The sequence below is a fragment of the Diuraphis noxia genome, unplaced genomic scaffold (genome assembly GCF_037042655.1).
Source record: "Diuraphis noxia isolate RWA-SAM2 unplaced genomic scaffold, SU_Dnox_SAM2 contig0003, whole genome shotgun sequence".
Lineage (NCBI taxonomy): Eukaryota > Metazoa > Arthropoda > Insecta > Hemiptera > Aphididae > Diuraphis > Diuraphis noxia.
This window is the reverse complement of record NW_028301713.1, coordinates 59,545,498-59,689,676: the sequence shown is the minus strand read 5'-3', so window position 1 is coordinate 59,689,676 and position 144,179 is coordinate 59,545,498. Positions and strand designations below refer to the sequence as shown.

At 27.7% G+C, this 144,179-nt stretch overlaps 3 protein-coding genes and 1 pseudogene across 3 annotated transcripts; 2 read left to right on the top strand and 2 right to left on the bottom strand.

The window, feature by feature from the left end:
* Positions 1–55,453: 55,453 nt before the first annotated feature.
* On the bottom strand, positions 55,454–104,305 carry LOC107166658 (uncharacterized). The gene is made up of 6 exons (XM_015515416.2): positions 103,913–104,305; positions 70,863–71,074; positions 69,321–69,456; positions 67,656–67,789; positions 59,973–60,216; positions 55,454–56,256 (listed from the first exon to the last, which is right to left on the bottom strand). The coding sequence occupies exons 1-6, from the start codon at positions 104,001–104,003 to the stop codon at positions 56,156–56,158; spliced, it is 918 nt and encodes a 305-aa protein (XP_015370902.1). The 5' UTR covers positions 104,004–104,305; the 3' UTR covers positions 55,454–56,155.
* On the top strand, positions 82,165–84,503 carry LOC149057606 (uncharacterized). Its single transcript, XM_089223540.1, has 2 exons — positions 82,165–83,477; positions 83,546–84,503. The coding sequence occupies exons 1-2, from the start codon at positions 82,949–82,951 to the stop codon at positions 83,551–83,553; spliced, it is 537 nt and encodes a 178-aa protein (XP_089079666.1). The 5' UTR covers positions 82,165–82,948; the 3' UTR covers positions 83,554–84,503.
* On the top strand, positions 82,166–82,873 carry LOC149057607 (KRAB domain-containing protein 2 pseudogene; annotated as a pseudogene).
* Positions 85,863–86,565, bottom strand: LOC149057605 (ATP-dependent DNA helicase PIF6-like). Its single transcript, XM_089222045.1, has one exon. The coding sequence runs from the start codon at positions 86,563–86,565 to the stop codon at positions 85,915–85,917; it is 651 nt and encodes a 216-aa protein (XP_089078171.1). The 3' UTR covers positions 85,863–85,914.
* Positions 104,306–144,179: the final 39,874 nt, after the last annotated feature.

Below are 144,179 nucleotides of genomic sequence, written 5' to 3'. Positions count from 1 at the left end.
ATGTGTCCGAGTTGCACAAAATCTCTTAGTAGCACCTGTCTGAATCGCTTGCGATATAGTGTGATGGACTGTTGGGCTATATTTTAATATTATAATTATTATATTTTTACGAATTAAGTCAGGTTAAGTTAGTATATTCTTTAAAAGTCTCATAGTACTAATTTATATTATATTACATTATTATAATATTCAATTTTTATAAGTAATTTGTATTTGTAAAGTCGTAGTGTAATAATTCATAGTAATATTCAACTCGCAGTTGTTGTTTAAATTAAATATTCGTTGCTATTGTTAGAAAAATGTTCCCTCTGTCTTATTCTTATAGTCTTTTTTTTTCTTTTTTATGAAGCTATTATTTATTAGAATATCATAATAATTTTAACCATTTGTCTATATATATTATTTATTTAAATATTATAATGAAGTAAAAATAGTACTTATAGCAATATCATGTATATGGCTTCGGTCGTTACGCGCACAGTCGTTGGTTCAAATCCCGGGCAGCACTTCTCTATGGGCATCAGGCAACTGTCTGAAGAGAATGACATCTCAACTGGGCACGGCAGAAGCTTACGGGTGCCAGATTGCCCAAAAAACTCCCCACACCCGATGGCCTATATGTTGTCGCGGGTTAATTAATAATAAAAAAAGTATTTTTGGCAGTATTAGATATATTATTAGTATTAATATTGCTCTGTGTTTATAATTTATAGATCTCAAATACGTTATATTAATTCCATGGAAAAATAATATAAATTCTAGTAAATTATAGACATAAAGTATATTTTATTTTTTTTTAGTAAACCAAAATCTTTTACATTATAACTTAAATACTTTTAAGTTTTGTTATTTCATTTGTAAAACAAAACAAATAATATATTTTTTCATGAATATTCATAGTAAATATTTTATGCAGATTAATAAAATACCACGTCCGTTGTGATTACTGTAGAGAATCGTCGTATTAGAAGTTTTTAGAATTTTAAATATAAAACAGATATCGGAATTCTAGAGTATAACAGTTGCGCCGGAAAAACTAGAACGAGCTTGAAGAATTTCATCATCTATTTTTACGCTATATAATAGACAAGAATTTATTGTAAAGAGCAATTTTTTTCTGCTCGTAAAGTTGTGGCATGTGAAAACATAGTTTTTACTTTTCATACACATTTTTAAAAAAACTAGGTTTTACTACTCAGTTCTCGGATATTGCTATTTTACAGTTATAAAACGTAAAACTCAATAAAAAAAAAAAATGCATTTATTTCATCGCATGCAATTACATACCACAATAATATTATTGTGGAATTGTATTGAATTGCAAAGCTGAATCATTTCACTCTTGAAATGGCAACAAAGTCTGTCAATCTTCTCCAGAAAATGAATAACATTGAATGTGTAAATACTACACTTTACCGCACTGGTATATTATGTAATCTGTGTATGTTTTCACATATTATTTAACATTTGGCATGTTAATGATTCGTGAATCGGAAAACACTGTTTTGAATATTATCATTTTTCCTTATGCTGGGTTTGATGGAAACGCATTAAGTAGCCATTATCATTCGATTTATAACGTGTATAATATACGTTAATATCGATCACTAAATCGATGAATAATGATCTTAATAATGCATAATATTATGTTCATCACTGTACATATGCCTATATTCTCATTTTTCATTTCTTATAACTTTATATGATTTTAATCGAGATAATTGTTATGGTTAACGGGATCGAGTTAAAGATATAGATAGAGATATTGTTGTTTAGGTTCGAATATTTTTTAGTTAATTCCAATTATTATTTTAGTTTTCCGTAATAAATACCATGTTTATGGTTGTAAAAAATAAGTAGTGATGTAGTAATTATATTGTTCCATTGATAAAGATTCAGTAAATTATTTCAGACGATGGTTATTTTACCAGTTTAATATAATAGGCACATATAAACAAAAATTATTTAAAATTATGTATCAAACACAATTGATTTATGATTAAAAAAATAAAACAATTTTTATATCTTAATTTTGTTAATATTTTTAGTTTTAAGATATTCAATTTGATGTAAAATATTGATTCAAAGTTATATAATTACGTGATATTAAAACGTAAATAAAAAATATTCAGTACCTATTCACATGTTTGAAGTAGAATTATTATTAAATAATTTTACTGTTTCTCCTATTATATTAATATGTCTGTAGTTTTACCAAATCGTGTTTTGTTTTATTAGAACTTCTGTTTTGTACGTGTCCAAAATGCAAAAACTAAAATTTTTTAGACACGGTTATATTATTGTCACATAACTCATTGACGGGAGGTGATTATCTTGGTCAGGCTAATATATTATATTCTCCGTAGCTGTCAATTTCCACCGTCATTATCTTAATCGCAATCGCCGGTCTTACAATATTATTGTGATAATAGAATAATATATAAATTATAACATGAACGATACCGTGATAGCGTATACGACAATAGCAGCTGCAGCAGCAGCAACAATAATAATGATAGTAATTATTATATAATTATTATTGTTATACAGACACGCAGAATAATTATAATATTATCAGGAGACGTCTGGTACCCGCAACACACTTATCTATAAAGAAAAACACGTACGTGCGCCATCTCAGCCCAGGAGTAACAGGTAGGTATATCATATTATAATCAAGTAATCCGTTCTCGAATCATCACGGTTCACGGCATCCAAATGCAATTAATTTTGGAGTTGCCTTGGTACGGCTTAGCCAGTTTAGAAAGCTTAGCGTGTGTTCGATGTTAGTTGTCTGCCGCGGCGCTCCACATCGGTATAATATTCTAGCCAAGATTACACGTTTTGTATAATATGAAGCCAGTCAATATACACGTTTCAATAATATTATGATGAACTATAACGTCTATAACAGGCATGTCCAACCTGCAGATTGGATCCGGCCAATGGAAGTATTTCAGCGTGCCCGAGGAAATTTTACAAAATTAATAACTTGTATAGGTAGTATTATTAAAAGTAACATTATCATTAAAAAAAAAAAATTGTTATTAATATAAAGTTTTATAAATTGAAAAATACCTTTAAATTTTAAATTTTTATACAAAAGTGAAACTATAGTTTCTAATGACGAAAACAAACTGTTAATTAGAGACTATAGCGTGGAAGTATTCAGTACTTTAAACATACATGATAGGAACCATAAATTTGATTAGTGTACTAAGATAATATAACATTTATTTTATTTATCAGAATGAATAAAAAACCGTGAAGTATATATGGGTCATAGTATAAAATAAATAAAATTTGAATGTGGCCAGCAAGCTGAAAAGGGTTAGCCTATAAATATACTATAACATGATCTGTGTCTCATATGCGTGGGTAAATCGTCGTTATGATTTAGATAAAATATTATTATGATTATGATACATTATTAGTGGTAGGTACGTGCCTGAATTCGTTGCTACAGATTTTCAAAACGTTTGGTTTCGAAGAGACATTAATCACTCCCCTCCCCCATTTTAACGTTTTTAAGAGTACCTACACATCTATAAATAATTTTTGTTGAAAACGGTTCTATGTAGGCAAGTACCACGAGGGGTCTTCAATGTATATTATAATTGTTCTATTATAAACAGGGATTAGATTTTCACTACGAAAAGATAAGAATATAATATTATAGTTTTTATATTTCTACGATACCACGATTTTAATACAAGGTGATTTTTCAAACCTAAAATCTTATTTTTTTCATAATGCATACACGTTTTAAAAATAATTGATTTCTAAATAATCTTAAGTCATATAAAAATAGCATTTTAGAAAAAAAGCATATACATTTCATTTGAAAAACGAAGTTTATATCTCTACTTGTCAATCAATAAGTAGTACAAAAACGATATGGTCTATTTATATATTATATATATTTAAAAATTCCGACAACTAGATTTTGAAAAACTGCAATATTGAAGAAGAAAAATACTAATCTAAAACATGCTTCGTATGAATCTGCATGTATAGTGTATATTTTAGATGCTGAGCGGAGCGATGAATGTATTGATTTTACAACAACGTGTCTTTTTTATAAAGTTTTCTTCTTTTTTTTTGTGTCTGTGTACACGATAAGTTGTCAAAATAGTGCTTCGATTGTCAATTTCAGTAACTTTTCCGGTTGAAAAGTGAATCTAGTTGGTGCGTTGGGGAGGTTAAATTTTGAAATTCCCAGTAGTTTTTAAAAGCACCGGAAAAAAAAAAATAAAGGAAAAACTAGAATTTTTACACAAAATCAATATTTGAAAAAACGTTTAGATATAGTTGTACAGAAGCATTGAAAGTTTGAGTTTTGACAAAATATGTAAAAGTCATGTAAATTTGAAATTAATTTCAAGTTAAAAATTCATAAAAATTCATTGTTTGAAATCTAAGATTTTTTAATTAATTGCAAGATTTTTCATGAGTTTGTCTACTTATATCAAATAAAAAATGTCTACCGATAAGTCAAATTAAATTTTTATGAGCATTTGAATTACAACATTGGATATTCACTCAATTTCTCTTGTACTGATATTTTATTTTGTTGTTATTCAAAAACAAATAACTGTAGAAATTTACACCAAAAAAATAATTATTTAATAAATTCCTACAATTGATAAAAATTCAAAAAATTTCAATAATTTTTAAGTCATTTAAAGACATTTGAAATTTTCTGTTTTTCAGTTATTTATTCTATAATGTTGATAAAATTTTATCGATTAGGTTAAAAAATTTGAAAATTTAATAAAACATTCCCCATAATTTAATATTATAACAGTTGAAAAATATTGAAATAGGCATTTTTTTTTATATAAACATTTAATGTTAAAATTTTGACACAATTTATTTAATGGAAAATTTACGAATTCTTAAGTTGTTTAAAATGTATAAAACGTTTAAATTGTATGGTTAAGGATAGAAAATTTAAAGCAAAATTAACTCAGCTGCAAAAAAATATAAAAACCATTTAAATACAGTTCTTTTAATAGTTATATTAACTTCAAATTTTGATGAAATTACATATAAAATATTCAAGAATAACAATTTTAGTTATATTGCTGTAATTTAAAAATATTATACGTTAGTACTTAAATTTCTAGAGTATACTTTATATTATTATATTAATAGTTAATATCGTTAATGACTAAAGTCTTATATTAATAAATTGTTTAATATGCCTACTGTGAATGACTGAGTGAGTCGGGCGTATAATAAATCTGATTGATTAATTTGGAGTTTATTTTATAAGTACTTACATTTTTTATAATTAATAGAGTATAACATATCCTAGATTGATAAACCATCTCCACTCAGAATCGTTTTCGTATACAATGATATTACATAATTGAACTCAAATTTAATACCACCCATTACAGTAACCCACTTGTAACCTACTGTACAATAGAGTGACATCCACTTACCCGTTTTTTTTACACTATAAATAATGTAATATTATGTACTATTTAGATGTAGTGTCTGTTGTAGTGAAACTGTTTTTATATTATAATAAGATAATCATATTATTCATATTACTATTTTATATCTTGCACTAAAGGCAATGGTACAAATGTAAGATTATTATAGCAAGTTGCTTTGAATTAGTGTTATGCAATTTTAAATGCTTATTGTTGTTTAAAATGTTTAAAATGCTCTACAAAAAGTATGAAAATGTATGGATGGAAATAATAACAATATAGGATTAATTACAGTCATTGGTACAACGCTTCGTCATGACATGCAGTGCAATTTTAATCAAAAGACTTCGTCGAATGCATTTATCTTTGTCAGGTATCTGTAAATACTATTTCGTTTCTGATTTCGACTTCAGGTCATATCTTATTATTATTATTATTGTGTTTATCATTCTGTTTGGAGTTACTAAATTTTTTACTGTCAATTCATCAGCCAGATTTCTTTTCTTACTTCTGTCACAGCTGTAGGTTAATGGAACTTAAACGTCTTTTGAGTTTTGGGGAAGTTAATAATATTATTTTTTTTTGTTCTCTCACTCAATTATTAGTGTCTAGGACTGTATCCAATAACCACGATTCAAAAAAAAAATAAATAAAAAAAAAATGCTAAAAGGCATATATGTTTTGTATGATGGGAGGCATATACGTCTAGAAAAAATAAATAGGTTAAGAAATAACACATTGATTCGTATAATATATTATTATCTCGATTCGCGTCATAAAGTTTTTATTATTGCGCAACACGTTTTTTACGCTCCAAAAAGAATTCGCTTTCTCACGTATTGTTTTTATTACCAAAGCCCCTTGTACATATTTATTATTATATATTATATTTATTTTTGGTATATTGACTTATATGAAAATACTCTACCTAGATAAAAACTACTCAATTATCAACGTAATATCATATTTCATAGCCATATTAAGCCCCAACGTTTCTAAATTAAGATGCCTTTCATAATAATTGATCATGTACATAAGTATCCATAAATAATAAGTTATTATTTATTATTAATAACACATAATATAATCCAGACACTATGATTTTGTCATTATTTTATTATTCCATATAATATTGTTTAATAATAAAATATTTTAAAAACTCTTTGATATAATAATATTATTATAATTCATTGAAATTATTTCATTTTCAAAATTAATGTTTGATTTATTTTGATAATATTTTGAAATATCTTTTTATTTATTACTGAACGTTCAATAAATAGATAAGTAACTATAATAACAATTCTAAGTTATGCGTATAGGTGTATAACAAACACATTTTTATATTTTAACCTAACAAAAAAAAACCAAAACTTATACAAATTTAACGAAATTAATTGCTGTTTATTATTATAAGTATTAATTAGTTTTAATAAAATTGATTTTTAAAAAGTATTGAATAATATTTTATAAAAATTAATTTATAACACGACATCTGTATTATATTATAACTCCCTACAAAAATAACAGTTGATGTTTGATAATTAGTTAAGATTAAAAAGACGGCAATGAAATACTCTTTAGATAAAAACAATCAGATTTTCCTGGAGCTTTCAAAATTGTCTAGACGTAACAGACGTGTTAATTTACGAATTCAATGAAATCATTTAACTAATATGTATTATAAAATTACAAGATAAGTGACCTTTTTTGTTCATATCGTTTTCTGTGAGTAATTTGTAATATAATGGTACTTGATTATCTTAAATCTAAAGACAAAGATAAGCAATTATATTCAAAAAATTATTCTGTATGATGATGGGCTAAAACTGAAAGTTATCTTCTATTGTTTATGATATTATTATAATTATTAATATACAGAGATCCAATAGTATAAGAGTATTAAAGATAAACAGGATGAGGCGAGCTGGATATACATAAAGATAAGATATGAGATACTACAGTAACATAAAAAGATCTAGACCAGACTCAAAATGGCCAAGAGGATGACATAGCTAAATTTTTTTACAATTTTAGGAAGGAAGATCTCGTAAAGATTATTTATTTATTTATTCAGCAAACACAATCACAATTAAACAATATTGATTGATTAGATTGGAAGAGAGAACGCAGAATAAATATTAATGTAAAGAAAAAAATGGAAAAAAATTGTTGATTTTGAGAGATGACTTAACTGTTTAAGTATACACCTAAAAAAGAAGTATACAAATAAATAAATTACAAAAAACCATAAGTAAAACAATTTCATATGGTGTTTTTTTTTTTACAATATTAATTAAGACTTAAGTCACATTATGTAAAATATTTAAAATGCCAACTTAATTGAATTTATAGATATGGATCGTAGATATCTAAAGAGTTGGAAAAAAGTGATATTTTTGTCTCATAAAAATTAATGTTGATTGATTTATATTATTAATTATATTCCAATGAAAATTTTAAATAACAAAACACTTGAACACTTTCAACGAATACATTACGAGATTTCCTTCATAATAATATTTTGATATCCATATTTAGCTATTGCAGTATTCAGCAAGACAGACTGGCTGAGAAAAATGACCTTTTAATAATTTAAAGTTTTAGTTATGAAAAAAATCCATACGTTTTCAGACGAAGTAGGCACTTTCCCAACACCAAAGCAAAATCGTGCTTATATTAACGACGGATTGATGAAATATTTTATACCAATGATTTATTTAACATTATTTTTATTATTACTATGTTGTAATCACTACCTAGTCAATATATTATTTATGTTATATAGATTCTCCTTGGACGTTATAAAAATATTTATAGTAATGTGTGTGCAGTGTATTTAATGCGTAAAGTTAGTTTTTCCTATACTTTTTTTATCGTTAGTAAAATAAAATACAAATGTTTCTTAATGTCATCATCTGTATGAATAAACGTGATTTATTGACGAGAAACGACGCATATGAGTAAATAAATAACATGGTATCGTATTAACATATAGGTTCTTAATACATACAAAAGATATTATATTATGTATTTCAATCTATTCCAAGATCGATATAGAAGACAAAATATAATCGTTAAAATAATCTGCATAATATATTTTAAAAACATCTTAATTTATACATATAATTCTTCGTTTCAAAGATAATATAATAATGGTACGCCAAAACTAAAATGCCTTATTCCAAACTTTTATAGTCTTATTTCTTAAAAGTACTCTTGCGTCTTCCCCCATTCAACTTTTTCTTTTTAGAACCTGTAGGTAGTACTAAACACGTAGTATTATACTCTTTTTAATAAAAACGATTTTTTTGTTTTTAAACTATTAATGACAGCTGAATATACTTCAAAACCTTTCCCATAGGTCAGTTTAACTTTATAATATTATCCTAAGATATATATTTTATCGGTATAAATGAAGTATAAGACAGTACATAACGTATGTTCCAATCGTGTTCGTTTCCATGGCATGAACTAAAAATATTTGGTATTCCATTCGGATGTTGATTTTATGTAGTACTATAATTGAGTATTGTTAACCCAAATCAGGATTGTATTCAAATTGAATATCATTTATTTTTACTATTTTTATTTATTTATTAATATCAGTTAAAACTTTTTAAGTATTTTATTTTTTATTTTAATATGCTAATATGCAGTATAATAAATTAAACATTAATAATTAAACAGTGCATTAACTGACACAAACTGTCTTGATGACGTCACACTTTGTAGTGCAGGATATCGGAACTCAAAATGCTGTGTATACTTGTCTTTAATGTCGTTAGAAATCAGCAAGTTTCTGAAAAAATGTTTTTCTTTTCTTTTATCATTAGAATTATTACTCCTTTTTTTTAATTATTAAAACAGATATTTTTAATTTCTTTTTCTACATCTAAATATTATCTGGAGTAGTTTGATATTTAAAAATTAAATTTTAGACAATTAGTAGCTTAGGAGTTATAAGTATTTAAAATATAGATGATCGGAGAGATGTGGTATATTGGTTCCCCTAAAAATGTTGGCAAATTACTCCACCTCTTATTGTAAATCATAAGTTACTCTCGGAATTTATCTTTTTACGTATTGTCTTGATCTGTGAACTTCGCCTTAACCTCTATTTCTCTTATATGGTATGAATCAACACTCACATACTTATCGCCCCATATTATGGATTTTCATTTAATTTTTCTATCAACACACAGCAATAACCTACATATTAGTCTTTCAGTTGTATGTTTTACTTACTATGCTTTACAGGCCTATAATTTTAAAACTAATATTCGCCATCTAATATTTTGTTATTAGCCTTTTTATTGTATAGTTTCAATTATATTTCCAACTAGTAACAATAAAGTAGATTGTATTGAAGTCGTGCCGAGAATACTATTTAAGATGTTTGTCAACTAATCACTACTTCTCTCATCACAAAATAAAATATTTATAGCTTATTAAAACATACACACACAAAACTACATTTTCACACGTTGAAATTCTTAAAAATATTCAGCTTCGAAACATAAAATTTAACGTTTATGCTGTCATTTTAGAAACTTTTAAAAACCTAGTATATAAATAAGCAGTTTATACTAATATATATAACTTTGTTTAATTAGTGGATTCGTACGAATTATTTCTCCATTCAAGTCGTAGTCACGTTTATTGGTCATATAAACGATGGATACCATTAAACACCCATAAATAATTTTCGTGATTCCATGGTGAGGCATAGTGCTGATGACTTAAGAACGAAATCAATAGAATGCTCAGAAGGCCAGAATACGAGAATAGTACAAATATACAAACAGAATAACGTGGATATAGATTGATGAATAGATGGTGATTGAGTAGACGAAGGGCTTTCCAGGAACGACGACAATGTGTATTATTTCCATACGTTAATATTATGACTGCCATCGACATAAATTCTGCTGCTGCTTCTTCGTATAGAATCGTTGCACTATAAATAGGTGTGTATATGATAATATTGAAAGAGGCAAAGCGAGAGACATGATGCTGCATAAACGGCCAAAAACGTGAAGTGTTGAATGTTTCAACGGTGGTGCGTTATTGCGTGAATTTTTCGTGTATAATATTATTTGCAACATACATCGAAGTTTCGATTTTAATATAAGTACTCGAAATGTGATTTATATTCAATTTCAAACTGTTTAAATTACGTACGCATATATAATATTATATGTATATTCATCAAGAAAACGTCTAAAACATCTACTGCTACATGTTTTTTACACACCACTTTTACAGATTCGCGGAAAAGACAAATATACATAAACAAAAGCTGGTCACAATAAACTATCGATATCTTTTGGCGTTTTAAACATAATACTTTCTACAACACAAATAATGAAAATACGAAATAAGTGCAGACATCGGGGTTTTGTTTCAACTTTCAAATATTCGGTTTTCCATGCCTAGGTATTTCATATAATACACTGACTTGAATGACTATCGCATTGTATTGCGTATTTGCGTAGGTGTAGGTATATGTATCGTATATTAAATTGACTATTGGGACGCTGTTGTGATGATACACCATCCGTAACGACATTGTACCATTTTATATTATCGTAGCCTTATATAAGTATGTTCTTTCGTATCATTTATCACCGCTCATGAGTTGGTAGATTGAATAGTTTTAGATTTCGACCGTCTTGAATGATGAAAACGAAATAGAATCGATTTACTATTTGCTTTAAATGGTGATTTAAAGTCAAAATTTTTCTAGAAGTCTTTTATAGGCCAATAGTTTTGATTCTTGCAATACAAATTTTCATCATTGATTTAATACATCGATATATGCTGTGCACTATGCTCGCGACTTGTTTGTTAATACTTTCTATGCGTATATTATATACATACAAATAGTTAAAATGCAAGTTGATACCAAATAACTTATTGAACAGAAGAATGCATCTTTTGTTTAAAAATGGAGAGACATTTTTAATTCTGTACACCTTTAAGATTGCTTGATATCTTTAACAGAACTTATTCAAGGCGTTTTTTGAAATATGAATTTACGTCTTGGAGATACTTTAGTAAAAATATTTAAAATATGAATTCCAAACATTTTTTTCTCATACCAAAGTAAGGAACTCGTGTTTAAAAAAAACACTAAAATAATGTTTTTAAAAGATTTGAAAAGATCTTAAGGTTTTTTTTTTACTAGAAATTAATCAAAACTTCAATTTTCATGAACATTAACTTAAATTTATTTCTCGAACTGTTAGGATCAAATTCGAATTATAATACATATTTTACTCACATTTTTAAATAAATTTAAGCTTTACAACTTTAATTGGATAAAAAAATGGTTATGAAATCATAAAAACTAAAAAAGGTTATACGAAAAGTCGAGGAAATAAAAATTGTATTTTCAATTTTGGGGTACAGATATTTATATGTTTTAAATATAGATTATATAAATATTATTCTTGATCTTAAACTTAAATTTTCTCGAAACGTCCAAGTTTGAAATATAAATTGATCTAGACTATTAATTTCCAATAAACTTTAAAATGTTTCGATTTATTGAAGATTTAAGTGTCCAATAAGTTCTATTAGTTCGAAAATCTACCACTAGTTTTTAAGAACAAACATTGGATCAACCAGTAACACAATTATTTTTCATACAGAATGTTCTAATTTCAAAATATTTTTTACTGCCGAAATGATTTTAACAGCTAGATTCACTTCCAAAAATATCTAATTCACAATCTTGGGGACCTACATCATCGTAATTAATTGTTGATCTACATCTGTGTTGATTTATTAATGCAGCTGGCTACACGGAGACTGACGAGATTATTTTAATTTCGTTTCACTTCGATTAATTCGTAGTAATTGTGAAAAAACACTTTTATTTTTCAATTTAGAATTTCCCTAGTAATAATTATGCAGTTATAATAATCATTGGATGGTTTTGAAAGATATCGATGTTTAACTCTAGGTAACACAGTAGTAACATTTTAGTCAAAATATATTGTCGTTTGCTATAATAAACACTATTCAATTAAAAATGTAATAATAATGAAGATTATTATTAAAATTTTAGTGGAAGTACAAAGAAAAATTGTTTTTAAATTGTTGTAATTTACTATGAAAATTTTTTGTAACATAAATGTATATAGTTTGTTCTGCCACATAATAATCGACACTATAGATTTATTAAGATTATTATTATTATTATCCACATACGTTTGTAACGTTGACAATTATCTTTTGGTCGGTAGAACAATACTATACTAATTAGTGGATAACAACAGAACAATAAATTTATGCTATTAACTAAATATGTTTGATTTATTTAAAATGTAGAGATGTTTTGAAGGAGGAGATATTTTTAAATTTGAATTATGTATATTGTATAGTATTAAGATGCATTAGAAACTATGAACATTTTGAATAAAAAATATTTTTAAAAACAATTGACTCTATAATAATTTAAATAAACGAGCTCACTACTCCAACTGAGATATATATTAGCAGCTGACTCGTTGGCTATATAGTTATAATTATTTTGAAAATTGAAATCGCAGAGTTGTCCATATTTGGTCAAAGACGTTAATATAGGTAGATTTTTTCGATATTTATGAGAGTTTGAAACGACCCTAAATAGTTTTTGTATGTTAGACATATACGCAAATCCTGGTTTATATATTTTGGTATGGCAAAACCTAATAGTTTTATAAATAACGTGTATAATAGAATATTATTATTATTTAACAGTTGTGATATCATATATAATCTTACTAAAATTAAAATTTGATTTAATAGCTTACATTCTTGCGTGAATGATTACCTATACCTAACCTATGTACCAATTCGCATAAGAATAAAAGAGATATACTTGAAAATGTATTGCTTATACAAATAAACACTTTCTTTAGTTCAAGGAGGGATCTCATAGTGAGTTGGCTCATGAAAACCAAATTTTATTTTTGTTTGTATATTGTTTCTGTTGATTACAACAGTAAAATAGTTTTATAATTGGGTATAGTCTTAGATCTGTATTTTATATAATATGTGTTATGCACTCAACACTACGTTTAACTTAGAATTAAGGTAGTCTTTATGTTAATTATAACATGATAAATGGCTAGACGCTGGTATGTAGGCGTCTAATCTATTTTTTGATTATACATGACAGGACAACTGTATATCGGTCTTGTCAACTGTTCAATTCAGTGACCGACTCAATCGAGTTAAGTAGTATGCTTACGCAGAATAAATAATAACAACTTAAAGAGTTAATACAGTATATCTATTATTATATTAATTCAAAGTGTGTATTATTTTCTAAACACCACCTAATATACAAAACATAATTTAGTTTTCACCTACTACAGAGAACGGAACATCAAATTGTCGTCTTTCGGATATAACTGAAGATACAATATAAAATATAACGCAGCATCACAGTCCATAAACCAAGGTGCTCATAACATATGTAAAAAACCACCAAAAGAACTGTGTTAAAAATCTGTGTATTCCGCAATTTACGGACTTTAAGATAAGAATGGTTAAATTAACTGGCATTATTAAATTTATCGACGTCAAGCCAGGCAGAATCAGTTATGATTAATTAATTTATTCATTATCCAAAATGGCAAAATCAAAGGCCAGAAATAGATGATCTTAATGCAAATCGGCAATTTTTAAAACATTTTATAAAATATTCGTCATGATATTCAGCAATATATATATAGAATTATACTAAAGTTTTCTCAACTAACTTTTTTACATTTAAAAATGACATCATAACGTTGGACATAGTTGGACCGCGATAAATTACAATTTTTCATTAGTTTCAATAATTTAAATTATTGTTGCCAATGGTTACAGAAAATGAAATGAGACATATGATTGGACATAATTTTATACCTATATCTTATATCCAGCTAAAATAACTCAAATAACTGTGTTAAAAATCTGTGTAAGTTTCATTTTATGGAATTTAAGAGGATGACACCCCGTATGTGTTGCTCCGTTGTACAAACGTACAAAATACCAATAACTGTTTTGCTCGGAAAAGAACCGAGAATGAAACAGTCATAAGTCATAACTAACCTTTTCGGTTCATTCCCACGATCCAACGCAAAACAATTTTTGCTGTATTGTACGTCTGTAAGACGGAGACAACACATGCGGGTGTAACGTTCTCTTAAAAGGAATAAATCTACTGAAATTCTATTTTTCATGAAAAACGCCATTCAGAATCATCTAGTTATAAGTAATAAATATGATAATATTGATGAACATTTTTTCACAAATAATACCTGAATATTTATATTTGAATTATATTGCATAAAAATTGTCGGGAATGGTGTTACGTATCTGTGTTTTCGGGAAATAGGAATTCCTTGTTATTTTAATACTTGACAGAGTCTCATGGTACGCAGCATTGACAAATCAATGTATTGGTACACCAAGTATCATTAAGATTTACATATTTTATACGACTAAATGTGTTTGAATAGCAAAATTGATTTTTTTAAACTTTGATTTGAGTATTTTAATTGTATAATATTTTCATCTCTTCAACGACTAATTTTAATTTCAGATGAATATTGTATTCATGTCGTTTCAATTATCACACTGACCTGCAGTCTGAACCCAACACAGTGAAAATTAACTAAAAAAACTCGTGATGCATAATTTTACACGTGTATTTCGCATTTAATAGTACCATTCAATATCGGTACATAATATAATACTATGAATAAGAAAAATTCTCTTGTTGTGAATCCAATTTATATATTTCTCAATATCGATATCGTTTTAATTTTGTGCGGTATTGAGTTGCGGTATAAAAAAAAAAATTGTTATCAACATTCCAATTTATCGATATCTTGATGTAAATATAATTGACTAATTAATGACTAATATATGTATAGTAAACAAATTGTTTTTAAATTATTTTATATAATATTATAATTCTTTAACGTATGATTGCTACCTAAGGTTATAATTACAATTTTAAAATTTATATCAATCATTAACATGTTGTATGGTATATTACAATAATCAATACCTAAATTTATGAAGAAAAAAAAACTTCATCATATGTTTGAAGAAGCCTTAGTATTTTCATATTTTTAGTATAAACAATTTTTTAAGCTAATCTACTAGCTAATAACAATATATAAAAGTTTTCAGTGTATTTCTATCTATTTAATTTTTTTTATTATTATATTATAACCTGATTGGCTTTAAACGATTTACAATATTTAATAGTTTGCTTAATTACTTCATACGATAATATTAAAGATAAGGCCCTGTGTGGAAATTAAAAAACCATAGCCTTATTTTTCATTTGTATATATTATATATTTATATATTTATGTTTTTAAATTATTTTGAGCAAGTCTCAAAGTTCATTAACGTAGCTGAAAAAATTGTTTTCAGGAAATTGAAAATTTATATTCAATAACCTTTAACACTATTATGTTATGTAAATTATTTAATTGTCGAGCTATAATAGTCTCTGACTGTAAGCTAATAAAAAAAAAAATCTAAACACAGATTTTTGGTCGACCAATTATTCGGTATTGGTGAAACATAAATAAGCCAATATTATTATTATTATTAAAGTAAGTAGTAAATTTGGCAAAACGAAGATGTTTTGTATAATAATAACTTAATGACCGTTGATTTTGGTACGGTGTGTGTATTTATCTGTGATCTTTACCTGATTTCGATTTATAATATTATATAATATCATAAATATTTTAAAATAGCTTAAGTTTTTGTTGATATCAATGGTTTTGACTGCAGCTCAAACGGATATTATGCAAAATAATATATTATCAATACATGGATTTGAAACGTTTCGCTTTATCGTGGACTGTGGTTATATAATAATAAATAACTGATTCATATCTTATATGTAGGTATTTTGAAAACTAACAATGCCTTAGGCCCTTCCTTTCGGTTTCGACCATTGAATAACAATAAAGTGGCGCCTGTAGAATGATTGTTTTTTTTATTTGACGAGCGTTGTATTTTTCTATCCGACATCACTCGTTTTATTCACTTTTACAAATTTAGCACCAACACTAGTATTTCAATGACGAATTTTCGTACTTATCGATTTTAAAATGATTTAATAATATCATGGTTGTGCCACTTTACTATAAAATAAAAGACCTCTGCGTTTGTTTATTGTGGGATAATTAAAAAAAAAGTTTTGAAACCAAGATTCCGTGCCATAATTGTGTGTTATATAATAGGTAAACAATATTAAAAAATGTACGACTTCGTCTCTTTTTTTTAAATGTTGTTGTTGTAATATTAATAATAATAATAATAATAATAATTAATGGTATTTTCCGACGACCGACTAGCATCGATATTTTTTTTTCATTAATTTTCAAAAGCTGGGCAACACAAATGTTGAAACGTATATATTATATAATATGCGCTTTATGCCTATTTCGCATTGAAATTACACAATTTTTAAAATTCACTAGTGCGCGTAGTGTATAAGCAGGTTGTTTATACTTAACTTGAACATTAACGATATTTAACGATGTTTTAGTTCTTGAATTCAAAACTTTATAACTATGATCGAAAAGCGTATAATATCCAACGGGTTAATGACATCCGGCGACAATAATAATGAATTATATGCCTATTGTTTGTTCGTTTTTTTACAAATAATGTCACAATGAATCGATTTAGTCAAAGTTAAATTATTTTAGCGAACGTGTAAAATTGTGTTCTTAAGTACACATTTTTGATTATATTACATTTAATTTATTTCAGAAACTCCAAATGAAGTTTCGAGTATTTTTCGAGAAATGTGCGTGTGTGAATATAAGCTGTAAATCTGCGTATGACATATATTATTAATGATGATGGTTGTCGCCAGGTGTCTCTAATGTGAGATTTCTTATCATGCCATCATTGATTTTAAGTTTTCTTGTTTATGCCAAAATATTATTACTTATTGTACACCTCTATAGATTGTAATATTTTATAAAATAAAGAAATAAATATTGTATCGAAAAAATAATAATGACATATGTGCAAGTGAGTGCCATTTACGTGATGCTGATAATTTGTATGTCATCAACATGTAGACATGTAGTGATGATAATACGCAAATTAATGTTATACGTAAAAAATATTTACAAAATATTTACAAACCATGTATATTTTAAGAAATATGTTGAAATATATTACAAGTAGAAAACATAGTATCAATACAACATAATATATCAAGTTATTAAATTTAAAAGCTATTTATTATTCTGCTATTTATAAAATGATAATAACAAAATAAATATTTTACTCGATATTGGTTACGATATTTAAGAGAAATATTTATATATTGTTTCTCAGGTTATCATAATTTTTGTTTTAAGTTGGATTTATTATTATAACTGTAATTTAACTAAACATTACTCTTTTGGATGATTGTAAAAGACTTTACTAGTGGTACCTCTGAGTATTATTATAATATGGCTTAAACGGTTTGTATAAAAGTTCCATACGTTATTGCTTAAATATTTTTTCTCAATTAAATAGCATATTTACTTTTTTGGGTTTTTAAAGTTTTTTTTTAAATTTATCTTATTCTTGTGATAGTAAAAAATATACATAATATTTTTCCAATTTCAATCATAACAATTAAAATAATAATATTATAAATAAAACCTAATGATAAAACTAACCATAAATGGCTAAGCAATAATTTTGAAAAGATAAAATAATAACCTTAACACAATAAAAAGGATTTTAATGTCTAATTCAAAAAATTACTGTACTCTTATTTCAAAGTTTCTCTTCTTAGAAGTATCTTCATTTTGTTAATCATGTCTCTTTTTCTCTACGAAAAGTATATTCACTTATTGTTCTAAATGTATATGTAAAAATTGTGCAATTAAACATAATATTTAAAATGGAAAAAAAGTGATTTCGTATGCAACTACTATATTAAATTACAAAGTACATATTTTCATTAAACCTACAGGCTATAACAAGTGATGCAGAAATCACGAGAAGAAATCTATAAATATTTTCATCTCAACAGTACTTTATTCACTACCTACAATGTATTTTAACCTGTAATATGTGAGCCACAATTTATTTTTGTTCAAATATTGTTTTGTACTATTATTAATGGATTTTTTAAAAATACTATGTTATAATATTATATTTATAGTTTAGATTATAGCCTATTTAAATGGACATCGTAACATTATAACACGCGTACTTTATGATCATATTAAGTTTAAAATAACTATAACTTGTATGTCAATGGAAGGATTACATTTTTTCGTGACAAATGTGTGTTCTATATTATATATATATATATATATATATATCTTATTTTTTGACAAATTTTAGAAAATGTGTTCCTTAGCTTATTTTATACTATTTTCTTAGAAGTAAAGAGAATAGTCACTACATTAGAGAAATAATAAAGTATAAAATAATTATATATATATATAGGTATATATATTATAAATATTAGGTATATTATGCTTCTTTCCTGGAAATAATATACTAATGTAACATTGGTTTCTCGGATTTTTTTTTACTCTATAGTTTATAAACCATTACATAACTTTTCAATTATATTTTTTTATAGAGTTTTCGAAGACTTAAAAAACGCATAAACTTTTAAAATATATTTTTAGAAAATTACAACGTGTTTTATTATTTATCTTTACGGATTTGATTATATTTTTAGTATATATGACTATGAATTTATTTTATTTTTCAACTCCTATTGTAACAATATGTTAGGAGCCTTGTATTAAATGTTCAAGCTTTTCTACCCAACAAATACATTTTGATCGATATTAATTTAAAAAAACTAATAATGATCGAAAATTGCATAATATGCCTAAAATAGTTCAACTTGAGTTGACATTTTTTGAAAATTGCATGGTGGATAAAATATACTTATACAAACATTCGGTGAAAATTTCATGGTCATTTGTTTTAAAGTTACATCAAAAATCAAAATCGATTTTGTTGAAAAATGAGTGTGCGTAAAATTTCCCGTTTTTCTCTTAATTTTTAGTTTGTTTTTCTCGATTATTTAGAAAAGTATTAAGAATTTTTCACTTTTGACCCCCAAAGTACCAACTAGATTCACTTTCTGATCGAACGAGGTACTGAAGTCAAAAATCGAAGCATTTTTACTGCCCCAAAACGTGATAACAGACACAAAAAAAACACACGCATTATGGTAAAATCAATACATTCCTCGCTCCGCTCAATCTAAAATATAACTACGTCAAAACGCCAATATATAACTTTTTATTATTTATTTTATCTTTCGACAAAAACCTGCTTTAGCCTGAAGCTACAATTTTGTTAGTAATAATTGAATTGCATTGTCCGCAAAGCGTACAGGCGATACAAGATGTCATTGGTGAAAACATAGGTATTAATCTTCCATCAGTCACTAAAAATAATACTATTATGATGATTTATTTATTGGAAACACTTCGAATCACTATCAAAATGTTTTGTATTTAGAACAGCATAATACTACAAGCATAGTCACAAAATGTTGAAATTAGTGAAAATTTATCATCTGGTGCGTCATTTAGGCAATTTCGGTACATCAATATGTAGATGGCTTTCGAACGGTTTATTGTGCTGAATTTGTAAAACGCTTTTATTAATATTATTATAATTAATATTTAAAATAGAAATATTATGTTTTTCGTTCAGAAGACAACATCGACAGGTACCTGAAAATTAGTGAATTTAATTTCATGTTGAGTTTGTCCTGGAAATGTCCTTAAGAATAATTTTTCATGGGAGGTTTTGAAAGTGATGAACGAATTGGAAACATTATCATTCGTTGCGAAGATATTGAGATTATTTGTTTCTACTTTCCCTGATTGTACATGCCATAGGTGTTTTTACACTGAATGAGTGATTAAACGGTGGACTATTTACGTCTTGAGGGCGACTTCGTTGTTCTTAAATTTAATAGAAAACCAAACGAACACTATTTGTAATTAAAAATTTCGGAAATCAGTATAAAAAATACTCATCATTTCCACAGATTTTTTATAATTGAATAGTTTTGAGCGACCTTTATAAAAATAAATACTTTTTATTCAATATACGCAATATATTATTTTCATTACTCTTTTTTACTAAAATATTTTTTGAACTGTAATTAATTTATATGAAAACGATTATTTATCATACAGTTAGCAGGATTTTTATTTAATAATTTAATCATATTGTAATGTTGGTTGATATTCACGTGCCACTTCATTTAGTGGAACTTGTATTTTGGTCTGAATTTGAATCAATAATCCGCTTGGATATAGTGTATACAACGACTATTGTTTCTATAAACGTAGGTATATATTAAGATATTCATCAGATAGCGTAAGTGAGATTCATTTATATAAATGAGGGGTAGAGTTGGTGGTGCGGAAAGAAGTGAAAGATCTGTAAAGGGCACCACTGGGAATTGAATGAACGAATGAAAAAAATGGGAGTGAAATGGAGAAAGAAATACAAAAGTTTATTTTTCACGAATTTATGCCGACAAAATTGCAAAACATACCTGATTTGCTTACTGAATAGAATTTCAGTTTACGAACTCATATTTTATTTCGAACTTAATGTGTATACAAGGTGTAACAGATAGAACTGACTTTTGAACTAACTTTTTTCACATGAATATTTTTTTTTATTATTATTTTTGTTCGTTAAGTGAACCTAGCACTACATAATATATAATACATTTTTTATGTTTTATTTTTTAGTACTGAAAACAAAAAAAATGTATTTAATTAAAAAAATATTGGATAAATTCAAAATAGCCCATTTGTGAATCTGATTATAAAAACAATTTTAATGGTAAAAAGATTTATCTAAGTCAAGTAGTTTATTTTTAAAAATTTTTTTTTTAAATTCAATATTTTTTTGGTCAAATTAATTTGGAACGCAATAACTTTAAAAAAAATATGATTTTTGTGAATTTTCTGACATGAGTATATTTCTTAAATTATTTATTTATCATATAATATTATAAAATTTTGTCATACGATTAATTGGCATCATTTTATTTTGGTCAGGTCTTTCTGTTACACTCTGTATATGTATAATACATTATACTCACAGTTGTTTACTTTATGTATCATAATATACCTAAACAACATGAACTGCAATCTCAAGAGTATTAATTGTGACTTAAGCAGTATATTTCTGCAGGTGTACCATCAGCAGTCTTCAATTTCTTTATGCTCTCTTGTAAACGGTAAAATCATCCACTCATAAATTGTTATATAGAATAAAGGATTATCATTCTGGTGAAAAAGCAGCCCAATCGCTGTTAATGATTTCAATTTTCAATATTTATAATATGTTAGGTAAACAAAATTTATTGTAATACTGAATACGATAAATCATCATCACAATCATTATTTGAGAAATTCAAAAAAAAAAAAAAATCTTCAACTAATATACTCATATTTTTTTGGTACGTTTAAATGTTTGTAAATTAAATATACAGATGTAGATTAATAATGATGATTGGAAGTGATAACTTAATATTATCAAGATTAAACATTAAATGCTATATGAGATCAAAGAGATTATTACGAAGGCCCACCTATTTCTCTTTATTTCTCTCATTTTGCTTGATTTATTTATCTATCTTTCACTTGCGTGTAATACGTATTATAATAATATGTACTGGTGTATATAAATTATTTGATACCACGTATATTATGGTTTTCTCGTGTGGTTCGGTCGTGATGATAAAACACCACGCGTGTTCGTGAAAATCGAAAAACACCGAACAAAATCATGAAATATAATCTCACGGCAGTTAATTGAAAATAGTTCGCCATCATCGTCTATTCATCAGTTTGTTGTGCAATCAGATCAATTCTATCGCGTGACATGTAGGTGCGTGAAGTAAGCTAACAATTTTGAGCACTAATTTCCACTGTAATACTATTATTTAGTCTTTAGAGCCTTGTTCTATCGCCAAATCCTTGTTTTGATTAATTTTTTTGCGGGATATTGGAGCTACACACGTATATGTAAATAGTTTGATATGATTTTATAGTGTAAATTCAACCAATGTGATGCAAGATCATCAGATATGTTGAACCAAGAAAAGGGACATATGCATAGCGGTTGCCTAACTAACCTAGTTTGATTTGTAAGTGTTATAACATAAATGTGTTTAAATTTATCTAAATATGCTCAAAAAGACGAAACCTGTGCATATGCGTAGTTCTATATATTATTATATATATTGGATTTTTAAGTATATTTTTAAAGTAAAATTCAAGTGTTTTGCTGTAAGAGATTCACCAGTTCAGTAAAAACGAATATGACAATAACTTTTCCACAAAACACAGTTGATATTTATTTATTCCATATGTACCGTGAATGAAAACTAATCTTTAGATATCAATCGTTTGAAAACAAAATCCAGTGTTCTATTACGCGAGCTTATTAGTTTCACAGAGATCCGGATTCAAACAAACGCTTCTCAGCGCATCATATCGGATGGAGTACACCAGTACACGCATTATCAAATCATTGATAGTGTATAATATAAAAAATCATAGAATAGTTGATAGAAAAATGGAGGATTTTATCTAAGCACGTTCACATATTAAAATCAACAAGGGTCATCAAAGTCATATTTACAATTTATATTTTTACAAATGTTCATGCTAGCATTTTATAGTTTAGTACCTATTTTTACTATTTTCGAATCCTTTTTGAACTTTTTAAATTTTTATATTTCTTTTCTATAAAATATAAGGTTCAAAAATGTTTGTTTGACAAAAAACTTGAAAATATGATTCAAGGATCCTCATAATATGTTGTTACAATAGCAATTTCAAAATATAAGATACGCAGGCACGATTTTTAACTCAAGCATTTATAGCCCAACTGCTGACAAAACTTGTTAAAATCATGAATGTGAAACATATTATTTTGTAATTAAAAAGGTATAATATGTTTAATTTTTATTGGTATGGATTGAAAATTGGAAACGAGAACCCTCATAAGTGTTTCTTATAATGATAAAAAAATATAAAACGTGTGTAAACACAGTTTTTATTTTTATATATTATATATGTTAAGTTAATATTTGAAAGAAATTATATATTTAAACGATGAATAATAGTTTTGTTGTAATTTAACAATATTATTCGTGAGTAATTGAATATTTTAAAATGCTTTTTATATGTTTTACTACATATTGAAATTTCGAAAATTTCAAAAGTGATTTTTTTTTTTTTGTCAAAAATTAATTGAAATTTATATAAATGCTAAATATCACAAATATTTTACAACAAATTACCTTATTAGCAATCTAATATATATAAATGGATTTCTGTCTGTTTGTCCGTAATGAATTCCTAAATGGCTGGACCGATTGCGATGAAATTTGGTCTAGTGATATACTAGACCAGTGGTTCCACACTCAACACTAGGCGCGGACCACTTTTATAAATTTTTCACCGTCACAGACCACGGCCTGATTTCAATCCCCCTCCCCTCTTTATATCACTTATTTTTTTTAATACTTTTATAGTTTATAATTTCTAGGTAAAAAAAATCAGATTATGGCGTGGAAAAATATTTTAACTTTTTTATTTAAAAATTCAATTTAATAAAAAAAAGGTGATCAAAAATCAAATGTTACATTTATTTAGTACTTAATTAATGTGATTTATATAAGGGCGCGCTCCTTTTACTAGTGGAATTCTTGGAGCGATGCTGTTGCTTAGTGCCAGTTGCATATCATCACTTGGATTCAGACGACTTTGTTGTTTATTTTTTATAGTGTGCACAAATAAAATAACGAACACTTCCGAACTAAATATTACTTTCTATATTTAAAACTCGAAAAGAAAAATTACTATTACAATAACTGAATTAATATTATGAATAAAATGGTCTGACAATTAATAAGGTTCTGGTGAGAATCACAATGTTCTGTCTTACTACTCTAGAATCCAACTGCCACGGCTTGCTATACGAGCCGTGACTATAGCCAGCGCTTGCCTGGAATTGCTGACGCAGCCATCCTTCCAGACAGTTGCCGTCTTACAATATTATTATCTAACATTATAATATAATATATACTAACTAATATAGCCAGGGGTTCATAACAATAGATAAAGTATAATTTCGCTCATTTTTTTAGACTCTGAACGAAGTGATGAATGTATTGATTTTACAATGATGTGTGTTTTTTTTTTTGTGAGTATCTATGTACAGCATAACTAGTCGAAATAATGCTTCAATTTCAAACTTTGGGGGTTGTTTTCGATGTAAAAGTGAATATCCTTGGTGCATTATAGAGGTAAAAAGTAAACATTTTCCAATAGTTTTCAAAAAAATCGAGAAAAACAAAAAAAAAAAAAGTGGGAAAATGGGTATCGCTCTGCTGTACATTAGGTGGTGGGGTGGACCTCTGATTAGAGTAGGTTAGATTTGAATGCAATGATAGGTATCATTGTATACAAAAAACGATTCTGAACGGAGATGATTTGTCAGTCTAGGATATATTATATTTAAATATTGTCATATATTCTATTTTGAAACAAATATTTTATTTTTTCAATTGAGACGCATTTTGCATAAGGCATGGTTAATCAATTTTTCCAAAAACATTGCATGTAGTTATCATAATTCATAATACCTTATACAGTCGAGTCGCGATAGCTCGAACCTCGATAACTCGAAAAACTTGACAACTCGATTTTTTTTTTATTCCCCTAGAAAATTATTCTCCTATTAATTAGTTAGATATCTCGAATAATACATATCTCGAAGCGAAATTTTATCCCCCTCCAGCTTCGAGTTATCGTGTCTCGACTGTATTATCATAGATATACATATACCTGGTTTGAGGATAAATCGTTATCATTACACGATTTCATAAAAATTTAAAACTCAAACGCTCAAAACATTTTTCCTATAATTATGCTTCAAATTTCCTCTATAGCTATTTGAAGCAAAACTTATGGAAAACTTAGTGTTGAATTTTATAACCTTAGATATAAAAACAAACAATATTATGAATTTTTAACTACAAAATAATTTGCAAATATTCATGGTTTTGACGATTTTTTGTCAATATTTGAAATTCAAATGCTGATAAAAATTTAATTTGAATTTCCGGTGGAAATTTTTTTTTGTGATAAAGATTGACAAATTTGTAAGGAATCTTGTATTAAATTTTCAAATCTTAGATTTAAAAAGATTTTTTTTTAAAAAAAAAAGAGAAGAAAAATTTTTTTATGAATTTCTAGCTTAAAATAATTTGCAATTTATCTTAGATAGAAATCCATAAAAGTTTTTCTTTTTAAATCTAAGATTTGAAAATTTAATACAAGGCTCCTATCATATTTTTACAATAGCAGATGAAAAATAAAATAAATATATAGCCACAACTTTTTTTTTACATGCGTTCAAATTTTAATTTTGACAACATACGTAAGAATCACGAAAATTCGTAAAATATTTTATCCTAGAAATTTATAAAAAATTTTCTTTTTAAATCTAAGATTTGAAAATTTTTAATAATCTACCTATAATATATCCTAGACAGATAAACCGTCTCCATTCAGAATCGTTTTTCGTATACAATGATACCTAACCCCACCCCCAATGTACAGCAGAGCGATACCCACTTACCCGCTTTTTTTAATTTAAATTTTTTCATTCGTGGACCACTTGAGATGAGTCCGCGGACCACCAGTTGAGAACAACTGTATTAGCCCTATGGGCAGAAGATAGGCTAGGTTAAAAAGTGATAGGCCCAAACTCCCAATCCCGGGTGATACTCAAACAGAAATTTTGAGATTTACGATGGAAATGTTTGATTATTTATAAACGGTTGCTATTAATGATGGTTGATATAATATATATCACTGAATTGTTGTTAATTGTATATTTAGTTGTTCCTACCTCTTATATGTGTTTTTTGTATTTTTGTAATAATATCGTTTCTAAGCATTATGAATCCCCCTCCCCCCCCCCAAAAAAAAAAAAAAAAAACAATAGGCCTAAATATCATTCAATCGAATATTTAAATATTGTCAGACTGTCCTCGATAAAACGAATAAAAATACATAATACGGAATAAACTAAATTGGATATCGTTGTAAGATTATTACTTAGTATATTTTAACCGTTATCTATCTATATGTATAAAAGTATACTGCTAGCAAAATCACACGAAAAAAATTTAAAATATAGTTTGAGACATATAAGAGGTAGGATTTTTAACGGGCTACGAAGTGTACGGGTTCAGCTAGTAATATCATACGATTATAGTTAGTATTATAAGCTTCAGACCGTATTCTCTAAGAACCATATTTCGTATGCAATGGTTTTAAATCATTTAATTAAAATTTAACAAATCTATTAGGAAAACATATGATACATAGTGTTACACAAGGCAAGGTGTTTTGGTAAAAATTACACATATTTTTTTGATAAGTTAAGCAAATTAATTACTAGAAATTGTAGTTCTATCGTTGATATTCCGGTTTAACAATAATCGTATTTTAATTTTTAACGAAAGATTTAAAAAAAAGTAAAATACGATTAAACAAAAACCGTACTTTATAAATTAAGTTTTTCGTCATAGTTATTATTTAAGGAAAGAATTTTCATCGTTTGAATTATATTTTTATTTTTTATATAAAATATCTATGGCGGTATTTATAAAATTGTAAATATAGCGGTTCGGGACCAACTGTACGGAATAAACTGTTATAAAGTTATACATATAGATAAATGTATATTAACATATTATAGATATCAACAGTAAAACTTAATTATATTTTATTATACATTTTGCCATTGTTCTTATACATTTAATTTACCTGTGTTTATTCAAAGGTTTTATTTAATTACAGAATGCACATTTTGTTATCAAGTAAGTATGTAGCATTGTGTATACAATGTACATTTAAGCAATATTTATCTTTAATATAAGTTTATTTAGTGTTTATTATAATTAATAATACACAAGCTTATATTATATTAAGGGTCAAAAATTAGTTATATAAAAATGTATATTGGCTAACTTATATCATTTGACACATCGTCCTGGGCCAATGTGTTATAATTTGTTATCTTACAAAATAAACTGATTTTTTACTAGTTATCTTAGTTACATAAATCATTTCTAACTCAACATACTTCTATGCAGTGGAGTGATATCCACTTTTCCACCTTCTTAATAATATATTTATTTTTTATATCAAAATGTACCTATGTAATGTACAAATATATTCCAGTTATATACCTACGCTGTGGTTTTTGATTCAGCCGGCCGGTCGGTTGATCCAGAAAAGGCTTCGAAATGGATTTCAACATAATATTTTGACGGGGTTTTCACAGGTAATTTATTTTGTTGTATTACAACTGAAGCAAAATAGAAAATTATAGTTAAATAGATCAATTTTTACCTGAATGGAACCTGTTAATTCAGCTGGTATAATGATATGATATAGGCACTTGACATTTTTTTTCAACGTTTTATTAAAATAAAATTATTATATTATACACCAATATACCTATGTAATTATTTAAAAAGTAAGATTTTGAATTATTGTTAGAAGCCACTTAGATACTTACAGGCATACGTATATTTTGCATACCTCTAATCTGCAGCCCGTTACGCTTTGCGCCGAATCGTCGCAGCTTAATAGATATTTTATCTGCTCTTTTTACGGTTGTTTATATTATGATGCCCGCCTGAAAGTGTCACGTTGGGATAAAGTCGCACCCTGTACACGTATATTATAGTTCAACTGCTGCGCGTGTATCATAATACTTTACAGTAACAATGATACTTTTACTATCGCACACACCAAGCTTGCTCAATGTTCACTCCCATTTCGTTCATTAATTATACATTAATCAAAAAGATTACTCTTGATATTTGAGAGACTGGAGAGATTATTTAGATACCTACTCTAAGATTGCATTAAAGTTTGGTAAAATTGTTCAAATATGTTGATTTTTCTTCCTCTAAGTCTAGATTTAATATGCCGATAGTAGCAGCTGATACAATTGACTGTATCATGTTTACAAATTACCATTCTTTTTCAAAAAAAAAACACCTTCTAATGGAAATAACAATCATCGGAATATGTTGAATTTTTATCATTGTGACGAGGTGAATTTGTCAGTTAAGCTTTAAAATAAGTTAGTATTATCGAAATAGGTCAAGAAATAAACTTTAAAAATTGGATAACTGTATTCTTCGTTTTTGGAAGAGATAATTCTGTACATGTTTAAGTTTTTTTAATAAGATATATATGGACCAACTAGATTTTGAAAAGTTAAAATTCCTATTGTTAATAATGGTTTTAACTTTGAAGCGTATATGTACTGTATAATCCATCGTAAATGCGACAATGATTATGAGTTATGACACATGTTTATTATTATAGACACTTTATATAATTTATAAATTAGTTTGAAATAAATTATCTTAAATTGAAAATCTTTTGTAAATTAATTTTATAATTTTATAAATGAATAAATTTGAGTTACTAAAATAAGTTACAAATTTTATGAAAAAAAAAACTATTTAAGACACATTAATAGCTATAAAAGTAACGTTGTGGAAATTACTTTATTTTTCCTAACCAATACCATCGAAAAGCTTAAGAATAAAATTGAAAATTTATATTTATTGTGCTAGTTTTGGTATTTAATAATTAATTAATAACGAACTTTTCCCCTTTCTTTTACATAGATATGTAACATCATATTATAGTTTTAAGTACAAAATCATCCGATCGCTAGTAATATGTAGATATACATAATAAAACTGTACAATTTGTAGTAAAAATATAGTATAAAAATATAATTATCACTAGCAACAATTATAATCATACGAGTAATATCACAGTATTAAACTTGGCCTAATAATTTTTGAGTTAAGTTATTATTATTATTATTATTATTAAGTTATTATGAGATTAATAATATCATATGGACAATAATTACAGTGCGTACCATTACGCAGGCACATGGTCAGAAAAAATTCATTAGGTGGGCCAATGTTAGGTGAGTCTCCTCCTTCCCGACATTTGTATATTGTAAAAAGGTTACTATCAGCATACCATTACTAAAAATATATAAGTATATATAATCTAATAAGTAATAATACCCAGTTCGGTTCCGCATGTTGTAATGTGCGCACGTCTGTTCATTAGCAGTATGCTCGCTGCTCTCTTTATCTAATTGTAACCCTCCTCCACTGCTTTGTTTATAATAATAATCAAGTTATTATGTCACCTTAACCTAGCGTGGTTTCTTCCAAAAATACAAACAAAAGAAATCTCTCTGCTTCTTCCCTCTCGCATCTCGCAGAAGAAAAGAAAACCAAATTATTCACAAGCCCAAATCGGTTCTCCGTTCTTTCTAAGTGCGACGATGTCGACGCGAACACATTTACAATCAACATCCAAATCCGCAACAGCGATGATAAAATAAAGGTACCACCTGTTTAAATTAAAAATATTGGTAACATAATATCCGCCTTCATCTCTAGTCTTTTGACCAAACATGACTCTACAGATTTCATTTGTAAATCCACGCCCCGCGTCCTCCTATATTATCGTCCACACTCATTTTGTTGAACATTACAATCAGTTATTAACGCATTTAGAGAAGAATGATTATAGTTATCATTCATATCAGCCAGATTCTATGCGCCCGCTACGCGTAGTTATTCGGAATCTCCACCCAACTACTGCACTCGAAGACATCATCGCCGGCCTTTCAGAATTGGGCCACTACCGTCACCAACATACACAACATTAAGCGACTTTCGGACAAAACGCCCTTGCCATTTTTCTTTGTTGATATCCAAAAAGCTACCAACAATTCGGATGTACTCAAGATTGAATTTTTTCTCAACTCAAAAATTATCTTTGAAAAACCACATCTACCAAAAAGCCCTCCACAACGCTATACATTCCACTCTTACGATCATACTCGAAAATATTGTTATCATGATCCACGCTGTATAAAATATGGAGAAAACCACTTCTCAGATTCCTGTACCAAGCCACGCGACTCTCCAGCCAGATGTGCCTTATGTAATGGCAGCCACACTGCCCACTACAAAGGTTGCCCCGATTACAAAATCTTAAACGTGTTACTCCTAAAATTAGGCGAGATCCTCCCATACCTACTCCTTCACCAAAAAAAATAAATACTACCAAAACCTCTTTTGCTATCAAACAGCATTCTTATGATAAAGCCAACCTCTTCTGGTTAAAACTATTCTAAGCTTTCTTCAAGTATTGAAACTTTATTATCCTCCTTCATCTCCCAAATTTCTAATATCATAAAAGCCCTCCTCTCCCTCCTTACTTCACTTCTAAATAAGTCTCAATTATCAAAAATTTAAATATATAAAATCAAGTTAATCACGTTATACCTCTTTGCTTACTATCTGTTTATTACTTGTCTTTTAAATGTTAATTATCTTATACTCTGTACATTCATACCTTATATTCATATTTATGTACAGACCTTAATGTCATTGTATGTTAAAACTATCAATTTATTGTATGTTAAGCTATTTAATACTCTATCTTTGTTTTATTTTATAGTCGTTCATAATTGCTATTGTTGTATAATTGTTGAGTTATAATAGTTATTCTAAAAGCTAATAAAAATAATAATAATAATAATAAAAATAGTAATTGTATCATATTTTATCATTTTGACAATAACTTATATAAGTGTAATAAAAAAAAATACGTTAAATACATAAATGAAAGTCAAATATACAAATAATGCTTTTAATAATTATAATAGGCCTTCTTCAGGGCAAGCCTCCCGGACTACCAATATTTCCGTCAAGGAGAAACGCAGTGCAAAGACTTACGCAGAAGTAACATTGGGCAATTAAAAAACTTCAAATATTTTGTCTCAATTTATTATGCGATTAAATTTCCTCTTTACTCCGTTAATATCGCTTTTATCTTCTCTCCTAAATACACTGGTCTCCAAGAATAACATATCAGCTCCTTAATTAACATCGCCTTATGATTAACATTGTTAATATTAACCGTCCGGCAATATTATGTCCTTTTAAATTATATTATTTACGTTATCACTATCTGTTTTTACGTACTATTTTTGTTATTCACCTTATTAATATTATTATCTTTAATTGTATTCTTAATCGTAATTGTTGAAACTAATTGTATCCACAAAGTTTAAATAAAAGAAAAAATAATAATTATAATGAAAATAAAATCCAAATATTTAGGGAATATTTATAAACACAATTTTTAAATGAAATACAATAATTTATATAATCTAATAATTTATAATACTAATATAAAATTATTTTTTTATTTTTATGTTTTATGGAAAATCTATAAAAATTTGGAAATAATCAAAAGCCATTATATAACAATGCGTCTCTCTAAATACTTTGGGTGGGCCGGCTTAAAGCCAGATACATATTAGGGTGGGCCAGAAACACCTTGACCCCCCTTAGCTACGTGCCTGATTAAACGGGGGTGATGGTTAGTTTACGTGTGTGTAACAATACGAAAAATACTGGTATTATTCCTAGTAAATTAAGTTACTAATAATTACATAGACTTACCTTGTCTTGCTAGTATTCTCTTAGAAATTCTCAACTTACGTCCGAGGAAAAACTAGTAAATAAGTTAATTTAAAAATAATTACAAAAATAAATTACTATTTTTTTCTGTAACGATACATTTTTGTTTTTAATTATACTTAACTTTAGATTATAAAAAAATTATAATACATTAACTTTAGCTTTGGTGATAGTTTTATTGTATTTATATTGTTTCTCTTTCTTAATGATAGTTTCATAGATCATAGTTATATAATTGTATACTAAAAAACCCTTTATAGTTATCAGTTAAAACAGGAATCGTGGCTCTGCTGTAAAGAATAGTTTCGATTGTACCTGGCTGACATAAAATACAAACAAATGCATATTTATAAAATTAATTTAATTTATCACTCAGTTCAGTATATTAGCGGAAAAGGAAGGTAGGTTGGTATTAGTGACGGATTTACGCGAGGAAAACACATAGTATTTTACAGGGGAGGCAGGGAAGTTTCTGATGGATAAAAAAAAATCTATAGGTAACCAAAAATATAAATTTTATTTTCTGTGTATATATAAATTTTAAATGGAAAATGTATATAACAGATTTAAGCTTCAAGTGACTATTTAAACTTATTTAAGTTTTTAAAACTTGGGTTACCTAAGCAGATGCGAGTATTTGTTTTTATAACATATTTTGTCAAACTACGGTCGAAAGATAAACATGGGATGAGCGTTATGTATATAATATACCGAAATTATTAATGTACAACACTTTCCGATTTCGACGACTAGCGATTACAGAGGGTGATAATGTTTTATAATATTATTCTTATTTTATAATCATGCAAAACGACCCTGAAAATACCGTTTTAAAAAGCGGTATTGCGTAAGGCAGCGTTCGATATCCTGTCGAACACGGTCATGCTTAATATATTCATTTTATAAATACCTCCAATGTAATGAAATAACACGATACGGTGTGGATATAAATTATTTTTATCGGTTGTTTGATTTCGCGTGAGTCCTCTTTGATCGTCGTCGTTATAAGTATTACTACTACGACTGCACTCGATATCGTCGTGAAAACCGAGTTTACCGCTACGACAATTCCAGATGCCCTCGATTTATTTGTTTTCCCAATTAATCGTTTCGTTTGTTCTTGTCAGCGAGAAACCCATGAACTCGATTTATTCAAGATAATGAAATGATTATTTTTTTTCCTTTGCGGTGCACAAGTTTTCATGTAAAATTAAATTATTTTAAAAATTTACGAAAAAAAATGTACCTATTAGTAATAATGATAGTAAAATGATGATAAATTGACTGGAGATGGATGAATATTATTCTTTATTTTAACGATGATTTTACGGCAACAGGTAGAAAATAACAGATTTATTGATATAGGCAAACTAATTGATTTAACAAACAAATCATATAATACGTTTTAGAAATTTGTGAAACATAATATAGTTATATGTGTAATTTTTTTTTAGGAAAATAATGTCTTTATAAATAATTTTCACTTACACCAAATACGACACTAGTTTGTTTTTCACTAAATCTGTCTAAATTATAATTACTACCTGAAAGTATCATATTATATAATATACCTCACAGTTTTATAGCTTGTATATTTGACACGGAGAGCACTAAAAAAACTGTTTTAGAATTTCTAAGTAGTTTTTAAGGAGTTTTCCAATACCTTATTAATGCGCCAATTCTAGGAAACAGTATTATAACAGGACTTACTGAAAATAAAAAGTTCAATTTCTTTTTAGCATAAAAATAAGTTTATAATGAGAAAAAATAACTAACTTGATTGTCTATTACCTAATAAAATAACAATTTCCAGTTAGTCTACCAATTATATCACTGATATGAAAGCAAAATAATAATAGTCGAAACTCATTTGATATTTTTATTATTTGACGTTGCTAACTTAATTTTAAAAATAATATAATAATAATATCGTATAAAAATTGATGACCTCCATTTGAATATATTATAAAGATTGACAATTATATTATAAAATATTAATATAATTATAATATGATTATAAATATTCATTTAACAAAACTGTATTATATATCATATAAATATATATGTACATTTTTATATTTATGAAATTTAATTTTTAAAGAACTGGTTTTAAACACTTAAAAATAAATAAAATATAATTAAAATTGTTTATCACTATTTCATACGGTGGACTATTTATTACACATCTTGACTTTTCTAAACAGCTAACACGTTATTAATTATGTTATGACATTTTATGGGTATTTTAAGTTTACATACATGGGTGGTGGTGATCCTATTGCTAACCCTCACTGGCTATATGTATTGAGAATTGTAACCACAAGATCGTGGTGCAGTATATCTCCTTTCCTCTCAACTTGATTATTGGTATGAATAAATCAGTTCAATATTCAATGCGTGTACATCAATGTTTAATATAAAATATTCCGCTCGGGAATATATTTTTTTTAAGACTCTCGCTAGTTATTGGTGCCCATGCATACCACTATAATCGCACGGGCTGGTGGACGAAGCAATGCACACAATCACCACTTAAAACATCCAGTGATTACATTTGAGTAGGTAGTGAGCAATGATTTATGCCAACGTTTTATTGTTCTACATTCAAATCCAAACATTCTTCAGTCTACACAACATTTGTAGTCTATAGGTACCTATTGAAAATTGCTTTATCATATTTTATGATTTTGTTATGAACTAAAAAAGTCAGCTTTTAGAATTTTCTGGTTTCTTATATACCTACGTATTATATTATTAGAGTACCAAATTATAGCATGTACGGACACGCTCAGTTGACGTTCAACAGATAAAGACATTTGTATTTCACAGTGTTTCACTATTCATGTGGAACCTGTTATTACTTTTTCAATAAATGACGTTAAAATTATATTCAAATACACCAGAAAAATATAATAGCGCGCTAACGAAGTGATTTTAATAATTATAATCCTATTTCATTTCATTTTAGATTTATGACGTTGTTAATTCGTCCTCCTCTAAAAGTATTTTTTTTTTTTTTATAAAGAAATCTAAAAGTGTTTAAAGAACACTCGTCGTCTATACAAGGATTTTAATAACACTTATAACCCTATTTTTCAGCTTAATATCTTGTACCCAATAGTGGTGTATACTGCATACATTATAGATAAGGGGTGTTTAATGTGGGAGGAGTCGTTGTTGCTACAAATTAAAAAAAAAAAAAACGAATCGCTATTGTCTGATAATATATTTCAAAAAGTAATGTATTCAAACGTAATAAATCACATTCAAAGATTTTACGCATTGCTCGTTGAATAATCTTTTTGAATTGATTTAATTTTGTAGTGTTTGTGTGTGTTATTTTGTGAATTTCAGTTTTATTGCTTGACCTTAACGTTTATATTATACTGTCGAAGCTATAATTTTATAATATTATGTCAGTCCGAACAAACAGAAGTGATAAAATTCATTTTTTGTTACCAATTAACACCTTATAGTATTAAAATTATAAAATTTTTGTTGTATTCCCTAAACCACGTTGGTACCGCGTGTATTTCGTATAACGGTCTAGGCCGTAACATTTAAATTCTGAGGCACTTACATAATATTTGAAAGTTTAATTTATAGTATTGTCCATGGTTTAATGATATTGCTTTCGGTCGAACGGAATATGTTTATTTGGTTGTTATAGGTTGTTATATCATTATTATTATATTCATATGGACGAATTTATTATTATTGCACGTGGCGTGTATCAGTCGTAAACTACAAGGGTAGACATGAGGTGGTGTAGATGACAAATTACGAAAAATCTGTGCACGCACCGAATGTCTGTTGATACGTTGTCAGCAAAAGAGAAGAAGAGAGAAACAGAGAGGAAAAAGATACATAGTGAGAGAGAGAAAATCACTGTCTCGTTAATACTCCTCATGGCGGGTCGTCTAGATAAAGGGTATAGTGAGTAAAGGGTAGTAAGATGGTGAGTTGTAAAAACTACATAGGTTGGCTGTTAGTAAATTACTCGGTAGAACTTTTACATGGTATCTTTAAACAAATGCTAAAAATATATTTTTTTTAAAAACAAATTAATATTTTTTGCAATATTATAGGCACCTTGTTACTTAGAATACCATCACATTAAAAATTTTATTTTTATATTTTAACTTTTTCTATGAAATATTTGAATTAGAATAAAAGTAATACGAATTTCAAAGGCTTAAAAAAGCAAAAATAAAAAATACAAGTTAAAAATCTTAAATATTAAAATATATGAAAAATTTCAAAACAAAATAATATTTGATTCCACACCTTATGACACAGTGAATGCATATCTCACATTCTTAAACCATTACCTATTATTTTGAGATGACTTATTTTAAAGAGAATATTTGAATATAATCGTAGTAGTAATGATTCGATATTTTTTTATTGCAATATTATATCAACGCATATTTGATACAACATACCTACGCTATAATAAACTAGACCACCATAAAGAATTAGTACAATTTTTGGTATTCGTGGATATTATGTGACTCCGAGAAATTTATTTTGGTTCCAACGGTTATTATATTTTTGTTTCAAACGCTCTTATACGAGACTATAATAATATATTATTATAATGTGTGTTACATAGTATATTATTATTATAAATCAGACTCAGACACGTTCATTGTTAGGCGGTCGCCCGCCCTTTATTATACGACTTCTCTAACGCGGCAGATTTCGAACCACCAAAACACCCTATAGTGTGAATTAATGGGATGGTTCCACATTAGGTTCAAAAATCCAACGGCGTTGCACTTGAAGTGGCCGCTCGTAAAATGCAGTTTTTCACTTTGGACCATTTCAAATATATCATTCGAAGACTTTGGCATGCAGCCGTGTGCATTATCACGCTCATTATGGAGGTTTTGGATTTTTTTCCAACCGTTACTAAGGTGATCCATTTGATGAAATTAATGTTCATTATTTAAGAAAACTCTAACGTTTGTGAACATTTTTTTTACATGATTTTAAGTCGTTACCTACATAGCAACATTTTTGAACAATAATTATATACTTTATATTGTTATACTTTTTTTCAGTTTTTACACAAAAATATTGCAACATTCATACTTGTCTTAAAAATGTTTCAAAATTCGACACAAGATCCCAAACAATATATTATTAGTTATTAAAGATAAATATACTAATCAAAAAAAACGTTGTTATTATTTTTTTTTTTTTTAACAGCAATCTGTTAAAATTTGCATAAAAGTAGATAATATATAAAAGAATAATAATAAATTAGATTGAGCATTTTATGGATTATTCAAAAACGTTACTTTTATTTTTCATATTATCATTTATACTTTGACTCGTATGGTGGTAATTAGTAATTAAAAATATGTGCATTTTTTTAAGTGTGATAAGAATATTAGTTATAGATAAAATTTAATTAAATATTATTTAATATACACAAAATAATATGTCATGATTAAATTTAAATTAATTTTAGTATTTGTGTCGTCCACAGACTATAAAATACCAATATAGTTTTATTATATTTTACTAGACGTATTACACCACTTTGTCTCAAAAAAAGAAACATTAAATTATAAAATATGTTACTCGGTATATTCTGGTATCAGTATACCCCAGTTCATGGACATATCTGCGTCAGTTTACCTAGCTTTGTTTTGAAATCTAAACAATGTTTGATTAACGCATGGCGTATTTCTATTTGAGATGATGTAAGCGAACAGTTAGTTTTCTCTCTCTGGCTCTCGTACAACATAGACAAAACGCATTTAAGCAAAATCATTTTTTTTTTGTCTCTGAGTAATCTTAGACCAATATCGGCAATATCACATACAGCAAGAATTCTAGAAAATATTATCGTTTAGGGTAAAATATGATCAATGTATCTTAATAATGTCTCAAAAATGATGAAAAAAACGATTTTATAATATAAATTCCTTTTTTTTTTATATTGCGTAGGTCTTAGAAAGATAACGAATGGTGTGACTATACGTATGTTTAGCATATAATAAATTCATAAGCTTATGTAGGCTTGGGTGTACCTCTACCCGAAAAAAATGAATAGTTTAAAAATACGACACTTGTTATTATAGTTGATATAGTAGTTTATAATAAGAAGAATAATTCAAAAGATAAAAAAATACAACATAGTTACTCAGTGCTACCTATCAGACGTGGTTCAATTTACTCTGTTTATTTTTCAGATAATATATTTGAGGGACATTTTTGAAATGTTCTTTTAAACTGGTTGAGTCATTTTTGACTCTCTAAACTATAACCACATACACTATACACACATTGCATTATATGTTTTTGGTATTGTAGTGGTCGTGAAATTTGGTAGCACTCTCATCGATGTCTATTCATAGAGGATGATTAAATTCGCACTCTCCGTCACATAATGCCACGTCATGTGTTTAATTAAATAACACCTACTATAATGCATCCCAATCGTTGATAGCGATTGCCGACCAGCAGGATCGACGAATATATAAAATACGAAGACGACATAATATTATAATTTTATGCGGCGATTGACTTGGTCGTAGTGATGATTGTCAATGGCATCACTATTCACTATTGGTTAACTTTATATGAAACGCACGAGTATATTGTTGTATGTACACCACTTATCACGGAAGTGATTTCTCGTCCACGTTGGAACCCACCCCTCAGCCACACCCTTATGTGCGTGTCACACCCCTGTTGTAATTACTAACAAATTACTCAATGACGGTTAAATCCGTTTAAACGTCAATAACGATGTGCATCAGGCACTCCTTAAACGCGGAAGCAATAACACAATACCGAAAATATAACCGCAATATAGATGCGTATACGACTGCAATAGATTCGTTTTAAACACAATATTATAATTCAACACGAAATATAATTCTTGTTTGTCATGTATATTTTCAGTACATGTACTTTTTTTCTACCGTTATAACTAAAACTGACGAAGAATAATAAATGGATTCTATTCATAGAGTTTATCGATCCGGATGTGTATCCCAATGTCTACACTCGTGTTTACGATCGTTCACAAAATCAACTACCGTAAAATATAACAGGCACTCACACGGCTTAACTCAATAAAGTTTTCGTCGGTACGAAAGATCCCAAACTCGATTTCTACCGTTTGAACCCGTATATTTGTATTAACTTTAATTTAGGTCTACGTATATAAAAACCGTAATCATTATTGATTAAGCGTTTAGTTTATCTTGCCAACTTTTGAAAGAGTCGTTGAAATTTCTCCTTACGATCTATGACACGTTAATGTGTTAATAATATGGTAATAATAATAATATTACAAGTAACTATCACATGCATGTAGGATCATACTCCCGATTTACACATTTAAATTTCGCATAATTACCATCCATCATTCGATCGTATAGCTCTATAATTTATTTGGACGGATAGATTTTAATTAAACTTCAGTTTTCACTAAAACTTCACGACCGACAAGGATTAATCTCCGTTCTACATCTCTGTCCAATTAGTCGATTAATGTCAGCAATTTCGGTAGTTTGTGCTACACGCTACGCCCTCCTCCGACGAGGTTGTGTATAAACGCGCAAGCTATTGAAACGTAAAAAATAACATTTAAAATTTTTTTTTTTTTAATTTTTCGTCGGCTTAAAATAATAGTTAGTATGCTTTATAGTTATACTATTGATTACGAAAGGAGTTACATGCACAGATACAAACATAAATTAAGTCAAAATTCAGTACCTTTTCTTCACAGCCGTTTGTCCTACTATCAAATATTAGTGTCTAGTTTTAATAATTATAGACGGAAAATTTTTGATTAGAATTTAATTTTCAAATTTAGATTAATTTCAAAACGTTGCAATTTTTGACAAACGTTGCTACATTTTTACGTGGTAAGTGTAATGTAGATTTCATTTTAAATCAAACAAATTGTTGATATCTGTTTTGTAAATAATGGATACAAAATAACCTAATAACTCAAATAAACAAGTTGTTTATCAGTTTACTACCTATTTTATAATAGAATGATGGAAATTTTTCAATATTTCAAAATTCAATAGATATACTAATTATATGAAACACAATTGTCTGTTTAATTTCTAATTATATTAATTAATTACTATTAAAGCATGAATAAATAAATTAAACATGGAACACTCCAAAATTCGAACTACGTCTGATTTTCAACCAGAAACAACAGGCTTGGTAAGCGCAGTGTGATCTTCCAACTTAAAAAAAATACCAAATATGTAAACAAAAAAATAATTATTTATTTGTAAAACTGATTTTATCGAGCACTGAAATTTTTTTTTATAGAGGTGACATATTGATATAATATATCAACGGCATTAGTATCATGATATCAAAATAATTAAAACGATAACTGTTTAAATAAAATATCGTCGTATAACATTAAATAATGATGATTGTATTCAGAATAACGGTTTAGCGGATGGCTTTAAATTCCACATAATTCTATATATTTTTCACACAATTAATAATTTAATGCACGATCAAATTGAAACTATTTTGTGGAACGCACAAGTGCATCATGATTGCTATTGGATATGTTTGGGAAAGAGATCCTGCTGGGTGCTTAGGTCGCCTGAGAGATTTACGTTTTAAAAACAACTTTTGTCCCAAATCTTGTTATATACGTACACACACACACACAGATATATATATATATATATATAGTGCACGCGTACGGCATATGTATATAGTGGAATTTATTGCCTCCTTCTCACCAGTCTTTTGACCTGCGCCAAAGTGAATTCAGTGGCTCTCACGTGATTTACTGTGACCGCTGTATATACTATATATACATATATTATTTTATGTGTGTGCAGTATGTATGTACATACGGAGTCCAGAAGTGGGGGAAAAAACTCATTACCCGAAACGTCGTCGTTTCCCGAGCGTTGAAAATAAAATAAAATGTCGTTTGCCTTTTTACGCGCTTTTATAGCCGCCACAGCCTGTAGTGGATGTATATTATGATATATTGTGTATATATTATGACACTATGCTCAAACGTATTGCGTTAACACCGAATCATAGAACTTAAGCTGCCTCTTGTCCAGATCACGAAACTATTGTAACGTGACTATCACAAAAGCGTGTAATTCAAAATTATTTATTATTTATATACCCATTATGTGTACACTGAATACGAAAATTTCATCAGTTTATTTTACATTATTTCCACAAAACATAATATTTTCGGTGATGATTAATAATTTAATAATGAAATGTCTGTAGAATATATTATATTGTATTTGTTTAGATACGTCTTAATGGCCGTTGAAAAATATTTTTTATTGCACCTATTTATATATTATTTACATGCACAGGGTTATGAATCACATAATCAAAACAATATTTGTCCAGCAGTAACCTGTTCACACTTGAATATATGTGAACGATAAATTGCCAAAGTGTTCTTAGGACTAGGTTGGTAATTAATCTAGGTTATGATTGTGTCAGGCAATTTATTTTTATTTTAAAGGAAATATAGAATTATTTGCAAATGAAACAAATTGTGTAACAGTACATCATTCACTAAAACAGTCCTTATCAGGACTACACAATATCAACCAATCAGAACACGCCATACAAGAAATCACAGTAGTCAGAGCTATTTTACAAAATATAAGTTTCTTCAACTACGCTTACAACTTACCAAATACTGCCATGGATAGGGAAGATCAGGAATAATATAATGAGACCCTCCCCATGACTATAACCGAAAAACCCAGTTAACAGCACACAAATCCGTACCGACGGGAAACACAAACATCACGGCGGCACACACGATAGTTTACTAGTCGGTACGGCGCACGCGCGGGTTATATACCGGTCGTTTTCCGACCATAGTTACCTTTCTTCAGTCAACATAATTCCTTCTACCGGAACATATTGTCAGACAGTACGAAGAAAAGAAGAGAAGAAGCAACGCCGAAGCGACTTGACGACCAGCCCGAGTCCGAAGAAACGTCGGCAAGAACAGCGAACGAACATTCCTTGTACGGACCGTGAGCAACCCATACGGTCATCGCCACACTCTTTCCGTACGAGTCGACGACACAATCGACGATCCATAAGAAGGAACACCGAGGCGACACCGCGACACGACGACCAGCCGCTGTCCGAAGCAACGTCGGCGAGAATCCCGAACGAGCATTTCCCATACGGACCGTGAGCAACCCATACTGGCAACGTTTCACTGTTTCCGTACGAATCGACGCAACAGTCAACGGGCCAGATAAGGTCATCAGACGGTCCACGTTCCTCACACCAACCACAGGCAACGCAATACACAGTTGTTCTCTCCGATTCACCCACGGCCGCTTTTGAGAGCTTGCCTTCCCGGGTCAGATTCACGAAAGCAGTCGCTTCATAGCTAGACACTAACCGTGGTCGGCCCCACACTCTGATTGTATGTTGCATGTATATATATGACCCTGACCTGTGGATAGGACAGAGCTTTCCAGCTCGTCGTATCCGGCAGCCCGCCCTCAAGCCTGGCTGTCGCGTTAGCGAATCGGTCCCGTATCCTGTATGTAATTATAAAATATATTTATGTGAAAATAAACAGAGAAAGTGATAACATTAACCAGAGCGTTATTGTCATTCACTTTCAACGAAACAGGCCAGAAGGCTTCTGTTTCAATTGAAAAATAATAAAGATAAAAATAATTAATAACCATGTATGTTTAACGTTTATATATAGCTCATAAAAGCTTTAATAAGAAAATATTATATTTTCTTATGATATAGTACCGCAATAACAGACTATTGAATTCGAATAGCTTATAGTATATAACATTTTTCTATCACAAGTGACGCCGTCTGTTTTGATTACCGCTAAACTGGTTGTTTATCTCATTACTTATATTCGACAGTTAAGTGTAATTCGATTTATGTGCCACATGCCAATACAATAATATCATTATTTTAATATGTTAAGCACACGTTTTACTGACTTTGGACTGTTGTTGCTCGGAAATTTATAGGGTACCTGTTAAATTATAATAATCACGTCACAACCCTACGTGTTATGTTCGCATATCTTAAACAATGTTTCGAAAATCATTAATAATTCGAAACTCTAATTAATGCATTAAACTTATTATTAAACGTATATTTAGCTAGTCATCAAAGAGTCAACTAAAATTTAAACACAGACTAGATGACATTTTCAAAATTGAATCTATATTCACATTACATTGTAGCTAAACAAATTCATGTTATCCGTCGATTTTCTATTGACGATTGGAATTGATAATCTTTTACAAAAATGATTTATGTTATTTATATGTAATTTATAACGACCCACCCAGTGCATGCGTTTCACACCGGAATAAAAATGAATAGGTACATTTTAAATGGCAAATATTAGGTAGGTAATATAATAATTTACTATTAAAAAACGAATTTTTACGATAATTTTTTCTATTTGTTGAGATTCAGTGAACGAGTTGTACTTATTATTATACAATATTTTTAAATAGTCCAACAGATTTACGTAAGTATAATTATTATTGTCTTTTAAGAGCGATAGTATTTATATTATTAAAAAAATGGCATCGATGTATTGTATTAATTATTTTTAGGTACCATATATATTTTTATAGTATGTACCGTATAGTAAGTTGGTTTTTACGTTGATGTTTTTATGTTTTTTTCCACATTCATTGCTTACATTTTTAGGACCAAAGAGCACTCCAAAACTTTTATATATAATATATAGCCACTCAATCAATTGGAAATCGGACACATGAAGGACTATAAAATGGATATAGGTTTTAGAAATTCACAAACGTTTTCTACGAAATTGAAGAACAGTTTAAAAAAAAAAAAATACTATAATAATTTTCCATACACATGTTTTTCGAACTGCCCAATACTTTGTATGGTTTAATTCTATTCACATTTTTAATTTTAGACGAAAACAAAAGTTAAGATCATTTTCGACAAAAGTCATCAACCAGTTTCGTGTAAATTTTATTTCTTGTTTGTTTTTTTTTTTATTTAATATTAATTATAAAATTATCAATGATGCTCATTGTTAAAACTACCATTCTGGTCACGTGGAATCTTATCAACTAAATTACGTTATGTCATTCATATATTTACATATGGATGTGAGATACATTGTAAAACTAATATGAATATATTATATAGCGTTGAACAGTTACGATGTTAATGTTTTGATACACAGCCGTAGACGTAGAATTTTTGTTTTTTTTTTTTTTTTTATTTGCCTGATGCACAATTTGTATGCATGCACGCCGTTGACGTGCGTACCATTAAATTATATTATAATAATACCACCGAAATTAAACCAACTGTGGCAGTTTGAATAAAGTAAATCAATGATTAAAGTTTATTAGGTTTTGAGCATGAAGAAGTTTATAATGTTTTTGTTTTATTAATTTCGTTCTGTTTTTTTAATTTAATTTTTTTTATTCTGAAACAGCAAATTTGTCATTACACCGCGAGAAATTAGTGTGATATGAAATTTACGAACTCAGTGACCGAAAAGATGATAAATTACACACCGTTTTGATAAAAGTATTCTAGATACTGCAAGATACATTATTTTATTAAATTTTAAAAAAAATCTAAGAACGATAATAAAATAGTAACGCGTGTACTACGTTTTTAATCATACTAGAATTGTTATTAGATTTGTTATTTATTTATCCAGTTTATCAAACGTGACGTGTTACGGATAAATGTAAAAAAAAAAAACGTTTCCAGTAATATAATCACTCGGTGGTATATGATATATATATATATATATATAAATTTATGAATGTAGACACAACACTGATCCAAAGAGTTGTACGATCCTAAAGGAAAGTGATACAGTTACTGGTTCTTATACTAATTTAATACGACATCACAAATTGTAACCATTTTGATAAGAACTTGAATCAGATCATTAAAACCGAAAACATTCCTGAATTATTATGTAACATCACCATGGGTTAGTACTGTTAGTAGGTCCATGTTGTTACCATAATATGTTGCGATGTTGTTGACCTGCAGTGTCTTATTTGTACATACAACTATAATCCATATATTATATTTTTTTATAAATTTGAACGCAAAACGTCAATCTGTGACTTATACGAAAACTAACGATGTTCAACTCCATATAATTTATAATATATTGTTTATTATGATAAAAATATTATTATTAACACCAGCGCGCGGCGTTGCCATTTCGTCGCGAAATCTCCAGTAGGTATCCCAAGCATTATTTTGTCGTTTCTCTACATTATACAATATTATAATGCATTATGTATACTCTTGGCGTAAGTACTTTCGATCACTCGTTTGGGCGTAAACAGCAACGTCTTGACAGAAGATATTATTATTATTACTATTATTCCATCTATTTTTTTTTTTTTAACCGTCAACTGTAAATAATATATTATAGCCAATGGAAAACAATATTTTAATCATACAATATTACGCAGTTTGTGGCTGTAAATTCTGTAATTTTCGTGAATTTTATAAAGTTCTTCTCGTTTACCGCGTACCTAAGATGAAACGCACGAGGTGAGATCTCACGACTGCAGGCGGGTTTAATTGACATGGATAATATATTATCATCGCGATTGATACTTGGCTCTATTTAAGCACCAATGTTTTACTTCAATAACGATTTGTTACTAATAATAATATTTATTCATATAGATTAAAATGAACCGGCGTTGTGGCCATGGTGGTTTGGTACGTCACTGATGTAACTGTATTTTTTTTTTATTTTCTAATAATTTCATCGTAATACTTGATTTAATCTATATGTTGTTATTGCACTGTAAAATATGCAAGTCATTATAGCATTCCAGTTATAAGTCATACTCGTCTGTACGTAGGATACACAGCGATTTTTGAAATATTATAATACATGACACTTATCTTAGTGTCTAAAATTTTTGTTCGAGTAGGTAGATACTCATAATCCTATAGGAATAATTTTTGTAATGTCACCATTTGAAACACATTCGATTATAATACTTTCTAAACATTTGATCACAATATTGAAGATGATCAATTGTTATTATTGAATTTGTGTATTTTACATTTTGACACGAGTATAAAATATTAACATCAGTTTAAAACATGGTTATGACCATGGTTAGAATAGGGGTGATAGGATGATATTTTACCGTCGAAAAAATTACGCGTAATATATCATAGTACGGCATTTACATAATTCGACTAGTAGGTAGATAAAAATACCCAAACCGGGTAAACACCGAAAATATTATTGTATATCTAGTGTATGTGTTTTTTTTGCCCACTGAACATTTCTATCCATGAAATAAATAATAGTTTCAAGCCTTATAATATCGCTATATTTTGTCATGTGGGTTAGTATTTTAGATTTAAATTATGAGCAGAGCAAAAAATGTATTTGCTTTACAGTAAATATGGGACAGCAAGTAAAAACGAAGCTCAATCTTCAATATTGAAGGTAGGAAAATGACGTAGTTGGTACTTAGTACTAAGTAGGCAGTAGAATAAAATTAAAAAATCCAAAAATTTTTTATTAACAATATTAGAAATAGTAATAAATAACAAGAAAGAAAAAGAATATTTACGCAACAGATGTTTTTGGTTAAATCGATTTTTTTTGTAGTAATTTAAAGATTAACTTCCCTAAAGGTTTTAAATTTTTACTCTAAAAGCTTATACTAGTGTTGTACATAGAAAATGAAATTTTTAAAACATTTTGACTATTTTTGAAATATTCATAGATGTTGAAGGTGTTCAACTTTTTTTTTCAATTTATATTAAATTGATCAAATAATATTAATTTTATAATTGACATCTATAACAAGGTTCATCATTTATATTACGTTGTTTTTGACCTGTTAACAAATAACAAAAATAAATTAATAGCCCCAATTAGTTTGAAAGTGAAATCACAAAAATGTAGCAAATTATTTAAATCACTAAGAATAATTTAATATTTTATAGAGGATATAAAAATAGATGATTGCACTTTTTTTTAAACATATTACACTAGTTATACCTGAGGAAGCTAAGAGACGTTTTACGTACAAAACTCTATTAATTGATAATCATTTAGGTAAATTATTTGTTACAAACATACTTTAATTGTAATGTCTGACACATTTAATGAATAAAAAAATTACATAGTACTTAGTACCATTCAATAAAACTCAATAATATTATGCTAAGATACATTTATAGCCATAGAGATAATTTGATGATACGTGACATACAATTTAGCTTTTATCGTGTTTTTTATTCGTTTTTCGATGGGAATAATTGATATATTGATTATATAATGAAAAAAAAAAACATTTTATAAGAAACAGACGATAATTTTAAATGATTTTTCGACGCCATTCATACTGTTAGTCCTATACTATAGCATCTAATATGGAAACCAAATATTTGCTTCAGTATCGATTTTGATATTTTATGAGTATATAATATATTATTGTCATGTGATGAAATAATATTATATTAGTGGTTATACATGTTGGCTACTATATGATTTATGACAGTGGTTCTCAAACTTTGTTGGGTTATGGACCCTTCCAAGATATGATGCTATACAGACAATTTAATAAAAGCGACCTTTGTTTCAGCGGCAGCTGATTTTTACGAACATATTATGATATTATAAACAATTTTATAAATTAAAAGTAAGCACATAGTCGAATTTCGGAGGTCTCGTAGAACACTCTCAAGGGTTCGAACATTCTGATAAGTCGACCCATAAATATGAATTCAATATAGTTTTATTACGTTTCGAAGTATGTGAATGATATCATTTAATCTATTAAGTTGGTTATTTTGTTTAACTTATAACTCGTAATAATAATATAACTATATAATATAATATTATATTGCAGTAGAGGAGTAGTATTATGCAAACAGATCCTCCTCAGCTGTCGATTCTAACCAGGAAAAAAAATATAATATATTGATTTTTTTTATAATTTTATCACCAATATAATATATTTAGTAACCTGATCCGCGCAAACAATTACATCAGTAAAATTCAAATTTTTCAAAATAAAATGCTACATATTATTATACATCTTGGTTTATAAAGAATGTAAATCTACACAAAGACCTACAGATCCAGGAAATCATAGACCACACAAAAACCTCATCAAAAGACTTCCATACCTCACAGCTCAACTCTTCTGGCTCACTTCACAATGAACTCCACCTCAACGTAGATTAAAACGTGGACGTCCGCATGACCTTCTGGTTTAACAACTCCGCACAATATACAACAGCTGTTTGTTACTCGTAGCGTCTAATATAAGCTTTATAACTTGTTATATATATATATATATATCTGTCTATACTTCAATACTTGTATTGTTAATATTATCATATCAGTTCACTGTTACTTAAATTACGAGTATAGTCAGTTATGTCTCGGCGTAACTATCACTAATATTAATGATCACTAATGTACATACTAGATAGCAAATTCATCTTACTGTTTAAATTTACATATAAATTAATAATCATGTTTAAATTGTTAAAAATGTATCATTGTAAATATCAATAGATGTAGATAGACAAGACTAGGAACATTTTATCTTATCTTAATAAAAAAAAAAGTTACTTGATCCAACGGGGAAAGACCATATTGTTCCACGCAAAAACATGGTTTGTTTTACATTTCAATTATTCATCGATGTAAGCGTTTGTACATTTTCGTAGGTCATTGAAATATAATTAATTAATAAAAAAATAATTATTTATCTGTTTAAAATAAACAACGGTTATTAAATTGTTAAAAAAAAATGGGATTTTACGACCTAACATTAAACAATACTATCCCGTTATGCATACAGTTATATAATTATGATATGTAAAAACAGTTTAATTATCATTCTAATATAATATAATAAGCTATCGTTTAATGGTATTAAATTACTAAAATGCGTTTATTTCCTATGATAATAATATCATTATTATTTTCATTAATTCATTTTTTTTCCTCGACGGTACATTAATAAAACATAATAGGCAATAAAATTTTACAATTTCTTGGAGAAAAGTAAATCTATAGTCGATAATTGAACATATAACCCTTTGTGTTTATATTTATATTTTTATTTGAAAATTCATTGAGCCCAGTCTTGGTCATACATTTAATTCGTTTATCATTCTACTTTCATATCTGAAATATAAATATGATATAATAATAACATTTGTATACGTACAGGATATGTTACGTTTTATAATAGCTGGCATATAGACAGGTAAATACAATCATACATTTATACCAAACCATAAAAAACTTTTAAAACAATGGAGATATGGAGTATTAAATTATGCTATAATGAACAACCCTAAAAAAAATTGATATGTTTAATGGAATACACACACAAGTATAAATATTCATCATTCAGATAACTCACCTTAACATGTTCACCAATTTTATCCTTCACTTGAATATTTATAATTAAAATGTCGGTTTCTGTTTACTAAACTACTACTTATTAGAGCATACTTACCAGACAAAATGTTTAAACTATATTTTTTTATGGAATTCTGTTCCACTATGTTGATTTAGCAGTTAATATAGATGTATCTAAATCAAAATGTTAATACCAAATCGTTTCTAAATTGTTAAACTTATGTAGTAAAACTTATGTAAGTATAAAAATTGAATGCTTAAATGTTCATTCTGAAGACTTTGATAGCTTTAAAGTTATAGCGATCAATATCAATCTCTCAGCATTTTATCGAAGAATTACATAATTATTAAACAACGTGTAATAACTCTAAAATTATTTTAATTAGGGTAGGTTATGGTTTTTGTTAATGTTATCGGCCCAACACTATCTTTTCATAGTTGATCACATTTTTTTATAGAAATAGCTACAGTGGTTCGATTTTAGTAAAATGAATTTCCTTAGTTTTTTATCAGTTGTTAATAAATAATATCATAATCTATACAAAATATTATGTATTTTTATATTTAAGTATAAAAAATTAATATAATAGTCTGTACATACGTTTGAAAAGTATAAGAGTTAAAATAGAATTGTAGTCCCTAAAGCGAAAACTGAGTTTAATAAGTTTTTTTCACTGTTTGTTTTTTACAAACAGTCTGGTTAAAAATTAATTTATCTGTTTTTGGTAATGACTTTACGTTACTTACTCACTTATACTTTAGTTTTTATCATGAACATCTGGTGTTTATTATTGAAATGAAATTTAAAATTTAATACTTTTTTTTACATTATCTTACATAATACTTTATCATAATCTATAGGCAATAATGACTTTATGAAGTATTAATTATACATTTGATAATTCCGAAATTATTATTTTCTAAGATAATGATAATGATAAAGATAAAATATAATATGGTATTGAAAATGATGATGGTAATAACTATTCATCGGAAGACAAAGATCTATTTGACAATAGTAGTTATGTTGCTATAACATCTTATAATTTTCAATCAGATTGAAATAAAATGTCAGCATAAGTCAAAAGTATTTTAACTTTTTGGGAATCTCTGGGCTACTATTAATTTTAGATGATAATATTGATAATATTTAGAACATTTTAAATTATTTCTTATTTACAAGGTTATACAATGTATGGTCATTGAAAAGGTTTATATTCATAATTTACAATCATAGTTCACTAAATTTTTATCTTTGCAACCAATAATTAATATTATGGTATGAAAAATTAAAATAACATATGTTATAGATTTGATTTGCAAAAATGCCATCACTAGCAGACTAGCAATTAAAGTAAAGATGAACGTAATGAAAACAGTTTAGTATCAACAACTACTATGTATATAAATAAATTTGTTTTAATTTATACAATTTTGCATTTTGAGAATAATATGTTTGCAAATAAAAATATCACTTACCTATTTTATAAGGTTACTTTACTCAGGAAACCCTGAAAAAATAATAAACAATACAAAACTCATAAGTTTACTATACAGTTTTTCAAATATATATACTACCATACAAAATAAAAACAGTTTTATATGAAGTGTAAGATTAAACCGTTTTAACTGATCAAGATAGGTAATGTATTAACGTAGATCATATACGAAATTGTATATAAATTATAAAAAATATTATTATTATATTTTGTGTGAAATATCATATTTAATGATGTTCCTACTTTGCTACTGCACTCTTCTTATTACTCACTTATCTTATCTAATCAAATTTCCATCCAGTAAAAACATGCAAATTAAAATGTTTTCCTAAAACAAACAATAACAATGTTTCGGAAGTAAGTGAATTAATTAAATTTATCACTATTATTGAATTGTATTATATATTATTGATGTATTAGTGAAAATTTTAAATATTATTTACTAGCATATTTTAAGTATTACTGTAGTTCTATAATGCTTATTATTATTATGAAATAGTACCTATACATTACCAGTAGGTATAATCCTTTTGTAGTTTTGTACTATAAATGCCTTAGCACATCATTTTTTGTTTTAGTGCTGATACAGCTGAGTAAATTATGAACAAGAACAGCTCTTGTATATTATGTAAATACAGGATAATAATTCTAAGTAAAAGTTTCACGTAAAATATGAAATAAATAAATATATTGAGTCTATTAGAATTTGTATACTTGGAAAATTCTAACAAGTCATGAAAAATTAACTGTATATTAATATAAATAACTTTAATTTTCAAACAACTATTGACATCATCCAATTTAAATATTTTTAAACTTACAATCAAAATGTCTATTGTGTACGATGATTAATTTAATGAGTATAACATTTTTGGAATTCCATCAACTTGCTTTTACTAAAATAAGTGGAATATGATTCTTGTCCATACATCTATAATGTAAAAGTATTGTCTACATTTTCGTGATTCCTATTTTTCGTCCAAAGGTTTGACATATTTTATCGATTTCTACTTTAAAATAAGTAAAAGGCACTTTTATTTTTGATGCCAGATATTATACCACACAAGAAAAATTTTCAAGTTCAACAGATTATCCTATCTTAATTTTATTTTTCTATAGCTTTCTGAAAAAAATGTTGATATATTCTAAGAGTCCCAAACAAATAAGTGTTATACGTGACTAAAGTTGTTCTAATATAGTGACTCATACAAATTATCAGTCATAAATGCCCTAATACCCCAAGGACTTGGGAGTTAAAAAAATTTAAAAAATGTATATTTTTACAACAATTGAAAATTAATTACACAATTTTGTTTCATACTATTTATAAATAACTACAATCACCAACCATTTTCTTACCTGAAGTTTAATATTAAATTACTGTTATACGTTAAGTCAATCAACTGAAAAATTGTTTCATCATTTTATTAATAGAAAATAATATCTTATTTGTTTATTTTTGACATTTCAACGGTTATGTTGTTTTAAACATTTTTAATTTATGTATTATATTATATCTGTTTATACCTTTTATTGTTAACATTATTATATCAGTTCATTGTTACTTAATTATAGTCAATTACGTCTCGGTGTAACTATCACTAATGTACATATTATACTAGATAGCAAATTCATCATACTATTTAAATTTTATATAAATTAATAATCATGTTAAAATTGTTAAAAATGTACCATCCATTTTAATATCAATAGATGTAGATAGCCAAGGATAGGAACATCTTATTATATCTAATTAAAAAAAAAAAAAAAAAAAAAAACATTTTTAACTAGCTTTATACATTATAATTAAAAATATTTTATGAAAAATATCATAATTATTTAGATCAAATCATGCATTTTTTTTTGGTTATACATCGTCTGAAATACGTTTAACATATAAAATATCATCATGTCATAAAATTATTATTCGTATCCTTTTAGGGTTGGGTTGGAATACATTTAGTGGAACAAGAACGAACAATTTTTAATTATCGGAATACCTAGTTAGTAGTTACCTGTTTGGTGATATGCTTGATGTTGTATTACGATTTTTGAACTTTCTTAACAATGTTATCACTGCTCCGACTTTTGAAGAAAACAATTTTGATATTACTGAAAAGAAATTACCCAATCGATGGACAGACGTCGCTATCTATAACCATAATTTGATTGGGAAAAATTTTATTTGATTGTGTGACATATAATTTTAGATCATACACTATGGATAGAGCCATAGCGTATTATACCAATACAAAATAATGAAGCCGATATTAGCAACGAGTCACTGAATTAGATGTTCGATATGCGCATGTGCGATGTAATTTGTAGTTTAATTATCCTTATGTTATATTGTTATATTTTAACTTTGAATACGGCCTATGGATAATATTATGCAACATAATAAATTACGCATACACATAACGAACACCTTAAACAGAGACTCGTCGCTAATATCGACTTCAAAATAATACGTTGTAGCTCCATCCATAGTATACGATTAAAGCATTCAATATACTTAATAACTTAATAAAGTTAAAATTTCACGAAATAGAAAAAAATTTTTTGCAGTTAATGAAACAAATTTATTAAGTAGATATTTTTCATGAAACTAACGTTTATATGTCATCCTGTAATTTTTTTTAATATATGATTAACATTTTATCTGCACGACAAAAGCTTCAAAAATTATATTTTACGGTAATTTTCATAAACAAATTTATGAATAAAATATTATTATTTTATTATCCTTGATTTATTTGACAGAACATGCTTCCCAACGTATTAAATTTAAATATCACACATTTAATTTAGTATCCGTAATTCATACATTCGTGGGTTATTAGATATTTTTCCAAAAATTATACCTAATTTTAAATTAGTACTTTTTTATGGTATTTTTAGACTATTTATTTTGTTTGTATAATTAAATTTTATCATAAAGCCTGGTATTAAAATTTAAAATATGAAGTTTTTATTTTATTTGAAAACATATACAGTTACATTTGAAAGATATTATAATTATACACATTTTATAAAATGAATTAAATTATCACATAAAGCCATGAAAACTATCAGTGTTGATCTGTGCGTTAGAATATTTAAAACGTCTATTTTAAGAAAAAATATAACTTCATCTCATGAAAATGTGTTAACTCGTGTTTTTCTTAGCGTTTAAAGCGATTTTACTAAGTGGGTAAGCCATATAGAATATATATAAATATATTATATAATTTAATGCTGGATATAATGTTGTATTGTCGTACACCGTGGCAGTGTTTAATAAAATATTATGTAGAATATTATTTTTATAGTTGACCGGTGGTAGCGGCGTATCGCAAAGTGTATTGAACTTTGAGTTTTAAGAAACTATAAAAATTATATAATCAAAAACTGTTAAATAATTTCAACGATTTATCGTTATTTCTTTTATTATATTGCCAGTTTAATCTGGGTCACCTTTTATAATATTTATAATACAATATTTTAATCCAAGCATTTCAAGAATTTACTTTCTGATAGTTTTTGACTCACCTCAGCATTATGAAATTTTTATATCAATCTTATTGTCTTTTTTTTGTCCAAAAATATATTTATATTATTTAATTAGATACAAGGTACTTTATTTCATATGTCTGTAGATATTTAATAGGTATTTGATACATTGAAGATTTAATCAAACTTGTAAATATGTGAAATTCTGATAATCTAAATAATGAATAAACATTATAATCCGATAAAAATCATAAAGAATGCTATATTTTCAATTTATGTTTAGTGATTTTAACAAAATATTTTTTTGTGAATTTATCAAATTGCTTATGAATTTACTTTTTTCATTTTTGTATAATAAACAAATACATACATCTATATTTGTTATTACAGCAAGTGTATCTTAGGTTAAATATTTTTTCCTGAAATTTATAATGTAAACGTCCCATATTAATTAAACGTATTAAATAAATTCCTTTATTAGCACTTTAATTCAATAAAAGTGTATTGCTATGAAGTTTTAGCCGATAAAGAATCCTCCTATATGACAATGCACTGACCAGTTTAATTGCATTTAAAAAATGTAGAACAATTATATTCTTTCAAGAAATCAAGATTGTACTTCAATAGTAATATTAATATGGTATATATTGTATCGATCAACATTAATAAATATAAATAATATATTCTACCACATTTATACTACTATTATACTAGAACACGAGTATACAGTATAAAACCAAAAAAAAAAAATGTATATTAAATTGTGGATATTTGTTCAGTTATAAATACTTGAACTCTTTTTAAAAAAGTAATAATTGTAACGCCATTACAGACGTTTTTCCTTCAGTCAAGTTTGACAGTTTATGTACACAACTACTTGCATGGTATATAGACGACATAGTATGATACATAATTAAAAATCATCAATTAGTTTTTATTTCAGAAAAAAATTTTTAATAAAACACAAACATTAAATAATTTGCTCGTATATATTATATATAATATATATTGTTCACAATTAAAAGGTTTTGGAAAATACAATATAGCGGTTAAATCCTATATTAAATGTATAAATCATAATATATTTTAATGTTTTTGTGATCACGTATTATTATGTTTATATCGTATATTGCGTGGTGTAAAGAAAGTTATCTCATTTTCTTATTTAATTTTTGTTATCGATAATGGGTGTAAGTGGGTGGTTACTGACAGGGTAGTGGAGGGGAGGTGACAGCTCGCTATTGCCTTGGCACTTGGCATTGCTGTAGTTCAGTCACGCTGCGAAATAGAAGAAAACATTTTAAACGAATAATTAATATAAATTCGATTGGTACGGTTAAATAGAATCGAGACCTATTCACGATCTATTCTCGGCATCCACTCCGATACAAACATAATAACATCACAAACGATCGACCATGTTACATTACCATATATGTTGAATATACCGTATATTATATTCATAATATAATATATTACAATCATAATTTATAAAATTATTACTCTTGTAAAATACTTATCAAATATGACGACGATGACCGTCTATAATAACATGACGTAACAATAATAATAATTATGTCTGAGTGTTTGGCTATTGTGTATGATAATCGTAAAGCTATCTTAAAAGAGATAGTGTTATTCGATTGGCTACAAAGGCGACCAATACAAACACACATCCGGTACCGAAACGATCAGCTGAACTCGCTTGTGGTCCACCTAGAAACGTTTCACAGAGTGTAAATACATGCACATATAAAATAATAAAAACGCAAATTTATAAATCGGCAAAGGTTATCAATTTAATTAAGTAATTGATACCCTCAATACTATGGACTTATAAAGTAATATCGAGTATGGGAATCAAGATTATTACAATTTTAATACAGGTATATTATCATTACGTGATCACATGTTGCTACGAAGGTAAGATAATCAGTGTAAAAAAGATAAGAAAACTCGATGTTTTCGAATGTGGCTCTATTTAAAAACTAATAGTTCAGTATCGAGTTAAAATTAGTTGGTAAAAAATGATAGGACGTCTATCGCAGTACCACAATGCATAAAGAAAAGCGTCATAGAAAGCTGTATCAGAAGAAGAGGTCCAAGAAAAGAGTAAGACATTAAACATATCTTGAAAGACGCGGATAAAGATAATGATCTGGACTTAAAATTAACTTACTGAATAAAAGCTTTGAGAACTGTTGCAAACCAATCAAATAATCGAAGACATAAAGAACAATAAGGAGACACTGAGACACATTATAGCGGTTGATACATTAACTATTAAGTGTTGAACCTCAAGACTAAGGCAAGAGTTTTCAACGTTTATTGACCGACAGATCCGATTAAGATATAAAATATAACAACCTTAATTGTCAATAATTAGTTGATGTTAAAACAGATATATAATATTAGATATATTATACAGAATTAAATACCCGCTAACATTTAAAACACAATGTTATATTTATATGTATATTAAGAAATAAACAAAACAATATATCTCAATTGTGATGATTTTTTATAGTTGAATTGAACGATTTAATCAAATTCTGAAGCTTAGTGTGCCAAAAAAATTGTAAATAAAACAAAATATTCGTTAAATTGGGTCATAAATAAAAAGTATTAATAGCCAAAACATATTAATTAATTAATTTGAAAACAAAAAAAAGCAGGAAAGTGGATATCGATCTGCTGTACAGTAGAATACAAGTGGGTTACTGTGATGGATGGAATTAAATTTGAATCCAATGATATTATATCATTGTTACGAAAAACGATTCTGAGCGGAGACGGTTTATCTATTGTTTAGGATATATTATAGATTATTAATACTTATTAAAATATTTGACTTTCCATTGTAAATTAAAATTTTTTTTTTTTGATGAAGGTAGATAAAGTTATAAGGAATCTTGAATTAAATTTTCAATTCTTAGATTTAAAAAGAAATTTTTTCATGAAATTTTATCTAAGATAATTTTAACATTGCCGTTATTTTTACGTATTTAGTAAAGATTTGAACATTAAATGCTTATAAAAAAAATCTTGACTATTTTTCAACTGCTATTGAAACAATATTTTGGAAGTCTTATATTTAGTTTTGAAGCTTTTCGATCCAATCAATAAAATATTATTGACATTAATAGAAAAAAAAGCGGGTTAGTCGTGTATGTCGCTCTGCTGTACAGTAGGTTACAAGGGGGTTACTGTAATGGATGGAATTAAATTTGAATCCAATGATATTATATCATTGTATATGAAAAACGATTCTGGGCGAAGACGATTTATTTGTCTAGGATATAGATTATTAAAAATTTTCAAATCTTAGATTTAAAAAGAAATTTTTTTATGAATTTCTAGCTTAAAATAATTTCTGTATTTTCGTGATTTTTACATATGTTGTCAAAACTCAAACTTTGAATGCTTAAAAAAAAATTGTGACTATGTATTCCTTTTATTTTGCAACTGCTATTGTAAAAATATGTTAGGCGCCTTGTATTATATTTTCAAATCTTAGAATTAAAAAGGAAAACTTTTATGAATTTCTATCTAAGATAATTTGAACATTGCCGTAATTTTTACGTATTTAGTCAAAATTTGAACTTTAAATGCTTATAAAAAAAAATTGTGACTATATATTTCTTTTATTTTTCAATTGCTATTGTAAAAATATATAATGAGCCTTGTATTAAATGTTCAAGCTTTTCTACCGAACAAATAAATTTTTATCGATATTTATAGAAAAAAAAACTAAAAAAGTTGAAAAATTAAAATGTCAGTAAACAGCTCAAAACAAATCTAAATATTTTGAAAATTTTATCAAATATATTAAACGCCTATATAAACATTCAGTCAAATTTTCAAGTATCTGCGGTAATTTGTTTTAGAGTTGCACCAAAATAAGGAAATCGCTAAAAGTGAAAAACCAATGTTGTAAAAATTTAAATTTCAAATGCTCATAAAAATTTAATTTGAATTTCCGGTGGAATTTTTATTTTTGATAAAGATTGAAAAACTTGTAAGGAATCTTGTATTAAATTTTTTATGAATTTCTACCTTAAAATAATTTGTGAATTTTCGACATTTTTACGTATTTTGTCAAAATTCAAACTTTGAATGCTTATAAAAAAAATTGTGACTACGAATTTCTTTTATTTTTCAACTGCTATTGTAACAATATGTTAAGAGCCTTGTATTAAATTTTCAAGCTTTTCTGCCTAACAAATACATTTTTATCGATATTAATTTAAAAAAAACTAATAATGATCGAAAATTTGAAATGCCTATGAATAGTTCAATATACTTATATAAACATTCGGTGAAAATTTCATGTATCTATGGTTATTTGTTTTAATATTTCATCAAAAACCAAAATCGATTTAGTTGAAAAATGAGTGTGCGTAAAATTTCCCGTTTTTCCCTTAATTTTTACTTTGTTTTTCTCGATTATTTAGAAAAGTATTAAGAATTTTTTACTTTTGACCCCCCAAAGTACCAACTAGATTCACTTTCTGATCGAACGAGATACTGAAGTCAAAAATCGAAGCATTTTTACTGCCCCAAAACGTGATGACAGACACAAAAAAAACACTTATCATGGTAAAATCAATACATTCATCGCTTCGCTCAGAATCTAAAAAATTAAAAAAGTGGAAAAATTGAATTGTCATTATACAAATCAAAACTTATCAAAATATTTTTTAAATTTTATTAAATATAGAAAATACTTTTTTAAACATTTGGTGAAAATTTCATGTATCTATGGTCATTTTTTTTGAAGTTACATCAAAAAAACAAAATTGATTTTGTCAAAAACTGATTGACGATTGTGCGTAAAAAATTCCTGTTTTTTCCTTAATTTTTAGTTTGTTTATCTCGGTTATTTAGAAAAATAGTTTTAATACTAAACACTTTTTAGTTTTTACCCCCCCCCCCTACCAAGTACCACCTAGATTCACTTTCTGATCTAACAAGGTACTGAAGTCGAAAATTGAAGCATTTTTACTGTCCCAAAAAATGATGACAGACACACAAGAAAGAAAACACATCATGGTAAAAACAATACATTTCTCGCGCGGCTCAGAATCTAAAAATCAGAACCACACCAAAAATCCCATATAACTCGACTGAAGACTACAAGATCTATGGACCACAGGTTTATGAACACCAAACTCGATGTGTATTTTATCCCATAAATATGTTTTAAAAATGTATACGTCCATATCAAATATTCGATTCGTGTCAATTATTAGAATTCAAATCGTTGGTATCAGTATATTATTATCATGACGATTAACGCTGCCTATGCAATACATCTAATTTAGCGTATTCATTTAAGGATTTGATTTAAAAACTAGTATTTGATTATCGACAACCAATACAACAGAATTTCAGCACTCAGATTGTGTAGTGGTTAAGTGTATATCACTTACCCGATCTCAGCACAGTAGTGGGGCTGATCATCTGGGCCAGTCTGGGTGAGTCATCCATCAGCTCAATAACTGAGTACTTTTTGTACAACAGAAATTGATTGGACTCGCAGCGGACCGTCATACGGCCACCCGGGAAGTACGCAGCATGGGTCGTCAGCTCCAGACGTGATTTGCTGGTCAACAACCCGTCATCTTCGGTTGTAATCCAAGCCGTCGTCTTTGCGTATTTCGTCGAATTCGTCACCTGTAACAAAATCACAATTCAATATATATTTTCATAGTTATTATTTTTTTTAATGTAATCGATTTCACAATATTGTCACATTTTCGTTATTGTTAACACATTTCATCGCCGTTTAAATATCTTGATAATGTATTATATGGTGAAATATATAGTAAAATAAAAAAAGTTAAATTATCACTCGTCATCGTGATTTTCAAAAAAAAAGTCGTTAATCGTTTTATGACTCTTGTGGGATGAAGTTAATAAAAAAAGTCTGTGCACTTATGTGAAAATATATAACGCATATAATCAAAATCAGCTACTTTATATACAAGTATAAGCGAAGATTAGGGTGCAAAACAGTCATAATTCACACAGAACGAAAACTTACGAAAACGAAATACTTCAAGTACCTAAAGCAAACCTTTTGTAGTTTCGGATTATGAAATTTCAAAAAATATTACGAACCAACGGTTAACGATAAACCAACTTAAATATCAATTAACATAAACTAGTAGAAAAAAATTATTTATAATTTACGAAAAAAATAACCAAAACTAAGCAGAGCAGAAAGATACGTAAACGAATAGTTGAGCCTCGAGATGAATAAATCAATTTTTATATAGTAATTCGTATTAGGAAATGATTATGGTAAAAGTTTAAATTTTTTTCATAAAATGTGTCAAAGGTGGTGCCATTTTCTGTTCAGAAAGCTTCAAACAGAATTTGTTAACAATATTATAATTAAGCAGTTTCTTTGATACACATATAATGCAGAAAATTGAACTTTGCTATTAAATTTCAAACTCAATATTCTTTTTCGAATTATAGGCAGTACTTTTGAGAAGATAATAAGAAAAATAAAATCTCGATTATTCGGAACTCGTGCGATTCAAATAAGTGGTTAAATCGTTTTAAGGTGTTTACTTAATGTAATCGAATTTTGATAAAAGCAATCGTTTTTAAAAAAATTTAATCAGTAAATCCTTCTCATGTATTTAAATCACGTTTTGGACATAGCTATTATATCTTAATATTATATGCATAGTAATTATTTTGTAGGTAAATAGTAGTCGTACGATCATTTGGCTCACTTGTCTTACAGAGATGGATATTTTTTTTTTATTTTAATCGAATGCAATTGTCAGTTTTATAATTACTTAAATAGACGTTAAATCTAACTGTTGATCTCAATTATAAATTATGTTGTGATCCTATCTGTAATGTCTTATAATATATCATATTATGCAAAGTATACAGTCAATCGTATCGATATAATCGGTATATGTGTACAAAACTCTAATGAAATAATTTTGTTGAATCTCATTAAATATTTACTCGTATTACTTTTAAATACATTTTAATTGAAATTTTAAAATTCGTAAATCGTATAAATAAACTTCAACATTGTAGTATTTTTCTTAGAATACTTCTATTTATTGGTTAGATTTTTACAAATAAATGTGTACTTTTCACTATTTATCATTAAAAAAAGTAATTTCAGTTTGAAAGTTAGAACAACATTTTGAAATTTAGCGATAAGATAAAAATGTAATTTTGTATTTGATATTTGATAAGTTTAACATATAATATGGTTCCCTTCATCATGAAATGAACAATGTACAAAATTTAATGATGACTTAAGAACTGTGTTTTGTGTTTATTGCTTGATAACTAAATACTTAATAAAAATAGACTATAAGCATTTGTTTCATCACAATTCTAAAACAAAGAAATATTATATACGAATACAATAAAACAATGTTACAAAACGTGTATAACACAGTAAAATATATAATATAATTTAGTTCTAGTATCTAGCGTGATAGTGACGATGAATATTGATTACACGAATTTCGAAGTGCATGTGTATATAATATACTGTTTTAGGATTATTATTATTGTAATGTGTGTTTGCGCTCACATTAGAATAACAATTAGTTCGTGGGATCAAAAAAAAAAATCGCTTAAAAAATATTCCACGACTCGTATACTATAATATACGCGCGTGTACACGATAATAATAATAATAAAAAAAATATGAATGCGTTTTCACACAAAAACGTTTCGTATAATATTTAAGCCCCCATTATTATTATATTATTCGAGAATATTTTTTATGATTCACGATAGGAAGAAAAAAAAACATAAAAAATACTATTATTATGTCCCCGTAATACGCGTGTATATCGCAGTTATGGGTAATTTATTCCGAAATGTTGTACAATGGTTTGTCCGGGTATCCCGAGCGTTGCGCAAGCTTTTTCTCTTTTCAGCGTAATGACTTCCTTCAATTGCGACGAACATGATAATATTATTATATTATATACATAATACACGTACAACATACCTACATATAATATTATATACGTACCTATATAATATATTATACATACATTATGTAATCCGCACACTGTCTTGCGGGCAGTTTTAATCAAAAGTCTATGATTTTTTCATACGAAAAACACTTGTTTATATTAATGAAGTGCGTAATATAGTTGGAACGTATATTATAATGGTACGTGTTGTGTTACGACCGGTAGGGAAAATTTCGAGTCTTTTAACCCACGTTATAATTTTATATATTAGACACACAAAATCATAATATATTATTATTATTATGAAGACGGAAATGCATAACGACAATACTACATATTGTATGTTATAAAAGCATGTGTCTTACATCGTATAATAACAATAACCGTATAGGTTCAGCGATAATTTTGTATACGGATAAAATGCATTTTTGAGGATGTCGAGCGCGTTTACTATATTGTATAATTAAATTATCATCAGGCCACAAAAGGTTTTGTTTGACTAGATACTTTGACATTACAGCTAGCTCAATTTTTAAAGTACTAAGGATAATTAACAATTGGTAATTTTAAGACTACAATAATATTCTGAAATTTATATATTTACAATAGTGTAACTTTAAGTAACTGGAGTCGAAGAGTGATCTGGAAGAAACACATGTGTAGGGAGAAGATTTGGATGTTGAGAGGTGGCTTAGTGTAGGAGGTCGTGAGGACGACCTCGTTTTAATCGACGATGAGTTGGGTGAGTGAGGAGGTTATAGTGAATTGCACCTGATGAGTTTGGAAGAGAGTAGTGGAAATTTTTTGCTAATGTATTAATATGAAATTGGATATCTTGGATTTGAAAGTCTTTGTGGAGATTTGCATTTCTGACAAACCATGGAGCATTTGCAATTATTCTGAGGACTTTGTTTTGGACAATTTTCATTTTTTTGATGTGCGAGGATGCACAATTACCCCATACCGGGCAAGCGTAGGTAAGAAATTGGCGTATAATTTGTTTATAAATTAGGAGAGAGCATTTTTTTTGTATAGTTAAATTTTTGTTCAAGATGGGATATAAAGCATTGAGATGCGCTGGTAAGCTTGCTGGACTTTGGATGAAATATGGGGCCGCCACGTGAGTCGTTTGTCAAGAGTTACACCGAGATATTTAACCGTCGGTTGCCAGGGTATATTTTCACTGTCAAATTTTAGTTGTGGGGGAGTAATATAGCGACGTAGACTAAAAATAACTCCTATGCTCTTCAAGGCGTTGATTACAAAGGCTTTGATAGTTTGATTAATTAATTATTAATACCAGTTGTCGATTAAATAATGTTTTATTAAAAACCACATCTTAAAGTTTAGATAAGTGGATCCACAACTTTTGGACGGATCCAATTTGAAGAGTATTGAGTTTACGCTCATGTAAACTTTAAATACTCGTATATGAGTAAAATGATAACTTGGTAGTTGGTATCTAATATATTTAAAAAACATCAACATGCTTATCTGTTTACGAAATAAAATATAATTGTCTCATCGAGCTGAATAAAAGATTAATTTACCTGACAAATGAAAATCTGCAAGGATAATAAATACTGAACAATCAAAATTAAACAACACAAATCAGAAAATACATACATTAAAATTGAAAAAAAGAGCAATTTTATGCTCCTCAGAAGTCAAATTTTTCACACTTGTTGTTCTGAAATTTGGTTTATAGATAATTTTTTACCCAATGTTGTGCGACATATACAGTGTGATCACGATAAGTGGAAACACTCAATAACTATGTGCAGGCTTCATATATTTCAATTCTGCTTTTTCGGCTAACTAATAAACATTATTATACACATTTTCAAATAATTAGACTATTTTTTTGACACTTAACTGTGCGCATGCGCACAATAACTTTTTTTTAAATGGCATGATCCATTTTTGACCACAAATTATTTTTTTTGGTATTTTTTTATGAATTTTAGTGGTTGAATTTCTTTTCTAAGTCAAAAAATGACTGAGTTACAGCAATTTGATTTTACGTTATTACAATAGGTAAACAGGTATTTCATTAATTGGATTAGTTATTTTTATTTTTTTATTATTAACTAAGTATTTTATAATCTGTTATACCCGTGCAAATAACGTAAAATCAAATTGCTGTAACTCGGTCATTTTTTGACTTAGAAAAGAAATTCAACCACTAAAATGCATAAAAAAATACCAAAATAAATAATTTGTGGTCAAAAATGGATCATGCCATTTAAAAAAAAAAGTTATTGTGCGCATGCGCAAAGTTAAGTGTCAAAAAAATAGTCTAATTATTTGAAAATGTGTATAATAATGTTTATTAGTTAGCCGAAAAAGCAGAATTGAAATATATGAAGCCTGCACATAGTTATTGAGTGTTTCCACTTATCGTGATCACACTGTATATATAGGTTTTGCATATTCATAATTATCTAGTAGAACCGCTGACGCTATGGAATTTTGTTAGTGGTTTCATTTTATGATGTAAATATAACTTAAGACCCACTAAGAAAGGATTGTCCAAAATGTTCATTTTGAAAAGGTCTTCAGACAAGAATTTCGAGATTTACAGTTAAAATTAAATTATTTATGTGATAAGTTCTCATAGGTTACAAGTTAAAAATCAGTATTTTTTTTTTATATAATATAGAAATGGTTGGCATTTGTGACTCGGAGATATTAAGTACAAGCATGAATTAAATCAAAATGCTATAAAGTTTGAGTCCTGTAGAGAAACAGTTAGTACCTTAGTACCTATGTATGTTATATTAAAGTAAAATCTCTTTTTAAGGAGCCCCTAATAGGACAAAAATCTCTATAAAACGGAGTATAAAAACAGCCTCTTATAACCTTCATTTCGCATATTTTAGTCTCCCTTTAAACGAAACTCTTTTATAAAAGAAAAATCAGTCGGCATCGAGTGATTTTTCATAAAAAGATTTTACTGCATTTGAGCAAATGGGGCGCAGCCGCGCAGGTGAGTTTTACGTAATAATAATAATACGTAGCGGATATGGATGAGTTGCTGTGTTGTTCCGGCAACGTATCGACGTGTTAAATATCTACTTGTGGACTCGACTGAATGCAATCGAACAAGAAATGATTTATTAAGCACAACAGGATACCGGAAGCGAACGTCCCGCCCCTGCGTGCGTTTTCACTTGTAAAACGTGTTAAACGGCGATGGTGTTAGATATTAAGTATTGCGTTATTATTATTAAGGACTGAAATATGTTATATTTGAGAAATTTCGACGAATAAAACACAATTTTTCGTTTATTTTTTTTTTTTTTTTCTAGGAAACGCTACTGAGGATTGGTAGATATTCTTTAGAAATGCGTACTTATACAATATGATATTTCGTTAAAACACAATAATTATAACAGTAGTTTATTATAAAATTTTTATAGTTACTACTGTTGAATAAACAAATAATTGTGTACCTAACGGTTTTATTGAACGAAAATGTATATTAATAAATAAGTATTCAAAATTAGGTACTAAAATATAAAGTTCTTCAAAATTGTTTTTAAAATGAACCTGATTAGACTTATAGTATGTTCATTGGACAGTAAAAAAATTCGTTTTGAAACCGAGAATTTATCACGCTCACTGAACGAACTTTCTTAACTTATTTAAATTTTATAAATAATGCATGAATAGGACATAACAAAATCACTTAGATTTTTTTTTTTGATTCTCCATTGAAATTATGATTGAAAATTTTCCGTAATTGTATCTAATAAAGTAATTAAACAAGAAAATTAGTTCACAATTTGTGAATACTATTTACATTAGGTTCCTGTTTAAGCTGTTTGATGATGTTTTATAATTTTTTATTATTTTTATTAATTACTACTATTAACATTTAGTGTGAACCAGGGTTCTAAAACAATAGACGATGAACAATAGATTGTGGTAAAAAAATTGTTTTTGGTGATTTTAAAATTGTACAAAAATTGGTAATTATTTCATACCTAATTAAAATTTTTATCGTAAATATCTTGTTTTTGTTATTTTGAATTCAAAGATAATATATAAGTTGTAAATTATTTTGTAGATGTATTTATGTGAATATTTTCGAGTTTTTGTACTTTCATCTTTTTTTATAAAAAAAAAAGGTTAATATTGTATATCAATTAAAAACCGACGGGCATTTTGCGAGGGGTGACATTGAATTTGATTAATCGTTTTAACACTTAACTGTCACATTTTACATGGTTGACAATTACCCTGAATCCTCCATACAGACCTAAAAACATTTAAACTACCAAACATAATGATATTAATAATAAATTATGATATTAATATAATTAATATAATAATTATAAATAATATGTCACATTAATTATATAATTTCAGAAGTTTTGAACTAATGAAGTATCGGTCAGGTTATCATCGAAGTAGGAATCATGAATGAAAGCCATTATGATTTTTTTTTTACTTTGTTTTTGACGTTCAGTATAATTATTATTTATTCGGTTGTACCTTGAAGGTTATACTTTTGTTTAATAGCTCGATATAATGATATTTGTATTTAAAAAGAATTTGAAATAGAAAAAAAATATTTAAAAATTAAAAATAAAGCAATCAAAAAAATTATTCAATAAAATAATTTGTGTTTAATACAAAAAAAAATATATATATATGTATAGGTATACATCAAAAATTAAAAAATGCAGAATTAAATCATACAAAATAGGTAGATACTTTAAAAAGTACAACGCTTGGACGTTATTTTTTCCAAGTTTTTTTTCTTCATAAATAGTAATTTTACTGTACATAGGTTAAAAAACTAACAATTTTAAATAACTTTAAATAAATAAATTAATGTCTATAAAAATCCCAGTGTACTAGGATATTTCTACTTGTGATCTCCCAAATTACAAATTAAATACATTTTGTTACTAGAAATAAGTTATAATATAATGAAAACAAAAATACACATTATTATAAACCAACCCATATATCCCACAATATTCGAAAAGTATGCGATTCTATAGAATATCGATTATTTACAACTAAACTTTAAATTATACAGTGTTGGTATATACATATTATTATATCCATTCAAAATAACCGCGCCTTTTAAAAAATATATGAGTTGATATTGTATTAGGTTTCACTCACCTTTTTATCGTTTATGAACCACGTGAGATTGGTGGCTGGAAACGCCGAATAAGAAGTGCAATTTATGTTTACAGGTTCGTCCTTGATGTACTTGAGCTTACCGGCAAACATAAGTGGCGGTGTCTTTGGTTCTTCTGTAAAAAACAAAAAAACCAAAAAACCATGACGTTTATTGCAAAATGTATTTAAAATTGTCGAGTTGTCAACATGATGCCTATTTAAACGTGATTATTTCTGTAATAATCATTATAAATTATAATTTAATCGTATTTTAATATTTTATGTAACAGACTAGCAGATATCGATACTTGATGAGTTATTGAACTATTTTTTTTCTTTACAATCAATTTACAATCTTTATCATTAATGATTAGATATCAAATTTGATACAACTCAGCGACGGTAGTAGCGTAAAACTAAGAAAAAAAAATTGTATGGTAGCCACTAACGTATAATTACAGGAATTCAAGTTATACCATTGAAGTACCAAGCTAATCTTTGTTAATCTATCGGCCAACTCTACAGGGCAAATGGCAGAACATATAAAGTCGTATAAGGTATCAATCGATCAGAAATATTGTGTAGATGAGAACAGAGGAACTCACAGGCAGATTGGCCAAATGGTTTATAAGTTATGACTTATAACTTACAACCAATAATGTTCAAGTATTTTTAAGACCAATTTCGCGTAAAATGTATGTACCCCAATCTGCCTCTTTACCTAACGTCCATCCCTCTTACTCTTATCACGGCGGTGGCGACGGCGACAACGACGTACGGCAATTGGCGGTCTCTCGGATGCTGGTCGCCGGAAATAGTAAAAAAAAGCTAATATCACACCAAAATAATTTAATGTAAAAAAAAAAAACTAAGTTAAAAAAAGATAAATTTAGTAATGATTAAATCTTTAAAAGACGTGATATAATATGGAAACTAAACAAAATGGCATTTTATAATATTAAAATATGACGACAAATAAGATAAATTGTAATGTTAAATATTTAGTCAATATAATATTGTTTATACATTATTAACCATAAAAATACTATAGGGGTTACTTATTTGTAATTTTTAGGCAGGTATACTTCTACATCCTGCCAAATAGTTAAACAATATGTTGACTAAGTATTTGACATTACAATTGATCTTATTTATCGTCATAGCCCATAGGTATTTGTAATATTATTAAATGGAATTTTGCTTAGTTTCCTTATTATATCACGTCTTTTAAAGATTTAATCATTACTAAATTTATTTATTTTTAACTTAGCTTTTTTTTTACACGATGTGTTTTTAGTATGATAAGAATATAAGTACGTCGAAAGTAACAAATATGACTGGCTTACATTATCTTGTTGAAAAAAGCCTCTCACTGATGACACTTCATAAGACTATAAAAGTTGTTGAACCAAAACATTAAAATAATTATTGTTAATATCCAGATTATAAAATACAGAGAAAAAAAAGATAAGAATTCTTCAACTTCAATATTTTAATAGTACTGGTTTAGAATTCTGAGAGTATTAAATAATATTTCTATTTATGTTTTGGTCACGATTCACGAGTTACACTGACATTTTACGGTTCCGACAACGGTATTTTCAGTATAACGGTACCAATCAGTAACAGTAATAATATAAATATTATAATATTATTAGTACTTACCAATTATAGTTATATACGACTCTTTGATTTGCGTGTGAAATAGTGGAGCGTCCGCGGAAATTTCGCATTTATAGTGTCCTGACATGTCCCGAGGTAGGTTAGTCAATGTTACTGAGTGGTCGTCTGACTCAGATATCTAAACACGCGTAAACAAAAAAAAACAAAAAAAATCTATTTATAAAATATTTTAACTTTCAGAACAGTTCATAGTAAAATTCTGCGTGTGAATGGACCAGATCAGCTACATAGTTAGTGCAGTAAACATTATTTATATCTGCACAAGAGACTTAGTAGGATGACGGTATAATGTACAATTCGCGAGGAGTGCATTCGTAATAAGCCACCTAATAAGGCATATAAATATCAAAGTATCCAGTGACGAAATGTCTATTGGAGTATAAAAGGAAACTTTTAGTTATGTTATATTATAACATAGTAGAACGGTACACATTGTAATAACAATTTTTAAGATCTTATAATTTTGGAAATCTATAAATTATAATGCAATTAAGGTATTGAAGTGTAATACATTTTTTACTGCACTATCGAATTTAATTAAGGGAACTGATTTTTTTCAAAGTAAAACAATATTATAATATATTATATAGTAGAGCACTTGTGATGGGTCAGTATATTTTTGTAATTGCTGCTCATCATCAATAATTTTTGTAGGTGTTAACGATATATTTGGAATGAAAAATATTGACGAGTTCACTGTGGATCGCGATAACAGTAGTCCGACGTCACTCCGATGATAAGGAATTTCTAAACAAAATTAACGGAAATTTCGTAAAGTTGTTATGTTACATATTATACGGTTTACCTATTTACAATTTTATTACCCACCGATGGAAAAAGGTCGAAGGTCTGGCGAATCCATTTAATTATAAACGTCAAAAGAAGCACAATAATGACTGCAGGAATTTCGTTTTTTGTGTTCAAAGATCCACAAACATTATTATGATCATACATGGAAAATAACCCAAAACAGTCGTAACTGAAGGTTCACGTATAAAGATCCTTGGGGGACTGTATATGAGATGGATAAACTTTGCAGTTATTTGCTTCGAGTCTAACATTCATTCCTCCGAAGGACTAAAGTTTTATTCGTTGCACGATATTATATAATTTACGATTATTCTACATAGATATATCAACTATAGTTATTGTTTGCGTTTATATAAAATATTTATTATTTATATACTATTCTGTAATATAAATGTGTGTGTGTCATATATAAGTAAACCAGCTGATTGATAGATCTGTGATTGATAATTTTTAGCCGATCTTTTTGAGGAAAAAAATACCTTTCAAAATTGTAAATTACTTAATTAATTCATCGAATTCATTGTATGCCATAGTAACATAATACGATATAATATATTTAAGTTTATTAATTACCTACACATTGGCTAAACTTATTTTAGTATCATATTTCTTTATAGGATTAATACCGTATGGTACAGTAAAACAGTTGTGACAAATATATAACATTGAGTATATTAGGTAACATAATCTATGTTGTAATATTATTATACTCACGTCAACCGATGTTGTACCGGACAGTGGGAAAACCCTAGTCGGTGGTGACTCTTTTGGCACGAATCTGTAGAACTCTTGGTCTCCAAAGTACCATTTTATTGAGTACAATGGCACCCCCTCGAGATCGTAGTCACAAGATAGCCGCAACAGCTCACCCGCTCGGATGGCTTCAGGATTCCAAATTCGGACGCCTTTTAAGCCGAACACCGCGTCTGAAAACGAAAAAATCACTGATGAAATATTTTTTCTAGATTATACTTTATCTTGATTATGCTGTAATAAGTAATATTGTGTAATATTTGGCTTAGGCATATTTAGTCGATTATCTAACCATAATGGTTATAAATAGTTATAAACCAAGTTAAGGGCTTTCTGCCACAAACAACCTTAAAATAAGTATGTATTTATGTCCTAAAATATATACAGTTGCTATAATGTAATTTTATTGAGCTATTATAAAAATTTCGATAAAAAAAAAATAATAATATTAAATTGTTATGTTTATTGAACATCGATATTATATTATGGTAGTGTACGGTACAAATTTACCGAACCGTTATAAATGGTTTTTTTTTCGAAATACAGTGTGATATGGATTCTTTGTAACTGCAATTTAACAAGCAAAAAATTCAAAAAATTTAAGATTATCATAATTTATTTTGAGGTAGGCAGGAATTTATTTAACCCACCTAATGATATATTATTATAGAAATCACAAAAAAAAAACAAACAAACATTTTGTCAAATTCAAATTAAACAAAAATCCTTTTTATTTATTTAATATCAATAATAAATTACAGGATTATATAATATTATAATACACATATTTTGATGGGAATACGTTTCCGAAAAAAAAAAACAAAGGTCCACAAAACAAAACAAATTCGATACAATATATAATATGCAATCGCGGCATGTACAACATATTATATAATATAATATATGTTTAAGGTTCATCGTATACTTCTGTATACCATAAATGTACGTATTGTTATTGTACACATTGTAATATCAAAACTTTGAAATATTAGTCGGTTGTTTATTATTATATCCGTATGCGTGTACATAATATACGTACCGTGAGTTACCGTGAGTAATATATCACACGCTTGTATCAACGGTTGTAGTATATGCTGAGTGATTATTTTATAGTAGAACATGTCGATAACCTTTATATTTAATTTAGAACCTGACAGTTAAGACAGGTTGTTTGAATTCACACATTCCGAATAAACTGCGATGGTATGTACATAATATAGGTACCTACTCGTAGATAATTTTCCTGATAATTCTTCTTTTGTTTAAATAATAAATCACGTGGTGCAAACAGTTTTATTGTGTATTCTTCTGGCTTGGATATTTTATAAGACTGACTTTCGCCCAGCAGTAGTAGTATTTATAATAACTACAATAATTTACATAAAAAAAGACGTGCACAATGTCAACCAAATTGTATTGTCTATTGGATACGTAAAAATGATTATAAAAAAGTAGAATTATTAAAATTAAACGTTGAACCATTTGTTTAATCGAAGTATAATACATATTATCCGCAACTATTGTATAGTGCATTATATGAAATTTTGCGTGTGTAGATGACAGCATTGATACTGCTATTGTTTGAATAACGTATTACAATATTATACAAATATTTTATTACCACAATTTTTCTCTAATTTAAGATATGGCAGTTGGTTCCTATAAGCGGTTCCGGAAGAATTTGGTAAACAATTTTAAGGCCAGTAAACTAAAAATCTAATAAAATTCAAATTACATACGTGAAAAAAATTTAACTGAAATTATAATTCTAGCTCTAAAGAGGCAAATAATGAAATAAAAAATATTCGACAGGGTATTGTTTTTAAAAAACAAAAAAGAATCTTTAAAAACAGTTTGTGATGAATTCAGCATTACAATATGGTGTATTTATGATAACTTTAAATTTGTTTGCAGTAAGATTTGAAATTTTGTAACATTTATTTACATTAAAATAATATTAAAACAGAAAATTAAAAAAAAAATGAATAATTTTAGTAAAAATATAATACATTTTACACTATAAGTTTTTTCTAGAAACATTGAATTATTGTTGCTGAAAGTTAAAAAAATGTCACAACAGAAAGTTGGTTCTTGATGTAGATAATATACCATGAAAAATTGAATTTGAGAAAAACTTCACAATATAAGATATACTCAGGCTATTTATTAAACTGTTTATAAGTAAAATTAAAATTCTGACAGTGATTAACATCGGTATAGTAATATTCGTGACACAGATTTTATATCACATTAATCTTCAGGAAAACAATAATGATGCAAGTGGTGCAATGAATAATTATTTATGGATTCAAGGGATATGATAAACCTGCAAAAGGGTATATTATAAGAGTCCTGGGAGGATGTGTTTTGTTCTGTAGGTACCTCAAACCCGTGGTATGGTAATATATTTTACAGATTATTCTACTTTATACACACTCATATCAATTGTGTCACGTGTGTATAGTGTATACAAATGGCCATCATTGACTATCATTCCTTATGTCTATGTAATTAAATTGTCATTATTGTTTTGGTTAGACAAAATATGTATGCAATGTAGATACCTATAGCAGTGATTTATTACGAATATTTCTTACGATAAAAATAAGAGAATACAAATACAACTCAACAATCTGAATATAATACAATAATACCGTAAATCTTTTTTTCCTTCAAAATATTATTTGAAAAAAAAATACTTAATATAATATATAGATATTTTTTGATTGTTTAAACGTTGAATAATTTATTTACATAAATACGGACAAAATTTATTAAATTCGAGATATCGTTTAATAGCCGCCTACACGTCGATGTACCGAAATTGCCTACACGAAGTGCCGTGAATAGAATATACACACGATCACAAATCATGGTCGTATTTCGTTTTTATAGTGCATACATTTAATGTAATAGATATTGTTATTATTTATGTAATATGAAACTCAATATATTAAAAATTTGCAATTTCGACTATAAATATTGTTTACAATAAATAAATAAATAAATATACAGTACAGTAGCTATATTAATAATGAAACACAGAAATAAGCTTAACTATGTATGTACAAATATAATTGCAAAAGTAAATAGCATATTATACAGAAAAAATATGGGTTTGCTAATTTATCAGGTGCGTCGTTTTGTCTTTAATATAGTAGTAAATGTAATTATTGCAATGAACAGGTAGTGTAAAAAGAATCGTGTGAAACGGGAAGAAATTTTAATATTTATTTAGGTGAGCAAAAAATAAGAGAAATCCATAGGTCCACAAATCAACCTACAAAAGCATACTAAGTTAACCTTTACTCTTCTATCAATATATCCAACGAGTGTTGAGATCAAGCTTATGCATGACTGAACATTGATCATTTGGATGATTGTGGACAGATTTTTGGATGAAGTACGTGTAATTTGAAATTGACTTTGTACATGATCTATATGGGAATAGTCAAGCTCTGTAAAAAATTCCGGTTGAACTGGCACATATTTCAAATATAACTTAACAACATAACAGTCAATGGCCTTTGATGAGGCAGTGGACTTCAGTTCTTTGAAAAAGCTCATAATATAGCCTAAAGAATCAGAACTCTACTACATATAAATTCAATATATCAGTGGGGGATCAATCTCTGAGTAAAGGTAACACCTAGACAATTTTGTAAATTAAAAAATTGGTATAACTGATTTTTACATTAAGCCATTTATGGCATATGTGTATCTTATAGAATACTGATATCTAGTAAAAAGATAAAGTATGACAGCTTTCTGTAATAAAAATTTGCAATTTAATTCAATCACGAATCACGAGAATTGAATTCGTTTATTATAGATATATTTTTAACTTCTTAAAAACATTGAATCTTTAGAAAATATAAGTTATTTATAAAGAAATTACAGAATTTTTATGCCGTGAAAAATTTGTTCAATCAAGGGGGATAGGTGCTTATAAGAAGTTACGCCAAAAATATTAGTTTATTTTTGATTTATAATACATAATGGTTTTAATAAAATTGTTGGTTGAGTAATATTATTTGTTAAGAAAAAAAAAACAAGTATATTGGTAATTTCCAATGTAAAATAAAAAATTCTAATGAAAAGTGAGTTTTTACCTAATTATTAACTTCAGACTAACCTGACTTGCATCATCCTCGAAATCATTACAACAACGTTTCATATTGAAGTTGGTTTATGAATAGAAAGTGGTCATAATATAATATCAATTTGCTAACGTTCTTAAACGGTTTTTTTCTAAATTTTTGCTCTTTACAAGATGTATATATCTGCAGGAATATTATAAGTGACTTACGAAAAATATGATGAAATGGATGTTATTTAAGTTTTAAATATTTATTGATCATATTACGTGGATATTTATAAACATATTTATGATATCATATTCAACGATACTCGACCGATGTATTCCACTTATGGATAGTGCCCATACATTACACAACATGACTTCATATTACTTAGTATAATATATAGTGTATGATTATATATCGTATATCATAGTAAACTTAATTCTAGACACAACGCTTATATTATTATATATTATAATATATTTAGTTGGAGATAAACTTTCAGAGAATCACGTGGATACGAGAAAACCACAACCTCTACAAAAAGTTTGGCTACAAGAAATATTATTTCGAGTTGATGAATATTCAATAGTAGATGCCGGTGTTTTGCCGAACACCCATAATTTTTCTATAATAAACTCTATAAAATAATAGATGCAGAGTGAACAATGTATTTGTGCACACATTTTGAGAGAAATAATTATCTTTATATTTGGTGACATTATCTTTGAAACCAGATAATACATCAGTTCTGAAGATAAAAATTCAAAATACATAAATAAATACACGAAATTATCTTTTATAGTCATGTTATTCAATTAACCAGCAATAAAAAAAATACTCGAATTAAGGAAAATATAATTTTTCACTTTGACTATACCATACCATACCATATATACTCTATTTTATGTTCAATATGTTCTCTATTTTAATACTATATAGGTTATTTAAAAACACACTATATTATATTTTATTTCTGACATTTGCATATGTATTACCTAATAATATAATTTAAAACAAGTCTTTTTCCTACTTTCTTTTTTATTTCAATATAACTAATATTGGATATTTTAGTTATTTTATTTTAATTTTTCGACTACGAGTATTACGAAAAAACTAATTCTACATCATTTTAATATAAAAAGGTAGCAATAATTGACGACTAGTGTGAAACTGTTATTCGAATATTTGAACAATATAAACACTGAAAAAAAAATGTATTATGTTTTCAACCAGTGATAATGACATGAATAAAAAAATAAACTATACCATAGAGTCAATAATGAAGACGATATTTACATATTATAAAAATAATAATGTTAGTACATTTAATATCAATAATTTTCGCAAACATAATTTATTTATGTATAAAAGAACTAAGTTATGAAGAAGAATCAAACAAACTCAACAGAATTCAAATATAATATATAATATATATGTTTATATGAATAAAAATCCGCAAACTACACTAAGTGGACGAAACCCACTTGTCTGTTGTCTCCGTCTTACAAATGCGTAACATTAAAAATTTACGATCAGCTGATCACGTTTAACTCAGTAGTTTAAAAATTAGAGTAAATTGACCTATTATTAAACTCGATGGTAAGAAAATTATCTGTGTTTGTATCCGGAGTTTTTACAATGACTTATTTTTTAAGTGATTTAAGAAACATTTTTAATTTAAGCTTTTTTATATACGCATACATTGCTACAAAATTGAACTATTGTAAAAAATCTACATCAAACCACTGATAATGTTCTTACCATAAAGTTTCATAATAGGTAAATTTACTAAAATTCTTAAATTTACGAAATTAAACGTGATCTGCGTAAATGTGCTATGTTACGCACTTGTAAGACTGAGACACCAAATATATGAGTAGCGTCCTCTATTAAGTTACATATATGTTAAAGTGATTTTTGTATAGTAAAACTCTGACCTATACATAAACACAGAAAGAGTCAATACAAGATTGTATATACAGTTCAAACGCGTTTACCATCTAATATAGACGAGCGTCTTCGTTAAAAATTAATATATACAACGACCCTAATAAGAAACTTTCCTGTCCACTTAAAAAACTTTAACGATGCGTCTATTGATTTATGAAATCAAATTAAACTTTTAGAAACGCTAATCAAAGAAGTAAATTTATTTGACAAAATCACATTAAATAATCGAGATTTTATTTCATTAAAATAAAGGAATTAAATAAATAATGAGGGTGCATGAGTGCGTTCCAAGTTCAAGCATATGAGTTATATATAGTAGATCCGTATCAATTAAAATTTCATAGGTAGTTTGAATAATTTATATATTTTGACTTTTTCGCCCAACTCGATGACTCGGAGAAACGATATAATGTATTATTTATCCTCTTATTTCATTTGTTTTTGCATATCGCGCTGTGTTTTTAATTTTAATATAGTGTTTTATCTCAACCTAACCTGAACCGAATCATTAAAGTTTAGTTGCTGGAGTCCAATGAGGAGAATTCATTTGGAGGGCGAACCTGTATAGTTTACTAAGGGATGAGTAAATATAGTTCACATTCAGGAATAACTTTGCGTGGGTTTTTATGATATTAAACAGATAAAATAAACGCCGAGGGGTGATAATCAGAGATGGGTTTATTAATTCATTTATATATATACATAATTACACTCATTTACCGATCAAAGGACATATTTTGTAGACGACGATATAATTAACACGTGAATATCGTTGCGTAGAGCGACGGTCGTCGTTGTATTTTATGCTTTAGTGAATTACATTAAAACTGGCGAGCGTGTTCGAAATATAATATTTATACACTGTATAATTATACTAGTAATATATGCGCTGATATACGACTAGCTTTCTGCAAAACAAAGTCCGGAAGCTTTTTATATATATATATATATATATATATATATATAATGCGCTTGTGTGGGTGTATGGTCGTGTGTGCCTAAAAGCAGTGCCTAAAATTAAAATGAATTATGCAGCGATACACGTAAAAAACAGTTTTACAACAAACTGAAAATTTTATACAGGGTGATCAATTTAAGTGGCTACACACATTTTTTTGTTTTATGAAAATAATATTTTTATATAGGTACTTAAGTTATCATAAACTAAAAATTTTTGTTAAAATGCTGTGTAGTAAATATTGCAAATTTAAGAAAATTAATTTTACAAAAAAATAAAATACGCACCTATAATGTTTTTGAAAATTAGTGTTGTCAGTTAAATATATTATATATGCGTACTCTGCGCATTGGTTATAAGGTGTACCAACACACTGAAGAATTGCAAATATTATAAGTTATAAACAGCCATGGAGTAAACAGCGTGTTATGATGACGCGAGTTTAATTATTATTATTCGTCGTCGTGAAATCTAATCGTCTCTGCAGTGCACTGTGCCTACAAATCTGTAGTCTTTGAAGTCGAACAAAACTTTTGACTTTGTGTACATAAAAACGACGAATAACAATAATAATAACAAAGAGGACGACGACGACGTGAAACAATAATAAAACCAAATTACAGCTCGCGAGGGTACATAATAATAATAATAATAATATACGCGCCGTGTGCATGCGTCGACATTGAAGTTTGCGTTAATATGATTTTGCCATAATTTTCACACGTCGGTGCACTGTGAAGTAAAAGTGCAAGTAATTATATTAAAATAATATACATAATATTATTACCTAGCCTGTAAGGCCAAATATTCACAACTCACAAGGGATAGGTGGTTAACCAGCCCGTGTGTGCTGCCAAAGTTTTCAATCATAATTCATAATATACGAAATAAAGACCCAAAATCTGGGTTAATAGCGCGTTACGTTTACCCCTAATGAATGATCAGATGAATAATTATTTTAATTCCTGGAATTTAATATGTTAATATTATTATTATTATTATTAATATTATCATCGTCCTCGTCGCGCCGTCATAGTTGTTGCATGTGAAATCGAAAACTCGACTGATGGACGGCGCGCGTTGTTGAGAAATTCGAGAAATTCGTACATTTTGGGATCACGATAAAGAGGTAGCACATACGACTTTGTTATATAATAATTGTGTCACTGTATCATGTAGATTGTAGGTATAATAATATTATGTTAATGCGTAATATACGGAGACAATAACCGTACCGGTGGAGTAACGGCTGCCATGGTTTGCATGTATAGTATTGTTTTTTTGTGTTTTTAGAAAAATTAAAATAAAATATCAGTTCATTTCCCTAGGAATTAATATATTTCCATTCGATCGAACAACTATAGTATAACTAGAATAATAATTGTTTATTCGATTTTAGGTATTATATTTTTAGTATGATGTTACATTGTATTCGTCGGCGGTAATAACTAATATTGTTTATCATTATTAAGATAGATATCTATTAAGATATATATTTTAGTTTATTTTAATGATTTATTCTAAGCATCTAAGCTAACCAAAACTTTCAATTGTATGCGTCTATTTTTACCTAACTAATAGCTATAATATTATACTTTATTTAAGTAAAACATATTAAATAAATAATTACGTATGATATTCAAATATAGTCAATAGTCATACACACGGTATTACGTAGTTTTCGATTTTGATTTGAAACGCACGTTCTGTGTATAAATTATATACTCATTGTATAATATTATTATTACAATACATTATATTATTATCATGATCGTCTACACGGTGTATAGATTTCATCGAAAAGCAAGATAGGATAAATGATTTATAGTTTGTGCATTATTATCGTTATTAGAATTCAATTATCTATATATAATAATGTATATTATATTATATTATATGTTATAGGCGAAGTAGGAAATGAAGCACTGTGCACAATGCCCGATTTTAATGGCCAATACTCAATGTGGGTAGAGAGAGAGGTCTATATTGTCCGGTCAATGTGAATGATGACCAAATAAAGATTTGCAGAGTACCTGCATACAGAGTTAAAATTAGTAAATCGGGAAATAATTTAACAAAATAGTATCTATTTAATTTTTAATGAAAATGAAAAAAATTTAATAATATTATTATGTAAGCATACTCTTAAAAATACAACTGTTTTGTTCAGAAAAATAGTCCAGGGAACTGTTATATACAGTTATTATTTAAATAATACTTCTCAACGTGTATATCACATTATTTTTTATTTAATAATTACTAAGCCTGAAAATAAATAATGATGACCTGGACGATAAGTTTGATTTTGAATTCTAAGGAAAATGTTTGTTTTGCATGGTTGAGAATATTTCATGGGTTAGTCAATATTTAGCATATTGTTTCAGAATATTTTATAAATTGTTAGAAAAAAATAATAATTTATAATTAATTTAAATATCACTGTATGGGAACAATTTTTTCGGAACATTAACTATTTATTTTTTTGAATAATTTTGGTAAAAAGAAAACATGCATTTTAAAGCACGTATATAGTAATTTTTCATATTGCTCATTAAACACAGTGTCTAATCTGAAATGCTGGTCACTATTTTTATACTGATAAGAACAACATATTATATGTTCATCAAATATTCAAATGTCCAAATATTTTGTTTTGCACTATCGTAATGCGTATTTAATTGTGACTGTATGATTTTTAAGTTTCAAAATTAACAAAATAAAAATAGTTAATTTTAAAAATACAATTTTAAATATATATGATATACCTAGCTATGAAAAAAAAAAAATGCATATAAAATCAAATAATTAATTATTGTTAATTGATTATTTTTTTTAAATTCTAATAAAATATAATAAAGATATTGGATTTTTTTTATAGATTATTAGTATCATATTTTACCTGTTTCAAGAGAATATAAATCCGGTCTTTAGTAATAAAATTTTATTAAATATGCATATTTCCCATATGGTTCCATCCAGAGTATTATACTTTGCCCTGGAATTTCCTTACTATAATTTATTATCCGATCATTATTATATATGTAATATTGATGATAGAAAATAATAATTTTAGTGTTTCCCAAATTTATCGGACGTTGTAAACATAATATTGTGATTATGTTGATTATATATTATACACACACACACACACACACACACACACACACACACACACACACACACACACACGCACGCACGCACGCACGCACGCACGCACGCACGCACGCACGCACGCACGCACGCACACACACACACACACACACACACACACACACACACACACACACACACACACACACACACACACACACACACACACACACACACACACACACACACACACACACACTCTTTAAGGTATCGTAAAAGATACTGTCGTCTATGTGTCTCCATTTACTATCCAACGCATTGATTAGTCGTGTCTCTTGTGCTAAGTTAGCATTAGCCGTAGGTCGTTTACTTGTGTAGTCTATACGTCACATTTTTTACAGAAGTTGTCTCAATGACGTTACAATATACTGTAATAGTGGCTGTATAGTCTAAAAAGTCTTTTGATCTACAAAATGTAATTGTTGTATAGTATAAGTTAACCGTATAAATTAGGGTTGATAGTGACGAGCAGGGGATAGACATTAATCTGCATTGAAAAAAACTAAACTTCTTAGTCTCATATTCAACAGCGGTATATAAAAAAAAAGGTTCTAGGAAATTCTTTTTTTATTTTGATACTTTATTTTTATTTCTGTGAATATATCGGTAAAGTGGGCAGTAATATGTCCAAATATAATTCTTGAGTGAATTTAATACAAATATACATATATATATATATATATATATATATATATATATATATATATATATATATATATATATATATATATATATATAATATATGTTAGCGGTAATGTATGTAATACGTTATTTTATTCGTTATTTTATTAAATAACTAGTTATTCTATAAAATTCCTAAATATGTTTGTTAATATTTAAATTACACGGTTTTACTAGTTAATATATAAAATACCGAATGGGTTTTCGTTAATGTATGAAATTTTTATCATTAGAAGATGACCGGAACTGGATTAGATAACATACAAAATTTGTTACCGTTGTTGTTTTATTAATAAAAATAATAAGATAAGATAGTATTAAACCACACCATTGGAATAGACTAGACTTATTCGTGTGACAGTATACCGCGAGTTTACTTACTAGTTAGTTTAATCATTTTTAGTGTTGTATAGTGTAATAACTAATAAGTGTGCTTTAAAATGAAAACCAAATTTGATACAATTATAAAAAATACAACAACAGAACGTAATAATAGCACGTTTTTGCTGAAAGAAAAATATGATTTCTTAATAAGTGAAGTGAAACGTATTAAAACAGGAAAAAAATAATCGCCACGTGATTATTGGTTACTACAACAGTATGATATGATATAAGTGCAAGGTAATGAAAAACTTATACGTCCAATGAAAGAAAATTCTGATATTATATTTTACGTCCACGACGAAGAATTATATGATATTTTACTTAACATTCAACTATCTATTGGACATGGTGGTAGAGACAGAATGATGTATGAACTGAAAAAAAAAATATATAAAAATATTACTCAATCAAACGTCAAAATGTTTTTAAATTTATGTGAATCATGTGTAAAAAAACAAAAAAGTGAAAAAAAGGTATCGTGACAAATCCTATGATTTTTTTCTGAATTAAATAGTAGATGTCAATTAGATCTTATTGATTATCAAAGTCAAGCTGATGGTGAATATAAATTTGTGTTGGTGTATCAAGATCATTTGGCTAAATTTTGTATTTTAAAACCATTAAAATCGAAAAGAGCTGAAGAAGTAGCATATTGTCTCATAGATATTTTTATGTTCGGTGCTCCAAGTGTACTACAAAGTGACAACGGTCGTGAATCCAGAAACCAAACAATAGATTCATTAAAAGAAATGTGGCCTGAATGATCTATTATTCATGGCAAACCTTGCCACAGTCAATCCCAAGGATCAGTGGAGAGGGCAAATCAAGATATAGAGAATATGATAATTACCTGGATGAAGGACAACAACACAACAAAATGGAGTGAAGGGCTAAGGTTTATTCAATTTATGAAAAATAAAGCTTTTCATAGGGGGATAGGACGAAGTCCTTATGAAGCTATGTTCGGATGTTCCCCAAAATTAGGAATTTATTCAAATATTCCAGACAATATTTTGAAAGTTTTGAATACAGACAAAAGTTTAAATAATAAAATTAACAAAGATTTAGAGAAAAATAACTGTAAAATATGCAAACTTATATTTATGGAAAATGAAGGGAGTACCGATGAAGAATTGTATCAACTTTGCATAAATAAAGAAAATATTTCCAATAAAAGAGAAGAAGCAAAAGAATGCTTAGAACGTCAAGCTAAAAGAATGAAACTACAATCAGATTTGTCTCATCCACCTGCTCTTCAAGGATGTAACGTACGAGTCAAAAATCCAGATGTTGACAAGTCAAAATGTGATCCACAATCTATAATTGCAATTGTATTAGAAAAAACAACCGACCGATTTTATCGCTTAGGTAATTTTTTTTTATTTATCATTTTTTTTTAAATTTATTTATTAATAATTCAAATAATTTTGTTTTAGGAACTTAATACGGTATACTAAAACAACTTTACGCGAGATCACAATTTAATTTATGCACAGAAAAGTTTATTACGCTTAGTGACGTTCCAGATGTAGATATTTGCCTTCGAATAGCATCCAAATCCCGATCAATTGGTAATGGACAAGGGTTTTTTAAATGTACATGCCAACAAAAGTGCACCACAAAACGGTGCATATGTTTAAAAAATAATTTACTTTGTAATTTCTAAATGCCACCCAAAAAGTTCCTGTACTAATAAATAAATTTAAAATTTAAAAAAAAAATTTTACAAATACATTGACGTAAAAATAAATTAATATTAATATTTTATATAATAATGTAAGGTGTGTTTGACTTATACTAACATTTGATTTTTTAATTTGTAAATTGATTAAGATTTTAATGATTATTCTAATAAATTGATGTGAAATAAATTAATATTAATATTTTATATAATATTGTAAGGCTTGTTTGACTTAATACTATAACATTTGATTTTTTTTTGTAATTTGTAATTTGATTAAAACTTTTATTCAATAATAGTTATAATACATTAACTAAACCCTTATTGTTAGTTTATAAAATATCTAGTTGATATGTAGAATAACTAGTTAAAGTATATATTTATGGATTCATTCAATACATTAACTGAAAGTACCCGTAATTCTATAAAATAACTATAGTTATTCTATAGAATTACGGAATTTCATACATTAACGCTAACACATACATATATATTATAATCACACAAATATAAAATTTGAGTTATTATTTTAACGATATTTTATTTTATATTCAGAAACAAATTTTAAGCACAAAATTTAACGGTAATAGGTATACGTTACATTGTCATGAAACATTAACATTATTATCATTGTAGAAAAATGAAAAAAAAAACATTCTGACTCTTGTGAAAAAAAGTCTTTATAAATCAGTGCCAGCCATAAATTGCGTATATTCGAGAGAATTGTCGCTATAATATACGTATTTATATTATAAATGGTTTTTATTTTGTACAAAAGATAACGTGTAATGAAGTGTCTTTTGTTGTCATTTATATAGTATTATACAAATGTATGCCTGCGCTTTTATATTTTATATCACGTTTCATTGCGATATGCAGTGTGAAATTTTGATACGGATTAATAGCATTTTAACAAAGCATGATATAATTTATACCATTAAATTGCAAAAACATAATTGCAAACGTTAAGCCCACAGTATCAAGCTATTTCATACGTGCCAAAGGTACTAAATGAATTAATGTGTAGAATGTGTTTTGGTTTCACAAAAAAAAATCAACTTAACAAACGCAATGTTTTTAAATTTTCCAAAATTTGAAAACATCTACGTATTCCGTATTATAAATACAATATGAAATGATTTTGATGTATAACTTTTAGAAATTATTTAATATATACATAGAAATTATGAGAATCAGTATAGTAATTAATCAATTTTTAATTATTATCAGTTTTTCAAACTGTCATACGTTATAAAATAATATTATAATATGTGAACACTGAAAACAAATTATACAAATCCAAATAGTATGGCAATGCTGCATAATCAAAGAACTGGTAAAACCCTATAATATGTAGTTGACATATCCATCAAACCAAGATAAGAAGGAACAAAGAAGGGTGTTTAATTTCAGAGATTTTATTTTGTATCGTTCAAAATCAATCAAAAAATTGTTAGGTAAGTATAAGCTTATGAAATTAATATCAGTTAATTTTATTTATAATTTCACTTAATATTGACAATTGGAAATTTACAGTATTTCTAACTTTATAAAAAATTATAAAAAATATGTATGTAGGTACCTATATATTATTATAGTAGTATTTTCCTATTTGTACAATAATATTTACATCCTTTCCATTTTTTATAATCTTGGTCTTTAGCGGCAATGACATGCATTAGATATATTAATTTAGCGCTTTTGATATTAAAATTTTGGATTAAATTGTATATTTTTATATAAAATTCCGTTAACAGACGTCAGTTTTCCAAGTATATCTACAAAAATCCGATCTCTGTAGATGGATACACCGCAGTATGGAAATGGATATAACAATTAAAATTTAAAAAACTTATTACATCCATACATTGGAACTACAGCGCATTTTATATGCTTCAAAAAATAAAACATAATTACGAAACAGGAATGTATTGATTTTACAATGATGTGTGTTTTATTTTTTTATTTTTTTATTGTAAGTGTGTGGGAATGTCGTATACTGGTATATGACTGAGATATAAATGGAGCACTGTGAAAGATGACGGATCATAAAAATAACAAAACACCAAATATTAATTTTTTTGAATTCATTGTATTTTTATATCTTAACTAATAAATTTATAATTACATCTCTATCATAAATTTAAAAAAAAAATATTGCCAGTCTCTTAGTGCGATGGAGTGTACGATATTTTTAGTAAATCCATCTTTAGCCAACACAAACAAACTGGATGGTTTACCTACGCGAGAACATGTCACGTATAATTGTCCGTGTGAAAAACATGGTGTGCCCAGATCTAAGCCACAAACAGTCATCGTTTGGCCTTGAGACTTATTGATTGTCATTGCGAATGCCGATCTGATTGGAAATTGAACCCGTTTGAATTCAGTTGGGACATATGTAGTGATAATAGGGATTTGTGGTAGTAATACATCTTCTCCGCGAAACTTGCCATTCAAAATGCTGGCTTCGATAACGTTTTTCATCAATTTTTTAACAACTAATCGCGTGCCATTGCACAGCCTTGGTGGGTTCAAATTACGTAGCAAAACAATAGGAGATCCAACCTTCAGTTGTAAATGGTGTGGTGGCATGTCTGGCAAATCCAATGAGTTCAAAAACTCTGCCGGATAATTTACAATTTCATTGGTATCGCAAACTGTATCGATAGATTTGTATAACACCTGCAAGTTCCCTGGCAACAACTGTTGTATCTTGAAATTCAAATCGTTGATGTCCACATTTTTTGCAGCCAATATCGCTGTTTCTGTCATTTACTCAAGATTCAAGTATTGTTTGCGTATATCGGGAAATATCTGGTCAATAAGTTCATATTGCGAATTAATGATGGTGCAGAAATCGGTCGGTAATTTTATGCATCTAGAATTTTCATGTAAAGCTACTTTTCCATCGCCGATATCTAACAGTTGTTTTGAGAATGTTTCAGCGGATAGATCTTGAAGCATTTGAACACGCATGCTTACTTTCAGCTGTACTTTTTCAACACTATGCCACAGTCGCGATGATTTCAAGCAAGCGTTGTTCTCATCAGTGTACGCTGAACGTGGAATGACTGGAAGTGTTTGTCTGAAATCACCTGAAAGGAGTAACAGAGTGCCGCCAAACAGTTTTTCATTGTTTCTTATGTCTTTCAATGTCCTGTCCAACGCCTCAAGCGAATGTTTGTGTACCATAGTGCATTCATCCCAGATGATAATTTTGCACAGTTTCAGCACTGTAGCCGTTGATGATTGTTTTTTTATGTTGCACACTGTGTCTTGATTATTTTGAATATTTAGTGGCAGCTTAAATGCTGAATGAGGTGTTCTGCCTCCATCCAATAAAGTTGCTGCAATGCCAGATGATGCAACGGCCAATGCGATGCCATTACATGATCGTATTTTGGCGAGAATTAGTGAAATGAGGAATGTTTTACCAGTTCCACCTGGTGCGTCCAAAAAAAATAATCCACCTTGTCCTGCCGAAACAGCGAGCATAATGCGGTCATAAATTGTTCTTTGTTAATGTAAATGCTCTATGTACTTTTTGGCTTTGTCGGTCATTTGCTCTGCGTGTGTCAACTACGAATTGACGCGCTTCTAAACGTCTTATTTGATTTTGTTCTGCTTGTGCCTCACGCAATCGCACCATGTTCACACGTACATTTTCATTGTTCGGTTGGATTTCTACGTCTCTTCTTTGTGCTCTTCTATCTCGCATGCTTGTACTTTTGGTCGTCCGACGGGCCAAATCAGACCTCTTGCGCCTTTCTGGAATTGTACAAAATACACAAATCGATACAATTAAAGTTCATATTAAACTATATACATCAGATGACAGCGGCGACAATGGAGGCTGATCGGTCAGTGTGGCCATTGATTAAATACATGAAACAGCAATTAAATATAAAAAATAAAAAAATAATAATAATAATTTAATATGTTTGGTGACCAACGGCAACTCTATAAAAAAAAATTGTCGTAGGTTAAAAAAAATCCCTGTATGAGCCACCCTTTAAAATAAAAATAGGGGTGTGAAAAATAGTTTACATCACTCTCTGAGACCTACATAATATACACAACAAATTTCATGAAAATCGGTCCAGCCGTTTCGGAGCAGTTTGGTAACAAACATTGTGACACGAGATTTTTATATATTAGATATATTTATTTAAATATAATTTTACAATAATCAACAACATTATATTTTTAATTTGAAAAAGCTGTGATATGCCTATCCTCTAAATCGTTTATCGTGCACAGAGTTGACATAATTTTTATATTTTATTTTTCAGCTATCGATACTTCGCTTTGATATTACAATATAATAATATACAACACTGAACGAGTATTATTTTTTTACGTACAGGTGTTGTATCATTATATCATGATAACGTTGACAATGGCCCAGACAACAGTTTATTATAATATTATCGTCGTATCGTATGTTATATTCGATTATACGCTATGTCCCAGCCCACACAACACATTATGCCACAGCGGTAATGTATTTTCAAAACTGTTAATATTGTCATCGTTATTGTCATCAAGCATTCTCCGGAATACTGTTATTATTATTATTTTACCGTCATTCCGTTTGAAGGAACATAATAATATCATTGTACGCGTCACTTAAACGACATTTTACAAATACACAGATAAACCGATTTGGACGCATGCGAATATGTTTTCCGACATGTTCCTCGTGTTTCCTATTACTTTAGTCGGTGGTTCCTTTATAACTCGCAACACAGTTGCGTAGCACTTAGTACGAGCTTACCCGAAAGTTCACTTCGCTTTAAATAAGGTCGTTAATCCAACTTGCGACGCGCACAGTGAGGAGTATTACGCCAACTATCGCCCATTGACACCCTCGGTCGTCGTGCGCCACGCTTAAAGCTACCAAAAGCTGAACGCAGTGCTTCTAACCATATTATATTAAATATTCACTATGATATTGCAAATTATAATGTTAAATATTATTAATATTTCATACGCAGCGTCTGTAAACGCTGTAAATTTTAATTATTAGCGATTACGAAACGATGGATAAGGGTACTTAAGGTCTATAGATTATATCATACATATTTATAAAATAGCATACTCGGTCGTTATAGAACATAAGTTATAGCAAAATAACATGATACTAAAACCTCACGTTTATAAAAACAATCAACCATTTTTTTATCATATTTATTTACACAACTAATAGTAATTTAATTTTTTATTAGAAACAAAAGTAATTAAATCGAAATATCATATAGATTAAGCTTATTTTTCCTAAAAATATTTCTAATAAAATATAATATATAATATAGGATAACATTATGCTGTTGGTATAACTAAATAGGTCAATACCCGAGTGAATATTATTATTATTTCATAAATAACAATCTGAATAGATAGCTAAAAATGAAACTCATTATTTTTAGATTTATAAAATCGAATTGTCTACAAAACATAATAACATAAATGCTGGTAAAAATATGCAAGTTATTATTTTTTGAGTTACAAAAAAATAAATAAATTCACTATAGAAGAACAAACCACATTTTTAGATTGAATATCTGACTTTGAACTTCAAATTTTGTATTACGATTTTAAAGTCTAAGATATCCAAAACTAAAAACTTAATTTTAGGCAGTAACATAATAAATATGAGTTTTCATGTTATTTATGGATTTTATTGATAGATATGTACTTTAAAAATTAAATATTATTTCTATATTTTTATACTTTTAAACTACTATATGATTAAATTAATTGTATTACATTTTTATGCCCTTTTATAGAATTTAAAAAAATTCTAAGCTTTGAATGTTTGAAACCCGGTTTAAATTAGTCCATATATCTTTAATTTTGGATATCCAATTTTATTAAAATTATCATGTTTTAAATCAGTCAACGCCTCCCTCCCTAATAGAAATAATTAAGATTGAATTATTTTCTGTTACCTTTAATTAAAAGTATCATGTAAAAAAATAAAATATTTAAAAAAAGCACATATGCGTTTTATAACTTTCTCATTGATGCTCAAAATCTAAAAGTATATTATATTATAGGTATAATACTATATCGTTGGCAACATAAAACAAATATATTCTGTGTTGTATGATTATATTTTATGTGTCATAATAGATTATTCCTAACAGTTTTTTAATTCACATTTACTTGGAAATCAAATATAAAAATGTTGTATCTTACGGTCTTCAAACAAAATGTCTAGATAAGGTTAGGTACTATAATATGAATAATTGAATAATCGAATAATATATAAATATTATTTTTCTTTGATACACTATTGCGACAAACCATGAATTGCAGAGTGTATAGTATATAACATACAAAAATGTTTATACTTAAATATATTAGATATATTGTATATTAATTCCAGTGTATGATGTAATTATGTTTTTTTTTCTTATGTGGCCAATGACCATTGACGTTGAGCCATAAGACACGCCTAATTAAATAGCAAACAGTTAAAATTAGCCGCACAAAAATACAATATTAAGCTGCTTTTAATAATTTAATATAAGGTATGTGTGTGTATAAAAATTATAAAGAACTAATCAATCATTATGATGTAATAGAATGTTGTTTCAGGTGGAATATATTATAAATGTCTATTTTAATTTCTGGCAACGGTTTCTGCTAATTCATTCGAATGATAACAAATAGAAAAGAAAACATTATTATAATTATTATTTATTACCTATGCATTGTTGATTTCGATCAGTTGTTGTAACCGTCTATGGATGTTAATATCTATTTTTTAATACGAAATGATAACTGTATGTAGATATGATTATAAATGCAATGAATGTATGCAATACCATGGAATTAATAATTATAGATTATGATATTGAATTTTGTTTTGAGTAGTTCAGGGCGTGCATAAATAGTAACGCAGAGTCTGGGTAAATATTTACACTAAGTTAAAAGTACACTATTTTCACCATTTTTAAAACAAGCCATAAAATAAATAATTATCATAGATAAAAACAGACAGTTGTATTATTGTATTTTATACGTTGCGCGGGCCTATCGAATTTTCGCAAGTTAGTAGGTATATAATCAATTTAAAATCAGTTCAACATATTGAATTGATTTTTTATAACTTCGAGAATATAAAATTTGTTTATTTGAGGAAAGTTTTTTTTTTTTAAGGTGATTGATGGCTCGTAGTTTTTTTCACTGTAAGCAATATTGTATAAAGTGTTAGTTAAATTAAATTTGAGTGAGATTTTTAAAATTTAAATGGAACTTGCTCCGTTCAAGTGGGTACTTGAAAAACAAAAATCATTGAATAAAACACAAGTGTTTATTCTATCATTGATGATCTGTAATAATATTATATTCACTACAAAACACTAGCGAAGAATTATTTTTTTTTAAATTTATAATTATGTACACGTAATAATTGTGTGTAGGTTACCTAACAATATTTGAAAAATATTATAATTTTTTAATCCAAATAATTCATATTAATAGGTGTAATAAAATTTTTTTGGGTCAGGCTGATTTTATGAAATAGTTTTTAATCAAATTGGTTATTTTTATTTTTATGAATTCATTGACAAATTAAAAAATTAATTTATTCACATGCATATATGTATAGTTTTCAATATATATTATCTATGTCTTACAATACCAAGCTTATTTAAATTTTCGGTAGCCCGAAATATTAGGTTTAATTTTTTGGAAAAAAAATAACACTTGATAATAATATCCACTCGATCCATTATACTATTGTGATGATTATCTAAAGTACGTAACACAAATAGACATGCACTTAAATCGTGTGTACAGTAAAGAAGCTTTAGAATATTATTTAGAGGTTGTTGAAGAGCTAAAACGCTTACCAAAGCATATCTAAGCAGCCTTTTCACTCAACCCCATCCCACCACCTCCACATCAGATTGTCCATAGAGCAAAAACTAAAATCCTGACTAGCTAGAACGAATTCCGACGAATAAATTCTTTTTTATAATATTATAATGCGTACTCGAGTATGTATATAAATATAAATATATTTAATATTAAAATAGCACTATAAACACATACAAGTATTGTATTCATATACATAATAACGCTGAAATATGTAAATGGCTATATTGTATATTTTACGAGTGCTTATGTATAGAAGGAGTTAGTGAGAAAGAGAAAAATGAAGAAGGCGGTGGGTTAAAAATCTCTTAAGCGCATCAACCCGCGTTCTTATCATTTCGCGTATCTGGCTGCGGTTAAATGGATTCACATCCATCCCGTTACCACTCCGCCGCTATGCAGTTCTCTCTTTCCGAGATCCGTTAATCTCCGGTCCGTGATCCGACCTATCCCGTTTTCCTTCTCCTCGTGTTCTTATTTTATCCTTCTCCACCATCACCAACTCCTCTACATACACCCCACGACTAACCCTGTCTTACTCTAGCCTTATACCCATCTCCGTCGTCGTCATCGTCACCATAATATCCTCACCCATGCTACATTGGGTGTCATTCTTATCTGCCATTTTTAAGACTTAACCAAACTAGGCCACTGTATACCGCCAGCTCCACACCTTAGGAAGATATTATGTAGGTTCGTCGTGGCAAGATGACTAGTGATCATCATCATGATCACATTCATCATCCGCATGACTGCATCATCAACTTCGCTTCGGTTATAACCTATTAGTAATGGAATTGGTATATACAATAAATGTGGTACACTTATGTTGATCCAGAATATTAGACTCGTGTCAATTGTTCTCATAATATAATTAAATAGACAGAATACACAAATATTTGAAATTTTAGTATCTATTTGAGCCAATCAAAGATGAAAATCAATAATACAGCCAAACTGACCAAGATTTTATCCCTCAAATAAACTATAGATACCTACCTCTCGATAAATAATAAGTCAAAAATCATACCTAATATTTTCGAAAAAAAAAGTACCTAATACAATAGGACCTATTGAATAGGTATAAGATTCAAGTGGAAAATAAATTATAAGAATTTTTATGAACTATGTTTTTTGATTATTAGTAGGTCGAGAATTTATCACCCTACGAATTTTGCAATTAATGTGAATATAATTTAAATTTAATTAAATATCATATAATTTCAATAAATACGCATATAGGGAGGGAATGATTAAGTTTTATACTTTTAGAGAATCTATGCATGTTTGCTTTAGTGTATAATTGGCTCGGTTTGGATCATACGCTGAGCAATAAAACATCACAATTGCAGACGGAGTTCAAAAAACGTCACAAGGCTTATATTATTATGATTGGTCGTTTGCATACTGAAAGTATCGTACACTAATCAAACTTCAATCGATTGTTGGGCACTTCAATCATAAGTTCCAGCTATATAGTTTTAGTTTTCATCGTTTCGTATCAAAGATCGTTTCGCACCATATTTCATGTACAATATAATATTATATATTAGGTACATTTTGTATAGAAAACATTATGAAATGTTATATTTTCGAATAGGTCTGTGTATGTCACCAAGCATACGTTATTTTATGGTCCGTAACTTTGTGAACGTTCAAAGATTTCTGACAAAATGCTCGGTTTTTCCTGGACCAAATATAAAATATAATATTATGCCAAACTGAGTTCATAGAATTTAACATTGACAAAGAGATAAAGTAATATTTAATAGACTCAACCTACGTTACCTATGCAAAAAAGAAATGCAAATATTCGAAAATAAAATAATATATTCGAATTTTCTATAACATATTAAGTTTATTCCTTGAATTCGAACAATTACAGTTGTTTGTATAATTAACTATTTTAACGGCATAATACGTTTGTTTAATTGTTACACAAAGATTATATTATAAGTGTATCATACCTATGTGATAAACGTGATAAGTTTTTTTTATTTCATATAATTATATAAAAATTGCGGATTTAGTTAAAGCTTTTGTTTATACAAGCGTACTTGTTGTACAGTGAAAGTATAATAAATAATAATATTTCTACTTAAGACACATTGCTTTTTTGAAATCTCATATTTCGTTAGAAATAATATATTTTTCAAGTGTACTCATATATTATATAGTATGAGTATATATATATATTTATATTATACACATTTTAATGGAATGGAAAAATTGCATCCATAAAATATTATTTTTGTATCTTTTGTTTGTATTTAATGTGTTATTTATACACTTAAGCAATGATTTTTTAACATAGTCTGTAAAAACATCAAAATATCCTTGCTGTATATATATATATATATTAGATCATTTTTTTTCTATAGTAAATATCTATAAATAACTTAATTCAGTATGGTGTCTTCTCTATGGCTTATAATAGTTATAAAATATTAAAATATGGCCACATTCAAAATCAGCAAACATAGTGTGCATTTTATAACCGTTCTGTGTATTTTTTTTTTTTATTCTTTATTATTACCTATATACGCAATCTGTACCTCATGGGTACAATAAGAGTATTAGCTGAGATAATAATATAATACATGAAAAGGCTTGATAAAAGCAGCCACCCAGTGATGACACTTAAATATTGAGATTATACATTAATTTATATATATGTATTTGGATTTATTTATATGTTTTTTTTTTATATATATAAAATATTAAGTTAACATATCTCTACACCAGTTGCGTTTTAAACGCCTTGGAGGATTTCCCGGAATATTATTCGCTGATAGAGCTTTAATTAAAGGATTGGGATGAGATGCAAGCCGATTATGGAATCTTTTATAGTAAGTGACTGCTTCTTCTTTTACAGATTTGATTTTCAGATCCACGTGAAGGGTATGATTAGAAACATAAGAGGGGGAGTTCGTTAATTTTCTTAGTGCAATATTTTGAAAAGCCTGAATACGATTTGTATTTAATTTTTTTGCATTTCCACAGAGTTGGAGACCATAGGTCCATATGGGTTTGATGAGGGATTTATACATTAGAAGTTTTATATTAAGGTTGGTGTGTTTGGTGTTTTTTATTGACTAGTAAAGATTTAAGCATAGTTCTGTGTAATTTAAAACTTTATTTTGAGGCTGATCTGAATTTGATTTTCCTATCATGATTAATTATTACTATTATTGTTATTATTATTATTATGCAAGGGCGTGAATTTAAGACTTATACTGCAGTATGCGAGTAACTTTTGAAAACCTTCTGATTAATAATTATTGAACGTGAATATGCACAAAAATTTCGCATGGGGACTATGTTCTACGAGACTTTATTAATTAAAATTAATACATTATGAAATGTAATTTATACATAATTATTTCAACAGAGTAAATAAGCGTCTGATTTTGGTGTAAAATAAATATGGTATACGGTTTAATGTATATATTATGTGTGTATAGGGAATATGGTAAATATATATAATAATACGCTTTATTACTTTTGGTAATATTGAGTAAATTGAAAAATGCACTTCATCTATGAAGACATTCGTTTATTTATATTTTTTTAGAACAATGGCCTGAGTCATACGAGTGCCTATATATATATATATATAGCTAGGTATACAAATAATTAACACGTGACGAAATTGTCGAATACCACTCAATAGGCAGCGAACTACTGACGGTGTGTATTCAATCTTGCCTATTTTAGCTCATTTGATTGTTTTAGCTCATAGAATTCTGTTTGCTGAATACTATAAAAAAATTCGATAGACGCTATTTCAAAAAAGCAACAGATTTAAGTACGTCAACCACGAATCCTAAATTATTTTATAAAAAATCGGCTGATAAAAATGCAGACTCAAACATAATAATATATTTAAAATTAATATATAAAAATGTTCTTAGTTGAGTCTGAACATTTAACAGCTGATATTTTTATAATATGTTTAAATATGTACTTTCATCTAGTTTCGTTTAGCGTTAGTAGCAGACGTTTTTTTTATGAAAGGCATTTATTTTTGCTTCATAAGAACGTGTTAGCAAAGCTGTGTTTTATAATGGTGCTTAATATAATAATATAATGATTCTTTTGCAATAATATATAATGAATAGTAAAAATCTTGTCAAAGTTGTACTCTCAACTTATTTTTCAATTAGTTTGTTTCACAAAACATAAAAGTTTAGCTATTTCGTAGCTTAAAAAAAAATCAGACTGTTTTGATGATGAAAACATTGAGCTTTGTTCAGAAAATTCGTATGTAAAACTGCTGGAATATACTTTAAAATAATATTACAATACAATAATAATATAGATAAACATTTTTATGACCCAAATTAATCAGATGACCAATCTTGTACGTGAAATTACGTCACGTATTTGAAAGTCTGTAAGAAATCAAACTGACAGACATATTTTTTTTTTATTACAAACGCTCTTCGTGTATACAATTATATTTAAATTCAGGTTTAAATGCAAAGTGTATTTATTTTTATTTTTTTTTGTTACTCTAGGAAAATGTGCCAAAGTACCTACATAAGTACATAATTCGTTGTATGCAACAAATACATCAAAGGTGAAACTTTTGTTTTGCATTTTGTTTTCGTATTTTTTTCAGGTAATTTTATTACATTTTAGTGTACATTAAATACACATTAACACATTGAACGAGCTTCTAGACTCTAGAGGCCTAGAGCATATGAGAAATTATAAAATATTGTTTTCAATATATTTGTTTTAATATTTTTAAGGTATTTCCCATCTATAGATAGCAAGTTTGACTTGTACTATTGTGAATGCGAAACGTATTTTTATTGTTCAAAGGAAGTGTTATCAACAGTTCTCAAACAAACAATAAATCATTGATTAATTAAAGTTAGATCTTTATTATGTTTATGTGTTAATTTATCGTGCTAGTTAAACTTCGGTATTTTGGTTTTGTATTATTGTTAGCTTAGCACTGATAAACAAGTGTTACAAAGGACAAAACTTAAATTATTTTTCTCCTATTTCATGTCTACCGAAAAAAAATCAAATATCGAAAAGAAATGTTTGAATTTTGAATATTTTTCAAATCATTTTTTCATCGTTTTTAGGATATTGAAATTTGGGCCTTAATGATAATGATATTACTTACATTTTTGGTTAAATTGTTTGCTTATTTTTTTAAGAAGATCTTACCTAATTGTTATTTGTAATTTTTATCCATCACTCGTGTTTTACAAATCGTATACACTGCAAAATATCTCGTCGTATAGTAGAACTGTAATAGGTAAGCCAGTTGAACAGTGATCGCGATAAGTATTAACATTAATTCTTGACGACTGACACAAGTCTTAATGGTGAATATACACTGAAATATTTAGGTACCTTCAAATATATGATTAAAGGCCAATGGAATTCGTTTGATAATAGCACCCAAAATCGATTACGTGCCACTGCAGTTTACGGTCTTGGCAATGTTCTTTGCAGGATGGGGTTACTCTATAGGTTAATTAAATTTTCACGAGTCGATTTCTTCTTTATGCATTACGTACATATATCGTAAGTATTATGTGTAAATGTGGAAAATGCTTGCACTGATAGTTGGTTTGTGTGTTTCACTTCCGTAAAAAAATCAGCTAATATCCGAGATGAATTGTGTTTTTAAAAATTTTATCGCATAACCCTTATTTATCAAAATTATTATGACGCTTAAGCCTGGCAGTTCAATCTTGATAAATTAAATTAAATCGTCATATTGACAAATAATTATAATTATAATTATTAATTATGGGTTATTAATATTCAAAAATAGGTATTAAAGTATTTTCCCTGTAATAATAATAATCATAAATAAAAAAAAAGAACAACACTATAAATATTTGTGCATAAATGAAATCACTGTATATGAATTATGTATATAAAACAAAACAAAAAAAAAATAATGGAAATATGCTTTTATAATAAAGTCATTGTTTGTACTGTGATTTATATATATGTATATAATATAATATAAATATTAAATAGGCATAAATAGTTACAATAGCATACCGTGGGTAATCATTGATTACTAATCAAGCAGTATACAATAACATTTACATTTTAATTTTAAGGTATTAAGATTTGAATTTTAAGGTATATTCAGAAATATGTTTTAAGCAGTAATAACAACAATGTATTGATTGTTGATTGATAGCAGTTTTAATAAATTTAAAATAGAGCGTAGACATTTTTAGAAAAAAATACAGTCAAAAAATAAAAATAGAAAATTACATTTGTTATGAAACGTATTGGCCATATATTTTAAAACTACGTACTGTTATTGGTATTTAAATGTTAATACTATGTTAATAATTATTACGCAACACATTTCTAAACTATTCTAAACTACATTTTGAATTAATACGAGACATGAGTACACGACAACTAAATTCGATTCAAGTGTAACTATATCCAGTAGTACATTTATTTTATCCACATATTATGTATTTATAATATATTGACACTAAATTCGTATACACAACATTTAACACAAGAGTATAATGATGTAGTAATAGTAATCATGTAGTCATTTTTTTTTTTTTTAATACCTTTTTGACTTGATTCAGTGTAGATATATATCAACAATATTGTATTTGATAGCTGAAAAAAAACTATGTGATGTTGGATCGCACGATTGATGAATACGATTAAAAATAGCATGCCGATGACGTATACAGTTTACCATGACGTATTGTACGCGACATTAAATAATCATATAATATGTATGTAAGAAATTACATGGTAAAAAATATTCGAAAATGTCGTTTCAAAATGAATAGTTTTTATTGTTGGACGGATCTCGCATTATTCAACATTTATGCAACGCATGATTTATTATTGTATTTATGCTACATATGTATAGATATTATATGCGATATAAGCTAAAGTTTTGAGTTATTTTAATGTCAACCAAAAACGTATTACCACGAGTTCGAAAAACAAGATAAAAGTAAGTAAGAAGTGGTTGGGAGAATTAATTACGTTTTTATATGAAAATGTACATTCTAGACTTTTAAAGTATTAGTTCTTACACAATAAACCCATTTGTTTCAGCGGGAAGTACATTTATTTTGCAATAATTATAGTTTAAAAATATAAAATTTACAATGATATAATTATATTTTGTACATTTTGTACATTTTGTTTTATCTGTGGTACTTATGTATCATAATTTATTATTTTTACTAATTTTTTGTTTTTTTTTGTACTATAGTTACTATTAAAATATAAATCGTGGGCGGTAAAGTTTCTTTTACTACCAATAAAAAGAAATGGGGACGATAAAAACTAGAAATAATCACGGAATCCTAGCTTATTAAATATCTTTTTTTTATTTATTTAATTATTTAATTGTGTCAATACACCGAGTATTTTTACAATGTATTAAATATCTAAATATTCTTCTCATGCAGGCAATAGGTCAGTCAGCGCTAATCATCCATATGTCAGAAATATACAAGTGTCATGGGAATTCTGCGTGATATTTTTACTATTATTATAATTTTTTCTACCTCATAAATTTAAATTTAATCTAATGTATTTCATTACAACCAGAAAAGTGCATAATTGTTAATATTATATGTTCTAGGATATTAAAATAACTAATGTATTACCTTGTTATTTTTATTACAATATAATATATTATGACATTATATAGTCAAATAATAATAGTCAATAGCTAATATCTGGAAATATTATACATACATTATATACCCAATGTATTGAATGTGCACCCAAAATTTACCCCGTGATAGAAAAAAGAGTGATAGTGATACTCGTGTGTGTGTGTGTGTGTGTGTGTGTGTGTGTGTGTGTGTGTGTGTGTGTGTGTGTGTGTGTGTGTGTGTGTGTGTATGAGAGAGAGAGAGCTGTATTGGAGTAATCTATAATTACAATCTCAGAAGTGCAGAAGTGAATAAAACGTATAATAGCTAGTATATTATAAGATACATATTAAGATATATTTTGATTGTTTTGACTAAGAATGTGTCTATCATATATACCAATTATAAACAAATTACTTTTATTTAAAATAAAAAAAAACTACATACATAGGTGTTCAATCATTTGAATTTTAAAATATTTACATTTTAAACTCGATAAAAATGTGCTCAAATTTTAAAATTTAATATCAAAACTACAAATGCAATGTTTTTATTTTTCTGTTTCAATTGACTAAAAAAAACAAAAATAATAATATATAAATATATTTATAAATATTATTGTGTGTTCCAAATGTTCAATAGAACCCAATTATTTTCCAAAAATTGTATTAATATTAACAACATTAAAAAATGCAACACGGGTAATAAAATAACAATAATAATATGATGGTATAATGCACATAGAAAATAATAACCCAATGTAATCCAAAATTGTAACCCAATGACCTATGTCACCGAGGGTAAATTTTTGATAATAAAAAAAAAAAAAAATGTACATATAGTGGTTAGACGTTTTCAGTACCTTTACAATAAATTGTACATATACCATAAGTCCATAAGTCCATAACAATAATTGAGCAACACTTACTTAATGGTCGAGATTTCCGATTATCGGTGTGTACACTCTTTGATTTGCGCGTCTATCCACAATCAACCACAGTAGGTACGTATAGGTATACTATAGTTATTATTGTTATTTGTCCAATTGGTACTAGAATAATATATTCTCATCAAGTATAAATACTCGATTGAGTTCTACATTTTGGTACACGACATAATCTATAAAAATAATGGAATAACGTCTACGTTTCTGTTTAGTGCCTACACGTTATTAAATTATACTAAAGGAGCACTGAATAAGCTCACTCACCCGTAAAATAATAAATTACAATATTATTGCTTATCGTCGTAATCTGCGGCACAGTTTTTTTATTATTATTATTATTATAAAACGTTCAACAATAATATTCATTTTTATATAGGTAGATGTTTGTTTCAGGCATGTATGTATGCATGCATAACTGTTTTATATAATATGAAGCCGATTTGTCGATGATCGTTAGGTTTTGAATTGCTCAACTATAGATCCGTAATGCAAAATATATAAGTTGTAAAATTTAACACATCCGTGTAAGCAACACTCTGTAGTCCTTCAGCACGCAAAACAACATGATTTGAACTAAGATAACAAAATATTGTGCGCCGTAAGTCGTAGGTTTTCAACATTTAATATTGCACGTATATAAAACAATTATTTTAATGTTTTTTATTCTCACAAGCTGGCTTGCGTTTTCTCTTGAAAAATTAATTTTTTTTTCACTTATGAAAATGCTGTGATTTATTACGATATGATAATAATATGTTAATATTTTACCATGTCATATTGAACTCACGCACACATTACAACTATTTACTTTTCATCGACGGGATATACTTCAGGATATATAGATAGGTATATTATTGTTGTGTACATGCCTGATAAATAACGGATGTATAATATGATAAGTCACATAATAAATAATATCGATAAGACTGTGTTCGATCGTCGTTTAATGGCAGTTTTTTGCGATAACTGAAAACACGCGTTAAACACTAACGTAGTTATTGCATAGGTATTGAAGTTTTCGTATTTTAAAATGAAATATAAAACATATCGACTTGGGAACTATGACACGATGGAATTATTTGTATTATACTACATGATGTTATAACGTTAAATAAAGTATAAAATTGAAAAAAGTAATATATATTTAACCCTCCAAAAAATATACAGAACGCAGTTATAACGTGACTATAAACTAATACGCCTGAAGGGAAATAATAATATAATTTTAAAATCCTTGTTAAAATTTACACCGCATCCTTTGTACCTACTTGAACGAGTTTTGTAAAAATATGTACAGAGAAAAAAAATATTGTAATTAAAATATTTTAGCGAAGAGTTTTTATTTTCATAATTTTATATTTAAACCACCGGCGACGATTATATTGAATTCTGCAAAGCGAACCGAGGGGACTATCTCGAATATGGGTTGTACTATATATAATTATAATGCGTATGCCATAATTCATTATTCTTATGTGATTTTGATTGTTGATAAGTAGTTTTTTCAGTGGTTCTTTATGAAATCACTAAGCGTATTAGAGAATAAATGTAAATTCATTATATTGGGATTATTGATGTAAAGACACTAACATAAACACTATATATATATATATGTCACGTACAAGTGCTCAACGCACCTTGTCAATATTTTCCCATTAAACGATTAATATATATTTTGTAAAATAAATAGTTATAGAATTATGAAAAAAAAGTTTTAAAATACAAGTTTAATTAATAAAAATAAATACATAATGTCTGAATATAAAAGTTGTTTATTTTTAAATTAACTTTATCGATATAGTGAATTGTATATTGTAAAATAATATATTTATAATATATTATATTATTATGTGATTATGTAAATTAGTATTATTAAATTTAATGTCGTATATTGACTATGTTTATATTTTAAATCTAAATTTTCTTTCTTCTTAGGTTTGTTTCTAGATATTTATTTTGTATTTATCGTGCGTTTTCAGGGAAACTGATTAATTTTTTGTGTCAAGTGGAAAGAAAATTATTTCAAAAAATATTATGTAATTAAATAAAAAATACAATTTCAACCACACTCTGTGGAGTGAAAGGCTTATTTGATAAATAATTCAAATAAAAACTAATATAATAACGCTCTCATAATTTAATTAACTTATGAACACAATAAATAACTAATACATTTTAATTTTCATTATTATGCAGCTATTAAATTTAGGTATTTTTACCACAGAAAAATAGCACATTTTTGGTCTATAGTCTGAAACAGATTTATTTATAGCAAAGAAATAAAGATATAGTGGTTATACATAATAACATAGGTAGTATCATATCGTCGTATGGGTATGGTGCATAATATATTACATTATTAACATAATGAGTTGAAGAGCACACAAAACGATTCAAATTATTTACAACTACCTATAATACTCGTGGTGTCTTTCAGATGTGTCCACTTGAGATCTTCTGTTATAAATGCCCTTACAGCATCCACTCCAGACGAAAAGAGCTTGATGTGGTGAAAGTGGAGAATTTATCACTAAAAGTGGTTATTATGAACCAATATACTCATAATAATATGTGCGATAAAATTATATATGTTTAGGCACTGAGTGCATATATATACATATCGTATTATATGAAGGTGTGATTTCCCGGAGTAGGTCGAAGTGAAGTCCTCATTTTAGTACGACGAAGAAAAAAATCTAGTGTTACTAAAATTACGTATACGTTGTTTCATGAAAAATGTACTGAACTATTTTTAGCTTAATATCTATTGTTTGTTGACAGATACTATAAATGATCTATCTAAGTCCTCGAAGTCATCGAAATGATTTCATTATCTTATAGCGACGGTGTTGGTCATAAAATGCTATATATTATATTTTTCCCTCACGCACCAACGATGAAAAATATTTATATCATTATGTGAAATCAAACCTGAAACTTGTTGGCATTTAAAATATTCGAATTTAGTCCATAACTTAGAAGTGGTTCCCCAAAATTGTTAATTTCTTTTCATCAGATTATATTATTTTTTAGTATCAGTGGTTATCTACAACCGTACAGTGTGAGTGTGTGTGTGTGTGTGTGTGTGTGTGTGTGTGTGTGTGTGTGTGTGTGTGTGTGTGTGTGTGTGTGTGTGTGTGTGTGTGTGTGTGTGTGTGTGTGTGTGTGTGTGTGTGTGTGTGTGTGTGTGTGTGTGTGTGTGTGTGTGTGTGTGTGTGTGTGTGTGTATGTGTGTGTATGTGTGTGTGTATGAGAGAGAGAGAGCTGTATTGGAGTTCGTTTAAAACAAAAATATAAATTTCATCATCTGATTTATTGTTGTGTGTATATATATGGCAAAATGTATATCATTAACTTGATAATTCTATGCTTTAGATAGTCAATCTATTTGGTATGCAATAACAATATTCACAGTTTTTGTATTAAAATGTACTTTCGTTAAATTAATATGTAAAATGTGTTAAGACAACTTTAATTTAATTTTCCATTTATAAAATGCTTTTGGCCATTTCGTGATCATCAGATTTCTATGACCACATTTTCAGCAATTGTGTTTGTCATTCCCGTAGAATTTGATTACAGATCGGCTCAATTTACTTGGGCCTTGGGGGTAATAGTGATATCGGAGCACCTATGTAATAATATCACTCACCCGAAACCAGAGCCAATAACACCGATATCAGACAAATTAAGGCGACAGCCCGTGGTCTCCTGGCCGTCGGCGTCGTCCGAGGCGGCTCCATCCGAGGCGGCCGATTTCCGCGTGGCAGACACCGCTCTAGTGTTCGGTCACCACGACAGACACAAACGGATGCGTCAACACAGTTGAGGATAACGGACAAGACCACCAGAAACCGGATATTTGGTCGATTGTGTCTACTCCCGGTTGTGCGAAATATTAAACATCATAAACTAAAAAATCGCTACGACCGTGTGCCACGTTATCGAGTGGTGCGTGAATGTGATCGTGTTCGGTTACGTACGGTATAGTCGGTGTTCACGTTTGCGCTTTCAGTACGGTCGCCGACGTGGTACTGACTGAGGCAGCAGCGGCGACGGTGGCGGCAATTCGAGAGCGCCGCGTCTGTGTGCTCCGCCCCGGCCAAACGGACGGAGAGCGGCAAGTATCGGAGGGAAAACGTCGACGCCGCCGCCGCCACCGACAGGAGGAGACGAGAAAAAACGAGATCGACGGACCGAGCACACGCGTAGTCACGTCATTATACGTATCATCGTCTATACACCAGTAATATATTAAATAGTCGTACGTAGATCGGGGCGATGTCAGAAAAACTGCCAGTCGCTCTTATTTTTCCTATTTCGCCTTGGTTAACTTTTATTTATTTGCACGTACGATCTTCTCAAATGTTCCACCGACCTAACCTTCGAATATTTTCCCGTTATCCTAATACAACAATACAAAATATGTAATGATTTAAATAATGATTGGGATTTGGCCGCGTTGAAACCTATAGTGTATTCGTTTACTCATCACTTTATTTTATGCGTGCTGCAGTTCTTAGTGCAGTTACACGTCTCGTCATGTTATTCGCTCAATGAATCGACGCTTAATCGCGAAAATACCTTATACTAGAAAAAATATAACCTATCATGACGTATGTCACTACATGATAATTTATATGTACGCACTGTCATACTAGACACTCTTTTAACAATTATATATATACATATATGATTGATTAAGTAAATTTATAAAAGAACAATGCAGATAGAATTCATTTAAATGAGTTGTTAGTTTGTTACTTAAACTGCAATTTTTGAATGTTCAAATGTATTTTGCAGTGTTTTTAGTGGTATCTTGTCTCTTTTATACGTAAGTACTTAATGAACATTATTAAAAAAACAGATTCCTCTAAAAACGAAATATTTTCAAAACTATTTTTTTTTTTTTTTTTGATACAACAGAAGAAAACATAATGTATATTTTTTATCAAGTTCCAGTAAATAAATTGGAAATAGTCGAGTAGTTTTATCACTTATTTCTTTCTTTATCATATAGTCCATAGATATAAAAGCATAATAATTAAAAAGCAGAACCATACTATTTATCCTGGACGTAAAACTTGCCGACACAGCACTGCTTCGCTCATTATTTTTTATTCTATCTCAGTGCGTTTATACAACCATAACAATTATAACCTATCACGCAGGACCATAGTTATGTTGTTATAGTGTATAATATATTTATATTGTATTGTTGCACCTCTGCTGTTTAAAATGGATAGGGTTATATTCATAGAACGAAAACGAAGTTTTTGGATGGTTATTACGACCACAATAATTTGTTAAAGAATTATAGCAATCATTGCATAAAACTTTAATCAAAATTATTACGTGGCTGCTGTGACATCTTATGTTCGTGTTCTTTACAAGAGCGAAGTCATAAATGTCATTGTGTGGTTGGAGAACTATAACTACATTTTAATTACAATCATTGTTATTAAATTTAATCTGGCGTGTAACGTACGCGTACTCGGCAACACTTTTAAACTGACAAAAAAAAAAAATTAAAACTTACTTTTGATTTATTATTAAAATACTAATGAATAAAAAAAAAATATTGAAATCTTTTCATAAAATCAATATCTGCGATGATAAAAGTGGTGAATCTAGAAATATTTTTTCTTGATTAACGTGGTATTATTTCGTGAATGCATAACATTTAAACTCGTGTATTACCTCCAGTCTTATAATATTGCCAAGGGCCAAAACAAGAATAATGATTACAATTTTAGTACTTCGTGAACATGATACACATGTAACATAATTAAATTAAATCTATTCAAAAATGTTGTTAGATATCGTTAGAATAATTGTGTTAGACGACCATTTAAAATTATTTATAATTTTTGAAAACCACAGCCATAATATTGTTCATTACAATTTATTGGCGCTTAAAAAATGTAGACCTACTTAGAATAAGCAGCAGCTGAAAGAAAATAAAGGAAATATAATTGAGTAAAAACAATTGTGTAGGTTATCGTTCAAGATTATAAAAATTGAATTTGATGTATTTAATATTTTTTTTCGATTGGTGTCGTTAAAACAGAAATTCAGGAAATTTAATGAATACATATAAAATACTAAGGTGAATATGTATTATAATTGATGGGTACATATATATATGAATATAAAATATTACATAAGGTGAAACTGTATTATAATTTATAGGTACCTGCATCATTATAGAATACTATAATTATTTATCACTTAATCAGTTAAGTTATCGTATTGAGAACTATTCTTCAATATGTCTGACTTCTGATGACAAATAATTTTATTTAATATACATTACTTAAATTAAATATAATGTACAGTATGTTAAATTATTTACGTTCCAGATCAGGAGTTTAAAATATCGAGCACTAAAAATAATTATATAACTGTAAAATGTATTAAATCTCTAGTCGTATAGATATATAATGGTACACTATAATTTAATGATTTAAAACCACTTCATCCTTTAAATGTAAATTTGTTCTGTTCATAAACCCTAGTTAACAATCACTTTTTATATTCATTACCTACAATATAATGTTGAATAAAACTAAAAGGGCGTTTTTGGTTTTTCATACTGTTAAGTTGATTATAATTGAATTCTACAATTTAGAGTAATATTGTACAATAAGACGTACAGATGTACAGTTCATTTTTGCATATAAACATGCAATCATTACTCTCTAATTACTAAGAATAATTCAATAATTATCAGTAATATTTAAAAAAAAAAAGCGGGTAAGTCGTGTATGTCGCGCTCTGCTGTACAGTAGAGGTTACAAGTGGGTTACTGTAACGGATGGAATTAAATTTGAATCCAATGATATTATATCATTGTATATGAAAAACGATTCTGGGCGAAGACGATTTATTTGTCTAGGATATAATATTATAGATTATTAAAAATTTTCAAATCTTAGATTTAAAAAGAAAAATTTTTATGAATTTCTAGTTTGAAATAATTTGCGAATTTTCGTGATTTTTACATATGTTGTCAAAATTCAAACTTTGAATGCTTATAAAAAAAAATTGTGACTATGTATTTCTTTTATTTTTCAACTGCTATTGTAAAAATATGTTAGGAGACTTGTATTAAATTTTCAAATCTTAGATATAAAAAAGAAAAACTTTTATGAATTTCTATCTAAGATAATTTGAACATTGCCGTAATTTTTACGTATTTAGTCAAAATTTGAACTTTAAATGCTTATAAAAAAAAATCGTGCCTATGAATTTTTAATATTTTTTAACTGCAATTGTTACAATGTGTTAGGAGCCTTGTATTATATTTTCAAATCTTAGAATTAAAAAGGAAAACTTTTATGAATTTCTATCTAAGATAATTTGAACATTGCCGTAATTTTTACGTATTTAGTCAAAATTTGAACTTTAAATGCTTATAAAAAAAAAATTGTGACTATATATTTCTTTTATTTTTCAATATTTGCTATTGTAAAAATATATAATGAGCCTTGTATTAAATTTTCAAGCTTTTCTACCGAACAAATAGATTTTTATCGATATTTATAGAAAAAAAAAACTAAAAAAGTTGAAAAATTAAAATGTCAGTAAACAGCTCAAAACAAATTTAAATATTTTGAAAATTTTGAAAATTTAATCAAATATATAAAATGCCTATATAAACATTCAATCAAAATTTCAAGTATCTGCGGTAATTTGTTTTAAAGTTACACCAAAATAAGGAAATCGCTAAAAGTGAAAAACCAATGTTGTAAAAATTTAAATTTCAAATGCTCATAAAAATTTAATTTGAATTTCCGGTGGAATTTTTATTTGTGATAAAGATTGAAAAACTTGTAAGGAATCTTGTATTAAATTTTTAAATCTTAGATTTAAAAATAAAATTTTTTATGAATTTCTACCTTAAAATAATTTGTGAATTTTCGTGATTTTTCGTGATTTTTACGTATTTTGTCAAAATTCAAACTTTGAATGCTTATAAAAAAAAATTGTGACTATGAATTTCTTTTATTTTTCAATTGCTATTGTAACAATATGTTAAGAGCCTTGTATTAAATTTTCAAGCTTTTCTGCTTAACAAATAAATTTTTATCGATATTAATTTAAAAAAAACTAATAATGATCGAAAATTTCAAATGCCTATGAATAGTTCAACTTAAGTTGAAATTTTTTGAAAATTGCATGGTAAATAGAATATACTTATATAAACATTCGGTGAAAATTTCATGTATCTATGGTCATTTGTTTTAATATTACATCAAAAACCAAAATCGTTTTAGTTGAAAAATGAGTGTGCGTAAAATTTCCCGTTTTTCCCTTAATTTTTACTTTGTTTTTCTCGATTATTTAGAAAAGTATTAAGAATTTTTTACTTTTGACCCCCCAAAGTACCAACTAGATTCACTTTCTGATCGAACGAGGTACTGAAGTCAAAATCAAAGCATTTTTACTGCCCCAAAACATGATAACAGACACACCAAAAATAAAAACACACATCATGGTAAAATCAATACATTCATCGCTCCGCTCAGAATCTAAAATCTATAATATTAAATCCTTACATAGGTTTTTTTTCAAAAAATTACTTTTATATAAAACATTTAACAACCAACAACAATAATTAATTGTTTATAAAAAATTAAAATTCATAAATAAATAGTAATTTAATGTTGATTGCAGTTAAATAAATATAAATATATATAATATTATTATTCACAAAGTTTAATAATTTTCGAACAAACTATGCTTATAATATTTACAATAATTTATGGTTCATTAACCATTTCACTAGAAAAATTTTGCACTATGCAAACATAATAAATATTATTGCCATACATTTTTGTAAAAATTAATTTATATTTTGATAATTTAAAGCTGTATACAACCAAAGTGTAATACAATATTATTCTGACATTATAATAAACTATACCAGCAGTCCCTACTACATGGCCCGTGGACCACATGCTCCCCACACTAAAATTATACATGCTAAAATCCAAAATCTAAATTTTAAGAAAAACATTTGTGTCATTCATGAACTTTTTCTAAAATACATTTTCTTAACTAAATATATAGTCTCATTTTACTATTTCTCACTAAATTCAGTGAACAGTTGTACATTTTTATATTGTAAATTATTATTATTAAAATCGTGAACATAAATTACTGTTATTGAATAGTTTTTTTTCAATCAAGCCAACCAAGCCCCTCTATATATTGTGCTTATTGTAAAAACATTTCATAAACATTGTAAGTGGACCGCAAGTAATTTAAAAAAATTATATGTGACACTTTCTTAAGTGAGAACTGAGGACGGCTGAACTATAAAATTATCATAACATTGATTTATAATGAAAAAAACTTATAAGTGAAAATATTACGACATAACAGTTATGTTAAAATGTTAATATAAACTAATATGAAATTTGTATTTCAATATTATAATAATCTGAGGTGACAAGGCGCAATGGATAGGCATTTTAGGTACATTTCTGTCATGCGGGTCATGCATAGTACATCATAATAAAAACAATATATTATTATTTCAATTATAATATTTTAAATATAATAGTATCGTCATAATATTATAACGAAGATAAATGTGAAAATCTAAGTTTACCTACAACGTCATAGAATACACTACGATGACTGAATACAATTGCTGTACATATTAGCAAAATAGTATGTTGTCACATTGTTTTTAATTATTGAAAACCACAAAAAAGTGAAATTCTAATGCAAACTAGATATTATTTGATGATCATCGTCTCGTCGGAAACATAGTTTCGTGGAGGTTGATTATAACAAAATTATTATATACCGCGTATCTAATAATTGATGCACTGGTGTACTTCAAAAGGCCGAAGAGTGGTATCTTGTTCGAGTGTACACAACACACGTTACTATGATGTATTGTGTATGGCGTATAATATATTATAATATTAATATACATTACACCGTATTAGTTCGGATAATGATAACAATACTAGTGCAGCCATTCTCTCGAAACACTCCTTATTGTCGGTGTATTAAGCGCGTATATTATATTTTATGTTATTATATAATTGATTTTGTCGGTCATATTGTATTGTAGATGGCTCACATGATGTACAACGTGATCTCGTGTTTTTGTAATAATAATTGACCTCGAGATTTGTTTCATGCCGTCTCATAATAACAATACCTGCACTCCGGGAAAAGCGGAGTCGGCACTATTTCGCCAGTATATTACACAATACTCGCGTAGGTATGTGATGGCATTTATTTATTACTATGTAGGACATATATTATGTATCTATTTTATTACTCTTATTATGATTGTCTATCCCGGATTTTGTGTTTAATATTAGATTTAATATTAATTTGTATTATTATTTCGTATTATATTATATACATATATTTTTGAAGAAATAGCGTAGTAGTTGATTTACAATAACATTATAACTATCATAATACTATTTTAAAATAGTTATTATTATTGATTTTAGGTTTCATTATTATTATATGTCAACGAGGATTTTTTTTTTTTTTTGATTCCATGTGGGTTGACATAATAATGCAGTAAGAAGAAAAAAAATATCAAAGCTTTTTTTAAATAATTGGAAACATAATAGGAATTGAAACTGGAATTTATACCCAAAACTAGTTTTCGAATATACCGCTATAATTGTTTGTTTGTGTGATTCAGAAACAAATAACTATATTATAGACGTGATATTGTCACTAAATATTCATATTGTTATATTAACATCTTACTAGTCATTGATTAATTTCTAAAATAGTTTGCGCTATTTATATACGATTAAAATGTTCAACTTTTATCAGTATATTTTCGATATCAAAAATTTTTGTTTGAGAGTAAACCAGTAAACCACCTTAAATAATTTAATTTGAAAACTCCTCATATTATTTTTAATTTTACTGTATTATTCTAATTAAAATTCATCAACAATACATAATATCCAATATTCAGAATGTATTATAAAAATATTTTTAAGAATTTTGAGTTATTTACTATATGCATTTAAAATTTTAGAGTTTTCTTAGGTTTTAATTTTTTTTTTTTTTTACTAAAAAAAAAATACTTCGAAAACCAGGATATAAATATAGGATTTTCTGATAAGGTGTTATTTACATTTTTATTTATATTTTTGAATTGTTAATATGAAATTATCTAAAATTGAAAATCATTTAAATATGATCCTCTTGTGGTTTAACAGATGGAAAATCCAAATAAACGAAGCTAAATCTGTTCAAGTAATTTTCTCACTACGAAATCTCAATTCTCCACCTGTTACCTTAAACAATCTAACAATTCCAAAGGCAAATTAAGTTAATTATCTTGGTTTACTCTTGATACGTTTATAACCTTAACCTTAACCTGGAGCCCACACATACAACTTAAACGTAAACCTTTTAATTCCAATCTTCATATCCGTAGACTACTCTTAAAATCCAAACTTTCCCTTTCCAATAAACTTATTATATACAAATCAATAGTCCAACCAGTTTGGACATACGGTATCCAGTTATGAGACAAGGCAGAACCATCGAACACCAAAACGCTTCAAGCTTTTCAATCCATCTGCCTACGACTAACAACATCTTATTTGTGGTACTTCACAAATAATAATCTATACAACGACCTAAAAATTCCTACACTCCATCAATTAGTAAAATTATATTAATTTAAATTTTATACCAACTTCAACCCTCACAGTACCCATTAATAAATCACCTTTCTTCCACCTCACTTTCTGGTAATGTACGTAGAAGACTAAAAAGACATTTTTGTTGTGTTAAGTTTGAATTCTATAGCAAACCTATAACCATTATTTGACTGACTTTGAGCAGATATATTCTAACTTTTAAGTAACCATACTGTTACTAACCACACTAATTATTAGTATGTATTTTAATAAAAATGTTATGTAAATGATTTTATGTTTTAAAAATACTGAGAAATGTTTTCTTTTCACCTAACTGTACTATTGGTCCAAATTTCTACTTGAAACTTCCTAGAAGTTGAACAAACCGCATTTTTACCAGCAAAATGCTTTAAGACACAAAATTGAGAAAAAATAATTGTTATTGTAATAATTTGATCGATTTTCTCAAAATCTAAAATATAACTACTTTCATTATTATCACAGTATGACATTGTGTATACAAATTAATTATGGGATAGTCACTATCGGTAAACTACTTTAAATTACAGCACATTTTTTACTACGTTTTTTTTTATTGTTAGGTCACCAAGTTGCATTACTTGAAAACAACCTCAATATTTATTGAAGCAGCTTTACAACGATGTCAAATGATGTTTGCGATGATAAGCCAACATTATATAATAACTTTTACAAGTAATGTTTAGCCGTTTAGGTCGGAATAATTAAAGCAATATTAATAAATTTACTGTGTATTTGAATGTCAATAAGCAAAGAGCGAGTTATTGTTTACATTAATGCAACGTTATCTCATATTTACGTACACGCGTATACACAATACACAAGTCGTTTTTTTCATAAACTATAAATTATTATGCTATGAAATTGATGGACTCAGCAAACATTATACCACCTCTTGCATAAAGCTCAATGCATATTTTAATTTGAAGGCTGAATATTATAAAACAATAAATCTGCCTTAGGTACTTATACAGGTATATATATATATATTATGAATGCTCTAAGCATAATAAGTCAATGGGTGGTGCCAAGTGGAATCTAGTGCTATTAATCTAATACATTTTTTCCATTTTTTTTTATCAGTTTACAATAATAATCGGTAAATTTAGAATTAGGACTACACATTATGATAGTTAATACTATTTTTGGCATCGAAAATATGATAGTAATACCTAATTTTTATTCGTCTGTCTATAAAAAAGTGCATAAACGTATGATGTATATTATGTGGATATGCGAAAACTCGATTATTAATTAAAATGCACACGCGACATATGACTTGTAAAAAGAGTAAAAACTCTTGCTGTGACGGTAAAATCGATCAGGACAAAACAGATTCTTTTAAACTCGATGTTATTTGAGCAGACTTCATGGCATTTTACAAAATATATTATGCATTACGGAAAATTGTTTACATACATTCAACTATTATATATTTTAAGCATCATATGCCACATAATTAAACGGTTCAAAGTAGTTTGTTTTTGATATATTAATTTTGATTCTGCTACTTCCCCAATCATTATTGCTGGTTAACTTACACATATCATAATATAGAAGGTAGTAGGCCCATACTTGGTCTAACTGTTTGTCTTGATATAAATAATTTACAGCATTTTCAATACAAACTATCTCATCATTGACATTATGTCATTACATAACAATATAATATGTTTAAGAAATGTTTTTTTAGTTTTATTAGGTATATGTTCTAATACATAATATTTTATTTATAAACCCAATATCGAGTAATAAAAAAGAATAATAATACCATCATTTAAAAAAATTTAAAATGTTACCCAAAACTATATATTATAATATATTATTTTAACTATAATCATAACGATGCCAAAAATTACAAAAAACATGTAATGCACTCATTATCAGTAACTTTATCATATTGTTTGATATTTATATACAATAATTTTGACCATATATTTCCTGAATAACGTGAAAACCTACTTTGCTTGAGCGTTGCATAACACACATTCAGCATATGTTGCTAATCTAATATTATATCAGAACTAACCTAATAACTGAATATAATACTAATTAATAAACTTAAAAACTATTAGCTTGTTAGTACTATAATATTTTCTATTTGGTTAATATTTAAAGGTTTTACTCATACCGTATAGTGTTACATTAAGAAAAGTACTGAATTGCGTAAGCGTTAAAATGGGTAGGTATTTTTTAATAATAATAATATATCAATATGTGGTAAAAAAAAAAAATACAAAAACCCACAGAAATCATCAAAAAACGACGATGCAGCGTCATATACTTAGAATAAAATAGGATTATAAATAAATAATTGATAACAGTTTCTGTCATGTTATTTATAATATTATCAAGATTCAATACCACCGTCGATGCACAAACTCCTCCCACATACATCCTTTTATCTACCCTCTCCGACCCACGGAAATTATAATTTAACTCACACATCAATTTATTATACTTATATCGTGTTCTATCTACGTTACGCGTGCCCATGACGTTGCTTATACGCACTTCAGTGCACTTGATCGATTCACAATTTCGAGTAAGTATTTAAATGCGCGTAACCTATTGAAATTATAACGCATAAGAGGCTTGTGCGCTGTGTACAAATTTTAGGGAACGTTACTTTGTGCATGGGCTGAGAAAATATTTAGGAAAATTGCATCCAGAAAAATGTCGATTCACCATTTTTCAGACAACGGATTTATCTTACTGACTTTGACCATGTTCATAAATAATAATTGTTGGCCAAGATTCTTTTGACATAATTGAAAGACAAGAAAGTTACCTAAAATTATAAATTTTATACTCAAGTAATACTTAAAAAACTTTATTCAATATATATTTTACTACATTTATTAATAGTAAGTTAGTAAGTAAGTTGCCTAATTTTCCTTCAGAAAAAATGTTTTCTGTAACATTACCACAAATATTTTTTTATTATTCAAAACAAATTGAATTTCGAACATTAATTTTGAAGTATTATTTTGACAACGTGTTATCATTGAACAATTTTATAATTTTTGGAAAATTTTTGTGCAGAGTAAATGTTTTTCGGATCAGTTGACATTTTTCTGAACATGACTCATTTTGTTTGTATGTGAAGTTCCATAATCAAGGTTTATAATATTTTACTGATTTATAAATATAAGAGAATCAATAAGTATTTATATTGAATTTTTTTTTTTTGCATTACTTGAAGTCAAAACCAACAGAGGAAAATCAAATAATTTTCAATTTGTTTAATATTTAAGAACTGATCATTGCGACATGATAGTGTGTATTCTATTATTGTCTTAATGCGGCAGGTTTTTTTATACGTGATGGTTGATACCTGTTTAGGCCAGAAAGTTCTCCGACAGTTATAAATTGCCCTTTTTATTGCCGATAAAGGTTATCTAGATGGTACTTTTATATGGTCATTATTCTATTTTCTCAGTTACTAGGCAAGTCGATTGATGCACTCCATAAGACTTATGACCACAATATACAGTATTACACTATTATACTACTCTATAATGCTCTAAAACTTCTTAAAACGTAATTCAAACATGTTTAATGATTGTGAGTCTATAAATATTTGCTAATAAATAATATATTATTATAATATTTACGTTATTGATGATTACTATAATCTCAGTCCTTTTTTATTTCCATTGGGATACATTTTAATATAAAAATTAAAAATAATTAAAATTTCCTGTTGGTTTTAAAAAAAAATATACAAATATATTAAGATTTTAGATGAACTTGTAGAAAACTGATCAGGCATTGCCAAAAATCAAATTTTTTTGTTGACTATGTTGCTATTGATTTTCACACTTGAATGAAAACAATACAATTCAGTCAATCTATATCTGCATGTACTAAACGAGAATATTTTTCACGTTGAATCACAAAATTTAAACTATATGTCAGGATTTTATTATTTACGCATATTGTACATTTATTGTAAGATCATAAGTAAAATTTTGGGTTACTAAGTTTTTATTAGTAAAGTTTTTGACAGGTTTAGCTTTGGAGAAAAACCCGTTTAATGATGGTTTTAAATATACTTTCATAGTTTTTTTTTTTTTACTTTATACACAAATCATAGTATTTTAAACTTTTTAGTTTTAACACTTAACACTTTTACTGATTTTTTTCCAGAATACTTTCGAGACTCACTTATAAATTCGTTTATTTATATTTAATATAACCTGAAATTAACTCAGCACTTGAGTCAGTTACTTTTTATCTGTATATTAAAAAATGAATATATTTTCTAGTAAAATGTATATATTATATAGAACGAAGTTGATTTTTTTTTTATTTATTGATCCAAGGCTAATAAACGTTTAACAAGTGATTAGTAATTAATGTGCCTTTGATTAATTTCGATGTGCAGAACATATTTATAGTTGATGGAGTCATACATTGATTTACGTGTTTTGTGCAGATTAACTTGAATTTAGTTACCTCCCCACTCAACCGCACCCACACAATCAACAGAATATCGTTATTTTATTACAAATTACAATTTAATCGAAACTCCATTTTTTTTTTTTTTTTTTTAAACAATGATAATAAATTTCCCCATTCAAAATTCCACTGTTCATAACTATAATGTTATTGAATTATTACTATAAGACATTACTAACCAAATTTTTCCATGTCCTCAGATCAATCAAGACTGCTCAAATGTATGTAAGTCAAATACGTTAAAATATGATATAAAAAGAAATAAATGTAATGCTAATGATCTTAGTTTTCAAAGCAAAAATTTATAATTTCAAGACCAATAAAAACAGTAATAATTTATGGCTCAAATTTTGTTGCGTTTTCATGTTTTTTTTTTTTTTTTTTAAACTTAATAATTGATTTATAAATTAACTATAAATTATTTTACTAAAACATAAACGTATTAAATTTTTCAAAATACTTAAAATTTGACTACACAGTAAAAAAAAAAAATAAGAATTGCGATTTTCTCTTGTAAATAACGGAATAAATAATTTGTATTTTTCAACTACTAAATTATAACTGTAATTATACATAATATTATAAAATGTTGAATGAAAGTACAATTGAAACTATTTCATTTAAATTTAATACCAACATTATAAAACAAAGAAGTCGTTGTTCTACATGGTTAGATTTGCCGTGGGCAGTGGCCAGTGGACATTAGTAAATGATATGCGTACAATAATTTACCACAATAGATTATAATATGTTATTACTTTATTAGCGTTACATGGTTCACTTAAATATATAATTGTTGTTCGCTAGTTTACGGTAGGCGCATGAACAATTGATCTCAATTTAATTTTAATTGACCCCAAGCAGTAGAGTTGAATATAAAATGCAATAATAAAAATAATAGTAAACATTTAGTTGACAGCACGCGTAAATTAAATTCAAAAAATTAAATAAAAATATAACGGTGTGAGAGAAAAATTATAATGTATCGCTGTTCAGGTATCGATAAGTTTATCACACATCAAACTACGGTGATGAAAATAATACTTTACCGTTTACGTACTCTATCATTAGTAAACATTACACAATCACTTTATTATCTACATCGAATATTTCGGCGCATTTTGATCACTTTTGAATTGGAACAATTAGCCAATAACAATGGACATACTATAAATATATACTCTAGTAACTATGCTGTTAATCAGCCACTCACAATGATTAATGAGTGATGATGCCGATCGAAATGTATAGCTATATCTTTGCAATATTTATAGGTCATTCATATACTGAACTATTTTGTAGTTTTTTGGATAGTTTATTAATTGTTATTATTATCCATAATATTGGTGAGACCAATGCTTTTGTGTTTATAAAACGAAGCGCACGATCGATGAAGATCTGAAACCACTTATCTATATTCGATTCAAGTAAATAGCAAGAGGTAAATATTATAAATATTATAATATTTTTCACTGTAAGACAGCTTTATATACGCTTAAAATACTTTGGCAACGGTATACGCGCTGATAATGATAAATTATATAAGTTTTTTTTTTTAAGATGAATCTTACTCCTTGAGGGTTCAATATTTATTCCAGAGTATTAAATCCATATGACATAATAAACGAACAAAATGTACAGAAACAATAAATATAATGACATTGTAAATGTTATAATATTTTATAACAGCAAGGAGAGTGTAAAATGTGTGCGAACAGCTTGAGTTAACAATGTTAAGATGTTAACATTGTTCTTAAGATGACGGTAACCAATAACCATGCATTTGTTGTTTCCGTCCAATAAACATATGACATGGCAAATTTTTGTATTCTAGTTTCAATAGCATACTGTTAGTCTTGATATAAGAGTGAATTGACCGATTATATAATTTTTAAATCAGAACATAATCTTTACTTCAGCTTCGAAATTTAATGCATATTTGATTTTTTTAATTTTTAAGCGAGATATGAGAATTTTTAATTTGTGATATTTCTCATAACAAATGTACTTAATTCGATATGTCTTGCTCGAAAATTGAAATAATAAAAAATCGCTGTAGCTTAAGCACAAGTAATATTTTTATCTAAAAGTTTGCTAATAGATTGGTCCATTCTAATATAAAAACTAAAAGCACATTACTGAACCTCGTCCTCTCAAACATTTTAAGTGTTAAAACAATATGACAGATAACTACTCATATAAAAATAAATTTCAGCTAATAATTTTTAAGAAACATATTGTTACATTTAGTTTAATAAAATTAGTTAAACTATGAACAAAAACAATTCCTCAGTAAAAAATAAAATTTTGATCACTCGTAAGAATAATTTTTTTTAAACACATTATATTAAATGGAACTTGGAAGAAAACAAGAAAACTTAATCTCTTAGAAGAGATTAGTTCCGGAAGACAGTAATATATTTACTGTTTCAATAATTTTACTAGAACAATGATTCGCGTTTTAATGAAAAAATATTATATAAATATTACATATTATGTACTTTCAGCGTCTATATTCATATAAAACTATTTAAAACATCGTCATAAGCCCGTTGCTCATTAATGTTCATAAATAGGGATTACGAAATAACACTTAGTTAAGTTTGGGCTACGGATAAAGTACCTATGTATATATGTATCATCATAATATAATTTTCAGAAAAATAGTGAAAAGCAATATATATTAAAAAAAGTATTAATGTACAGTTGATAAAGTTTTCAAATTATTCATTGTTATTTGGGTAGTGTACTTGAACTCGGGGTCGCAATCCAATCTCTTATTAAGTCTTCTTAGAATAAAAAAAAACTATAACCACCATAGTAGGTACCTACTTAATTTCGAAATTAAGTTTATATTTCTATGGTATTGTTAAAAGTATAATTCAATAACGTACTCGTGTATAACAATGTTTTTTTTTCTTATTGAGATTTTTTTTTAGTTCTAACTTCTAACGCGTATCAGTTAATCTCTATCCTTGTACTTTTTTTTGAAAACTGATATATGAGAGTCATTTGGAATTTGGATTCAAGAAATCCGTGATATTCCGTTATATGCAGTATTTTACGATTGTCTGCAAAATATAAAAACACGTTGTAGACTTTATAATTCCAGCCAACAACCAACAGTTATGACACTTGATACCGAGTACCTATCGTGTATAACAATTATTATTATTATTCGGTTCAATGAAAATCTACCAACTTGTATAATATAATATTATATTAAACGTATAGGTGTAGTAGTGTAGTATACATGAATACCGAAATAATACCTTTTATTACGATGTGATGTAGAACAGTTACGCCCCTGGAGTTGTTATTTGTTGTTGGGAAGACAGAAGTTTCAAGGATCCTTTGGAATTTCGCTTATTACATAATATTATGAAACTCTGAATAAGATAGGACGAAAGAGAATGAGAGGGATAGATAGAGGGAGCGAAAAAACACGCATAGTTCAATCAAATAACTGTAAACTCCTCTTGTCTTACGAGTCTTGTGTGAACAAAGTTCTAGAGTTTCAACGGAGAAGAATGAGTTTTCATCAGTCTTTGATGATTTTCCTCTAAAGACATGCTAGTGGTCTGAGGCGTCAAATATTCTTATTGTGACTTCGATGCTGCTACCCCTGTTCTCTGCGGACATGCAATCCAACATCGTTAACAAACACTGAGTGCCATAGCACTTTCTCACTTTAAAATAAATTCCATTCTGATTCTACACGAATCAAGAATAATATAATATTATGTTATTATATTGTATACTGTGTATGACAAAAGTAATTAGACGTCATTGGCAAGAGGAAGGCGATCAATCACGGATAGACAAACATAATCAAAACAGATTTTATTATAGTTTAAAAATCGTAATACCAAGTCACTGAGTGTCATTCGAATATAATCGTCATCAATATTATACACTATTCAAAATAGTTTTTTCATTAAAAATAATAATGACATAAGTTTCTTTTTACAAGCATTTTGACTAAATCGAATATTTTTATCGACGATAAGTATTGAGTGATTACCATGATATATCAAAATTAAACTTATCATAGGACCTAGTAAAAATGTAATGTCAAATGTATATTAAAAATAATTAAGAATCGAATTTCAAATTCATTGGAAAATGACAATTATTGAACTAAGTATCGTAATATTCTATGGAGGTAAATATTTCATGTTGACCCGTGTTTTATCAACATACCTTAGAGTATCCTAGTTTTGATATTTATAGTTTACTTTTACAAAGATGAGCATTGAAACTACGTCTACAATAAGTACCCTCCTTCTGTAAACATTTTTTTCAAATATTTTAATATCATACATTTTTTGTATGAATTTTGTATGAATTTTTATAGATTAATTTCCAAAGAAACAAGCAGAATAGTGTGAAGAGGCTATAAAAACGGTTTTCAAGCCCTACCATAAAAAAAAAATTTAGAACAGAATTTTTACGCATTCTTAAGTTCACTTGTAAAATTTAGCCTTCTCAAAAACCACACCACTTTTTTTCTTTATAATTATTTTAATTTTGATTTTTGAAATATTTTAGTCTATTTATAGCTGTATTTTACAAAAATCAGCTTTGTGTGCGTTTAAGGAGTATACTGTTGTGGTGTAATCTTTTTTTATTCAAACAAGTTGTATAATATGATTAAAAGTATGTACTAAGAATTAAATGTATTAATAATGATCTTAATTCAAATATAAATATAATTCGAATACTCAGCCTAGTACTTATTATACATATCAAATTTCTATAAATTTTAAAATTGTGGTAGATTAATATACATTTCAGTAGGTAATTTTTAAATTATTGCTTATTCCATATCTTCCAATCTTATTATCCTTATTGGTACACATAGCTGTATCATTTAAATTTAGACTTGGATAAATTAACATTTAAAAACAATTGACTGAATAATATAACTAACAGTAAAAGAGGTTGTTAACTTGAAAAAAAAAAATAGGTTTGTGTCACCATCAAACACTTTTAAATAATAGTAATATATTAGTAATAGTAATATTATGTATACTCAATTATTCCGACAATGTGAATTTGAATGTCTTTACCGAAAGAAAAAAGTGGAGTTGAACATGCTTGATGAAATATTTTGTATATTAATATTATTATTACGTTAGTAACATGCCGTAGATGTTTTTCATTGTGCAAGCCGATTTTGACTCGGGGACAGTCGTGTATAATAACGACTCATATTTACATAAAACGACGTCCAATTTTTCCTGTCATATGCACAATGTATACACATGCCACTCATTTTGCGTCTTTCCACACGGTTTCTTTATCCCTATTTCCAGCTCGAATTTATATTTTCTCGTTTGCTGCCAACATACCACACCGGGCATTTTAATTAACATCTTTACGTTGTCACAAAATTATATTTGCGTTTTGGCCGTCCACCAGGTACAATTTATACATATACATGGTTTTTTCCCTTTCATAATTATTGCGTTAAATCCTTCTCCGAATGAGTATGAGGGGTCGGTTAAGTGATGTGTGTGCAAAAGTAGATGGAAAGGAGGGAGAACATTCGAAATCGATCCCTCGTGTTAAACACGGCCGCGGCTCGTGTTGGGTGAGCAGAAATGAGCGACGGTGAAGCTCCAAAGTACTGCATTATTGTACTACAAGGGCTATTATATACACAATACACGACGGAAACAAACAAGAATAACCGTCTCACTCACTTCTCCACCCTGCCGACCTGACAACCACTCCTACTGCCTCGAATAGCCCGTGACACAGAGATCTATTGTAACATGTTATTATCGCAATGTATTATATTTATAGTATATTATATATTATCTGTTTTTTTAGGCTGTACATGCAACGAAATATGTGTGAGTATATTTGACAGCTTCCCGACACTAAAACGAGCCTATAATTACACTATTATGAGTAACGTAACTACAAATATGACTGGGGTTAGCAAAATATATTTACCATAAGGTGGCCTACGAACTTCAAGGCTAGGCAAGCTTATATATATATTTTTGCTTATCGTTAAAATAAGTTTATTGTTAAATGTTTCTTTTTTAACTTGTAAAATTAACTAGTTAAATAGAATATAAGTGACTTGACTTAACTTAGAAACAACAGTACCAATGATAAATTTCAGTCATGGTTAGTATATTTTTGAAAAATCACAACACCAACGTTGTCTGAGTATCTTGATGATAATTTCTGTGAAATTTTATATTATTAATATGATTGGGCTATGTTGTAATTTTTTATGGAAATGTATAATATAGTTGTATATTTGTGTGTACGTTATCTTGATCAACAATAAAATCTAGTAATAGTACATTCTTCGACAATGTATAGTTAAGTATTCAAATTACATACGTATAAGAATATTTTAATTAATAATTATATCCATTTCTGATTATTATATTTTTTTTTACCCAATAATGTGAAAAGAAATAAATGGTTTCCGTATAAATCTATATATATAAATATTCTATTTTTTAGCTTGATATAACGGTATATAACGGAAAGAAATCTTTGTCAAATTCAATAAATTATAATATATATTGTATACAGTTTACATATTATAACTTATAAGATAATCCGTATTTCCATGGCTCAAAAAAAAAAATTCTCTGACTCTCTATTTATCAGCCTTATTCCTCCCGCTCAAGCATAAAACCACGTCTTAATTGTTTAAAAGGTAAACATATGATTATTATTTTCAAAAAAATATCAATAATAATGTCATTCAATTATAATTCTATTAGAATCAGATCGTTCATCAAATATGATTTTATATTTATGTAGATAAAAATAAAAAATAATCTTAAATGTTTTTCGTTTGTTCGAGCAGGCGTTCGTTTTATTTTTATTCGTCTTTTGGAATGGTTTTGAAGTACGATGAATAGTGAATACTATGTAAGTACGTACAAGCCTCTGATTTTATACATCACACGGTGTTTACTGCAATTAAAATGGTTTTTTCCATTTATTTCTATTCTAAAGAGCTTACAAACTTTAATAATTCTAAAGAGAACTACATCGAAGTTTGTGTATATATCTCAGTCGAGATCGTTTGAACGTAAAATACAAGAGGATTTTTGTTGATTTAACTTAATAATAATTATAATCATTATATATTAGATTGCGTGCGCTATGCACACATACTCACTAGAAAGTAAACATTCTATATTTTATCTCTAGAGTTCATTTAATATTGTACATTGTGCTTTAAAAAATAATACCTGGCCGGAAAGTAGGATAATTACTATACTATAAATTCTGTGGTCATACGAAATATATCGTATCGTACCTATATTCAAATGATTTGTGATGCAATATTATAATAATTACTATACCACTGTAGAGTAAAAGTTATACATTTTTTTTAAACATTCAATTGTATTGCATAAAACAAAACGTTGGCTATATTTCATTCGCAGTTTTATAATAATGTTTAATATTTTTGAAAGTTTGCAATACAAAATCAAAACTTCACTGTAGTATAATTATACTTTGACCCATAACAACAGTTATATTTGTAATCATAGATATCAGCTGTATACTCGTATAGTGTATAATATATTATGTATTTTCAAGAAAACAATTTTATCGTTTACACTAACCTTACCAAATAGAAAGGAAAAAAACTCATACGAAATGTGTGTAATAAGATTATACATTTTTGTGTTTCATCCACTATCTTCGAACACTCATATATTTCATATATAATGACTGACTCCTATATTTTATAGTCTTGATATTATATTGTGAATTGTGTTGTATTATATGTCCGTTATTTGATATTCAAACTCAAAACATTTTCGTCAGATATTATTCCCCATATCGCGTAGTATACAATAAAATATAAATTGGCTGTTCTTACCGTGTCATTTGTTTGGAACGTGTAACGTAAACCTAATAAATGGATACCTCAGATTCCGAGAAAATATCTCCGAACATGTTAAAAAAATATCCCAAAACATGGTAACCCTTAAATTTCAACAACACATTAATCCGTCACTCGGAAGTTGTAGCCCATATAAATTACTGCACTTTCGAAGATGTTTTTTTTTCACTTCTGCACACCTTTCCCACTCTACGGAAATTAAACACATAGTTTAACCTTCGTGAATTTTCTTATTTTATGATAACGAAATCATCGATAACGTTTATTATAGATTTTAGTGATAATGACCTCGAAGACAATACGAACATAATAAGTTAACGACATTTAACTTATATGACTAACTAAAACATTGAAAATAACATAAATTATAAACATTGCAAAACAATGGTAAACATACATATAGTTTAAGAGCTTAAAGAAATAAGAATCATGCGTGATGAAACGTATAAATTAAAAACAGGTATTTTAAATGATGTACGCCACAGGTATAAAAAAATCACATTACTTTTATTTTCATTGAATAATATAGCTTTTGAGAATATATTATAGATATAATAAACAGTGTTTTACTCTCCGATCATCTACCTAGTCATCAAATCATACATAAGTTACGTATTTTTATTACCATATTTCTTTGATGGAATTTAATAATATTCAAGTTTAAAAATATTTATATAAACAGTTTGAATGCCCTATCTATGTCCTTAATTATATTATTATTAAGCAACGCAAAATTATAATATAAATACAATTTCGGTTTTGAGTTTGGGTAAGAGACACAAAACATATTTTGACAACAACAATTGTGGAGTTCTATAACATAATAATAGTTTTTCAAATCGTATTTTTATATTACGTAAGTTGATTGAATTTTGACTGAAAATATTGTTTATAATATTATAATAATACATACTTTTTAATTATTATCATCTATGTAAAAATGTTCTATATTAGATCGCATTCAATTATTGCAGTTAGAAAAATATATTGCACACTGAAAATGTACGATATTATGCTTAATATAGTAATAATTAATACGATTGTATAATACTGTACGATAAATTCATACATTACAATATCCTTAATAAACATAATATAATTTTCAGTTATATTAAACTTAATGGCGTAGAGCCATATTACGCGTTACAATTATTTAAGGTTAATAGTCGGTCTTAAACTTATTGTATCGTCGATAATAACGGTCGTGTTGGTGGCAGTATTATTACTATTAGCGTAGCGATACACCTCTGGCTTTCAGATGAAATTCTTTTGGGTAGATATTTTTGTCAAATATAATTACGAGCTCGGTAATTTTATATTTATATTTCGCTTATCCCTATACCGTTGAATAATTGTCCACGACCAGATATTACAATAATAATATTGATTTAATTCGAATAATAAACTTTCTGGGTATAAATAATTTTTATTTTTATTTGTTGGTTTTCAAATTGAATATTTACGACTGTATAGATTTTGTTTTTTTTATTTTTTGTCGTGTTCGCGTACAACATAAATTCGAATCGTTTGACGTATACTTTTACGGTGCAATCGCTATATTGGTGCATAACTTTTATATGGGTACAGTCATACATTGGATTTGGCAGTTTCCCAAGTACCTACCTATTGTGCTTGTGCGTGTGATGGGGTACGCATAGGTAGTAAAAAACTGATCGAATAAACACGTCAGAAGCATCTATTCCCATAAAACCTATCCACAAAAACTGGCCATCTGAAATTGTATACTATTTCATAGCAGTATCAACAGCGTATTAATCGTTTATGTGCTTACGGACATTCGTTGCTATGCACTAAATACACTAGTAGTTCTCAAACTATTTTTTGCTGATCCTTTAAATTGTATGGTATAAAAAAATCTAGAGCTAGTTCTCTTGCAAATATCAGTAATATTTATTTCGAACTATAACTTATTTGATTTTTGATTTTTTTTTCTTCAGAATATGTCATATGCAATAAAATAATCAATTACACTATTAAAATTAAAAAATTAAATTTGCGATACAACTAAGCAATAAGCACCAATGACTATGAGCGAGCAAAATGAGAATGACTCCATTTTAAATAATTTGATTTTCAACGTACTATTTATTTTTCAGAAGAGTCATATATATTATTCAATAATAAGATTTCCAGATTATTGTCTGTGGTAGTGCATAATATGTGGTAAGTTATCTACTCAAGATAGGGCTATAATAGGAGAGGACATTTTTTTTTGTCGAACGCTCACGTCTATGTAAATATAATTTGTATTTCACATATTATTATTTTCCATTATTACATTTATTACTGATTGGTTTTCACTTCATACAATATCGGTCGATCTGATAATGCAATTTTTAAATTGGAAACAGATTTTAACGTATTAATATTATGTTTAACATTAATCCTATGCGCAATTTTTCTATTTTATCGATTGAAAGAAATGTGATTCTTTGTTGAACATACAAAATGTATGTGTTTTTAGACGTATATAAAAATTATGTTTTCTTGACAAATGAATATTGTAACATATAAAATTAAAGGCAATAATACATTTTCAATAAAAACGGTATGACGGTAAACAATGAAAACAGAAGGTATAATATAATATAGTAATTTACTATTATGAGCATTTTAAGTAAAAACTTATCATACATAAAATGTAATGCTACAAAATAAATAATTTTCCATAGTTCTTGGATAGTCTCTCCAGATCATATTCTTTTTAAAAAGCAAAATTCATTTTCATGCGCTCATTATCTATGATTTATTGCTGTTTAATCTCTCCGTAACTAAATAATAAAAATAATGAACATAGGTACCTACTTGATGCACGGAATATTATATTCTGTGCCCGATGTGTGAACAATAAAAAAAATATTATTATAATAATTTGTTGGTACAATATTTTAAGAACAATGGTATTAAAAAACTCATCAGTTTTCAGCAGTATGAGATTACATTTTTGCACCTCCTGGTGATGAGTGGGGGGAAGCATTAATATCGGATATTTTGATAATTACTAAACTACACAAATAGCACCAGCAAAATTGAAACAGAAATCCCTTTTCTTTTGTGATAACCGTTTTTCCGTGCCCTTATATATTCTGGAGCGTGGAGATAAAACTGTTTGATTTTAATTTATAATAATTATCGTCGTTATACAGTAGTTTAATATATTACGTGGCCGTCCGTTACTAGACGTTCCGGTAACTTTTTCCGTATCGTGGTGGTAATTAAAAAGAAAAAAAAATTGTAATTAAGCTACTGGGTTAAGGTGAAAGCTAGCTGCTTGCGAAAAGTTCGTGTTACTAACGGATTTCGTGTTTGCACCTGGTAGGTGCGTGCTGATCTCTCGATGAAATATTGTTATATTAATGTGAGACACATATTATTATTATTATTATTATGCAGCCTTCTCTCTTCTCTGCCGTTGAAGGATTTAATTTTCCAAATAATACGAGTATGTGTGTATGGAATTTTACTGGCTGTATTCTAACCATACTACATGACCAAAACTCAAACGATGTTAATCGAATTTTGCAATTTTCACAAAACGTCCTTTATTATGGAGTTAAGTGGTTTTAATTACTAGAATCATAGAATATAAATGAGTACCTATATTATACAGTTTCATTTAAAAAAAAAAAAAAAAATGTAATAGTTTTGAAAAATCAAAACCGTTATCATAATAATGCATAAAACCTATGCATTGACATATTTGGTAATTTATGTACAAAGCATTATATCTAATGGTAAATTATACTTTAAACGCGTTTCATAACCATTGAATTATTGATAAATAAAAAATAAAAAAAAGTTGTGAGGGAAATCGTTTTGATTTCTGGGTCAAAAATAATTAATTTTTACACGTGCAATAAGTATTTATCAAGGTTCTACCACGACTCTATGATAGGTATTTCCTAATTAATAATAGTATTAATACTTATTACATATATCTAGGTAATATCATCATAAACTTAAATAGTTTGTGGATGAATTTTTTTTTTCAAATTCTTAAAATCTGTAAAACGAAACTTTTGTTGTTTTTTATACTGCATTAACAATAATGAATCATGTTATATTTATATCGAAGTTTCGAATAAAATATACCCGTTTACTCAATTTAAAATAATATCTTAAAAATGTCATCGTTATTAATACACAACAATATTATTAATTAACACTAATTTTCTTTGAAGACGTAAAACAAATGATCAACTATAATCTAATCTAATAATCTAATTGCCAGAGAGTTTAGGCTTCAACCCAGTGAACAAAATTAATACAATTAGTCTGTGGTATAACAAAATCGAAATAACTCGATAAAAATGTGCACATTTTTATTATTTAATTTTTTCTATTATTTACATTTCTTATTATTAATTCAAAACTTGATATTAACAATAAACTATTTAAAAAAAAAAAAATTGATCCTAAAGGGGTAATGTCCTCGTGGTAAAAATTGAATTTTTATAATCAATAGACAATAATAAAACAGCTATTTCTGCGTTAATCTATTTAACTATTTGTTTGCACAGACGGGCATTAAATTATTAACAGTGTACCTATTACCGTTTACGGTGGTAATATATTTGAATACTACAGACAATATACATAAATGAACAACATTTGTGGTAGTCGTAATATATTATAATACATTGCACTAGGTATGCGTCTATTCAGTGACAGCACATCGCTCGTCTATGATAATATTATATTATAATACGCACCTATATAATATTTGCGAAATTAACTTGAGACTAGCGAGAACGAAAATCCACTAAATTGTATTATGATAGACACACACGCGTACAAACATTCATTTAAATACATTAATAAAGATGCCACGATTGTACTTTATCAACAGAAGATTTATCGTTCTGGTTAGTCTACTGGGATAAACTGGAATATAATCGAAGATCTAGCATGTTATCTAGTTCTAATATAATATTATGTTAATACGAGTATTATGAGTGTGAATTCGTCTTGCAACCCAATTTGGCTTCTCTAAATAATAATAAATAAAAAATAAATTTATTAAAATGTATGTAATGAGTAAAATAGTATAATTGTGTACGAATGATAAAAATATAAATTCATAGCATGCAGGTAATAATAAAGTTTAACACGGCGCTTAGTATAGGCAATATCACTACATATTGGAAATTATTGCCAAACACTTGACATAACAAATTTAATAATTAGTCTGGTTAAGTACAGGATAATAATAGTAATAATTAATGTTCGTTTTTATTTAAAATAGACATTAAGATCCGACAAACATCAAAAACGTTATTTTTTACAACGAATAATTTTTCTGTTTATTCAGTGATAACCAAAATGATTTGTTAACAACTTTTTTTTTTACATAAAAGACCATTTATGTTACAAAAACCCTGGTATGAGACTGAACCAAGCTGAATTTTTAAAAAATATACTATACTGTAAAAGTTAATTTTGTTGTAAAAAACAACAAATATATTGTTAAATTAACTTTTTTTTATTATATTTATTTTACATACGCAATTTATACTAATAATAGTACGTCTGAGTATCAAATGATTGTGCTCTAACTCTAATAAACTTTTTAATTAATCAAACAAAACATTATACATAATAATTAAATATAATTAAACATTATAGTTATAAAACAATTTTATATTTGGATCAAATGATTACATATAATTCGTATTGATTGCACTTTAATAGATTGAGTTAGAATTTTGATTTCATTTATTGTCGTTCCGTTTCAAAACCAAACTATTTGACATTTTTTTTATGTTTGGTTAGAAAATACAACAGTTTGAATCCTACATACAAGTAATATATAAAGTGGAGTAAAAAAAATATAGGTCGAGTAAGGATTTGTATATTTAAACCAGTCAACACTACCTAACAGTGTTAAAACCAGTGTCGTTGAAGGTAAGGGTCTATAAAGTAAAACTCCAGCATATAATATTATTGGGAAATATTAAATTGCACATCTGCATAGGAACAATACACGTAATCTAGTATCAAAATGAAACGCTTAACGTTTGGGTAATTACGTGCGTATTCAAGTTGGTTTTTTAAAGTTTTTATTTAAAACTTTAATCGAATGGGATAATCTGTATACTATTTAACACATTAAAATAAACTCGTGTGCTCGTGCGTACTATGCTGAATTCCGCCAAAAAGTTTACTATAATTTCTACATACAAAACATATTTATTTCATATCGCAACCTTTCGTATTAATGTCTTACGTTCTTAGAAAGTTAATCTTTAAAGCTGCTTACCTGAAAACTTTTTGCGAACTAATGCTTTGATATACATAATTCACTGGTTAATCACTTTATGATTACCTAAAACGACAGTAAAACTATATTGCATACTAATGAAATAATCGTTTTAGAAACATGTTTTTATAGTTATAAGGTTTAAAACATGTTCATATTATTGTTATCTTAAAGTGAATAATATTATCATTAAGAGTACCTAAATAATTATTTATGCCATTTGTAAGTGGGCACACTTAGTAAACTAATAAAATTATTATTTCAAACGATAATAATAGTTTTTGAAATCGATTAAATGTTGCATATAATAAGAGATTCTACAATGTGTTTCCTATGAAAAATACTCCACTGTCTTAATTATTTTACAAAAAAATAAACAAAGTGTCGTTGATTAATTTAGTTAGAATATATTAAAATAATATTATTTATTTATATTCCAAACGGCAGTAACAGAGAGGTAAACGAAACCAGTAAAATTAAAACAACATATTAAAAATATAAAAATATAAAAATGCTATATGTGGAGTTCATCTGGTAGGGGAGGGGAAAATCAGGAGGTTAATGTAACGAGCATTTGGTTAAGGGTGATTATGGCCGTATGAGATGGTGTGACTGGGGTGAATACGAAAGGTTAGGCTTGATTGTGGATAACTCTATATCACATTTTTTTCAAGCCAGTCTGGGGCATCCATAAACCAATTTAATAGAGACAACATGAATATTTCAGCACCAAGGTGACGTGAGGATAATGTTTGGGCATGAAGAACATCACGTATATAGAAGATATAATATTGTGCGATTGGAGTGCATGGAATTGGCATATTATGTTAAAAATGTATTCTATTCTTTATTATGGGACTATAATACATGGCACAAAATTTACTTTGTAAATAAAATGTCATAAAGTTTAACCATAAATTTTTTTGAAATATAACATAAATCAGTGCAAGAGTATTTATAACAAATTTAATAAAAACATATCATTAGCTGAACAGCTAAAAAACGAATCAGAATAAATTATGATTATAACTATAATTTTATTTTTTTGAGTACTATAATATTATATCATTTTAATTAGTTTAGAATCTATTGTTTAGCTTAATAAGTCTTGATGTTACAATTATTTTCTTGAGGATATTTTTTCAGAATTATTATAACCAAAATTTTTTAAATAAGTTTCTACGATGAATTATTTATGATTATCCTAACCTATCAAACAACATTAGTAAAATTTTGTTTAATCTATATATACTTATAATACTGCCATGTGAAAAAAAAAACAAAAATATTAAGTACATATAATTTATAAATAGTTATAAGGTTCTTCAATGTTATTTTCCATAATAATTCTTAAAAACTAACAAGGCATCTTATATCATTAAGAGTTTGTAGTTTGATATCAAACATAACCAACATAACGATGTTTCACAATTCATTGAAGTTAACTTAAACTTTGTTATTTTTTGTAATTAAATACACAAATAATATTGGTTCAATTATTATATTATGTTGGTCGAGTCCTTCATATTAATTTTAATGTAACTATCTTTAAACAAAATAACTAACAATATAATTTATTGTTAAGAAATACCAAGAATTTCAATTATTTATAAAAAATAATAGAGACAATTAAATGATATATTATTATACATAATAAATAATCCATTCGTCGTTATCGTAATATTGTATTTTGTGTTGTCATTAAACATTCTACAGTATTATTATTATTTAATGATGGTTAAAGTAGTTTTTACATTTTTAGTAAGGTACATTTCAAACTTCTTTCCCCGTAGAAAGTAATTAAGCTATTTTCGATGAATTACGTAATAATATTCCAATGTGTATTCTTATTTATGTCAGCGGTAAAGTTGTCGGACAAAATATAACATTACCTATACCATTTTTAACTCTTTCTTATTTCAATTTTTAGTATGATATTTACTTTTACTAAAAGTATTTGTACAAATTGCTTAAAGCTTAATTTATTTTATACACTAAAAATTACCTATAAGAGTATACCTTTTTATTTAACTTACAATTTTACAACTTAAAAATTAAGAATTGTAGTATAATAATTTGTTAATACTTGTGCATATCACTTACATTTATAACTATTAACAATTTACATAGAATTAAAACAACAAATTCTATTATAAATATCAATAGCACCCTTAAAAATAAAAAAATATTACGGAAGAAGCTGGTTTCAGTGTTTTTAATAATATAAAAAATATGTTCAAAGAATAACAAATATTTTTTCCTTTAAATAAATTATCAAAAACTCTAAATATGCAAAAAATATATGGTACAAAAATTGATCTTTTTAATTATTAGTTTGAGACAAATAGGTGGCAAACTAATAGACATTAAAACTGAAAAATGAATATTAACGGACTGTAGCCCTTAAGCGCAAAATATGACCCAAACGTGACCCAAAAGCGCAAAAATGAATAACCCATAAGCGCAAATCAATTTCATAAAAATGTGTATTTGATTAAAATCGTCGATATTATTAATATTTAATTAAGCATTTACAGTGATATTGAAATTAATTAAACAAGTTTCATATTATATGAAAAAATAAATATATTTAAACCAATATAATAATATAACTTCAAAATTAAATTTGATATTTGAAGCCAACTGTCATCAAGTATTTCGATCATCTGGAATTTTTTTTCTTTTATACAAGGTTCAAATTAATGTATTGAAGATGACTTAAGATTTACAATTTATTTTTGTGTTTTTATCCCACTACCAAGGTACAAAAGCGCAAAACAAATTTGCGCTTTTAAGTTATCGAAAAAAAAGGTTGATTTGCGCTTTTAGGTTTCACCGCAATTAACGTGTTATATCTATAATAAAAAAATATGCAAACCTATAGAAATCTTAGCCTTAAACACAATATTGAATATACACAACAACACCGTGTTATTTGATGCCAATAAAAAAAGTCGTTCTAATAATCTGAAAATAAAAACAACATAACAATTTATTAGTGATTAGTTATTGATTTATTAATACAATAAATGCACTAACAAATAAATGTATGTAATATGTGTAAGAACGAATATCAAATAATTATCGTTTTTACTACAAATAGAAATACCTACCTATTTTATTTAATTAATTTTTATACGTGAAAAAAGTGATCAATTATTGTACTTTGATCATTTTAACTGATTACTGACGAATACAGTCTATAACATCTCAAACATTCAAAACACTTATGGAACTTTCTCATTTCGTTCAAATTTTATTTAATTCTATAGCAAATATCGTTATTATCGTTCGTATTGATATTTTATAAATTCTATAAAAATGTCTCAATTATCCAGTATTATGGCCAGATAAGTGATGACCACATTCACCCACCAATATTTAGACAATATGGCAAATTTATTGAAGATGTATGCTAATTATATTATAATGTCTCTATTAAGCGGAGTCTAATGCATGAAAATTGTTGATAAATCAAATTTATTTTTCGTTTTTGTTTCTCTTCTAGTAACACATATTATTATATTATAATATAGATAATTTAGTTTATGTTGTATAATAATATAATGTAGGTACTTTTTTTCTTTATTTTTTACATGTTGTAAAATAGGTCAGAGTGTTTTCCACATCACGTATGAATAAATATCGAAAACAAACAAAGCACCAAATGTTGAATAGTATTCCGCGTTAATATATTGAGTTCTACTCTTGTTTATTCTTTTTTCATTTTATTTTTTATTTTGAGATTTTGGTAACAGCGTGTTTTAGCAAACATCGTTCAACATTCGTGATTTACAACGAATCGCGTATTTTATGTATTTTCAGGTTTTTTTTATTTATTTTTCTCTGTGTTCCCGATAACCATGTCAAAACAAAAATCGTTTTTCCTTGATGACGCGCGGAAATTATCGAAAAATGTTCACGGCACGCAAGACATTTTATATACTTGCGATACACTATATTTTCTACCTTCTCGCATGGCAAGTCAAAAGTGCCTGTGATTCCGTGATATTGACAGCCTGCAGTCACACACCGTCACGTCGTTTAAGACAGCGGTCACCCCAAGAGTATCGTGGAGACCACCGGAAGTCCGGCTAATCATAAAACCACCCGGGACAGCAGTACTTATGATTACGTTCAGTCCATATCGATCGTTTGCTAAGGTTTTCCTAAGAAATGTAATAATATTATATTATTATATTTTCAAAAACTGAGAGAATAGGTCGCGTGCCGTATCCATGTCTAGACCCACAGCTGCTTTCTCATCACCGCCGGTGTTGCCACGTTATATTATTTCCCAGTGGGGTAATTTCACGGCGCAGGGCACGTCAAAATGATGGTAACGTCTTAGATTTTTTTTTTCCAATTTCCCCGGCACTAGCGCGCCGGTCTCGCGGGACAGTCCTCTCGCTAATACAAATCGTCCGTAAAACGTAAAAACGAAAAAAAAATATTGTAACGACGGGGAAAAAATAAGCGAATAAATGCTGTCATCTTCGCGACACCGGTAGGAACAGTGGTGGACCATGGTCGATGGGTGGTTGAGAGGAACCTAAGAGGGGCTTTGGGGTAAACAACATAATATTTATCAACGTGAGCGATTACGAAAGCGATGGTCCTCTCTGTCTTCCGCTCCCCCTGATCCTCGTTAGTTGCTGTGAAAGTTTTGCGATTTTTCACGCGCACTGGTTCCCTTAAAAATCAAAAATTACCAAAACAGATGTGACAGATTTCCAACAGAACTACCACGTATTACAATTACGCCGGTTAGTGAATACTTTTGTGTATGCGCTTCTTTGAAATAAGTCATAATTCACAAACCTTACCCACTGACAATCGTATAAATATAATTGCTCCAAACTCCAAACCGTTGCGTAACACGTGTGATATAACAGTCATCACGGGTACAAACACTTCGCGGATCCGATCGCATTATTCGTTCGCTAATCCAATATTGCCATCGGAAAATATTAACCTACTAAAGGAATTTTCATGTATGCATCACGTGCACCCGGGAACTATATCTCGTCTCCGCTCTCGTACCAAACGCATTACTCGGATAATATAATCTTCAACGGATTTTTCAACAAGTCTCTACGACGCTTCAGTAGAGACCTGCCCTGTTAATAATAACATCGAACGTAATATTGTTTGTATATAAATTATGCGAGAGTCATCCCAATCAATTGAACGAATACCAGTGGCATTGTATGATCATATTATTATGTACAGTCATACAGGGTGATTCAGCAAGCATATTCACCCACTTTTTAATAATGTAGTTATTCAAAATCTGATTTTTTTAATCTTAGATAAGAATCTTTAATCAATACATTCAACGACCATATTTTCAAATTCTTTAAAAAATTTTACCACTTAAGAAGTGTCCTGTAGCGCGCGATGTTAACTTTTGTTTTTCAAATGAGGACCCCAATTGTTTACTGTAAATTATTTAGTGGATAATTTTAATGTATCGAAATCAAAATTTGAAATGCTTGGTAAACCATTTTGTATTAATTTATATTATGTTATATTATAATTATTTTTTTTTAAAGTTATCATCAATTTTTGGTACAATTATATAAGTCTATGTCATTGTTTCATGTAGACACACGGAAATATCACCAAACATACACAATATTTTAAAAGTTGTGAAATCGAGTAATATCAAGTATTAATCATTCATAGAGTGGTTTTATAGTAATTTCATTGATTTTGAAATTGTGATACAGGCAAGCCACCTCACAGACATTTTTGGCTGTTAAACTTTCACTATCAGCCTCTAGATTCGCTATATCCGTTTAAATAGTGCTTAATTCAAACGAGAGCTTATCTGTGTATTATTATAAAATCTATGGTAATATTAAAATATCAGAAATATTAAAACTCGGTTGACGATGATTTTTTTAATAATCATAGTTACATATTCTTAAGGATTATGGCTCGAGTTTCCACAAGTAATGGAAAATAATTTTAGGTAACATACCATGCTTAATTTTACATTTTTGTCAGAATATTTTATTATTTTAATATTTTGGTTTTTAGTCTAGGTGACGATTAACCATCATTATAGTAATAAATGACTTCTCATATCGATGGACTTTAATCTTAAATCATCAATCTATTGTTATCAAACGACCCGTTGATAAAATTATAAAAATAATCAATAATTTTAAAATCCACCATAATATTGTACAACCAATAGCACAAACTGCACGACGCAAGTCAAATACGTTCAAATTGTGTTACATGTTCTAAGTAGTAAGTAGGTATACATCTAAGATATTATTGTAAACAATATCGACATGACAGTGGCAGTTATGAACGTTATTACCAGGCACCTATAATAATACTGTGAATACAAAAACGTATCATAACTTCTAGGATGACCGACTATATTATACTGAACTTAACACCAGTAAGTAGTTACTAAATCTTAATTATTAACTGAGTCATATTTTACAACTACACGGGTGAACTACATAAAATATTCTACAGTATGCTTTAAAGTGTTGTTTGAATCTTTTATTTGTACAGTAAATCGGAATTTGACGAGTGGAAAATGTTATTCATTAAGTTTAAATGAATTAAAACTTTACGCAAAATTTCTGCAAGTAAAATAAATGCATTTACTCTTCCCGTGTTGATATAATATCTCGTAGAGTAATCTTTGGTTTTTAACAACGGTATAGTGACTATACCATAATATTACGATCACGACAGACTATTGGAATAATACGCAATATTGAATTAATATTGATACATAAATAATTCCGTATGAGACATTTGTTTTTAATTATTATACCTATTTGGTTTCTATTTTCGTCTTCTAATATTGTGGCAAGTAGTTTAACGTTTAACTGTTTGGTAGGATTATTTTGGATAAAGACTGTATAGTAGTTCGCACTACTGTATAATCATTATATTTTTTGATTGAATCTAGAATCTAGCGATGAAATCCATTTGAATCGACGATTTTGACAGACGACTTTCGATTATAACTAAAGGCTATTCTTGAAAAAAAAACTAACATGCGTTTCTAATAATTTATTATATTTGTGTCAATCAAATAATATACGTTCGGAAATGTATTGTAAGTATATATAATTGTATTTCAAGGTTTAAAATGGAAGAATATGTGATGCGTAATTTTTCTCAAACAGCATTCATATAAGAATTTGAATGGAGTGAACTACAATTATCGATTTAATACCGCTATAATAAGATTTTCATTCGGTGAACACATTTTAAGATAAATTCCATAAAAATGTCTCTCTTGCTTTCCAGTAGATAATGTAAAACATTTGATCAAAAATTATAAACCATTCTTCTAGTTTTACGTTTATTTTAATTTGAGCATGAAATTATATTTATAAAAATAAAATACCATTTATGCCTATAAGTAAACACGCAAAGTAATCATAAACTAACGCTTTTACAAGTTGAAACCACTATCGAACAATAATAATACGATAACAAATTGTCTATGTATTCAAATCTATTATACCTAATCAATTGTAAATGAAATTTAAAATTCCATTGTAATATCCGTTTGTTTATTTATTTTTATTTATAGAATTTCATTGTTTTTTTTTTTAATCCCTATGTAAAAATTGTAATATTCTAAAATAAAAACATTGTGATAATTAGTAGTGTGTGGTAATTTTTAAGGTAAATAAGAGTTATCTCGAGTTGAAACATCGGTGTAAAAATATTTAATATAATAATTCTATACACGGTGGTGATTAAATCGTAAATAACTGTTTTTTTTTCTCTAACCGTGCGGCATACCGGTGAGAAGACGTGCGAAGAGAAATTTGTTGTTTTTTTAATTTTTTAAATTATAAAATCGTTTAATTTTACGCCATGTTTATGCGAATTCTTTTAACACGTAATTTAGAACAGTCAATCAATCTTGTGCGTAACTGGTAACCGGTGTTGTAGGCGTGAACGGTAACAGAAAACGTGTTTTTATTTATTTATTATTATATAATTATCTTTTTTCTTCTTGTTGATTCCATGGAATTTCGTTAAACTATAGGCTATTATTTTTTCTAAAAGATTCTTGTGCAGACCAGTGCGTGGACGACGTGATAATATTTTTGATCACGTGAACTATAGAAGGCAGACAGCGAACGATTGTTCTCCGTGTTACCACGTTACAAATTAACGGAAAACGTGTTTTTCTCATTTACTTTTTTTTTAAACTAATTTTAAAATATAATATATGTGTTTACTGGCACGAAATTCGTAAAATAATTTTTTGTAGCACTTAATGATACGTTTTTCTCAAAGAGGAAAAGGTCTTTTTCTCTAGCAGTTATAGGTATTTCATATATTTTGGTATCTCTAAATGCCAATGCATCGTTCCTATAGAATATAGATGGTTACTTTTTTATGTCATTCCTAATATAAAAATCAAATACCTTTGAAAAATTAACATCCAATAAATTTCGTAAATAATAAATAAACAAACAAACCGAAGGAGGGAGCAAAAATGAAAAAAAAATAACATTTTTGAAATATTATAATATATTATTATGTTCTGACCAAAACCGCAGCAGAAGACACACGCACAAACGGGACGAGGGGTGTTTGGTGAAAACAGTCCCTCGTCGCCGCTCTCGACCTTAAATCAGTGCCCGGGACCGTGCCGAGAATTTAATCATTTTTTTCGCCTTCCTCCTCGCTCGAGATTTTTATTTTATTTTTTCCTACATCCCGCACTACGAATACATATTTTATATCCAGCGACCGTATATCTCATTATACATGCGGCTTGCGGAGAAATGTAAATCGTTCCGTATTCCCCACCCCAACCCCATCCAGCCCCGTTTAGGACGCTCTACAATAGGGTCTTATATTTATTTATTTATATTTTTTTCTCTCCCACCTCCCGCCAATCTTTCGGATGACGACGGGCTCTCTCTCTTGTCCTTGGAAACCACCTGGGATTGAACGCGTTGTGCTTCCTCACGTGTCTCTCTGTGCATAGCACAGAGACCTATCGTTGCCGCTTGGCATAGCTCCTCTGAACTGCTTTTCGTTTGATTGTACTGTTTAATTTCGAGTTCTCCCCTAGTTCTTGAAGCGTTTTCCTCTAATCGTTAAAAACAGTGACGATATATGTATATATATATATCATTATATTATTATATCTTCACGTCGACAAGTATGATATAATGTTTAAAGTTAAAACATAATGTCTGTTCATGTCATGCATGCATACAGATCCCACTCACCCACATACTAACCAACTGGACGCTCTCACCGATAATTTATATGAATAAATGTATAATATACAGCTACGGGTTTACCTTTAGTACTCACATCAACACCGACCCACAGTTTAGTAATATTATGCTGGTGTAGAAAAGTATAAATTTCACTTCACACGCGACACACACATCTGTGCGGTATCACATTCAACTAACATAAAAAAAAAAAAAAAAAAAAAAAAAAAACACTAGATAATTATGAGACTATACACTATACTGCACTGCTGCAAGTTTGGGTACGAACACTTCATTACACATTACAGTGATTTAGTGACACATCATACGTCAAATTTTTGTGTTACCATATTGTGTGATATTAAAATATGTATAAGTTTAATGATGTCGATTAAACGTTCAATGTAATCACGAGAAAAAATTAACTTAACTCTGTATATACTTTTTTACGCTTTTAGGATTGAACAATTTTTGGAATTTGCTTGATAAAGAAAATTAATAATCGATAAACACGACGTTTTCTAATCGTTTTTAATTTAAAACATTTAATAAATTTTAAAACATACAATTTACCTACTTGCTTCAATAATTTAAATATTTAATAGTACGTTTTTAATTATTTAATTTACTCGTATTTATGATATTTATTTACTGTGACGTGTAAAGTAAATGAATTGTTATCAAGATCAACTGAGAAAATGAGATTAATATTTTTATTTTTTACAAATGATTAATAATCAATATTTAAGTAAAATTAAAAATATAGCCAATAACTTGTTTTGGGCCAGGAAAAATCATAAAACTCGTCCTTTGACATATTATTATTATTATTATTGCCATTTGAGTTAGCCGCTTGTCTAGTGGACGGCGAGAAAAAAGTTTTAGTTTTGTCCCAGTCAGACAAATTTAACAGTTGAATACGTTTATACTGCAAACCCAATAGTTTTTGCCGTCACTGTCCGTTATTCTTATTCGATCTGAAATATTCAATTGTTGTTTACGACGAAAGATCGAAGAGCGTTTTATCATAAATGGGATGCCTTGCCAGAAAAACAATAAAAAATACCTATTTATTATATATAAGTATACGTGCAATGTGTATACTTCCAGTATTCAACATTGTTGACTTAGGATTTAGGGAAAAAAGGTCAAGTTGGGTTTTGGGGCTCGCGAGGGACTTTAGACTCTGCAGCTAGGTCACCGTCGACGCTAATAACGTTCAGTTCAGACCGAAATGTATTTCAATGAATTAACTATTTGATTATAGGTACGTCTTCCTCCCCCATTCCACCATTGCACTGCAACAGTCGATCGCTCAAATTGGCATTGACTCCTGACTTCGAGACGGATAAGTAATCGAATCGGCGTCGGTTTTTGCGACGTCTAAATCCTTACAAATTTAAATTATTTCGTTTTTTTTTCATTCATGTCACTATGAAAACCATAAATAATTTCAAATTAACTTAAGGTATGTCTACTGCATGCATATATAATATGGTGAACTGGTAAAACTATTTATATATAATTATTCTCTTTAAACATAATTAATTACTTCTCTTATGAGGAGTAATAAACCATTTATTACATAGTATATTTTAACCTAAACCAAATCTCTATCCACTCAGCTAAACCCCATGTAATTCAGTAATATTATTATGATAATATTCTTGACACAATATAATATTATAATTTTGTAAGTTACTCGGAATGTCTTAAAATTGTCATTTTTTATAGCATGAATTCGATTGTATTGTACTTATCCATAAATATATTTGTACCTAGTTAATTGACATTTTTTCTGTTCGCCTTATTAAAGTACGCGTTTATAATATTCCTCGGCATGGTCACTCAGTATCATAAGTCTTAATGGTATTTTAAGCTATTTAGATGAGTTATTATAATGTCAAAGAGGAATCCCACAAATTTTTGGCCTACTACTTATGTCTGTTAGTGCTTATAGCTAGCTGAGTAAGTTGAGTTTACATCTTAACTTAAATTTTTTTTTCAAACTAGGTACTCATTCGAATTTCGTTTATTTATTTATTGAACATTTTAGATAAATATTTTATTTTTGAATACGAAATAAAAAATATGTTAATGCCATTTAAAAATTTAAAATATTTGACAATGGTTATGAAATACAATAGTTAAATCTTAAATGTATAATTTTTTTAGAAAAAATATTTCAATAAACGTAAATATTTAAGTCTCTAGGAATTGAGTGCTGAAATAATTATCCTGTATTCATAATCAATTGAATAATTGTTTTATACATAAGTTTAATTACGCCCAGGTCCAATTATTTTCATACGTCATACAATTTATTTTAAAATCTATAAATTTTGACCTACTCTTTGAGTTGGATTTTTTTTTTATTGGTGTACACGACGATTGGTGACATTTTTATACTCTTAAAGTAAATAAATCGAAACTCTTGTACTAAATCAGAAGCCGGTGACATTTTATTACTTCTCTTATATAAATTCTATCGCGTGTGTGATAAAGTGACATAATGTCTTTAACTAATCATCAACTTAAGACAGAAATACACGGTTCTTATAGCTTTTTGTGGCCATACTAGATGTATAAATATATGTAAGTACAATGATATATCTGCTTCAAAAATCGCAATGTATTTATAGCACAATATTTATTATAAGACATTATTGCTCAAAATGGATTATATAAAATATTATAAACCAAATGTGTATAATAAAGATTTTTAGATCAGAATAATGTAACGACAATATAGATCAATTTAAATCAATCCATGGTAGATATCTCAATATCTGCTATATTTCACTTAACTACTAATAAAATTTAAAACACTACTACAAGTTAACATATTGATTAAAATACTCCGTAGTTAATAAAATGGATTGTGGATGTGGATTCGTTTTTATCTCAGTAAATTTGTCAACCCAAATCAAAAAATCTAAGATTCACAAAGTTTAGAATATTTTTATCTGATATTTTGACATGTTATAGTTTCTTTAATCCGTTTTTAAATTATTTTAGTAACTACAAAAAAATATGTCTTGCATCCTTAAATCAAATTAAACTAGTTAAACTCATATTAATTAGATTATTTTTAACTTAAATCATTTAAATAAATTGGTTTCTCTCAACTTATTTTCATGCAGTCAATTTAGTCATTAACCCTTTCCAGCCTTATCAATAATTATAAATACCGGTATCTGGCTAAAATAACGAAACAATAACCACGAACTTAAAATTGCAAATTAATAATGGTGAAAATAAAAAAGCGAATTTCAAAAAAGAGTGAAAATATACGATTAGGCATTTAGTGACAAATTATATGCTTTACCTTTTACAAAGTTATTATTATCATTAGTATAATTATAATTTTTAATTAACAAATTAAGTCTTTTAGCACAGACCTTGTGTTTTTTCTGTGATTGTTCTCTAGCATTATACTGTTCTTGTTTCAATTCCTCTAAGTCTTGAACTTTATTTATTCCATCAATATGGTCTCCTCATAAAGAATATGTATTATATTATTAAATATACTAATTATTAATAAAAAAAATACGAACCAATAACAGATGTTAATCCTCTATGCCAGCCTTCAACAGCGTTATTTATTGAAGAAAGACCATATTTTGCAGAATAGTAGCAATTCCAAATATCAAAATGATGTCTTGGTTGTCGTCAAGTTCATCGTTTTTCGTCGCGATTTTTACATTTGCGGTTAATTGCTTCACCGTTTTGACCTAGACATCTAGGTACGATTTGTATTGTGATATTTCATTTTCAAGTTCATAACACTAAAGCTTATAATAATTATAATAATTTACTATTTTTGCTAACAATATATTCGTGAAACTTTGTCTATGCAATTTTTAAACTGTTTGTGTAATTTATATACCATACCGACTTGATTTTTAAATTAATTATTTTCTGTATCAGTTTAAGTGAATGGTTGAAATCTACATCTGTCTGTAACATATTAATATAATATTATTATTTTCAAAACTAAAAATATTTGATTTCAAACATTTTACATAACGCTTTTTAAGTTATAAATGAAAATTATTTTTAAAAAACGTTTGTTAAAGGACCATCCAACTCAAAAAATCAATTATTATTTTATTACCACAATAAATAGAATAGAGTCTAACTAAGATAATGATACTACTAAAATTCATTTGCAACTATTGTTCGCTGGTTACGGTGGTTCTTGACATTGCGCGTGACGTCACGGATTCATTCGCCGCGGCGGCGGCCATATATAATACTCGGCAATATTTATCCATTTTTGGTTTAATGTAAAATAACTACTAATGAATTTATTTTTTTTCGAATGAACTAATCAAATGTATTTAAGAGTATCT

What these genes read in the sequence shown, in the direction of transcription:
- LOC107166658 (XM_015515416.2), bottom strand. Translation starts at nt 104,003, where the DNA reads ATGGAGCCGCCTCGGACGACGCCGACGGCCAGGAGACCACGGGCTGTC. An exon ending in GTCGTATATAACTATAATTG is followed by an intron (nt 67,790 to 69,320) that starts GTAAGTACTAAT and finishes TGTTTTTTACAG; the next exon opens with AAGAACCAAAGACACCGCCA. An exon ending in CACTACTGTGCTGAGATCGG is followed by an intron (nt 56,257 to 59,972) that starts GTAAGTGATATA and finishes AAACGTTTCTAG; the next exon opens with GTGGACCACAAGCGAGTTCA.
- LOC149057606 (XM_089223540.1), top strand. Translation starts at nt 82,949, where the DNA reads ATGATAATTACCTGGATGAAGGACAACAACACAACAAAATGGAGTGAA.
- LOC149057605 (XM_089222045.1), bottom strand. Translation starts at nt 86,565, where the DNA reads ATGACAGAAACAGCGATATTGGCTGCAAAAAATGTGGACATCAACGAT.